The following is a 116,131-nucleotide window of genomic DNA, read 5'->3' as shown; positions in this document are numbered from 1 at the left end:
GAGAAGTCTGAAAAAGAAAGAAAAGGAAGGGAAAAGAAAGAAGGGAAAACAGAGAGAGTCCTCTAAGTCGGTTTATGTTTTCTTCACCAATTTCTTGTGGATTTCTGGAGTAAAACTCAGAGGGAAGTTAGTCCAATTAAGCCACAAGGTTACTGAGCAAAGATTGAGGATTTGGCAAGGGTTAGCAGGATTAGGCCATCACTTGAGGTAAGGTTCTGTAATCTCTTCAGTTGCTGGTTTGGTTTTGTTTCTGGTTTTTTAAGCTATGGTGCTTAAGTTGAATTGGATGGAACTTTAGGAATTCAGGCTTAAGACTGAGGAGAGGCAAGCCAAGAAGGTTTAGAGACAGCTTGTGGTCGAAATTCTATCAAAGGTATAAAGCCTAAACTCTAACTTTGTTGTTCAGCTGGTTTTGATTGAGTTTTGGAGCTTAGGAGTGGCTATGGTGAATTCTGAGTTTGTGGATGCATGTGCTTGAGTTCTAGATGTTTGGGGTGCTTGGGATGAGTGGAATATGGTCATGAGGTTGTTTTTGAGATTGGGAAAGAGTTGGAAGAGTTTTGGTTCGAGTTGGTTCGAGAAAATCGCAGAGGAGGAAAATTGGTGTAAATCTGTCAGTGACTAGCGCTACAGCGCTAGCCTTTGGGCGCTGTAGCGCTAGGCCAAGTTTGCTGAGGGATTTTGGCTTCTGTTTGTAGCGCTGTAGCGCCCTCCCATGAGCGCTGTAGCGCTACCCTACTTCCTGAAGTGGATTTTAGGGTTGTTTGCAAAGGTTTTTGACCTAAGGTTTGGGGTTTGGTTCCACCACCTTGTTTGGTGGAACTAGGACTTCCCGGGGGCTCGGGATTGGCCCCGGGGCTAGGTTTTGAACTTGGGGATTTATAATGACTTTGGCCATGATTGTGATTAGGTAAGCGCTAGGGCTCGAGGGGGATCGTGCTCAAGGAGTCAAGTGATCAAAGCTAGTGAATTGAAAGGTAAGAAAGCTGCACCTGATTATGTGGTTAGGTTGGGACTAAGTGTTCCCTATGTTTGTATGCATTGTTATGTGAATGTGATTAACCATGTGGACACGATGGGACTAAGAGCTCCCTACATTTGTATATCATGTCGTGAGATGGTGTTATTATGCCATGGGACATGCGATTACCGGCCTAAGGGTGTCGGAATCAATATTTGCGCACTGGGGCGCGGCTCGGCCACTGGTAGCTGAGGCAGCTTATTTATCACTGAGCTCGGTTAAGCTGGCCGGAGTCAGTGAGTATTACACTGGGGGCGGCCCTAATGAGCCGAAGACAGTGTGTTAAATAGAGGGTGCGACTAAGGGCGCCAACCCTGAATGTTATTTGATGGTTGTGACAATCTATTGGCTATGAATGTGAATATTGTGTTATGAATATAGTTGGTTGACTGTTTGGATGACAAACTGTTATTACTGATTGGATAAATGTTATGAAATATCGAATTCTTAGTTGAGCATTGTAAAATATTAGATAAGTGTTGCTGATCTTGCTATGTTATTATGCTTTCTTGCTGGGCCTTGGCTCACGGGTGCTATGTGGTGCAGGTTAGGGCAAGGGTAGGCTGAATCAACCATGAGTTGGAGAGCTCTGGGGGCGAGGTGTACATCGTCAGCTGCTCGGCCGCCACGGTCGAGAGATTGTACAGGAACGGAAACCTAAAATGTATATTTTGCCATTAGAGTGGCTTGAACTATTTGTAACTTCTAGAATTTGTTGTATCTAAGACACCTAAACCCTGTTTTGAGTCTCCATGTATTAAACTGTCATTTTTAATGGAAATAGCCTGTTTGTGACCAAAATCTTTTTATTCTTACTCTGATAATGGTATAGAGTTTACACTTTGTCTGAATGACTTGGTTAGCAAGTCTTGCACTATTTTAAACACACAGTGTAACGGTCTTGGTTATCCAGGGCGTTACAAGTAATAACTCTACTCATGCATGCATTTTATGCAGATAAGTGACTACCATGTCATATCAGGGACCGTTGCCCTAAATAAGTTATTAATAAGTCATATCGGGGATCAATGCCCTAGGATATGGGACTAATGAGTCACCCCGAAGCCTTTTTCCCTATCCTTTGTATAACAAGCCTTGGAGCTGGCCTAGCGTACTTGGCGCTTTAATTTTCCACGAACATTGGGTCGGTCAAGCGTATGTCACGGTCCTGATTAGGCCTAACCATTTCGACCAGCACTCAGCGTGCTATTTCCGTCCTTGACTTATGAGTCAATGTTTTTCAATCAGATAATGCAAACAATTATATATCATTTAACAATTATCCAGATACAAAGCATTTAAGCATGCTTAATCAACAATTATAGGCATAATCATAATTATGCTTATTTTATGGGGCCCAAGCCCTATTCATATCCTTGTTTAACAATTGGGCCAAGCCCTAATCACATATATCACATATTGGGTGCAATTTTCTTACCTTTGGTCCAAGTGTAAGATAAATGTGAATGACCCTCGAGCACGATCCCTTCCCGAGCCCTAGCGGTACCCTCAGTGATGAATTTAATCCCCTAGCTACAGATAATCCACCCCTAACCCAAACCTTTAATCTAAGCTTTGATTCCACTAGTTTTTTTCTCAAGATTCACCAAACCATAAAGAGAGAGAGAGAGAGTTAAGTGTTTGTGCATACTATATTTTTTGGGGGTTTCCTTTTGCTGAAGGAAATAGTGACTAAGTCACAAATTTTGGCACAAAATGACCTAAATGCCCCGATGGCCAAATCTCTCTCTCATAGTCCCTCAATGGCAATTCAATCTTTTACCACTTTTCTCGTTAATCATAATTAACGCCTCACAATTCCCGTTATCTCCAATATCCTCATATAATCACTAAATAATTTTCCATTACCCATTCAATCCCAGTAATACACTAAATTACCAAATTACCCCTAGGTTTAACATGAGTCGTGTATTTGACCCCGTTATAACTAAACCACTAACTTGCTCCCTAGGATTGCCTCGTGCCGAATTACCCAAATATATCCACATAATAATGTAGTCTCACACATATATCACATATATGCACTTATATTCCAAATATACCCGTAATGGGCCAGATTACGAAAATTGCCCTTCTAACAAGAAACGGGCTCACATGCATATCTAGTCATATTATAATATAACTCACATCATCATATAATGAAACATACCCATATATCACATAAACACATATTCCATAATTAAATCACATAAATTCAAATAATTTATCATAATTTTCCATCTTGGCCTCCTAATCAAGGTCCTAAGTCTTATTAGGTAATTTGGGACGTTACATTTTCTTTGTATAAAAATTTAAATGTAATAGTTGTTGTAATTTTTCCTTAAATAAATAAAGACATGTTGGCATTAGATAGACTATGAAATTTCCTTGATAGATTTTCTTTCTAATTAACATTAATTTCCTTGATAGGTTTTCAAAAAATTATATAAGTGATTTGTATTTCTGGTTTTGACAATGAGTTGTGAAACCTAGAAATAGATGAAATGCGTGTATTAAATATATATACAATTAGATATATTATTATTATTATTATTATTATTATTATTATTATTATTATTATTATTATTTGGAATTGAAATAGTTTAGGGCATGTTTTGAAAGTCACTATATAATTACTAGGATTGTAGTCACACAACCTAGTAATTACCCTCTATTTCAAAATATAAGGTGTGTTTGGATGTCAAGTGGTAATTACTATTGAGATTGGTTAAATTCATAGTGAAATTGTTTAGGTACGAAGAGGTGCTAAAACAATAACGATTTCACAAAAGTCAACATCTGAAAGTTGACTTTCGGTATATGCATTTATAAATCAACTTCTTGGGTCAAAAATGTTTATTTGGAGTATAAAAGAGTACTTAGAAAGTTTGGGAGCATTTGAAGTTGTTTTGAGACAAGTCTTGGAGTGCCAAAACAGAGGTGTCGGCGATGTGTCGCCAAAAGATTAAAACCCTAGGTTGAGACGGACCAGGCGATGCATCGCCTGGGCTGTTACGGAAAGTCCGTTTAGTTACGTAAAATAGCTCAAAAACTTAAATGTAAATGTTATAATCTCATTGATTGAGTCTAATGAGGGTCATATACTATTTAAGGGGTTCATATACCTCTCTCTCTCTCTCTCTCTCACTCTCTCTCTCTCTCTATATATATATCAAGATTACTAGTTTTCTCCAAGAAACTCATCAAGCATTGCTTGACTTGCATGAATATTAAGGCTTGTTAAATCCCAAATAGCATTCTACTTATAGTTGAAGCTTCAAGCAATAAGGGAAGGCTTGGAATAGAGATTTTGGACAACAATATTCTTATTGTGTATAAGTCTTGAAAGTTCCTCAAGTTTGAATATTCAAGTTGCTCTAAATCAAAAGTTGTATCTATCTAACCCTAACTTTTTTTTGTATTACTCTATTGTGTTTTTATTGTTAGTATTGATGATTAAATATGTGTCTAAGTTCATCTTATCATCATTTAATCATCTAGTTTCTTATATTCAAAATTAACATTCATATCATGAACATGTTTATTTTATAATTAAGAATTGCATTCATACTTTGAATTTGGATCTTGATTAACATTTAGGTTTTGGAGTATTGTATTATTCCTATTATTCATTGTTGATTTGCAAAGAGTAAAGTCATATATTCCCAACAATTACATATGAATTCCTAATGTCATGTTTCACAAGATAGAGTAATTACACGATAAAATATAATATTATGTAATAATTACTATTTAAAAATGATAGTATTTAGTGTATACACAGTATAATTACACTTAATTCTCATGGGGGACCATAAGAATTGGAGAGAATAATTGAAATACTTCAATTACCTCAAATTACATTATTACCGGATAATTACCTAGTTAAACAAACAAACTAAATATAGTAATTCGAGATTCCACTTACATGGTAGTGTTAGGAGAAAGAGGCGCACAAAACACAAGTTAGTAACTGAAGTGTAGTATAGAGTACTAGCTTTTAACTAATGATTCTAGAGACTAGTCAAAAAGGAACAACAATGATAATTAATATTAGTTAGGGCAGTCTTCACTCTTCAGTTATATGTAGCAAAATTGTTATGGATATACACAAGTACGTACATAATAATAATAATAATAATAATAATAATAATAATAATAATAATGAGGGAATTCTCTTATAGGGCTTCACTTTAAGTTCTATTGGTGGGGCTTTCAGTGTTATCAACCCATGAACAGTTTTCGGGGTGATTTTTTTTATGACTATATATTGTAGCTATTTAGGGCATCCTGCAAATTTTCAGAAAATTCCAAATAGTTTACAGTACCGAAAACTATAATAATAATAATAATAATAATAATAATAATAATGAGGGAATTCTCTTATAGGGCTTCACTTTAAGCTCCACTGGTGGGGCTTTCAGTGTTCTCAACCCATGAACAGTTTTCGGGGTGATTTTTTTTATGACTATATATTGTAGCTATTTAGGGTATCCTGCAAATTTTCAGAAAATTCCAAATAGTTTACAGTACCGAAAACTAGGTTCATACATGTTGCACGCGTGACTAATTTTTTTTATGCACGTGGAAAGCAACATGTTTGAACCTAGTTTTCGGTACTGTAAACTATTCGGAATTTTCTGAAAATTTTTACAGGATGCTCTAAATAGCTACAATATACATGGTCATAAAAAAAAGCTGCGCCGAAAACTGTTCAGAGGTCGAGAAACAATGAGAGTCCTACCGGTAGGGCTTAAAGTGAAGCCACTATAGGAGAATTGTCCATATAGTTCACAACTTTTGTTCTTTTGCTCTTTTTGTCTTTTTGTTGGGTATGTTAGGTTGGAAGTAATAGAATAGAATGAAAATGAATTAATTTTTAATTCATTATTTTGTTTAGTTGCATTTAAAAGTATTGGAATGAATTTTCCATTATTTCCCTAAAATAATTATTCCTTCCAAAAATAAAAAGAAATGACATTCCAATACAAAATGAAAAAGAATTTAATAATTTTTTTATATATTTTTTTATTCATTTTAAATTTTATTCTATTTCATTTATAGTCTCATTTTCATTACTATTCTTTTTTTTTTTTTTTCTGTTTTCACTCTCAACCAAATATACTCCGCTCTTTTCTTTATTTTTTGATGATTTAAATAAAATAAAAAATAAAAAGTTTATCAGTCTTTAAAAGTACTTCAATAATATTATTTAATGGAACGAAAACAAATAGTTTCTAAACGAGAGATTGAGCATATGCAAAATAATATAGAAGGCCCCAAAAAGAAAAAGAAAAGAAGAAAGTAAGAAACATGTGATGAATATATCATGCACGATAATGTGAACTATTTTGGCATGTACTGAATACTGTACGTAGGGGAGCCATGCATGTGATTGCTCTTTTTTGAAAAGAAAACAAAATTACGTACTGATGATATAGCACCCGTAGGTGTTAGAAAATAATAGTACAATAAGTAAAACTAAGAGTGACTATGACTTCACATCAGTGAATTAAGACAAAAACAAATTGATGTTGAAACAAATAATATCATTCTTAAAAGATAATTAAAAAAAAATCACAAATATTAGTTTATGATGAGAACTTGCATGTTTAATTTATTTTTTTCATCAAAAATTTTATGTGTGCTTAAAGTGAGTAAGTAATATTTATAAGAAGTCAAATACTATACATATGTAAAAAAATTGTATGAAAATTTAAAATTGAGAAAAATAAGTTATACAAAAGGGGTAACTAATTAAGACAGTGACTGTAGGAACTTATTTACACTGTTTTATTTAAAAAAAAAAAAAAACAAATATAGTTATCTGAGTGAGACTCTGAGATGGAGAATTTGGTTGTATTTAAGTAACCAACTCTATTCCTCAAGAAGATAAAATTAAATAACCAGCTTTTAAAATAAGTCGGTCAATGTCTGATTTCGACCGACTTATATGGTGGTCTAATAATATAATATATCTCCACAGCTTGTTTTAGTGAAAATCTTTTCCACAAAGTGATGACAACATTATTTTACCGATAAATTCTTATAGTTTGACTTTCAAACCCACCAAAAAATTGCTTTTTTTTTTTATATATATTTAACTTTGTATATTTTCTCTCTATATATGCAAGACGTGCTTTGATTTTTTTTTTCTTCAAAATTCATTATATGTTACAATCAATGATGTATATACATTATAATATATAGTGTGTCAATGATTCTTAATTTTATTTACAATTTAAATTTCTAACTTGACATAACGTTACCTACTAGAGAAAGAGAAAATACGGTTACACTTTTTAAGTTCGATCATGATGTTGTCAGTACATCTTGGCTACAACCTTAGTAGAAAAAGTGTCGAATCTCTTCATAATAGGTGGATAAAAACACTGGAGGACTAGCAACATAACCTAACAAATTAGGGGACAACATATATAATACTACATATATACATGTATATATACAACGGTTTAAATAACCTTGGATCTTGGGTTACTAAGCCTAGGTCCCACACTTGTGCAGACAAATGGTGTCGATTCTCTTTGATTTTAACATAGTTGATTATAAAAACAAACTTTCTATCTTTTCATCTTCAACACTTTTTTACAGTCCAAATTCTTTCAATTGCTATAGCTACTACTAAACTAGAGAAAATAAAACGTAATAAGAGAACATCAAAGAAATGAAAGAATTTGATATATATATATATATATATATGAGTATTAATTCATTATATATCAAAGAATTTGAGTACTATAACAGATTATATATATCAAGAGAGTCGTTTCATTTTCTTTCTTTTTACTATTAGAAAAAAGTTTTCTATTTTGGTTTTTTAACCCTTTTTTACTTCGGTTCTTGCATATATTACAACCGTCGTCGCTGTTCTAATTTGATTTATAACCCTATATGGTTGCAATTCTTGTGAAAAACTTTTGGTAAAAAAAAATCAATTATTTTTTTTATTATGTTTTAAAAATATATAAAATTAGGGGAAAAACAACTAAGTTAATATTAATAATTAATTTTATTAAAATTAAAAACAATTAAAATGATATAAGAATGTCTAATTAATAGGTGGAGCAAAGAATTGGATCCATATTTTGGGCAATATATATGTGGTACTTTCATGATAACACACTATTACAAAAAAAAAATTATGCCACGAAAATTGTTGTTTTTGTGTCACGATTACTGTGGAGCAATAAGTCTTCGATTTAAAAAAAAAAAAAGAATTATGTAGAAACCAAAACGTGCGAACAACTAAAAATCAAATAAAAGAAAATCAGATCACATATATATACTCAAATACCAACAACTAAAATAAAAAATCTAAAAGCAACACAGTAGTTCAAACAAATATTTTTATATATATTTACAATAAAAAAAATAACATTTAGCTCATTAAGGGTACCACTTCTGGAGATGAGAGAGAGAAAAAAAAAGTAGCTATAGGAATTTGAGAGAGAAAGAGAATGAGATATATGAGAAGGTTTAAGGTTAGTAAATAATGGGATAGAGTTTATTTTTAATTTTTAGCTTTTTGCTCCACTAATTTCTTGGCACCAAAAATCTTTGTGTCTAAGCCAAACGATTCGTTTCATTAAAGCTCAGTAAACTTTTTTGGGCCAGAGTGATTTCTCTACTAATTTAGTGGTGCAAAAGGTGAGAAAATGAATGGAGTAATAAATCCCTAGTAAAATTTTCACTTTACAACTCAAAAAGGGTGGCATAAAAAGTTGACACATTAGGGTTTTTTTAGTAGTGACATTTCTAATCTCTCAAAACTATTTTTTTATTATTTCTTAAGTCATGACTTCGAAAAATGTATCTATATATAGAAGTGGCAATAATTTGCATTTCGCTCACTAATTACTGTCTTCACTACTAGTTTGGTTCATAAAATACTAATTTAATATATTCCTCAATAATAACAATAACAACAATATCTCTCTGACTCTCTACTCTATTCTTTTCTTATAAAAATCTTCTATTGTTTTCCATGTGTGTCGTTATCTGATTTCTTTGAACTTGAAAAAAAAAAAAAACTGTCATGTGCGTCCTGATGACATCCTATGTATATATATATATATATGTATGTATATATTGTTCTCTTCTACCTACGTAGACCATCCTCACACTAGCTAAACACTATATCACTCTTTCTCTCTTCTATTCTTCTACATTTCTGTCTCATTTATATACATTATCTCTGTTTATATATATATCGTCAACTAAAGGGACTAGATTTGAAAGAAAAAAAAAATGAGTTCATTATCTAGGAAAGCTGCATGCAATGCTCATGGTCAAGATTCTTCCTACTTCTTAGGATGGGAAGAATACGAGAAAAATTCTTATGATAGAATTAGCAACCCGGAGGGAATTATCCAAATGGGTCTTGCAGAAAACCAGGTTATCATATATATAAATACATATATATATATATTCACATATACAAATATAAAATATATATATATGTTAATTATCTCTCTAATATATTTTTCTTTCTTTTGGGGCAGCTTTGTTACCACCTTTTAGAGTCATGGTTAGCTATGAATCCACATGCACTTGGGTTTAAAAGTCATGGTGAATACATTTTTAGAAAACTTGCTCTATTCCAAGATTATCATGGACTCCCCGAATTCAAGAAGGTAATTAAATATATATTATTAGTATCAAAATTATTTTTTCATAAATTTATTTCTTGTGATGATTACAAATTGAATGTTAATTATGTAATAATAATTTTGTTTGCAGGCAATGGCTGAATTCATGTCAGAAATGAGAGGAAACAAAGTAACATTTGACCCGCAACGTCTAGTCCTAATCGCAGGTGCAACCTCAGCCAACGAGGCCCTCATATTCTGTCTCGCTGATCCCAACGAAGCCTTCCTTCTCCCAACTCCATACTACCCTGGGTAAGTAAAGTATAGCATTTATCCCATCTTTTATTATTTACTATTTATTCACTTTATCCTTACTATTTGAACCTTAAAGTCTAACATTGGATTGCACAAATATCTAACATTGTATTGGATTGCACAAATATCAGTACAGCATTAGTAATACCCCTAAGCAATTCTCATAAATTCACACTGTATTGTTTATTAAAATACGTGGTACTCAATATTAAATTGAATCAATAAGAATATGTCATATAAATTGGTGTTGGATACTATTGGTCTCTCTTAACAATATTCTTTTCTTTTCTTTTTTTTTATATTGGGATGGAGAGTAGAATTTGGAACCTCCTCTTTGTACATTTATTTTTATTATTTTAAAATGCATGATAAAGAACTTTTCACTCACTCTTGTTTGTACTTAATTTTTACAGATTTGACAGGGATCTTAAGTGGCGAACTGAAGTTGTTATAGTGCCCATTCAGTGCAAAAGCTTAAATGGCTTCCAAATAACTGAAGAGGCTTTGGAACAAGCCTATCAAGATGCCACAAACCGTAATCTAAGGGTCAAAGGTGTTTTAATCACCAACCCATCTAATCCATGTGGCACCACAATGACAGTCGATGAGTTGATCCTCCTCCTTAACTTCATTGAAGCTAAGAAAATTCATCTCATTAGTGATGAAATCTATTCCGGAACAGTTTTTAACAAACCAGACTTCAAAAGTGTCATAGAAGTTGTCAACCAGAGAGAAAATAATAATCAAATTCAGGAGCAGGTCCATGTCGTTTACAGTCTTTCGAAAGATCTAGGGCTCCCTGGATTTCGTGTTGGAGCAATATACTCAAACGACAAGATGGTTTTGGATGCAGCCACAAAAATGTCGAGTTTCGGTTTGGTCTCTTCTCAAACTCAATTCTTACTCTCGGTTTTGTTATCCGACAAATGTTTTACCCAAGCATACATATCCGAGAACCAAAAGAGACTTAAGAGACGGCATAAAATGCTCGTGGGGGGTCTTAAGAAAGCAGGAATAAGTTGTCTTAAGAGTAATGCTGGATTGTTCTGTTGGGTTGACATGAGACACCTTCTCACTTCAAATACTTTCAGTGCTGAAATGGAGCTCTGGAAAAAGATTATTTACGATGTGAAACTCAATATATCGCCTGGCTCATCATGTCATTGTACCGAACCAGGTTGGTTTCGAGTTTGTTTTGCAAACATGTCCAGGAGAACGTTGAAGGTGGCAGTTAAAAGGTTGAAAGACTTCGTGGCTGATGAGCTTATTAACCACAAGAACTACTCGATAAAAAAATGTCAGCAAAGTAGGTTTTCCAGCTATCATTTGACAGCGACGAATGCTAACAGACCCAAGTACGGTATTCTGCAAATATATATATATATATATATATAAATACACACACATACATCAATAATTGATATCATCCCACCACTTGATGATGATTTATGAGAAAAATGATTAGAAAAAAAAAATCATTGGTTCATGGCATGCATATTAATTTATTAATTTTTCTTATTATTATACTGTAAATTAAGAAAATAATTCTTTTAGTACCCCACTATACCGTGTTGCATTCATATATATATATATATAAAAGTTTCATCATATGAAAGCTTTTCTTTCGTTATGTCCTCGCGCAGGTAGTTCATGACATCCGTAGGAGAAGGCCTGTTTGGTACTTGTGGAACTGAAGGTAGAGATCGATAAGTCGAAGTGTCTGTCTCTGATATTATTTAGGGTTTGTAATAATGTAGTCTAGCTGTCCTTCATGTGTGGATTAACTAGAAGTAGTAGTGTGAAATTAGAATCAATACTCTGTAATATATCCAGGAGTGACTACAATGCATTTTTTTTTTGCAATACTGGTGCATCATTTTTCAATTTCGGCACCTGAATAGTTATAATCTCAATTTTTTTTATATGATAGTGTACATTATAGCTCTCTAGAACATCCTACAAATTTTCAAGAAATTTTGAATAAATTATGGTACCGAAACAAGGTCTAAACTCTCTGTTGCACTCGTGCTTGTTTTTTTGTGTACGCGTGTAAAATTTGACAGTTTGAACTCTGTTTTCGGCTTCATAAACTATTCAGAATTTCTTGAAAATTTGCAGGATATTCTAAATACCTATAATATACACCGTCATATAAAAAAATTGGGATTATATCTATCCAGGTGCCAAAATAAAAAAAAATGCACCGGTGTTGCAAAAAAAAGGATGCGTTGTAGTCATTCCCTATATATATATATATGAGTACTATATTCTCATACTATTTATTAGTAATATATATATATAAAATAAGAATAAATAGCATTTTTCCCCCCGAACTATGACTATTGTATGATTGTGCTCCCCGAATGATTTGTGGTGTTAAAAATTTCCCTCAACTATGCACGTTACTGAAAGATGAGACTTTTGTTAGATTCCGTCCTAGGTGGCTAACAGATTGATGATGTAGCATTTTGTCTCTTGATGTGGCAGTGTCATGTGTAGAATAATTAGAAATTTTGCCCCCCAAACTTTGACTACTACCAAATTGTGCCATTTTTATTAAGACTAATTTAATTTTTTTTAAATGATAATTAAATCTTTAAAAATTAAAAAAAAATTCATTTTAAAAGATTAAGAAAATAATCAATACTAAAAGTTTCAAATTAATTAAATAAAATTCAAATACTCAAAAAATAAAAATATAATTAATAGCAAATAACTTTTTTTTTACTTTTTCTTTTCTTTTACAATATATATAAAATAAATATATTTTAATATAAAAATTAAAAAATAAATCCTAAAACAAAGTTCTTTCCCCTATATCCTCCTCTTAAATTAAAATTTTTATTTATTTATTTAAATATTTCGTCCACATCTTTAATTAAATTTTTTTTCTTTGTTTTAATATTTATTTTAAATGTTCATTCTAAAATAGTTTTAATTAATATTGTAAAAGAAAAAGTAAAAAAGAGTTATTTGTTGATAATTAAATTTTTTTATTTATTAAGGATTTAATTATTATTTTTTTAAAAAAACATATATATTTTTTATAAAAGGGGTATAATTTGGTAGTGGTCAAAGTTCGGAGAGCAAAATTGATAATTATTCTACACATGGCACTGCCACATCAACAGACAATATATTACGTTATCAAGCAGTTAGCCACATATGACGAAATCTAACAGAAGTCTCATATTTTAGTAACATGCATAATTCGGGGGGAATTTTTAATATCGCGAATAATTCAGGAGGCACAATCATACAATAGTCATAGTTCGGGGGGCAATAATGATATTTATTCTAAAAGTAATGTTATGTGTATCCAAATGCATATAAACATTGCACACATTGACATGACAATTTAACGTGTCAATAATATTTATTAAAATAAAGACCGTTTATTGTTTTAAAAAAAAACAATATTATGTCATATAATATTTAAGTGCACGTATCATTACTTATATATATTTATATAATATAGGGAAGAGCTAGGGTGATGAACCGATAACATACTGCATATTCCAGTTTATATACGTAGGTAAGCCATGACTCTAATTTAGAGCAACCCCTTCATACTTTTTTTTAATTTTTTTAAATAATTTAGGGTGCCAAAAATAGATAAAACAGAATATTGTATATGTGGTTGTACTAGAAGTATAGATCCCTATTTTCGACATTCTAAATTACTTAAAATTTTAAAAAATGTACTAAATATCTGCTATAATTATAATAAACACTGTAATAAAAAAAATTAATAGCGTAACATATCAATTTGTGTTAAAATACATAATCTGGTACGCATAAAAAATGTACAGTACCATATACATTCCCTATAATATATATATATATATACTATTCTCGTACTAATTCATTAGTTATTGATATTATACACATACACTATTTCTCGTACAAACTCGTGAATTCTTACATACGATCGTCATCATCTTATATTACTTCCAAAAAAATTGGATGTAATTATTATGATTCATTTGTGTTAAAATACACAATTTGGTAAACAAAAAAAAAGTAGTAAGCAAAAAGTAATGATAAAAAATAAAAAAAGGATGTTGAGCAAAAAGCAGCTATTGATTGGGTGTGACTAACTCACCAACAACGCATTCTGATTTTGGGAAGAGTTTCTTGAAAAAAAGGTTCAAAAAGTAGGGATGTTATATTAAGTTGCCCAATAACATATGATACAAAATACGGTGATTAATAATATTGGATTTTATATTATATTAAATTTTAAAATAAAATATGGAAAATTCAATATTAAATTACACAACTTTTTGTATGACACATGTGGTTTTGGTGTCCATAACAATATTCTAGTCTAGATAGTCCAAAAGAAAATTTTCCAGGTTATTTTTAGTGCATATATAAAAAAAAATGAAAATGTTTATTTTGTACTCCATAGAGATGGTCACGCTCACACGTTTTAATAGCTCGTCCAATAAAAAAAAAGTCCATGAAATATTGTAACTCAACCAAAAGCATGTATTCTAATAGCAAAACACTTAATCCTTTTTAAGATAAGATATGACTCTTTTAAAGTATCTTCGCCACAATTGAAAGGAATTCCTTTTTCCAATATATATATATATATATATATATATATAGATAGATAGATATTATGCATGGATATAGCTATCTATATTTTCATTTCACGTTCACATATAGCTCAATATAAATATATATATATATCGTTCATTGTCATTAGTAACATAAATTTAGGTCAAAATTGTTTATCTGTATTATATTATTGATGATGATTATCATTTTCCGATAAATTAAACCAAAATCATATTGTGTTAATTTTCTAAACCACTCTCATCACTTATTATACAGAATAATTATGATCGCTTATCTATGATTATAATAGATTCCAACTACATCCTATTCTTAATTAAAAATGGTAAGTATATCTTGTATTGTTCGATAATTAAAGTGTGTTTTGATTTTTTTAATACCAAAGAGTCCACATCTCAAAATTTCATCATGGAGAGTTAGAGAATGATACCAGCTTGGTATGTATAAAGATAAAAGTCACACCACATCTCATTAATGTGGGACTAATGTTCAACGCATACACACATTAGCCACAGTATTTTTTGATTGAAAGCAGTAGACTTCCGAATGTTTGTATTTAATTTTTTTTAAAAAAAAAACCATAATTAAATAGAAAAAAATATATCAATTAATTAGAGTTTTGGTTGGATTCGTTTTGTTTTCTTTCTCCTCGTTTAATTTGAAAGGTAGTATATATGGTACGTGACAAATTTTGATTATGTAGGGCTTCAGTTTCACGTGAACAGGAACATATTACGTAGTACACTAAAACTTTAGTACGTAGTCTTAAACATCATAATTTGTTGAAAAGAATAGAGATTTATTATTATTATTATTATTATATATATATATATGGAACCACAACGCATTTCATTTTTTTTAACACCGGTGTATCTTTTTTCTATTTTCGGTATCTGGATATATATAATTTCAATTTTTTTTTATATGAATGTATACATTGTAGGTATTTAGAATATCTTGCAAATTTTTAAGAAATTCTGAATAGTTTACGAAGCTAAAAACATGGTTCAAACTGTCAAATGTTACACACGTACACAAAAAACTAGGCACATGTGCAATAGACAGTTTAAACATTGTTTTCGTTACCATAATTTAATTCGGAATTTCTTGAAAATTTGTAGGATGTTCTAGATAATTATAATGTACACCATCATATAAAAAATTCTGAGATTATATCTATCCAGGTGCCAAAAATTTAAAAAAAAATGCACCAGTATTACAAAAAAAGAATATACATGTTGTAGTTCCCTATATGTACATGTATATATGTATATATGAAACAATAATAATATATAGCTAGGTTCAAGTAAATTTAATTTGATTTAATTTATTATGGCAATGCTGCTAGCTAGCATGGGGACAAATTAAGAAGGGCCACACGAATATGGCTCTGTCCATTCAAAATCCGATTCTATTAATAATAAATAGTGGATACAGATACAGTACATTTTTGTTTTGCTTTCAGAAACTTTTATCATCACGCGGTGCAATATATATATATAAATCTTTCTTTTTTTTGTTTTGTTTTGTTTCAGAAACTTTATCAGACCAGTAAAATACAAGTATATACAACCTTTACTTTAACTTTATTAGCTTGTTGGACTACTAGGGTTTTGTACGTACAAGTAAGTCATGACGAAGCTCATATCATCTTCTTATTACATCTCAGAAGAAAATGAATATATATATGGGAATAAAATTCATTAAAACAAGACTGAGGAAACAACAGCTACGTCTTTTCATCTTTAATAAATTAGTACTGGTTGTGTTGTGTATAGACTACTGTAGTGTAGTTTTGTCCTTTGACATTGTTGAATCATTTTTCTTCTTTCACTTGTAGCTGCCAATAACAAGACATGTTTGTCTTCAAGTCTCTTACTTTTTCAACTTGAACCAATCAAATTTAGACAAACATTATAAGTTTACTATACACTGTACAGACAATAATAAATTAATTTCATGCTATAGCGTTCTTTTCTCTTATTATTAAATACTTTGGAACTTGCAGCTGAAAGAATCTGGAACTCATTGCACTTCTTATCATATTGAGATTGTGTTTGTCGCTGTGTCAAGCGGTGGAGAGTCGGATGACTCGAGAAGGTGTTTATGGGGCAAAATTTGGATTAGACAGGTTGACCGTTCTAGGCGAGAAAGGATTTTGTCTCTAAATGCATCCCATTTACCATCATAACTGTGAGATCAATCATTGGATATTGATTAGAGGATTATTAAGTCTAGGTATATCAAACTAATTTTGGAGTATATTGTATCTTATTCTAAAAGTATTTCTAATTTATTAAAATTAAAGTATTTCTAATAGAGTACTAAATTAGTAATGTAGTACTATATGTATTAATACTTTTTTACAAAAAATATTTATCCAATAGCGTATTAAAACTTATGACTAATTTCACCTATGTTAAAAGTTGAGTCAATTAATTTAGCATAGTAGCATGTGCCAAATTTAGTAGAGTTGTCATTAATTATTATTTTTTATATCTTATTTATTAATTGGTATTAATTAATTAGAGACTTTTTAATTCATTTATTTATTGTGATACTTGTAGCAAAAATACTCAAATTATTACGTTTGTGACACTTAAGTACTCAAGTTATTATTTTGGCGGCGATAATACTTTCGGTCTATGTTTAGGTGCAGTTTGATGTAGCTATTTGTTCCATCGTTAAGTTTGCCTACCTGACATTAAATCTGCTTATAACTTTGGTACTTTCACTGTAAATATACCTTTGATTTGGTACTTTCAATGCAAATATCCCTTAAATTTGGTACTTTATACCTATGTGTTAGAGACGAAGCTTGAGGTTAGTAATAGACCACTCTACCAAATTGCACCAAAATATAAACAAAAATACTTTCGTCGCGAAAAACATAACTTGAATACGTAATCATGAGTACGTGAGTTCTTGTTGTCTTCATTTTCAGCTCATGATTACATATATAAAACAATTAGTCAACTGCCAGTTAAGAGATGTAATTTTAGCTCCAACATCTTATTGTCACATATAGAAAACAAGAAAATAAATTGTTGGGAATCACCGTTGCAATTCAAAATAAATAATCAAAGCTAAATAATTAGAACATAACAACAATATCAAAACAGTCAAAATAATTACATGGCCCAACCGCCGGTGAAAAAATGGGCTGTCGATCCAAAATCTGACGCCATTTTACCGGTGCGTTGACTTTTACCGGTGTGTAAAACTACCGGTATTGTATGTTTTGTCGGCGCAATTAGTACAGCGCCGGCAAAGAGGTATTCACCGACAACTTTTGCCAGCACTAAACTGCGTCGAAAAACTATTTTTAATCTTTGCCAACGCAATATGGGTACTTTTGCCGGCGCAAATTTGCACCGGCAAAAGTTTCCATTTTTGTAATGAAATGACAAAATACAAAAAAGCAACTAAAGTCAAAACAAGACAAAAATTTATAGGAGACTATTGTATAGATATATATATATATAATATAGGGGCATTATATAGAATATATATGTATATTTATTTATATTTTAAAATTTTATATAAATTTTAAAGAGAAAGATAAGAGTTTTGAGGGGCCTTAGCCACCCTCTGTCTCTCTTATTTCTGTTATTGATTAAAATAAATGACAAAACTGTAAATCTTAAAATTAGCAAATTTTATAGAGATATCTTTTTATTTAAAAGATAATTTTAAATTATTTTTTATTATAATTTTTAGAATTAATATATTGGATTAATTGGTAAAGTTTGCAAATAATTCCTTATTTAGTTTGATATTCTCACAATATGTTTATAAAATGAATTTGTATCTTGGTTTTATAAAAAAAATATTCTCTGCTTATTTGAATTCATAAATGGAATATTTTCTATTGATTTTCGTGCTTTCCAAGATAATTAACTGCAGGAAATGCAATATTTGAGAAATTAATTGTTATTTCTATCTTGAGAAATTTGATCTGACGCAGGCACTAGCTATCCCCGCAAAATCTGTGTTTGTCGGATCAGAATCAACTAAATTGACAAATTTTCATTAATCAAGAATATGTTCAAATATTCTTGCTTTTATTGTAGATTCTTTCTCAGCCTTTCTGAGCACGAAATGATCTTTATACATAGGCTTCTATGGCCTTGAGAAAAAGTGAACTCTTTGGTGTATAATTTTGTGAGTGGATTGTAATATTTGTGAGGGTTCATAGTTTGTATTCAAAATTATTGTATTCACGCGTTCATGTAGTAAAATGAGTGTTTAGTTTTGCGGTGAGTCTATACCACATTCATGAGTGAATACAGGTTATAATTTGAACACAATTCTTATAGTCTTCGGGAGAAGATTTTTACAAGTCTTGCGTCGAGAGGATGCAAGCACTCGCTGGCCATTGAAGGGAGTTCAATTGGTTAGGCGTTTCAATCAAAATCAGATTAGTGAAGATAAGTACAACAAAGTTGCGACAAATCTCAAGAGGGAGCCTTATTTTGTTTAAGTCAATATTTTTATACTTGTGATTCTTTATTAATTTGTTTTATTCTCTGGGCGTGGCCTCAAGGAGTAGGTTATCAGAAAGGGTTTCTGAACCTTGTAAAAATTTGTTGTGTTTATTATTGTTTTGCACTGTCTTTTTATTATGTTAAGTTTCTGTCATGACAAGTTCTCATTCTGTCCCGACAGATCTGAAATCTATTTCAACATTTAATTACCATTCCGCACATTAATTAATTCACTTGGTCTAATTAATTTAGTAATTACTAAAAAGGAAATATCAATTGGTATCAGAGTAGGTCACTAAACTCTTAGTGAGATTTTGTGGTTTTTCGTTTGTTTTGTTTCTTGTGAAATGTCTTTCTTTGCAGAAGGTGGATCTATAACTCGCCCTCCATTTTTGAATGATACAAACTATCCATACTGAAAAGTAAGGATAAAAGCTTTTATCAAATCCCTTGATGAAAGGGCTTGGAGATCAATATTGACCGGTTGGACACCACCTGTCGAGACAGATTCGAAATCCGGTAAGACACATGTAAAATCTGAACTTGAATGGTCTAATGAAGAAGATAAATTGTCAATTTATAATAATAAAGCTTTACATGCAATTTTTAATGGTGTTGGTGAGAGTTATATAAAATTGATTTCATCTTGTGAGTCTGCTAAAGATGCTTGGGAAATCCTTCAAACTCAATTTGAAGGAACCGCCGATGTTAAGCGATCTAGGCTTGTAATGTTGACCACAAGATTTGAAAACCTTCGCATGTCTGAAAAAGAAACCCTCACTGAGTTTTATGAAGAATTGTCCGACATTGCTAATGAATATTTTTCTTTAGGAGAAAAGTTGTCTGACTCTATTTTGGTTAGGAAAATTGTTAGGTTTCAATCCAAGATTATAACCATTGAGGAGGTAAAGAACCTTGACATCTTGAAAGTTGAGGAATTGATGGGATTTCTTCGAACTTTTGAACTTAATCAAAAGATTTGCCAAAAAGAGAAACCAATTGTTGTGAAGGAGAAATCGATTGCCTTGAAATCTTCCAAAGAGAAAATGGAAAACTCAGATGATGATGAAATGATCTTGTTATCAAAAAACTTTAAGAAGTTTATGAAAAATATTGGTAACAAGAAAAACATGTCTAAATCCTCCAAAGGTAATAATTTTTCCAAACCTTTTGAATCTACTAATAAAAAAGGTATTCAATGCAGGGAGTGTGAAGGTTTTGGACATATTCAATCCAAATGTGCCAATACCTTAAAGAAAAATAAGAAGGTCATGGCAGCCACTTAGAGTGACCAGGACTCTGAAAGTAGTGATGATGAAGAAAATTATAATCTTGCCTTAACTTCTGTTTTTTCTTGCTTACCTCTTTCTATGCAGGTGAATGAGAACCTTGTTTGTTTAAATAATACTATTTCAACAGATGAAGGTTCCCATGGTGATTCATATGAATCCGATTTGGATAAGGAGTCCTTGAAAGAATCATACAAAAAAATGTATGATCAATGGTTGAAAGTGTGTTCAGATAATTATTTGATGGCAAACAATAACAAAGTTCACAAGAAGAGAAATGAAGAACTTGACTTTCTTGTTAAAAAAATATGAAGTTGATATTGTTGCTAAAGATTCTGAAATCAAACGTTTGTCTAATGAAGTTGGTCAAATTATGAAAGGTGTCAAAATGCTTAATCATAGATCTATGGTTTTGGATGATGTTCTGCTAGCAGATCAAAAAGATTGTGATTTTTCTAGGTTAGGATCAAATGAATCTAAACCTAAAGGAAAAACAATTTTTATTTATGAAAATCTTCCTGTTGTTTCGACGACTGGCCCTTCTATAGGTTCTACTCAGACTCATGTGACCTCATCTTCTCAATCTGTGACAACACATGAGAAATAGACCAGAAATTTCCAGAATAAAAAAACTGGTCATTTTATTCCAATTTTCTATTTCTGTGGAGTAAAAGGTCATATTCGACCTAAATGTTTTACCTTGATGAATTTTCTTCAAAAAAAATTACTTTAATCATCATGATAATTCGAGACAAATGCCCTTGAAGAAAATGACTTCACCTAAGAAAAGTTTGGGTGAAGAAAAATAAATTCAAATGTCTTGCTGCCTTTACTTGTCTTAGAACATGTGCTTCTAACTCTTTGTTTTTTTATAGTGGTTGTATTAGGCATATGATGGGTAACAAAAGCATCTCACTGACTTCAAGACTTTGAAAAATGGGGAAGTCACATTTGGAGATGGTAAGTCTTCAAAGGTACTTGGTAGTGGCACTCTAAATTCTGAAGGACTACCAAATTTGCAAAATGTTTTTTTGGTTGATGGACTGAAAACTAATCCAATTAGTATAAGTCAAATTTGTGACCAAGACCTGTTTGTAAATTTTTCTCATGATAATTGTTTTGTGTTTAACCAAGATGGAAATTATATTTTGAAGGATTATAAATATGTTGATAATTGTTACACATTATCTCAATCACACGGTTGTCACACAAACACAAGGAGTGATACTAATTTGTGTCATGAAAAACATGGTCATGTTGATTTTGAAAATTTGAGAAAAATTGGAAGTGTGAGTGATGTTCATGATTTACCGAATTTAAGTAAATATTCTTTTAGTAAATGTGAACCATGTCGATTGGGAAAACATTTGAAAATTTCCCATAAAAAATATTTTTGTGTTGATGATGTGTCGCGACACACAAAAGAACTTGTTGAAAATAAAACTTTGGTCTTAGAATATGTTGAGATTGCCAAACAAATTGCAAATATTTTCACAAAATCCCTAGATGCGATCAAGTTTGATTCCCTAAAAAATCCTTGGGGTTTGTTCTTATTAATTTTTTTATTATTATTATTATTGTTTTTTTGCCACATCCTTAACATTGTGTTGCTCAAAAGTTGTCTTGTCCTTGTCCAAATTGAGAAAATTGTAAAAATTACTTTTTAACATTATTTTACTACTTGGTTAGTTTTTCTAGTTTATATATTATGCTTAGTGGTCTCGAAAAGTAGATAGGTCTATCCATTTAATATTTTTATGAATCAATATGTGTATGTGGTGTGTGAGTATATAACATTTTTTATCTTGTCTCAGGCTCCATTCCATCTTAAGAATAAAGCTACCTGCATTAGTGTGTGAAAGTCATCCATGAGTAAGTTGGAACTATGTAACTAAAATTATGTAGAAAATATTCTACCATGTGAAAAGGGCTACCATTGGTGTAGTGTGAAAGCGTCTAAGATCGGTACTTCATGCAACTTGCAAAAAAGGCTAAAATTTTCCAACAAAGGGCAATGTCCCATGCTTTCACATGCACACACAAATGCTTGAGATTGATTTTAGTGGTAAAACAAATATATTAAAATCCATATACACCATTTGATTCACTTTAAATAGTTAATGGGATAGAACTAACTATTTTTCTTGAGACAAATAAAAACATGATATGTTAAATAGATTTACTAAACATTATAGTAAAATTTTGTTAAAATGTACTAATGTTGGTTTTTTTTTCTCAATGGACAGGTCATGAAAGATCTTTTTGGCACAAACGGATATTTTGGCAGTTTTATATTTATATATGCCTTTGTGGTATTATAAAAAAAAAAGTTGATCGTTTGTGGGAATAGTGAAAATATTGACAATTTATTTTGTGCATTGAAGATCATATTCTTAGACAATAAAAGGTTTTCATTTTCCCAACTTTTGTGGTGTTTTGGTTGGTACCCATTTTGTTTTCCTTCCACTTCATTTTCTCTTCTTCTTGTGCTTCTTTGTTTCGTTTTTCATCTAACATGTGTGCAGGCAACCATGATGATGAACTGTGTTGGAAGTGTGTTTGGCCCCTGATGGTGTTCCTTTGGCTCTTTTGATAGACAAAAATGGGGAGAAGAATTATTTAGGGAGTATAAAAAGTTCCATGTTCTTGTGTTAATTGATTTTTGCAGATTTTGTGGACTGTTTTGAAAGACCATCAATGCCTCTACCACTCCAGCTCCATGACGACTTCAATTCCTCAAAATCTACTTTTATTTGCTTTCAATAAATGTAAAAGAATACTAAAGGTGTCTTTGTTTTGGTTCTAGTTTTTTTTGTTACTTTGGCATTTTCTTAGACAATGCGAGGGAGAGAGAGTACTCTATTTTTTTCGAAGCTTTGATATTTTTTTTTTACATGCGTTGGTTACTTCTTTAGTTATGTGCTTTGGTTATACTTGACAAGGGGAGTCATTTTGGGACTCTTTTCATTATTTGTGGATTTAAGCACTAACTTGTTTTTTTTTGTTGGGTCTTTTAGAAAAATATATATGTCTTGTCTATAAAATTTCCAAAGGGGGAGATTGTAAATCCTAAAATTGGCAAATTTTATAGAGATTTCTTTTTATTGAAAAGATGATTTTAAATTCCTTTTTATTGTGATTTTCAAAATTAATATCTTGGATTAATTGGTAGGGATTGCAAATAATTCCTTATTTAGTTTGATATTATCACAATATGTTTATAAAAGGAATTTGTATCTTAGTTTTATAAAGAAAATATTTTATGCTTATTCGAATTCATTTCTAGAATATTTTTGTAATGCCTTGGTTAGCCAAGACCGTTACACTGTGTGTTTAAAATAGTGCTTATCTAGTTATGCGAGTCATTTGGACTTAAATGTGTAATTAAAGACTAAGTCAAAATTAGGTATTAAAAAGTTTGGTCAACAAAGTGATTATTTTTCATTAAAAATATCAATTTCATACACAGGATCCCAAAAGTGACAAAACAGGGTTCATAAGAGTAGACTAAGACAAATGGAATATAAATTAGTTGTCATAAGAGACAAAACAGGGTTCAACCCTAATTCCTCCCAGGCTATCCCGACCATGGCAGTCGAGTAGGCTACATGTGTACACACCACCCCTGAAGCTCTCCAACTCATGGCTGGTCCAGCTATCTGTTTCCCTCACATGCACCACATAGCACCCGTGAGCCAAGGCTTAGCAAGAAAACTTAAATCAACAAGTACAAATGAGCAACAATATATAAACGATAAACTTAGATCAATAAATTCAATCAACAACAGGATATAAGCAATAAGCTTAGCAATGATATTCTGCTCAATCAAACACATAATCCAATCTCATCAACCAATACAGTTAGTTAAGTGCAAACAACACTTCTGTTTATTAGTATAATGTTCAGGCTTGGCGCCCTTACGCCGAGTCCTCTGGTCTTATAGCCGACCACGACACGCTTAGATCGGGCTACGTTCTGCACACTTGCTATCGGCCCCCCCGGCGCCCTTAGGTCGACCTTCATAATAGATATAATCACAAATATATTGCACAACACGCAATCAGATGCAGCATATACAAGCATGCACTATCAGATATTCTCAAATAAAGTTATAGCCATAATCTCACATATAGTCATAATCATACTCATATTTATTAACAAGGGTCCGAGCCCCGATCACAACCCGGGTGCAGTTTTCTTACCTCAAGTCCCGAGCAACTAGCGTATGGCAGTCCCGAGCACGATCCTTATCGCTGAACCCTAGTGGTATAACATAGTCACAACATAATAATGAATAACTATCAAAACCTAAATCAATTAGAAGCTTCTGAACAATATACTAGCCTCCAGGACCTCGAATTCCACTAAATCAGGTTGTAGAATCCTTCCTAAGCCTTTAGATTTGAGTTCCCGAGCTTAAAAACTTGTTTTGGCTATTTTCTTTAATTTGAGTCGCGGCCCAGCCCATAGGGCCGCGACGCGCTACAAGTAAGAAAGCCCAAGGCTCTCTCTTGGGGAACACGGGTCGTAGCGCGCCCCAACCTGCATCGCGAAGCTTGTGCGATTTTAGAGAAATGTCAAGCCTTTCCACGCACACGGGCCGCGGCACTTGAAGAACATGGTCGCGGCTCGAGCTCCAAAACCTAGAATTCCCCAGTGTTTTCCATGCATTTTTTCGAGCTAAACCCATCCAAATTCACCCTAAACAATGGCTAAATCTAAAATTGAGCTACGAACCCCAAGCAATACATCCATAATAACAATTTAACACCACAACATATCCAGAAATTCCCACAAAACCGTTAAACCCTACCTTGAGCTTTGAAGCTCAAGAACACCAAAAATGGAATTTAAAACTTAGAATTTACAGCAAAAATGGGGCTACAAACCTTACCTCAACAACAATTCCACCCTAAACTAGCCCTTGATCCCAATCCTAGCTTCAGCTTCTTGGATTCCTGACCAATTCCTGAAGAACTTCACAAATCTCCCAAGCATACCAATAGGGAAGAGAGAGTATCGAACAAGAGAGAGTATCGAACAAGAGAGAGATGGGGAGAGACTGAGTGTTTTCTTCTGATTCCTTCCCAAGGCTTATAGCCTCACTAAGACTCACTAAAGGCTAGCAAAGGACCAAAATGCCCCTCATCCTAAAGTTTCCCTTCAATGCCCTTAAGGGCAAAACAGTCATTAGCCACATTTCCCGCTAATCCTCAAATTGTCTTATAAATTCCCAATCAATCCTGACACCAATTAATCACCAAATAATTACTCGTTACCCGATAGATCCTGAATACACACTATGTTTCCCAAAATAACCCTAGGCTCACCCCGAGCCGGGTATTAACCCCGTTGTGACTCTTCCGCTAATCCGCTCACTAGGATCGCATCGGACCACACATCTCAAATATTTCTCCACAATATTGTGGTCTCACTCATAAATCATATATATTACAAATATACCCTCAACGGTCAAAGATTACGAATATGCCCCAATCTACAAAAATGGACATGCATGCATATTTAATACACATAAACATGCATAAATATTCACATTACCATATTATTGTAACGACCCGGATTTTCAAGACTCGATAATGCGGAAATATAAATGTTTTCATTTAACAAAAAGTCTCAAAAACTCGTATAAAAAAAAAACTTTAACAAAAATTTGTATGGCCATACTTAACATTTAATTACAAACATACTGTATAAAAGAGTAGAGTGAGCCTAGTTTAGGAAAATTACACAACATTTCCAAAAATAAAACGACTTCCCAAAAGGTCGGTCCACATGTACATTTACAAGGTAGACTTCAGCGCTCACTGCTCTGCCTTGCCCTTGTTCTTACCTACAACAGGAAACAACTAGGTAAGCGAAAACGCTTAGTAAGTTCAACCTCAAAACAAAAGCATGCAGAGAATTAGGGTTCCGGATCCATCCGAACCCTACACAATCATTTTAAAGAACGCAAAAGCATCCTGGCCAACTTATGGTCATGCCTGATAACCAATAATAAATTATTTCATATAAACAGATAAATTTCTGCATTCAGAAAATCCCAGATCAAGCAGATATATTATATCACAACTATATCTTATAAACAAATATATATCCCTGCACTCAGAAAATCCCAGAGCAAGCAGATATAATATATCACCATATAATTCGAGACCAACGCTCGACAATTTCCAACAATTCGGGCATAACACGCTCTCCAGCATAAATGCTAATCTGTAAGAGAGAACCGAGTCTCAACACTAAGATCTAGCCAATAAATATCCCCATCAAGGGTAACTATCGTGTTACCTAGGGCATCGCTACTTATCCAAGAGTAAATCCCTCACGAGGGTAACCATCAAGTCACCTAGGTCATCACTACTTATCCAAGAGTGTAATCGAATTTACACGGTTTTACAAAGACTTCTATGTTAATCAGTGGTGCTGGTGAGCAGTTTCCCCTAGGGTGTTCAGCCTCACTCAAACTTGGCACCCCTAGTATCTCTAGGCACTCTCACTGAATGGCCAATATTCACGGCTGTTATCCGGAAATAACTTAATAGAGAACTTTCTCTGGTTCTAACCATTCATTGATTAAGTAAGCATGAGGGCCCCTAGGTCCCATTCATTTTGGCACCCCTAGGTTTAACCAGCAATGTAACGCCCTACTGCCTTAGAGTCGTTACTAAGTGAGTTTTAAACGTGCATTTAACTCACTAATTGATGTTTTAAGACAAAAGAGTAATTAAACCATAATCAGAGCCATAAACTTTGAAAATACCCATTTATTGAAAATTACAAAGCGTTTAACCTTTGGGATCCCAAAAATATTGTTTAGAAATATTTACAACTTAAAAATATAATCAGAGTCGGCTAAACGACAAAATTCAGGTTTGGTACAACCATCTCCCAAAAATACCCCTGGCTGTGGCAGCCAGGCAGGCCAAACATGTACGCGCCGTTTCACGCTCTCCGTACTCATGGTTGGTCGACTTTCCCCTTACCCTTACTTGCACCATAGAGCACCTGTGAGTCGAAGCCCATCAAGAAAACCCTCCAAGCAGATAACATATATATTACTCGCTTAACATATAAACAAGCCACCATCAGGCTAAACACATACGACCAAGCCGTCCCAGGCGCTTACCAGGCCCTGGGTTCACGGTCCACACCGTGAGGATATCCCAGGTATCCTTTAGGGTCTCGCCCTGGCAACTCGTACCCCGCGTGCTAAACGCTGCTCCCGGCCCCTTGCCGTTCTCGGCCTTCGCTATTCCCGGCCCTCGCCGTTCCCGACTCTTGTCATTCATTCATTTATATGTACACATAATATAACTAAATGGATACTTAAACACATATAAATTCAATCAAAGAGCTACGCCCTGCAACACAATCATATAGGGCCGAGCCCTACAACACAATCATATAGGGACGTGCCCTACAACACAAGCTCTATGGGAATAGTAGATTTCTTACCTGTGTCCCGAGATTTCCAAGCACCGATGTCCCGAGCACATTCCCCTGGTCCGAGCCTCACAGAAACCCTAGTCACAACGCACCAACAATATCCATCCATCAAGTTCTAATCCATTGAATAACTTTGGGTCATAATTCTAGTCTCTGGGACATTGAATTCTATCAATCCGGGTGATAAAATCCATCCCGAGCCTAAAACCTCTTTAAAGCCCAAAAATGCACTAAGTGTCACGGCCCTAAGATCCCATGTCACGGCCCCCAGCTCAACCCGAGGCCCTACCTCATTTCAGCCTACATGCACGCGGCCCTTCCTGAAGGGCGCCACGACGCGCCTCCATTTCCAGACGCCCCTATGTTCTAAGGGGTCACGGCTCAGCAAGAACAGCGCTGCGGCTCGACCCCTCAAGCCCAAAAATACTCACCATTTTTACCATGAAAACCAATCCAATTAACCCCAAAATCAACCCAACAACTCAAGCTAATCATCACATAAATTATACTATGGATTCATGAACAAAACCCAACAAGAATTCAAGCTAAAAACCTCATCAAACTCAAAGCCAATTCTTCACTCAACACACATGCAATACTCCATAATTTCAGCTTAAAAACCAGTATAATTCACTAAGATTAAAGCTTACCTTGAGCTGAGTTGAGCCTCTGAATTAGGTCCTTAAGCTTCAAGCCTAGCTCCCAAGATTCCCAGCCCAATTCCTTAGTTTTGATTAGTTTCCACCACAATTTCCCTTACTAAGACTTAGAGAAAATAAAGAGAGAGAAGAGTGTCTTTGGGTCGGTTTCTACAAGTTTTCTGAGTACTCCTTTGGTTTTTGTTTTATTTACTTAGCCTCTAAGGTTACCTCAAGGCTCGTGGTACCAAAAACGTCCCCGAGGGCAAAATGATAAATTTCCCCAATATTCCCTCCTAAACATTCTATCATCAAATATATCACCAAATATTTATTTCCATAACCCGATAACCCCCATAGAACGTCCAATACCCAAAATACCTCTCGACTCGCCCCGAGTTGGATTTTCGATCCCGTTGTGACTTTCTAGTTAATCGCTCCCTAGGACTGTCTCGGATCATGCAACACAGATATATCACAAATATATCACAATTATTCACATTTATCACATTTATGCTCTCCGCGAGCTAAAATTACAATCATGCCCCTAATAACCAGATGGGGCCCACATGCATATTTAATTCACCTAAACATGCATCACTAATCACATATTCACACAAGTTCACATATTATAACAGTAAATCACTTATTGCCCTCCAGACACGCTAATGAAGGCCCTAAGCCTTATTAGCAAATTTGGGTCATTACAAGTAATCCTCACCTCTTGGCCACTCGTTGTGGTAATGAACCAGACATAATAAAATCAAGCAGTGTGACGGGGATCAGTCGTCTAGGATATGACGGTTATCTACCCTTCAAATTTTCTAAATCAACACTTGTACGCCCTGATATTCAGCTCGGGTCTTTTATGCAGCTTGAGTACAGCTGGCTAGCTAAGAACAGTATTAAAGGATCTACAAGTTGATATCTCCTCTGCGAAGGAAGTGCGACTCCCCAGGTAATCACACGAGCTGAGGAATACGAAACATGAAGACACGATCTGGAGACGCATATATAGCATCGCTGTAATGCCCAAATTTCCTAATAAGGTTTAGGACCTTGATTAGGAGGCCAGGAGGGCCATAATTGCTTTATTATGATATTTAATGATAATATGCATGTTTAGGTGTATTAAATATGCATGTGAACTCATTTGTGATTAACGGGGTGATTTTCATATTTTGGTCATTTCGGGCATTTTTGGCATATATGTGAAATGGGCGTGGTGCTTTGTTATTATTTGGTTATGCCAGGGTTACCCAACACAAGACGATCCTAGGAGGTAAGCTAGTGGGAAAGTCACAACGGGATTTAAGCTTGACTTGGAGTAAGTCAAGGGGTATTTAGAGCATTACCGGGTTATTGGGTAATGGGAATTAATATTTGGTGATAAATTGGGAGTTAGTAAGATCAGGAGGAAATTCTGGAAGTTTTGACTATAATACCCCCGGGGGTGTTTTCGGGACCCCGAGCATTAGGTTTTATTGGAAGCTACTTAAGCTTGAAGTAACCTTTTAAGAAATAAAAAGAACGTTCTGTACGTTCTCTCTCCTTAAAAGTTTCCTTTTCGTCTCCCGGTCGCGTTTTCAAAGATAACTTGAGTTCTAGGACTCGGATTCAAGCGAGGATCGAGGCATAGCAATCCTAAGGAAAATTAGAAGCTTATTAGCTGGAGGATTTAGTTGGAAACAACTCAATCAGAGGTAATTCAAGTTTTAAGTTTTTAAGCTTGAATTAGACTTTGTGTTTTGATGAGTTTTTGGATGATTTGAGACTTGGGTTTTGTTGGTTTTGGATGATGGGGATGTTTGGGAACTTTGATTTTTGAGTTTGGAGATGTTTGGATATGCTTTTGGGAGGTTTTAAAAGGTTGAAAACGAGAAAAAATGGCTGGTTCGAGGTAGGGCCGCGGCCCAGGCTTGAAGAAACAGGTGGAGGTTCTGTTTTGCCTAAGGGCCGCGGCGCTTGTTGTCATTTTTGGGCAAATTAATGTTTTGAGCATGGGAACTTAACTCTAAGGGCCTGGGATCGATCCCACTACCTAGTTGAGTGGGATTCGATGTCTCGGAGGCTCGGGTTGGGTTTGGAAGTATTTATTTACTCATTTTGATGAGATTTTATATTATGGTTGTGACTAGGTTATCACTAGAAACTTGGAATCAGGGTCATGCTTGTGGCTCGTTTATTGGTAACCTGTGCTTGGACCAAAGGTAAGAAAACTGCACCCTGTATATATGTGACATGCATGGCTATTCTTTATGCATGTTGGCTGATTATTAAGTATGACATGCATGGCTATTATGGGTGCATGTTGGATTGTTGAAAATAATGCATATGATGCACAAGAAACGTGTGATTAGGACATGCTTTATATACTGAGTATGATATCGTTCAGAGCTTGAGCCTCTGTGTTCGTGCATAGTCCTAATTGTACTAGTACTTGGTAAGTAAGCATGCTGAATACCTTGTTATGGATATTGGATATGTGATACATGTTTGGTGGCATGACTTACTTGTGTGTGGCACTGACTTATTAGTCAGAATCAGCAATGGTGTTAGATCCATCTGTGAGACTGTGATTTATTAGTCAAGTTCACAATGAGTTGAACACTGGTCGTGTTTTACTGACCTAACAGTCAGAAATGGCATAGCGTTGTGAACACCGAGCTAAAAGAAGATTAGATCTAATCGATATCAGCATTGAATGACTCATATGGGGTATTAATGCTGGACCGACTGGAAGGTCAATGAAAATTATAAACGCTTGGCTAGTCTGAGACTAGTTATTCAGAGCCAGGGCATATGGCCCCGGTGACTGTTTGTCACATGGCTAGGGAACGCTGTTTCATAGTTATGACTCTAGAGTTAGGAGGAAGGTTATGTTGGTGACTAATCACCATGCACCTATCCTGCTAAATCTAGTGAGATGCTCACCTATCTGTTAAGCCCTGGTGATCCTATCGTCACATGGCTAAAGGGTGTTGTTCCCATGTTAGTGACTTTTGATATATGTTAAGCCCTGGTGATCCTATTGTCACATGGCTAAAGGGTGTTGTCCCCATATTTGTGACTTTTGTGATAGTCACCTATTTGTTTGGACTGTTGGTCCTGAATAATTAATACAATCACTGTTGATAATATATCATGTTATATTGTGTTTTCTTGCTGGGCTTCGGCTCACAGGTGCTATGTGGTGCAGGTAAAGGCAAAAGAAAGTTTGACCATCCTTGAGTTGGAGAGCTTAGGTGATGACGTGTACATATGCAGGTGCTCGTCCGCCACGGCCGAGGTTTAAAGGGGAACTAGGGTTAAACCCTGTTTTGCCGCATAGAACGGCCTGTTGTAAATATTTTCTTGTAATAGACTCTAAAATTATAATTTTGGGATCCCAACATATATATTAAACGTTCTAATGAAACATTACATCTTAACCAAAATTTTTAATCCCTAAACTGCTAATCATACTTAGTACACGATTTTGGCCAAAAGACTCGATTAGCGAGTTTAACACTGTTTACAAGGCACACCGTAACGGTCCCTGGAGTTTAGGGCGTTACAATCGCGTCCTAGACGCGAGCTGGTGCTATGTCCCGGTCAGGGTACGCTAAAGATCTCCCATGTCCAGGAGCCATTGTAAACCCGGTTACGTTATATATAAACGTGCGTGGTTAGACATTATATGTCCGTTTATCCCTGAATTCTCGGACACGTAACATAAACGTGCATGATCAGACACCACATGTCCGATTATGTCAGACGACCCATGATCAATTTTACCTAATGATTAGACCATACCCTAATATATATTGTAATATTCATCATTTGTGCAAGACAAGTCACATATAGGATGGGTATCCGCGTGATGACCCCTGCACCTATCCTGGGATGGTTCTTCTATAAATACCAAGACCTTGGATAGGAAAGGGGTTGGGTTTTCTCTATGTAATGCAAATACTCTGTCAAAATATAGAGAGATATACAGTAATAATATCGACTCGTGGACTAAGGGGATTTTAGCCTCTGAACCACATAAAAAGGAACGAGTGTTCTTACTATATCATTCTAAGCATCCTTAAGAGTTATTATTCTTATTACGGTTTATCCTTAAGCACTAGTTTATTCTAGCTAATTACGTAATACAATGTTGGCAAAAAACTACGTCGACAATTTTGTGCTTTCATTGAGAGATGCAAATTAGTGCTATCGAAAAAGATTCAGAACAAAGTTCATCATGGTGGTCACTCGTTCAAGGCACGGTAACGAAACGAATCAGCATGGTGGGCAGGAGGCTCACCATATTGCTATTTCCAGCGAACAAAGCCCAGAGATTCAGCAGCGTTAAGGCAAGCAACCGATGGGCCACGACGACACTGGAAGTTCAGCGCCTCTACCGCCGAATCCGAACCCGGATTACTTGACTGTGGTGGAAATGGAGAACATGCAGTTGAGGAGCCATCTAGCCAAAGAAAACAAGAAAATCGAGGAGGTCTTGGCTCGGCTACCCCCTCTTGCAACCGGCGTTAACGTCGAAAAGAGGCAAGGCGGGACTCGTAAGACTCGCCGGGATAGTTGACCCAGGCCAAGTCGATCGGTTAGAACCTCAACCCCGAGTTCTACGACCATGTCACGAGATCACCAGGGAACCCCGTTTGGCAACTTTCCCAGGGATCATCAACGAACCAGCCGATCGGTCAGAACCTCGACTCCGAGTTCAGCACCACCATCAAGTGTGCCCAGGAGAGCCCATGGAAACCCACGTAGAAGTTCAAGGGCAAACTCTGAAAGATGGCATGTCCCAACCGACCTCCTTGCACCGCGATCAGATCGCCAGACACAGGGAATCAGAAATGGTGGAGCAGAGAGACCACGAGCTAATTTGGTCTGACCAGATGGGACGAGGATCGCTTCACTAATTAGACATCCTCCATCGCCGATAAGGCATCCATCTCCACCTCGTTCAGCTCGAAACATTCCTACCTATGGAAACAGCAGGAGGAATCTTCCTCCAGCTGCCCCTACTCATATCCCGCGAGTACGCGGGAATATCCCAGATCCTCATCCTCGACCGCAAGCTCTGAGCTTCTCTAATGGAAGCTATTGGACGAAGGGCCATCAAAGTGATAGGACCAGCGCAGATTTGAGGAACCAGCTGCGTTCAGCTCAGAATCCTCAAGTTGATCCGCAGACCGACTTGCGAGATCGCCTGAATTCATAGAGGAGAAATCCAGTTCACGATGGAGTCAGTGGCACTCACCACGAGGGAAGTCCTTCCGAAGTCCTTGATAATGGGAATGTCCCACCAAACCAGGCTCGAGCTTGGAGGGACAATAACCCGCCGAACGTGTACGGCCAAACGGGAGCTGTTGAATAGCCCCAGGGAGCCAAGGACCAAACCCTCGAGAGATTAGCCCAGATGGAGGAGCTGATGAAAATACTCCTATCAGAGAAGGAAAAAGAGGAGTATGACTCAGGGGACGAGCTTGTAACGACCCAACTATTCTAAGACCTTCAACCATTAGAACTACTAAACATAGCTATTACTTTGAAGAACATATACATAAAAAATAATAATAACTTTATTAAAACTTTAACATAATATTGTGAAAATTACAAAGTAAAAATAGAATTTTGGTATGGGTACCCATTATTTAAAACATAAAACATAATTTTAAACTAAATAAAATTGTTTACAAAACTAAATGCGGAAAATACATAGAAACATAATTTTAAAAAAAAACTAAAAATAACGTCATCCTCGATCGACACGCAATCCACTCAGTCCGTTCATCCTCAACACACATGCCAAGCTTCCAAGAATCCTTCCGCCTCCATATCTAGTTTTCCTGCATCACACTAAAAAAAATAAAGGAATGAGCCTAATGCCCAACAAGGAAAGTCTAACAACAGACAACATAAATCATAAACATGAGGCTATATCATAAACGTATACTATAAAACATATGACTATATAAAAACAACATCTATTACAATGGCCATCATACTTCTTGGAACTTGCTAGCTAGGCAATCATATGCCCATAAATTTACGGGGCTAGTTATCTAAACAAGTCATATAATTTTATGGGGCTCGTTATCTAAATAATCATATGCCCAAGGATTCTACTATTGGGACTTGTTATCTAAACAAGTTCTATATTTGTTATCTAAAAAAATTATGTGATTGTTATCTAAACAATTCATATACTAAAACAACTAAAAACATATCATACGTATAACATAAACATATATCAAAACATAAAAACATACAAAATCTATCCTATTTTCCTTACCAAAACCGAGATATTTGAGAACAAATGCGGGACTTGGAACACTCCTAAAACCAACAATAAGGATGGTGAGTATTTCTAAAAAGTAAAGAATAAATGTGGAAACTAAACCTTCAAGAAGAAACTTACCAAGAAAGTTCTTTAAATTTCAAGAACCTGATCAAAAACCAATATTAAAAGTTAGGATCTGAATAAAAGGAACTAAAGAAAAACTAAAGTAGTTTAAAGAACTGGACTTAAAGAATAGGAATACCTTAGTTGACCTTATGGATTGGTCTAACTTCAATACCGAAATACACTAAACCTCACTTCCCAAGTATTTTATAAAGCTTAAGAATGACAAAGGTTTTTCCCAACCCAAGTGTTTATCACTCTATGGTAGTACTAGCACCTTGGAGTCTCTGATCACAGCTTGAAGAATGAGGGGAAGGGTTGGGTACTAGGTCCTATTTATAGAGGTAGGGAGTGAAACTAACCCCATTTTGATTTGAATAAAAATAATGAATATAATTGAAAATATTTGAATATTCGTCAATCAGAGGCTCAAGACTCGGTCAAAAAAGTTCAGAGGTAGGTCTAAGTAGATAAGCCTTATTTTTAAAATTAAAAACAAAAATTAAACAAACAAAAAAACCCACTAAGGGCGATATATCGCCCCTATATGGCGATATATCGGCTCTGCCCTAGTCTCGAGCCTCGGTTCGTACATTCATGCAACGCCAACGTATTTTATGTATCCTTCGTCAGGCGATATATCGGCTCCTAGCTGCGATATATCGGCATACGTGAATATTTTAAACACGTAATTGCACTTTTTCAACATAATTTGAATGGGATAACTACTTTGACTGAGTCATATTACGACCTTAACAGTTTCTGGTGAATACTAAAGCTTATATTTATTTATTTTATCATCAAAATACTTAATTCCTTAATAATCATGCTTATGACAAGTGTCATATTCTTATTGGCTCTATCTAATCCTTAGGTTATAATAAATAATATATCTAGGACCAGTAATATTAATCAAACCTTATGTTATAATTAATATTCTTAAACTATAGGTTAAACTTATAAAATCCATAATTGTTGCTAGGAGTTTCCAACTAAGTCCCGGTTTGAACCAAAATCCACGAAATCTAATATACTACAACTACTACTAACTATCTAGCTAAGTAAATATTATGGGACTCTACAGAGCTCGAGCTCTTCGCCCCCAACATCGTGGCAACACCATACCCACCAGGTTTCAGGATGCCTCATTTATCAAAATTCGATGGAGATGGGGATCCGTCCGACCACTTGGGAATGTTCAATACTCTGATGATGGCCCATAATATCAGACCTGAGTTGAGGTGCTTGGTATTCCCTTCAACTCTAGTCGGACTGGCCAGGCAATGGTTCAAGCAATAAAAAAGACTTTCTATTTGCTCGTGGAAGAGTTTCTCCGCTGACTTTAAGAGGGTGTTCTGGGCTTCTCAAGCAGCTTGGATCAAGATAGACTCCCTTGCAAATGTAAAGTAGCAGCCCGGAGAGCCTCTAAATGCTTACTTGGGCAGGTTCGCCAACATTGCTGCGCGAGCCAGAGACGCGGATGAAAGTTCTAGGCTTATGGCGATGAGAACAAGAATCCTTGTTGGGGGCAGCCTATGGAAAGAAATTCAAAGAAAGGGCATCAACACCGTGGATGAGTTCCTGAACAGGGCTCAGAGGTGGATCAACTGAAGAGGCTCGAGCTTCGGTCACCGGAACCAGCCAAGTCCCTACCCAGCCCGTTGGAACGGTAACGGACGTTGCAGCTACGACTCAAACAATTACCCAGAATAACCAAAGGGGAGGTAATAAGAGGAAGGGAAGTGGTGAAGGTAGCCATAATGGTTCAAAGAAAAATAATCCCATGGAGAAGTTCAAACCAATCTATGCGACTTACGTCGACCTCACGGATACCAGAGAGCGCATCTTCTTGGCAAATTTTGCTCGTCTTCCGTGGAAGAAGCCAGAGCCTCTAAAAAATCAAAGGGCGAAGAGAGACCCTTCAAAAAAATTTCGATTCCACAATGACATTAATCACAACACCGATGACTGCAGGCACTTGAAGGATGAGATCGAGACTCTCATCAGGGCCGGGCCTCTGGCCCAGTATGCCCGGAGTCGAATCACTCCTAATCAGCTCACTAGACAAAACGTTCAATCAGCTTCAGAAACCACCACAAATCAGACCGGAACTCAAGTGAATCAGGAGACCCCTCCTCCGATAACAGGGGAATGATAACAACCATCTTCGAAGGCCCTCATCTAGTGACAACGAGCAAAAATTCCCATAAGAGGTATGTCAAGGAGCTGAGGTCTCACAATGGAGTTGAGTTCATCCCGGAGCAGCGTTTATCTAAGCAACAACGATTAGAGAAGCAATCAATCAGTTTTACTGAAGAAGATGCCAGTCATGTCCAGTTCCCGCATAACGACCCTCTGGTCATAACCGTCCAGCTTGCCAATTGGAGAGTTAGACAGACACTGGTTGATAACGGGAGTTCTGTGAACCTGCTATTCAGGTCCACACTGGAGAAAATGGGATTGTCTGTGACCGAGCTAAAGGCAATTTCCATGATGCTATATGGATTTTCCGGCGAGGGATCGGCCACTATCGGAACGATCGAGTTAGTGATAACGTTGGGCGAGGGACCACGAACTGTTTCCAAGCTGCTCGAGTTTGTGGTCGTCGATTGTCCAATCGTGTACAATGCAATCTTGGGAAGACCCACGCTGATGGCATTCGAAGCCATAACATATGTCTGCCACCTCGTGATCAAATTCCCCTCCTCTACGAGAATATGTACTGTCCGAGGCGATCAGCTTGCTACCAGGGAATGCTATAGCTTTCCATGAAGGGAAAATCATAACCCAGGCAACAGACGGTGGCCGTGCGGGATGGGGGCGAGGAATACCAGGATGTGAGAATTGATCCTGGGATGGAAGAACCTCAGCAAGTCAGTCGTAGAGGTACCATCCCAAGTGATGATATTGATCCACGAATAGGCGAAGATAGATCCAAGCTCCAGGCTATCGAAGAACTCGAAGAAGTAAACATCGACCCCAAAGATGCTTCGAGGGTGGTTAAGCTCGGGAAAAATCTTGACGCCAAGAGAAAGGCGAAGCTGGTAAAATTTTTACAAGAAAATCTAGATGTATTTGCTTGGTCCCATGAAGAAATGGTAGGGATCAATCCGAGTATCATCATGCATACCCTCAACTTGGACAAAAGCATGCCTGCGAAATCCCAGAAATAGAGGCATCTGGGTACAACCTGAGCTGAGGCCCTGGAAGAAGAAGTAGCTCGGCTTTTAAAATGCGGTTTTATTCGTGAGGCAAAATACCCGATCTGGGTCGCCAATCTTGTCCTGGTCCCAAAGCCAAATGGTAAATGGTGGACTTGCATCGATTTCTCTGATTTGAACAAATCCTGTCCCAAGGATTGTTTCCCCTTGCCGAGGATTGACCAATTGGTGGATGCCACCATGGGGCACGAGCTCATGTCCTTCATGGATGCCTACTCTGGATATAACCAGATTGCTATGAACCCCGCAAACTAGGAGCATACTAGCTTTATGACTCCGACCAATGTTTACTGTTATAAGGTCATGCCCTTCGGGCTGAAGAACGCTAGGGCGACCTACCAGAGATTGGTCAACAGAATGTTCGCTGATCAGATTGAGAAAAACATGGAAGTGTATGTTGATGATATGCTGGTGAAGTCAAAAACTTCCAATAACCATGTCTCTGATCTGAAGGAATGTTTGGGATTCTAAGGAGGTATAGTATGAGGTTGAACCCCCAAAAGTGTACTTTCGGAGTGGCGTCAGGAAAATTTCTAGGATTCATAGTCAACACCAGGGGGATAGAGGCGAACCCCGACAAAATCAGATCGCTGCTAGAAATGCTTTCGCCCAGATCGTACAAAGATGTCCAAAGTCTGACAGGAAGAGTGGCAGCCCTTAATCGGTTTATTTCTAAGTCCATTGAAAAGTGTTTTCCATTCTATAACTTGCTCCAGAGAAACAAAAAGTTTGAATGGACTGATGAGTGCGAGCAGGCTTTCCTCGATCTAAAGACACATTTGGCCGAGCCACCAGTATTGTCTAAACCAATGGCAGGAGAGCCCCTTTTTCTTTAAGTAGCTGTGACGGAAAGTGCGGCCAGCGCCGTGCTAGTCCAGGAAGATGGCTGAGTTCAAAAGCCAGTATATTATATAAGCAAAAGATTTCTCGGAGTAGAATCTCGGTATCCTCTAATGGAAAAGATGGTATCCTGCCTTATTACGGCCTTCAGGAATCTTAGGCCATATTTCCAATCCCATTCAATCCACGTATGACCGATCAGCCTTTAAGGCAGGTGCTGCAGAAACCTGAGGCATTGGGACGTCTGTTGAAATGGGCGGTTGAGCTCAGCCAGTTTGAGATACTGTATGTAACCTAAACTGCGATCAAAAGCCAAGCCCTGGCTGATTTCATGGATGAATGCACTAGATTTCAAGAGGAGCCCTTGAGAGAACCAGTGCAGGAATTATGGAGAATCTTCATGGACGGGTCATCTAACAAGAACGGGTTCGGAGTTGGGATCATCTTAATATCCCCAGAAGGGCATCATTTCCACTTCACGTTGCGGTTCGGGTTCGTGGCATCCAACAACTGAGCCGAGTACGAAGCCTTATTGGCTGGGCTTAGAGTAGCGAATGAGCTAAAGGCCAGGGCCGTCCAATGCTACAGCGATTCCCAGCTCGTGGTAAACCAAGTGTCTGGGGAATATCAAGCGCAGGGGACTAAGATGGATACTTACCTGGCCAAAGTGAAGCAAGAGCTGTCCGAGTTTGAATATGGCCTAGTCGAGCAGATCCCTCGCGAGTAGAACGCCAATGTCGATGCCTTGGCTAGACTCGCTACCTCCAAGGAAGTCGAAACTCTGAGCATTGTACCAGTGGAATTCTTGGAAAATCTGAGCGTGACAGAAAGTGCGATGGAGGTCGAAATGATCAATATTAGGACGACCTGGATGACTTCCATAATAGAGTATCTTACGATAGGGAAATTGCCTGATGAGTGAAAAGACGTGAGGAGAATACTCTATCAAGATCCAAGGTATACAATCATAGACGGGACGCTGTACCGACGTGGCCATTACTTGCCTCTTCTGCGGTGTGTTCTGCCAGAGGAAGCCAAAACTATTCTACAGGAGGTGCATGAAGGCTTCTGTGGGGATCACGCTGGGGGAAAAACCTAGCCTTAAAAATACTAAGGCAAGGGTATTATTGGCCTACTTTATCAAAGGATTCCATCTCCTATGTCCAAAAGTGTGACAAGTGCCAGCGGTTTGCCACGGTCGCCCGAGCTCCACCAGTCGAGCTGAAAATGATATCATCCCCATGGACATTTGTGGTGTGGGGAATCGATTTAATTGAAGCCCTACCCACGGGAAAATGAGGAGTTCGCTATGCAGTAGTGGCCATCGATTATTTCACGAAGTGGGCGGAAGCGGAGCCCCTGGCAACAATTACCTCAAAAAGGGTTCTCGACTTTGTAGTCAAGAGTATTGTTTGCCAATTTGGACTGCCTAGAAAGATTGAATCAGACAATGGAACTCAGTTCGATAGCGATCTCTTCACCGAATTTTGTGAGAAGCATGGCACAATTAAGAGTTTCTCTTCAGTGACCTACCCACAGGCCAACGGTCAGGTCGAGGCCGTGAACAAGACACTCAAAGTGAGCCTTAAGAAAAGGTTGGATGAGGCCAAGGGAGTCTGGCCCAAGCAGCTACCGCAGGTGCTGTGGGCATACCGAACCTCCCACCAAACTTCTACGGGGCACACCCCTTTCTCCTTGACTTTTGGAAGTGAAGTCGTCCTTCCCGTTGAAACAAAAATAACTACGCACAGGCTCCAGACCTTCAGCCAGGAACGAAATGAGGAGTTGCTCAACGCGTCCCTCGACCTAATTGATGAAAAACGAGAAAATTCACAGCTACAGCTCGCGCATTACCATTAAAAAATTTCTCATTATTTTAATTCGAAGGTCAAGAGGCGTATCTTTGGTTTAGGCGACCTAGTGCTCCGAAGGGTCTTTTTGGCAGGCAAGGACCCCAAAGATGGTGCTTTGGGTCCGAGTTGGGAAGGGCCCTATCAAATAGTGGAAGTCATACAGGAGGGAACCTTCAAATTGGCTCGACTTAATGGAGAAACAGTTCCACGGACCTAGAATGCTATGCACTTAAAGAGGTACTATCAATGATCGTACCGCATGTCTATCTAAGGCTTAGTAAATAAAGTCGTTTAATTTAAGAAATGAAATAATCATTGTGTATTTTTTGTGTTTTTATATGGTTTCATCTACGTGTTAGTTCGGGTGATAGCGTTGGTCCAAAGCAATCAGGAAAGTTCACTTTCTGATTGCCTGGGGGGCATATAACCCAAGTACAGGTCCAAAACTTAGAAGTTAGTAAATTGATTAACCAAGTGTTTTTTCTAAAAAACGCGAAGTGTCAATAAAACTAACACGAACTAAGTTTTAATTAAATATCCTGGATACAACCAGGTCCGAAACTTGGAAGTTAGTAAATTGATTAATCAAGTGTTTTTTCTAAAAAACGCAAAGTGTCAATAAAACTAACACGAACTAAGTTTTAATTAAATATCCTGGATACAACCAGGTCCGAAACTTGGAAGTTAGTAAATTGATTAACCAAGTGTTTTTTTCTAAAAAAATGCAAAGTGTCATTAAAACTAACACGAACTAAGTTTTAATTAAATATCTTGGGTACAACCAGGTTCGAAACTTGGAAGTTGGTAAAATTGATTAACCAGTTTTTTCTAAAAAATGCGAGGTGTCAATAAAACTAACACGAACTAAGTTTTAATTAAAAACCTCGGATACAACTGGGTCCAAGGCCTGATATTTAATAGATAGGATATAAATCAACATCAATTTTGGTTACGACCAAAATTAAAGTATCTATCTCGACCTAAGAGTCATTTCCTAAAGATTTTAAATGTACAAGTCATGAGGCATAAGAAAAAAATCAGGAGATGGAAAAATAAATAATAATAATCAAATAAAATAAAATAGATACTGAAATTATAAATAAACTGTCTCGAGGAAAATAACCTCGTACTAAGCCAAAAACGGCAAATGTTTACAAACAAAAGAGGTGTAAAAATTAACCAAAGGAAAAAGAAAATTAAGCCCCTCCAGGGTGCTCTAAGGACGTCACCTCCTTGGTCTCCTGCCCGCCAGTAATGGAGGTTTCCCCAGTCTCGGACTGCTCTTGATGTGCCTGGGCCTTGAACTTCTCAAGATAGAGATCCCACACGTCAGAGGGAAAAAAGGAGAAGTTTCCTTCTTAGTTGTAAGCCTAGCAATGGTAGAGCATGCTCTCCATGGAGGATATTGAGGCCGCCTTCTCCTCCTTAGTAGCAGTCTCTGCCTTCAACTGCTTGGCCTTGACCTCCGTGAGCTCGGCCTGTAGGGCAGCCAGAGAAGCCTTCGCTGCCTGCTCGCCCTCTTGGGCTACTATTAAGGCAGCCTTTGCAGCCTGCTCACCATCTTGGGCCGCCGTCAGGGCGGCTTTGGCGCTTAATTTTCCTTGTTGGACAGCTGCGAGGGCAGCTTGGGTAGCAGACAAGGTGGCCTGAGTGGTCTGGAGCTCGGCCTTGAGCTCGTCATTCCTGGCCCTGGCCCGAGCTATGCTGCGATGTTGAGCCAAAAATGCCTGCAAAAAGTAAGAAAGCAGTCAGGCACATACTAGGATAAAATTAAAAAATATACTAAGTCAAGGAAAGTCTGCTTACTGTGAGATTCATCCCTAGCACGAATTCCATGACATTCTCTGGGCCCCTCTCCTCGATCGCCCTCAGGTCTGTCGGTTTGGCCTTATAGAAGTGATCCACCGTGTGGTTCGCCGTCTCATAGATGGTCCCCCGAAAGGTGTCTGGAATTTGCTCAAGGTCTTGAGCATTGACAGGGATGCGTACGGTGGGGGCAGGGATGATCAGAACTGGGGGATCAACCGATGCTGTCTGGTCCCAGGCAGGACCAGAATGTAGAGTCGAAGAACTTTACTTAGCTAGTTAGATAGTAGTAATAACAGTAATAGCTAGTAGTAGTTATAGTATGTTTATTACTGTGGATTTTGGTTCGAGCCGGGACTTAGTTGGACACTTGTAGCAACACTTGTAGATTTTATAAGTTTAACCTATAGTTTAAGAATATTAATTATAACCTAAGGTTTGATTAATACCACTGATTATGAAGATGATATTTATTATACTCTAAGGTTTAGATAGACCCAATAAGATAATGACATTTGTCATGTGCATGATTAATGAGAAATTAAGTATTTTTGAGGAATAGTTTATTAAGAGTAATATTTAAAAATCCCAGAGTCTGCCAGCAGCTTTGAAATCGTTATTAGACTCAGTCAAAGCTGTTTACTCAATTCAAATTAGGCTAAAAAAGTGTAATTACGTGTATAATATTTCAGTGTATGTCGATATATTGCAGCTCTAGGGGGCGATATATCGCCACACGGGGATACGAAAAACACGTAACTTCGCACGACCACTTCGACGAGCCTCGGGAATATCAGTCCAGGCGATATCTCGCCTAGCATGGGCGATATATCGGCTCTAGGGCATGAATTTTGAATAATTTTGAAACCGAGTTCATTTTAATCATTAGCCTCTTGATAAGTCCAGAATCTTTTTGACCGAGTCTTAAGCCTCTGCTGAACGAATATTCAAATGATTTTCAATTAAAAGTCATTATTTTTATTCAAGCTAAAAGAAGATCTTTTCATTCTTGAACTCTATAAATAGGACCTAGTATCCAGCCATTTCTTCATTCATCAAGTTGAGCTCAAAGTCTTCAAGCTACTAGGTTTACTTTAGAGTGTTAAACACTTGGATTGGGGTTATAAGCTTTATCATTTTAAGCTTATTAAACACTTGGGAAGTAAGGTTCATAGTGTGTATTTTGATTTCGAGGTGTAGTTCGGTCATAGTGCATTCAAGGTATTCCTATTTCTAGTTCCTTTATGTATTGTTTCATTAGTTTTTATAGTTTTTCTCTACTCAATTCCTAACTCACTGTTTTCATTCGTGGTTAGGCATCTAAGTTCTTTGAACTTGAGGTTCTTGTTAGTAAGTACCTTCTCGATGGTTTAGTTCATTCCTTTTCATCTTTTTCTTTTAGAATACTCACCTTTCTATTAAAGGTTTTTAGGGGTGTTCCAAAATCCCGTCCTTGTTCTCGCATCCCGGTATTTGGTAAGGAAAATAGGATAGTTCCTATGTGATATGTGCTATGTGCTATGTTATATAATATGTTATGATTATGCTATAGTATGACTTTATGTGTTATGATATATGTATGTTTTGGGGCTTATAGTTGCTATATAGCAAACCCCAACACTTTTATGTTTTTGGGGCTTATAGTTGCTTAACTAGCAAACCTCATTGTAGTTTGAGGCTTATAGTTGCTTAGTTAGCAAACCCCAATAGTTACCATGTACATGGGTTAGAATTATGATATATGTTTATAGAATATGTTATATGTTTATAGCTTATGTTTATGTATATGAATCATGCTTGTAGTAGATTTTCATTGCTGGGCATTAGGCTCATTCCTTTGTTTTATATGTGCAGGAAAATAGTATGGCGGCGGGAAGATTCTTGGCAGCTTGGGATTGTGTATTGAGGGAGAATGGAATCGGTGGACTGCGTGAACAATTCGAGGATGAAGTTGTTTAAGTCTTTTAAATTATGATTCCTATGTATTTCCGCACTTAATATTGTAACCATTTTATTTAAGATTTAAGTTATGTTATGTTTTATTTTCAAAACAATGGGATCCCATATCCTACTCTGAATTTTATGTATTTTTAGCTTTTGATTTACAGTTTTAATGAAGTTATGATTATTTCATATGTATGTTTTCTTAAAGATTAATGTCTATGTATAGTAGTTATTAATGGTCCAAAGTCTAGAATAAGTTGGGTCATTGCACAAAATGTGTTGTCTGGTCCCGAGCAGGAACGGAAGGAAACCGGGGAGGAGGTGGAGGCAGACCCCTCTTATATTGAGAAGCAGTAGCTGGAGCTGTTGAGCTCTGGTCCTTCCCCTTAGCCGGGGATTTGGAGGTCGTTCCTGCCGCGGGTGGCACCTTCTTGGATGAGAACCGAGGCTTCTTTACAGTCGACCTCGAGCTGGATTTCCCTTCTAGAAACATCGCGCGGATGTCGGGAATCCCTTGTTGAGCCATCTCCTCACCTGAAAAAGAAAGGGAAGTACGTAAGTATGTGTACAAATCCTTCATTCCACAAAGTTTGTATGCATGTGTAGGATATAACAAAAATTCCTACCCTTCGAGCTAGAGGAGGAGTCTACTGCCACGACCTCCGGCCTTGGAATCACTATAGGAGAAGGGGAACCTAAGTCTATAACTTCTTGGATCAGGGGAGGCTCGGACTCAGGTTCTACCTTGGGGCTGGATTCTTCCACATATTGCCTAAGCCCAGGGGCAATGACACATTGGAGAAGGGAAGGCCACAACCTAAGGTTGGTCCCGTACTCTTTGAAAAGGGCCAACCTAAAAGAGAGGGTGTTATCTATGACTATAGTTCCCCTAGGATGGCCCATGTCGTGGCGAACCACTAAGTGATCCACAAACTGGAGTAGGGTTATGTTGCGGTCGGGGTCAAGGGGGTGGCGGTGCACGAGCTGGTTTGGGTTAAACCTAACTAACCTAAGGTCAGCAACAGCCCTATCTAAGTCCCTAAAGGGGTACGGGTTACCTTGGCCGGAGGGGCCGACTACTGCCCCCGACGAAGCTCATTCCACGTCTGGGTCCCGAGCAGCCTCAGAAGCTCGCCTCTTTCGCACGAGCGACACCTCGGCCTCTTCTTGTTCTTCATCGTCATCAGCCTCAACTCTCCCTTCGGGGATGGACGCTAGCTCGCGGACGACCAGGTGGTTAGCCCGAGTCCTCCTCGAGGTCAGAGTCTGGCCTTTGGCAATCAACTTACACACCAACATCGTGTCATCAGACACGAGCTAATGGTAATCCTTCTCTCTGGACGGAAGCCCTGCCAAAGTGTCGTATTGACCACCAAGGGTCACGAATTTGGCCATCCTCGCAAAAATTTCTGCACGAAGATACTCCAGTCAGTATACACACGAGAAGACTAAGTACGAAAAGAATAATTAAGCGAGCTAGGAAAGGAAATAAGACTTACGGGGACGGTTGAAATATCGGTGTTCTCAGTTGCGAAACCCATTCGACATAATGAACTGGTCTTTAAAGTCGTCGGGGTGGCTGGGAAGCTCGATGACTGCGGGTGAGTTCGGGAACCGAGTCAAATAGTAGAACCTTTTGCCTCGTCCCCGTTGATCTGGGCTGGCCTTGAGGCAGAAGAAATAGAGAATGTCCGTAGGGGTGGGGACCTCCCACTCATGCTTCAAGAAAAGGTACTTCAGCCCCGCCAACAGCCGATACGAGTTCGGGGGGAGCTGGAACGGCGCCAACTGCACATAGTTGAGGAAGTCAACGAAATACTGGTCGAGGGGAAGGAAGGCCCCGGCCTTTAGGTGTTCATCACTCCAGGCCGTGAAATCATCCTGGAGTGGTGCGCAGCTCCTCTCCCCTTCGAAGGGAGGTCGGGCGATGAGGACGCCAGTCCCGACTTCGATATTGTGGGACAGCATGATCTTGTTGACCCTTCCTTGGGTCGTGATCTTAGAGGTTATCCTCTCCGCCTCAAATAAGCCATCAGGTCCTACTACGACCTCCTCCTCCACCATGGGGCCGAACTAGGGATGGGGGACTCAGAGGCGACCTCTTTTCCTTTGTTGGCTCGATGAGATGATGAGCCAGTTGCATTCTTCTTGGGCGCGCTTTTCTTGGATTCCATTTGCTCGCCTATCGAACAAGAATGGTGGAACTCTTAGTGGGTGACCTAGGATTGTTATACAGGCAAGAAATAACAAAGAAAGGCTGATGATTCTAACACACGAGCTGATGCAATCTCAGCCCGCGGTGTAGTGCCACGCGCTACCTATGCTACGCGCCTAGGTTTCCCAGCAGACCCCTGATGTTTAGGGATCCGTGTGTCAGAAAATCAGGCCACCACCCTCCTTAGGAAGCGGTTTAGAGCAAAACTGCCCAAGAAGCATAGCCCCTAAGCAACCTAATGTTGAGCCCTAAAAATCTTTCATCTTTTACATGCTGAATGAGTATTTTCTAAAAAAATTCCCAGGAATCACCCAGAGATTTACCCAGATTATGAACATCACAATCCTAAATATATTTTAGAACCTACTCAATAAACCTAAACCGAAACCTATGTACCAAAAATGTTTGGAAACAGCCTAATGCCAATGACGGTGAAATGCAGATTAGCATGGTAAAGAAAGAAGAGAAACACACAAAAACCAGTAAAAGAAAAGTTCCAGTAAAACAGAAAACTTACAGTGTATTCTTCGACGAAAGGAATGAGCAACGCAGAAGGAAAGTTCTTGGAGAAACCCTTGGTGACAGGGTTTCCAAAGGTTTTGGTGGCAGATTTCTAGGATTTTATGAGAAAAGGATGAAGGGTTTTTGAAGTTCAGAAGAGAGAAAATAAGGAAAAGTTTCGAATAAAAGGTGATGAACACCGAAAATTACCAGCCCTATTTATACGTAATCGGCATAAAGAAACATGGACCGTACGATCAAGCTAATGCGAGATACGAGGGTCATGTTTTGAAAGATTAAACGATGGAAAAAAGGTGGCCAGGCCATTTAATACAATCCTCGAAACCCGAACTGACGCCAATCACGGCGTTCCACGTGTCTAGTACTCAAGTAATGAATAAGCATGGATAATCGCAACAGAAGTTTAAAAGTCCCCACCGTGTCAGTCGGAGGATGACATCATAAGACACGGGCAGGAACTTGGGGGGCAAATGTCCGCTCTGATATTCAGCCCGGGTCTTTTATGCAACTCGAGTACAGCTGGCTAGCTAAGAACAGTACTAAAGGATTTACAAGTTGATATCTCCTCTGCGAAGGCAGTGCGACTCCCCAGGTAATCACACGAGCTGAGGAATACGAAACATGAAGACACGATATGGAGACGCATATAAAGCATCGCGTCCTAGACGCGAGCTGGTGCTATGTCCCGGTCAGGGTACACTAAAGATCTGTCATGTCCAGGAGCCTTTGTAAACCCGGATACGTTATATATAAACGTGTGTGAATATCCGTTTATCCCTGAATTCTCGGACACGTAACATAAACGTGCATGACCAGACACCACATGTCTGATTATGTCAGATGAGCCATGATCAATTTTACCTAATGATTAGACCATACCTTAATATATATATATATTGTAATATTCATCATTTGTGCAAGACAGGTCATATATACGATGGGTATCCACGTGATGACCCCTGCACCTATCATGGGATGGTTCTTCTATAAATACCACGACCTTGGATAGGAAAGGGGTTGGGTTTTCTCTATGTAATGCAAATAATCTGTCAAAATATAGAGAGATATACAGTAATAATATCGACTCATGGACTAGGGGATTTTAGCCTCCGAACCATGTAAAAAGGAACGAGTGTTCTTACTATATCATTCTAAGCATCCTTAAGAGTTATTATTCTTATTACGGTTTATCCTTAAGCACTAGTTTATTCCAGCTGATTACGTAATACACTGTTGGCGAAAAACCGTGTCGACAGCACTCATTAGACTAACGTCTCTAAGCAACTTTCTACGACAATGTATATATGTGCATGCGTCCCTATACTAACATACAATACAATAGTCGTTTCATGTTGCAGCCACACAATATAAGTTAACTTACCTGGAGTCCTTAGCACTCAGCAGTATTTCACCCTCCAATGTTCAGTCTAGTTACGCTAGCCAATACTATAGTTATCCATACAGTATACTCGGATTAATTATGGTACTCATAATTCATTATTATTATTTTGGGCAGTTTGGTCATTTTAATACAAAAATCATTTGTAAGGATAAATGATCCTTATTTGGTTTTAAACCCATTAAGGAAATTCATACAAAAATATATGAGACTAAATCCTACGTCTCGGGGAGACCTACCCTATGGTCTCGATACCTAGGCTCGGGTATCACAATAGTATTTTCCCACAATCCGCTAAAAATCTTGTTCTTTAAATGCATCGCTATTAACTCGTACTTTCAACAAGTCGGTTAAATATATGGAAGATTTTAGCCAGTATTATATCCAAAAAATACTAATTAAATTACTTAATTATTTTTAAAGAAAATAAACTCTTAATTTTCCTTTTATTTTTCTTAAGGTTTTAATCTCTAAAAATTGCTTTAAGAAAATTGCCTAATTTGTCTTAATTAGGAAAACCATTAAAAATTTCCATCTTGACTAGTTAATCTTTCTGAAGTCAATTAATCAAGTTTACTTACTAGAAAAATAATTCACTCAATTATTTTCTCAAAATATAGGGTTTTAAACTATTTTTTAATTTATTAACTTATTAATAAATAAATTCTTTTATTTTTAGAAAGAATAAAAATTCTTTAATAAAAACAATTCCCACTAAACTCAAAGTGGTATTTTAGGTCAAAATATGTTTTCAAGACTTGCCAAGTTTTTATCTTGCAAGAAGCAAAATTTTACTTTTTACCTTAAGTTCCAAAATCTCATTTTTACACCAAGTGTGAAAATCTTATTTTTCACATTTTTAACTACATACTTTGTTATGTCATAACTTGAAATTTATTTACCCAATTGTTACCAAAATGTTCCAATTCCATTTTTGGTATGCCATTTAGGTTTTTGTAAAATCTTAGGTCAAAATGAGAATTTTTGATTGGTGAAATTATTTTCCAACAATGAGGTAAAAAATGACCTTATTTTCAAGTCCTTATTTTTTCCAAACTTTGACACTTAATAACTTTCAAACCGTTTAGTATTTTCTTACCAAATTTTACAGTAGAATACTAGGTTATGCCAATAATATGTCTACCAAATTTTAGAAAAAAATGGGTTCATTTTCCATATACAGTGGCTGTCCAAACTTGGTTCCGAAATTAAGAATATAAAAAAACAATTTTTTACCTAAACTTTGAAATAGCATAACTCACTCATTTTTAAACATTTTTTAGTATTTCAAAAGCTCAGTTTTATGTAATCAATCTCAAAAACATCACAGTGCAATTAAATTTTACAAAATCAATATACAGTAGATTCTTGACCCCTTGGAAGTCACAGCTCAAAACATGTATTTTGTTTTAGGGTTTCCTACAAAACCCTTGGGGGTTTTGGTCCCTATTTTCAAAAATCAACACACAAGCATCATAAAAATTATAAAACAACTATCATAACTTTATTACATCACCAATAAGAAACTTTAAGCATTAACTATACAAAATAATGCTTAAAACTAAAAACCATACAATAACAACCATAAAAGTAAACTTTTTACCTCTTGTTGTTCTTGCTTAAGGTTTGGATCTTCCTATTAGCTTTGGCTCCTTCAAAATCCTTTCAAAACCTTAACCAACTCCCCCAACAATATATATAATCAGCTATTGAAAAATCTATGGTTAAAACTTTACAAAAGTCTAGTTTATGGAAACTTTACCTTAGGGAAAACCCTTCCTAGACCAAGGCTTAAATGATTCCAAGCCTCCTTAGTGTTCTTGAGGTTGAAGATGGAGAAAAAACTTGAGAGAGTTTTCAAAAAGATGATAGTGAAAGAGAGAGAGAGTGTGGTGGGTTTTGGGGGTTAGAAGTGTTTGGAGTATGTCCTAAAAGCAGGTAAAAGACATTTTTTATTTCAATGAATAAATAAATACAATGGTCTATTATTGTTATATTTAGATTATTTAAATTATTGTTTGAATAATTTCTTTGTAAATATCAGAAAATTTTCATATTCATTATTGAGAATGTGATCTTGTATTAGTACGAGAAAATTAAGATCACATGAATGAATAAAAATAGTCAACAACGAATTGAAGTTGTGGAATTCTTTAATTAGGGTTGTAAGTACGGTTTACTGAGTATCATGTTGATACAAATAATCTAGATTCAGATTATTGATGTGGTAAGACATCTCGGTAAAGGTGCTTTATATAATATGATTATATATGACAGTGACCGATATGAATAAAAGTCTTTATCCAAAAACCATTTAATAATAAAGATTTGTAATTCATATCATAACTGATGATCATTTATAGATCAACCTAAATCCTGAGTGTTCATGAACTCCTGTTTATGTTTATTAAATCTTTTGATTCATTCGTTAAGGTCTCTTCATAGATTGAGGCTAATGACTTTTGTTTTGGAGATTTAATATCATGGATGGCTGGGAACATGTATCAACAATACGGAATTTAATCTTTCCTAACGGATCGTATATTGGTTCCCTTAAGGGTTAATTCAGGAACTGAATGATTTTGAGCTCAAATCTATAATTAGATTATAGATTAATTATTCACTAGTGAATTAATGGTACTTAAGGAATATGAAGTAAATTAGAAAGGTAAAATGGTGATTCTTCCATTTTAATTTATGAACTAATTAATTAGAGGGTTGAACTATTGTAAGATGGTTATATCAATGGACAACTTAAAATAAGATTTCTGTACAAGTATATCTATAACATAAAGAGTTCAATTCTGAATTTATAGTGGAGAAATATCAGAATTAATAAATTAACTATAATGATTACAGAGTTTAATTATTTAGTTTTAATTTATTGGAGCTTAATGTTATAAGTCCATGGTCCCCAAAATGGCTCAAACAAACACTGACAAAGATAAATATAAATATGGGCAAAATGACTTATTTGATAAGTAAAATATTTTTCTATACACTAAACATAATTATTGTATAATTATGTGTAATTAATTAATTGACAATTAATTAATTTAACAAAAATATAATTAATTTTGAATTAATTTATTTTTGGTATTTAAATAATGATGAAAATTAGAAAAATCACATGCCCTCCGTGGCATAGGTTGGGCGTGTAGCACAGTGCACAGACACTGTGCTACACGCACAAGAAGATTCTAGAAGAATCTTGGTTCAACAATTTCAGTTATTTAAATATTAAATAAATAATGAGATATTTTAATATGATTAAAATATTATTATTTAAACAAATATCTGATAACTGACTAGTTATTTTTAAATTGTTTAAAATAACTAATATTATTTATTTTTAATATATTTGATATATTAAATATAAGAGATCAGTTTTTCTAGAGCGATACTTTTAAGAAATAGAAAATATATCGTGAAATCTCCCTAGAGAAATAGAACAGTGCTACACGCATAAGTCACTGTTCTTCACAAATTTAGGTCCAAACTTTATCAGATCTCATGTGTTGAAAACATCTGATAAATAGATTTTGCCTATTGTTTTGTATAACGAGCCCACACTCATTCTTTGTGTGTTGAGAATATTTTGGATAATCTTGGTATGAGATCTCAAGGATTTTGTCGTACACAAAGATAGCAGCAAGGAAGGACTTGAGGTAATTTTTCTATTCATCTCTTTGATTCAATATATATATATATGTATGTGAAGAAGTAGATCTAGAAATCTTGTGGGGTTAAATTAACAATTTTGATTGTTGTTCCGCTGCGTATAATCTCTTATTTGATCTATAAAAACCAACAAATGGTATCAGAGTCATCTTCACATATATATATTGAATCTATGTGGGTTTAGTTTTATGCATTTATTTATTTATGATTAATGAATGGATGGCTTAATATGATTGAATGCATGGGAATGTTGAATCGTTAATTGTATGGTGTTTTTGGGTTAGGATTTTTTTATGATTAGATCATTGTGTAAGACATTAAAGGGCATAGGATTTATGTAATTTTAAATAATGAGATATTTTTGTTAGAAATTTGATATTTAAATAATGAGATATTTTTGTTATCCTAACAAACTTTTTTTTTAATATCTTATTTAAAAAAAAAAAATTCAAAATAACAGATTTTAATTAAATTTATTTCTGTTTTTTAATTAAAAGTTGTTTTAATTAGAAGGAAAATAAAATAATGATTATTTAAAAGTTTTGTTTTAATTAATCAAGATAATTAGAAAATTATTATTCTGGACCAACGACACATATCCTACCGAAAGTAAAGTGAAGAAGCCCAATGGAGATCTATGCGGTTTTTATTTTATTTTAATTTTATAAAGAGGTTGTAAAATTAGAAATACCCAAAAGCACCCGGTTCAACATTTATTGTTTATTCATTTAAATAATTGTTTCCATGTGATTGATAATATGTTCATGCATTTTGTGCCATACATAAAAACCCACACAATTATTATCATGCATCTCATTGGTAGAAACATGATTATTAGGATTGTCCTATATGTTTATATGATTTGTTTTGCGAAACCCATTGCATATAAATTACTTAGTTTTATTCTTTGAAAACTTGGTAAAATATCACACCGTTTTTTTTTAAGTCTTTATGACTTAATTTCTTTAAACCGACTTTATTTTAAAATTATTTTTTAGTAAAGTTTAGATGAATATAATTGGTAATTTAAAATTGGATATGGACCTAGAAACATGCTTTCTTACCAATTTTAATTATATTCATAAAGTTTAAAGAATCTATAATTAATTTGGAATTAATTAGGTTAAAAACATTTATTTCGAAATAGTGAGTGGGAGAGGGTTGATAACTCAACATAACCCGTGGTCTCCATTATTAATATAACACCGTGAGATATGAATAGCGCCTCACGACGACTTTGTTTCCGTCCCCCTAAGGAAGGTGTTTAGACATGTCAATAGCAAGGTTATATTTCTTACAAAGATAGGAACTAATGATGTATTTTAGGTTTGACCGACCCTAAGGTGGCATGTCCTAAGTTAAGTCATGAACTCCGAAATAATGGGTTACACTCACAAAGTTATGATTAAGCTTTTGCAGTGGATAATCATAACTTGACCAAACTAAGCGGTACTTTAATGTTTAAAAGAGAAAATAATGATTTATTTTAAGTTTTAAACAATAAAGATAAGAATGTCTTATAAATTCTCTAAGATTAATTTGACCGACCCTAAGGCGGCACTTTAATTGTTAGAAAGTTTTATCGTGGAAATTAAACTTTATTTTATGTGTTTTAATTGTGCTCATGCATCACGTTTAATTTCCGAAACTTTGATATTTATTTTTCTAAATATAATAATATTTTTATTTTTTATTCAGAAAATGTCTATTGGTGAATTACACATCGATGCATTTCTCAAATCCTTGGTTTTTGAACCTAAAAATATGCAACACTGGTTTCAAGGCATGTTGACCATTTTTTCTTATAAAAAGATAATGTCAACCGTCTGTAAAAAACCTCCAACAGTACCACCTTTGGCTACTAGCTAAGAAGCAGAAGAAAAATATGCAAATTGGATGAAATCTGATCGGTTGGCACGTTATTGCATCCTTTCAACCATGCCTGACGAAACAAAGGAAAAATATATACACTATGACTCAATACATGAGATGTGGCTAGCAATGACAGAGGAAGTCTTTGCTGAGTGTCATCGTTTATATCAAATGAAAAAGGTAAATAAGATTTACATATATTTTTCAACTTTGAATAATAGATTCAAATACTATGAATATCATATTCAAATTTTTGGATAGTAGATTCAAAAAATATATGCCACTAATCTATTTTTCTTTTGTTTTTCCTTTACAGAATCAGAACCCTGAAAAGGAGGAAGAGACTAATGAGGATTTTAATAGCAAGTAAAGAGATTGAGAAGTTGGAGAGTAGTTTTATTTAGTAATTTTATTGTTAGTTGAACAATTTAAATTTCTTTATTTTGTTTTAGAAATTTTAGATTTCTTTAAACAATGAAAACTATAGTCTAGAAATTTAGTTTATTATTAGTAATTTTGATTATTAATGTTTGAAAACTTATTTCTATTTTTTTGCATAACATTTATTTCTTTTATTAATAAAGTAGTTATTATTTAAAGAAATTATCTATTTACTTGTTATGCAAATGCTTTGGGATAAACAAAATTTACATACTTATAATGAATGACAAATTTTTTTATAATTCTGAATTATTTAAAACAGCTAATCCTAGATCTATTAAACGACAAAAGACTTATTCCAATAGTAAAACATATCTGTGGCACTTAAGATTGGGCCATATTGGTCTAGACAGAATAAATAGGCTTGTAAAGGATGGTCCTTTAAGAGAACTATCTATTGGATCTCTCCCTGTTTGTGGATCCTGTCTAGAAGGCAAAATGACCAAGAGACCTTTCTCTGCTAAAGGTTCAAGAGCCACAGAACCACTTCAGCTAGTATATATGGATGTTTGCGGTCCACTTAATGTACAAGCAAGAGGAGGTTATGAATATTTCGTCACTTTCATTGATGATTATTCAAGATATGGTTATCTATACTTGATGCAAAGAAAATCTAAAACTTTTGGAAAGTTCAAAGAATTTCAAGCAGAGGCTGAAAAGCAATTAGGTAAATCACTAAAAGCACTTCGATTTGATCGAGGAGGAGAGTACTTGGATTTTGAATTCGAGGACCATTTGCGTGAGCATGGCATTCAATCCCAACTCACTGCACCTGGAACGCCACAGCAAAATGGTGTTTCAGAAAGACGGAACATAACGTTATTAGATATGGTTAGATCAATGATGAGTTTCTCATCATTACCATTGTCATTCTGGGGCTATGTGATTCAATGTGCTCTATACATATTGAATGTTGTTCCATCTAAGTCTATCCAAAAGACACCCATAGAATTAGGGAATGGTTGTAAACCTAGTTTACACCATTTTTTAATTTGAGAGTGTCCTGCACACGTGCTTAAAGGAAAGACCGGGAAGTTGGATGCACACTCTGAAGTGTGCATGTTTGTGGGATATTCCAAAGAAACTAGAGGTGGAATTTTCTATAGTCCAAAAGAAAATAAAACATTTGTATCGACAAATGCAACTTTTCTTGAATATGACTATGTTAATAACCGTAAACCTCACAGTAAGGTTGTTTTGGAGGAGATGGTCTCGAATGAAGTTGCAAAGTCACCAGCAAAAACTAATGAGAAAACGGCAAGAGGAAACTGCTAGTTCTAGTTAGAATAGTAGAGAACTCATCATAGTGGGAGGCATAGTAAGAAACCCACACGCTATGAACACGAAGTTCAATTGCTTGTGTCTGACACAAACGAAGACGATCCATTGACATTTAAAGATGCAATGAATGATTTTGACAAGGACAAATGGCAAGACACCATGAACCAAGAAATGGAATCGATGTATTCCAATTCTGTCTGGGTTCTTGAAGTACCATCTAAGAATATCAAACCCATTGGTTGCAAGTGGATATTCAAGAAGAAAAGAGGAGCGGATGGGAAAGTAGAGACTTTTAAAGCAAGGCTTGTAGCCAAAGGTTACACACAGAAAGAGGGGTTGACTATGAAGAAACCTTTTCTCCTGTAGCCATGCTAAAATCCATTCGTATACTCTTATCCATAGCTGCATGCATGGATTATGAGATTTGGCAAATGGATGTCAAAACAGCTTTTCTGAATGGCTACCTTGACGAAACCATTTACATGTCTCAACCAGAAGGGTTCGAATTAAAAGATCAAGAGCAAAAGGTTTGCAAGCTTCTTAGGTCCATTCATGGACTTAAACAAGCTTCTAGATCTTGGATTCTTAGATTTGATGACACAATTAAAATGTTTGTGTAACGCCCAAAACTCCAGGGACCATTACGGTGCGCATTTTAAACAGTGTTAAACTCGCTAATCGAGTCATTTGGCCATAATCGTGTAACTAAGTATGATTAGTGGTTTAGGGATTAAAAATTTCGGTTAAGATATAACATTTCATTAGAACGTCTACTGTATACATTGGGATCCCAAAAATATAATATAAAGGTCTATTACAAGAAAATATTTACAACCAGCCGATCTAAGCGGTAAAACAGGGTTTAACCCTAGTTCCTCTCCTTCAAACCTCGGTCGTGGCGGTCCAGCAGCTACATATGTACACATCGTCACCTAAGCTCTCCAACTCAAGGATGGTCCAGATTTCTTTTGCCTTTACCTGCACCACATAGCACCCGTGAGCCGAAGCCCAGCAAGAAAACTCAATATGCTCATGAGCTATCATATCATAATATCAAATCATATCTGGCATGCCTAGCAAATATAGTTCTATTCAAGCATGCAAATAAACTCAAATAATGCTGGGGAATCTAGGATAAGAAATTCTGCCCTCCTGATTGGATGATTATCAAGTCAATCCTAATAAGATGAGTGATTTAACACTTGAGGTTCTGGTAAACCATACTGAGTGACTGACAAGCAAGTCATCACGAGGCTCAACACCCAAAGCCATGCAAATGATGATCATCATGATCATACAGAGCTTATAGCCCTGAGTAGATGAGTGAATATCACTTTGAGGTTCTGTTAAACCATAATGAGTGACTGACAAGCAAGTCACTATTGGGCTCAGCGCCCATAGCCGTGTGACAGAACCGTCACCTGGGCTTTCCTGCAATGGCTCTAATCAGATGAGTGACTGTTAGGTAAGTCACACGGGGCTCGGCACCCACATCCATGTGACTAAATAGTCATTGTGGCTCTAAGTAACTAGCCTTTGGCTAGACAAGCGCTTATAGTATTCATCGAACTTGAGGTCAGTCCGGCATTAACGCTCTTCTTAGTCATTTAATGCAGATGTCAATTAGATCTAATCTTTGTTGGCTTGCATTGAACACGTTAAGGTCGTTCCTAACTTATGAGTCAGCACTGTGTGACCAGTGCCCAGTACCACTGCCGAACTTGATTAATGAGTCACAGCTTCACAGTTGATACTGACACCTCTGCCAATTCTGACTATTCAGTCAGTGTCGTACACAAGTAAGCAATGCTATCAAACATATATCATATGTCAAATATCCAAATACAGAGCATTCAACACGCTTACTTATCAATTGCTAGCATAATTGGAATCATGCATAAACACAAAGACTCAAGCTCTGAATAGTCTCATATTCAATATTCATGGCATGCCCTAATCACATGTTTCTCGTGCATCACATGCATCACACTTAAACATCCAACATGCCTCAATAAATAACCACATACAAGTGAGCAAGTTTGCTAAGCATTCAATATGCTATCAATGTTCACATTTAAACATCCAACATGCATCAAGAATAACCATGCATGTCACATATGGGGTGCAGTTTTCTTACCTTTGGTCCAAGCACAGGTTACCAATAAATGAGCCACAAGCACGATCCTGATTCCAAGTCCCCTAGTGATAACCTAGTCACAACCATAATATAAAACCTCATCAAAATGAGTAAATAAATACTTCCAAACTCAACCCAAGCCTCCGGGATGTCGAATCCCACTCAACTAGGTAGTAGGATCGATCTCAGGCCCTCAGAGTTAAGTTCCCATCACAAAAACACAATTCTGGGCAACTTTTGCCTTAAGGGTCGCGGCCCAACCTCACACCAGCCTTAAAACCTCGTTTTCTCCTTTCTAAAACCTTCCAAAAACCTATCCAAACATCTCCAAACTCAAAAATCAAAGTTCCCAAATATCCCCATGATCTAAAACCCATAAAACCCAAGCTTCAATTCAACCAAAAACTCATCAAAACACAAAGTCCAATTCAAGCTTAAAAACTTATAACTTAAAACTTGAATTACCTCTGATTGAGTTGTTTCCCAACTAAATCCTCCGACTAATAAGCTTCTAATCTTTCCTAGTATCGCTATGCCTCAATCCTCGCTTGAATCCGAGTCCTAGAACTCAAGTTTCCTTCGAAAATGCGATCGGGAGACGAAAATGGAACTTTGAAGGAGAGAGAATGCTCTGAACGTTCTTTTTATTTCTTAAAAGGTTACTTCAAGCTTAAGTAGCCTCAAACAAATCTTAACGCTCAGGGTCCCGAAAACACCCCCGGGGACAAAATAGTCAAAACCTCCAAATTTCCCCCTAATCTTACTAACTCCCAATTTATCATCAAATTCTTATTCCTATTACCCAATAACCCGATAATACACTAAATACCCCTTGACTCACTCCGAGTCAAGAATAAATTCCGTTGTGACTTTCCCACTAGCTTACCTCCTAGGATCGTCTCGTGCTGAGTAACCCTAGCATAACCAAATAATAATAAAGCACCACACACATATCACATATATGTCAAATATGCCTGAAATGGCCAAATATGAAAATCACCCAATCAATCAGAAATGGGTTCACATGCATATTTAATACTCCTAACACATGCATATAATCATTTAATAACATAATAAATCAATTATGGCCCTCCCGGCCTCCTAATCAAGGTCCTAAACCTTATTAGGAAATTTGGGGCATTATAACTATCCCCTCCTTACAGAAATTTTGTCCTCGAAATTTATCTGAACTGACGGAATATCAATTCCGCACAATTGATCCCAGTTTCCCAGGTCATTCCTTTGACCTCACTGTTTCTGTAACATTACCTTAACTCAAGGTACACTTTGTTCTTTAGAACCTTATTCTTTCTGTTTCATAACTGAACTGGCTATTCTTTACAGGATAACTTAGCCTCAATCTCCAGATTCTCATAACTCAACTCATGAGTTTCTTTTAACCCATGTCCTCAGCATGGAAATACAATTTCACTGTATACAACTGACAGTGCCAAAGGTAAGGTCGATCCAAAGTCAACTTGACCAGTCCTATCCAGGACTCAAACTGTCAAAATAATCTAGGGCTCAACTTGCCCTTATCTCCTCACGCCTTTCCATGGTGATACTTTTAGGAAGATACAATCTTTTACTTGGAACTCCATGTTCCTACTTTTCAATTTAGTAAAACTTTTCCATTTACTCTGAGAAAGTGAGCATCCAAGTTCTAACCTCTAATAATCTCAATGATCCCCTGAACCACCTCAGGATCCAGATATAACATCTTACCCATCTCATTCCAATGAACGGGTGACAAACATTCTCTGTCATATCTCATCTCATAAGGTACCTTTCCAATAACTGGACAACTCTCTCTCTGATTATCATCAGTCTGAGGACAATGAACTGTACTGAATTCCATCTATATACTCATCGCCTTCCTTAACCCTTCCAAGACCTGGAAGTAATAGTAGGGTCTCCATCTGATACAATAGACCTTGAATTCCATGAAGGCACACTATCTCTCTCACAAAGAGATCTGAATATTGATCAGCTGTGTTACTTGACTTTGCTGACAAAAATGAACTCACTTAAAACACTGGTCCACAATGACCCAAACCAATTCACGCTGTCCCACTAACCTGGGCAATCCCACCGCGAAACCCATCGCGATGCTTTCTTGTTTCCATTATAAAATACTCAAAGGTTGCAGTGGCCCCACTGATTTCTGATACCCTGTCTTGACCTGCTAACAGGTTAAGAACTCTACCACATATTCCATTATGTCCCTTTCCATCCCAAGCCATCAATAAAAAGCTTTCAAACTCTAGTACACTGACATGATGCCTGAATGAGGAGAACAAATGAAAAGCATGAGAATCATCCAGAATCTCCCAATTAATCTCAGTGTCCATCAAATTCCAAATCTGATCTCTATACCACGACAAATTCATTCCTGACACTGCAAAACCCTTAACTAATCCAGCTAAGACATTCCACTCAATATTTCCTATCTGCGGTTCACTTAATTGTTTTCCTTTTGATCTTCTCTGAGATAATAATCTCAATCATAAAACTAACCACCTGGCCTACCAGAAACTCTACTCTAGTTCTGGTCAGATCCTTTAACCAACATGTTGCATAAGCAATCCATTTCCCTATCACTGAGGTGTCATAACCACCTACTAACTGATTTTGATCTGCAAGAAGACTCAGAACTCTTCCCAAGGTACATGTAATATTCTGCCCATCCAAGGAAACTCCTGCCTACCAAGGCGTTCCTTGACCTTGGCAAATCTCCGCAGAGAAAACATCACGATACCATAGCCCAAGACGATCACAAATCCCATTCAAATAATCCTTTGGAATGCTTTGTCTATCTGATTCACAAACACTTGGCATTAAACAAATTCTCAAAACCTACTCAGCACTCTCAGTGCTCTTATCTGCTACAAACAATCTTTTGCATATCCTTCTCCCTGATCTCTAACTGGTACTAACCAGATCCAAGATCCACCTTAGAGAATTCCATCTTACTCAATAACTGAATCCCTTGGGTCTTACAAATTTGCTGAACCCTTCAAAACAGTGCCATCAATCTGACTCCATTCCTGGCACTAATCCAATCACCATTCTATCTCTTCACATAAAGGAAACCCTGGAAAATCCACTGGAAGCACCTCAAGAAACTCACAGACTAACCCAGTCTGTCCCGATCCCACTTGCACAATCTAAGTGGTATCCACCACACTAGCTAAGAGTTCTATGCATCCCCCTGCAATAAAACTCTAGCTCTCAATACAAATGTCATCAACATACCAAATCTATGCACAGTGCCAACTGCCACAAGGCTTTCCGCTCTCAAGCCCAAGAGATACTATTCTTTCCTTGCCATTTAAAATTGCCCCACACTTACTTAACCAATCCATATCCCAGATTATACCCAAGCCTGTCATAACCAGCTTTATCATAATCACTGATGAGTCCTTTTTATTATAACCCTACTCATCTCTTAAGTCACCAATACAGTACCACATTCCCATCACAACATAACCATGCCATTTGCATAACATATTTATGCTTCTATATATACAACAATAAAGGAATAGCATGGCACTAAAACCAGTCAGCATAACTCAAAAATCAGAACTAGAAAACTAACCTGCCACCCCTGAGGAACTAGTCTCAGTCTCAGACTATGACTGCCTCAGAATAAACACTCGAGCTGGAGTCGAGTTGTCCATCTCCTTTTGCTCATCCTTCCTTAGCATTGGGCAATCCTTCTTATGATGTCCAATATTTTGCATGAGAAACATACCCTTGCTCAGCATTCTCCCAGATGATGCCTCTTGCACCGAGTGCATACTGGATGAGTCTTCCAACTTTCACTCTTGCTTACTCCAATAAGTGGAGGTACCACTATCCGAGCTCCGTGCTCTCTGGCACTCTTCTTCTCAATCTGATCTCCCACGCTCTCAACAGCAAGAGCCTTCTCTACCACCTGAGCATAGGTAGAGACTTCATGCACTGAGGCAACTCTAATGTCCCAAGCTATTCCAGGATTCAATCCTTGAACAAACTTTTCCTTCTGAGCTACATCTGTGGGTACCACACTACAACAAATTTGACTAAATATTACAGTAGAATATAACACAATTTTAAAAACGTTATTATTGATTAGCCAAAAAAGTAAATAAATTTAATACTGGCGCCAAATTATTTTTTTTTTGTTAAAACATCCTGCTTTAATTTTTCCCCCACTATTAACTCACATTTTCATTCTCTAAAATCATAAAACAAAAGAAATTTCTCTCTCTCTCTCTACCCTAACGCCTCACGCCTCACGCCTCTCCCCTTCACTCGGTCTCTCTCTCTCTCTCTCTCTCTCTCTCTCTCTCTCTCTCTCTCTCTCTCTCTCTCTCTCTCTCTCTCTCTCGCAGGGCCGAAGGATGAATGGAAGGGTACAGGGGCTTCTATGTCTCAGCGATGGGCTTCGGGCAGGGACTGTTTGCCTTCCCTTCGTGTTCTTTCTCAGTCTCAGTGATGGAACGATATCTCACTCTCTCTCTCTACTTGCAATTACAGAGACGATGTGTGGGATTTGAGCACGCGATGGGGCTTAAAAAAAAGTCCACTGCTAAACTTCAGGTTCTCTTTCTCCTTCCAAACTGAGTTTTATTTTGGTATTTTCTCATTTTTTTTATTTGAGTGGAGTGAGATTTTGAACTTGAACTAGGGTTTTATGTTTAGATGTTTGTAAAGTCTGATGAGGCCGAAACGGTTTGCATTTTATGGGGGTTTGGGTTGATCTAGCTTTTGTGAAATTATGATTTTAGGGGTTTTATTTGGAGTAAGAAAGAAAGGAAATGTAGTGTTTTTTTTAAATGTACTTTTGCTGGAAATTGAAATTCATTGGGTTTGATTTGATCTTGGAATTGGCTCTTTGTTGCATAATCTTACTGAACTTTGATACTCAATTAAGCCCAACAGGTGTATGAATGGTGGTGGTGTTAGACTGATTGGGCTTTCAACTTTGATTATTGGCTTTGACCCATACACAGGTGCACCGGCACTATATCAGACAGATCCTTTTGGGACATTTTCAGCCTGGAAAGCAAATGCCACTGGAAGAAACTCTAACTCATTACGTGAGTTTCTTGAAAAAAACTACAAGGAGACAGCTGGGCAAGAAACCGTCAAGCTCGCCATTCGTGCTTTGCTTGTGGTAAGTAATAACAGACGATGCATATTTAATCTAGCTTCTTAAAATAAATGACTCATTAGAAATGATGATTATGTAACTCACCTTTAAGTTTTAAAAATTACAAGAACTTCATCTTAAAACTAAATCCACCTCTAAGTTAAAATATGTTCAAAAATTAGAGTAAGCTAATCTCAACAGTACGGCTGTCTTCACCTTTCTGTGTCCTCACTGTAAGGTTGTCCCAAAGCTTCCCTTATCCATTCTGTGGAAAAAGTACTTTAATTTTCATATATAAGGCAATCTGTTTATGCGAGTATGTGATTTAGTAAAAGCATTGTAGTATCTGCGTTTTTTAATGTGGGTGGGCAAGATATGTTTTTATCAAGGTAAATAATTTATTTTTATCACATGGCATCTAATGTGAACATATTGCTTTCAGGGGAATCAGCAACGAAGAGAAAGTACATCTAAGGCAAAAACTGGTATCCCATTTAAGAGAAGAAAACTATCAGGTGTTTGTTGCCCGTACTTCTTTTTTTTACAAATGGAACATGGTCTCTTTCTCTCTCTCTAAATATATGTATATAAATATAGCTATCTCATCATATATCGTTCAAGATTCATCATCCTAGCCCTAGTCCTAACTCTTCATATGAGATTTTCTTTTATATATTTATTTTAAAGGTGACATTATTTTAGTGAAAGAATCCATTTTTACTATGCTCTTTATATGTCTGATACAGACAACTCTCATGTTGGCTATGCTCATCTCAAAAATTGCTCGAATTGATTATCCAATAGAATGGTGAGTTTTTTTTTCCCTTCTAGGTCCGTTATTGGTTTTCTTCTTGTAACTGTGATGTTTGTTGAAACTATGCTGTTTCAATAAAAATGTCTGCTTTCATAAAGACTAAGATATATAATTTTATGATATGTATTTGTAGTTTTCTCTCCTATTCCCATTTAATAGGGTAGCTGGTTGGGTCACACAATGTCGCGTAGAGTTTGCAGCTTTCTGTATAAGAAAATTTAATTTACTTCTCTGCAATTTTGTTCTGAGTTTGTGATGCCCAAGATTTGTTAGGAGTTTTATGGTTAATTGAATGGACATGATTTGTCTAAGAATTTTGAGCTGGTGAGAAATCACTACAACAATTTTGACTATATGTAACAGTAAAAAAATTACATAAATGAAGAAGAGGTGCTCTCCAAATTTGATGATGGTGATCCACTAATAAATTAGAATTTCACCCTTTATTCAAACGACATCAATCGGATGTTTTTTAGCTTGGCCATATTATTATGATATGCTGAATTCTGTTGTTCCAATATATTTCCATACTAAACAGGCTTCAAGATTTTGGATTGGCTGAAGGCTTTAGGATTTTACTCATCTTCAATTTATTTATGCTATAATTTCTTACTGTATTGTATATGCTCTGTTTTCACTTTACTGTTTTTCCTGATTATATTGTATCATATATACTTGATTGATCTATACTTCTGCTTTTTCATTTTGATGGTTTCTAGAGCTTATTTACTAATAACTCATAGCTTCAATTGTTTCAATTTTGTTTTTCTTTTCTATAATAAATTGTTGCTTAGACTTTGTGAGTCAGTTAGAGAGTGAGATGGCTGATGTGTTGTAAATCATTAAGTACTTTCTGACTATCTTGTTAGTTATGAGAAAGTGAGAGTTAATAATCTTTATTATCATTCGTTGTTGTGTTGTGCCTTATGTTCTTTATTTCCAGGTCATTCTTCTAACGATCGATCTGTTGTACCAAATTAATTATGAAGTTTCTTGATGATCACTGTCTATGTCTATATATATATTGATATTGCATAAATTGTTTTTATAAAAACATAGCTTTTTTATAGTTCTAACTAAGTATTTATATTGTTGATTTCCTCTAAGATTTTGTCTTATTACTTTTATAAGTTTCCATAGTCTTTTTTTGATCAAATGTTTTTACAGATTTGTTACAACACAATGTAGGAATACACTGAAGATGACCAAGAATTTGACATTATGATCCTTGTTTCTTATTACTGTTTACTTAGTGAGAATGTGAGTGTAATTATCATTCTCCTTTCTTTCCTACATAAACCTATCCTCATAAATTTATATTAATGGTATTAGTAAATTAATCTTGATATAGTTGTTGCTCTTGCTTATGGTTGCAAGTGCCATATGTGAGGCCATTCCATATGATGTTGCTGCTATTGAGAAAGTTAATATCCAGATAAGAACTGCTCTTGTTAACAGATGAAAATATTGATTTTTTTCACCAATCTTTTTTGTCTTTTGATTATTGCCTTTGATCTTTGTTTTGGTACCGTTCTTTTAAAACATTTTTCATGTCAATCACCTTATTATATTTAGCAAATGATAAAGTTTGACATTGTTTAGAGAATGAAAAAGAGATATCTGAAATTTTGAGAAGTAATTGTTATATATATACATTCACATTTCTTTTGAGTATCTTGTTGACTTTGTTGTTTACTACATATTTACTATTTTGTTTATCCTCTCCTAACTATTTTTGGGCATCAATTAGTTTCCCTAAATTTTTTTAAACCTTGGAACTTCTATTTAGTTTTTTGTGTTGTGGGATTTGGTTTCTTGTGTTTCATGTGTAAGTGTCAATACATATAAATATATATGTCATGTAGGAGAAGACAGAAAATGAAGTTCATATTATTGTTTGCCTTGTTATAAATTCCTTAATCATGTCTAGATAACTCAACTATGCATCAAAAAGTAACTTTTTTTCTTTGGTTGTCTTTCCAAATATAAAGTCCCATTAGGACATTGCATATTATATAAAGGCACATGCATAGAAATTTTAAAGAGCAGTTACTGTGAACTAAGTGTAGTGAGATTATTATTTGGTTGTCATGCTAGTCACTTGTCCCTCCTTAGTGACTATCATTGGTCTATTTTGCCATTTCTGTCCTGTCTTCTCTGTGGAGCCTATTTTTTCTTAAGTTTTCTTAGTTCTGTTTCTGCTCTGATGTTTTATGGTACTTTTAAGTTCCCCTTTTTCTCTATTTCTCCTTTTCTATTTTTCTACTGAAAGTGATATGTTTGATAACATAAAAAAATCAGATTTCTTCAGGTATTTCTGTGCTGAAACAATCATTTGTTGTTGTTGCTGTAACTCTAGTGAACCATTATACTGTATTTATATATATACACACAATTCATACTTTCATGTATATTAATCTCTCTCGAAATGGTTTGAGTTTGAAATTCAAAGTTGTAGCTATGTGTGTTTTATTATGCATTCAAATTTGAAGCATTTGAGTATGAGCTATCTAATAAAGAGGCATTTAAGTCAAAGTAACATAAATACTATCTATTGGATTCACTAAACTAACATACATTCTATTTCAATTTACAATGCAGCTAGAGAATATTATATTTTGTCATCTCCTTCTTTATAACTGTTATAATATCAGCTAAAGAAAAAAAAAACAATTAAAGACAGAAATTTCTTTGATTCCTCTTAGCTCTCCTTAAATCCCTAAATCCTAATATACCCAAACCAGCTCCCTAAACCACTACCGCCTCTTTGTCTCTCTCTCCTCATACTCATTCTCGAATCTATCGCTCCTTCACTCACTCTCTTTCACACTTAGGCTCCCGACTCTCTCTGCTTAACAGAAGCTGTTGGAGCACACCACACCGGTGGAGCACTCTCTCCATTCCGTTGAGTCGTTGGAGCATGCTGGTACGAGTCACAGCGGTGCAAGTCATGGTGCTCTGTCTTCCTCACACAAGTCACATCAGTATCTCCTCTGCTGGAAGGAAGAACCCAGGCAAGAACATCTCTGTGAGGTATTTTTTATGGAGATTTCAATTTAGTATTGCATAATCAATGTATCATTACTATATCAATATATATATATTTATAAAGTGTTTGCTAGATTTGGCCAAAATCAATGTATTTGATCTAAGTTTCTAATTAAGAATTTGGTATGTTATGTTTAGTTGATGTGATTTAGTTCCTTTGGACTGTGTTGAGTATTTATGAGACAGGGAAGATTACTAATAGCTATTTAAACCTTATGGCAACTATATTATAGGTTGTTTGGGGGAGTGTGAGTTTGTTTGTGTTTCAAGATTGTAAATATCTAGGTAGAGGAGTATTTTTCACATTGTATGGTAGAGGAGTATTAATCATTTAATTTCCTATGTGGTTGAGCAAGCCGATGTCACAATGGAAACAAGAGCATAATGAATCAACTTTTTTTATGTACTCTGTTAGTTTACTATTAACTTTAAGTTGAAGCATTAATTATTTAAATTTTGTTGTAGCTAAGCAAATGGACTCACAACAAAGACAAGTGCACAAAGGATGATGAATTGAAGGATGGAGCAAGTTTCATGCATGATTTACTTTTGTGTATCTTGTAATGTTTCTGTTTTTCATTTTTTGAAGTAAAAAATGTTCAAGATTATAAAATTTTATTATGTTATGCTTTTAAACTTAAAGTTAGAACTAAGATCTCATGAAGTAGACACATTCATGATTTGAATTAGTTATTGTTTAATGTAATACTTATGGTTTATCAATCTATTGAGAATTACATTTTATGATTAATTTTTATTTTTTTATCAAAATACAATAATAAAAATATTTTAATTAAAAAAACAACCTTGTAAGTATACTTATCAAAATAAAATTTAAAATATATTATCCACACTAAAGTAACAAAATTTTATTACTAGACTTTTAATATGTTATGATTTAGAAACATATTATAAGCGTAACAAATCATTATGATTTATATAATATAACAAACTAAAAATGTTATCAAAATAATCAAATGTAACAGTTGAAAAGTGTTATGCAAAAAGTATAAGATTAAACATCAAATTTATAATCAAATACTCTAACTAAATGTTATTATTTGAATATTATAGCAACTAAAAATGTGTTATTGAATAGTTTAAGATAACATCGAACATAACATTCAAATACTGTTATAGAAAAGATAGGACTTTTAATAACAGGGGCTATGTTAGCATTTTCAGAAGCGTTATCAATACTCCCGGTTAGCAGTTTTTAAGTGTTATGAATACTGTTTTTTCTTGTAGTGCCATGTCAAAAGCAAACTTGGCCAACCCATCAAATCTGTTAACATACTCGGTTACTGACGTCTTTCCCTGAACGAGATTCACAAACTCATTCATCTTAGCAGTCTTGGCTATATCACAATATACTTCTCATTGAATAGCTGCCTAAATTCTTTCTAATCCATCATAGCTGTATCTTGTGTCTGTGATACTATTTCCCACCACGTCCGGGCATCATCCCGCAGTACACATGTAGCACAGATCACCCTATCGTGACCCACCAGCCCCATACTGTCAAGAATGGAACTGATCATGCCCATCCATTGCTCAGCTCTGAATGGATCTAGGCCTTCCTCGAAGATTGGAAGGTAATACTCTTGGAATCTTCCACAAAGAAATTCCCACCTACTCTCAACCCTAGGCTGAGCCAAAGTTGGTGCCACTCCTGGCATAATCAAGGAAGAAGTGTTTCCCGACAGGTTCTGTTGTTGTTTCAAACACCTAATCTCTTCCTCATGCCTCTGCAATCTTGATTGCAAATCTGTGAACATCTGCTGAAAATTCATAGGAGCAGGTGAAGATCCAAAACCCTAGCTGTAATTCCCAGCCTCTGTATAACCACCACCAGGCCTCATTATCTGCCTTGGATATAAATCTGCTGATTGAATTTTGCAGTCAATAACTTGACCCATTAATCATGATGAGCATATCAAGAACTTTCCCCACGGGAACAATCTTACCACACCACATTTACAAACCATTGTAGTGCTAAAAACATGCCCATGGCATTCATACTTCAATCATAATCCCTGCTCTTCTAACTTTCACACCATGCCTCCAACTCTAGCATGAAAATATCACAATTATATATGTCTCTCACATTTAATTTAATTAATCACACAATAAAATTTAACCTAAGGTCCATTCATGGAATAAAATTCCCCATTTCAGTAAAATTAAGCATTTAACACAAAATGCCCTAAAATTTCCATTTTCCCTTAGGTTTATTATTTTTGACCAAACTTTAATTTTTATGAATGTATTTATGCCCGAAATATATTTGCCATAGTTTTTCATTTTATTTTCCAAGATTTTTACCCGGTCAGGGTTTTCGTGTCGGTCCAAGACCGAAAGTCTTATCTTAACTTTTAAATCACAAAATTCATATTTTGGCTAGCAATAACTCATGGAATAATTTCCAAACAAATATAATATTATTTAAAATAATATTCTTAACTCGGGGAAAAAAATCCCGACCTAAGTCGTTTAAAGGTACTTGAAAACGCATGACGTTACAATTATAAACCATTTATATCACATAATCATACATATATTTCATTATTCCACATATAAATCCTATTATGCCCTCCATGCACCGTAATCAATGCACTTAGCCTTAATAGCGAATTCGAGACGTTACAACTATCCACTCCTTATTGAAATTTCGTCCTCAAAATTTATTCAAATGTCTCGGGATACTAATCCCACGAATCTGACTATAAGTTCAAAGTCTAGTCCTTTACCTTGCTATTCCTTGTAACACCTTCACTAGAGTGACATTCTTATTCTGTAAAACTTTATCTCTTCTATCCGGGATTTCCACTGACTTTTCCTTACACAGTAAATCCTACTTACATTCCAGGGTTTCTTTACCCAATCATAGGTAATACTCGACGCCTCTTTCCTTAACATTGGCACCAGTAACACCTTATGAGCCTTTACCCATGCTGGGGTAAGGCTAATCTGTAGGCCCACGGCCAAATCCTGGTTAGGATCTCACAAGTCTATCAAATCTAGAGTCAAAACTCCTCTTTCTTTCCCAAACTATCTTATCCTTTTTAGTCCACCATACTCAGAAAAGTACAAAGTCTCCAATCCTGGAATCTCCACATTCCCGTGTTTAAATTTGCGAACTCCTATGTCCTTTCAAATAAGCAGACACTCCTGCCCTAACAATCCTAGACAACTCCATTGGTCCTCCAGACCAATTTTGAATCAAAATACTTCTTGTCCTTCATCTCATTTTCTAGAACGAGTACTTCTCGTTCCCTATCTCACTATATCTTATTCAGAGTCACTTTAGTCGTTGACTAGCATTCATCACCGTGACAATCCAATCAAGGGACTGTACTTACCTCAATGCCTCGAAAACTTACACATTCGAGGTAAAATTCTTAAAGTTTGAGCCGTTCCTTTAGGATGTCAGTCTGTCTGAAGGCAACCAATAATTCTAAATCCTAATCTTATACTCATCACCCTCTACGACCCTTTTCAGAACTTGGGAAATAAAGGGTCTCAATCTGACACTATCGATTCAATCCACAGTTGAGGTAATCATCAATCCCTATTTTGATTCAGTTGTGTTTTGGTTTTGTTTTTCTTGAGCTTGAAAGTTCAAGGTTTTGGATTTGAGTTTTTGGTGGTGTTTTGAGTGTGTTTAAGCTTGGGTTTTGTTGCTGGATTAGTGTTAATGTTTTTATGGGATTGAAGTGTGATTTTGGGATTGTTTGGAAAGGAGTTTGGTGAGTAATTTTGGCTGAGCAAAACGAGGGAATGCTGGGTTCGTAGGGTTGCGACGCGACCTTGTTCTTGAGGCGCTGCGACCCGTGTGAACCCAAGGCCCAGGAGGGGTTTCTGTTTCGAAGGCACACTGCGACTCTCAGGGGCAAGTCGCGGCTCGTGTCTTGATTTCCAGACATGGGGGCTTATTGTTCTGGGAGGCACGTCTGGACCCTTAGGGTCAAGTCTCAGCCCACTTGGGCAACTTTGGCCACCTTAGGTTTATAGTGACGGGAATTCAAACCTAAGGGCTCGGGATCGATCGTATTACCCGGTTTAGTAGAACTCGAGGTCCCAGAGGCTAGGACTCGCTCCGGAAGCCTTTATTTGCTCGTTATTGACGAGATTCTATATTTGTTTATGACTAGGTCACCGCTAGGAGCTCAGAATCAGGATCGTGCTCGAGGGTCTTTCTTATTTTACATTACACTCGGACCTGAGGTATAAAAACTGCACCCAATATATGATGTACATGATTAGGCTTGGCTCGAATGTTGAATATAGTTTTGATTAGGGCTTGGGCCCTTATAAATGTGCATGATTATGATTATGCCTAAGATTATTTAATTAGGCATGTTGAATGCTCTGTATCTGGATATTTGTTATATAATGAATGATTGTTCGCATTATCTAACTGAGGAAGGCTTGACTTATGAGTCAAGGACGGCAATAGTGTCGAGCGCTGGTCGAAAAGCATTGACTTATAAGTCAATGGTGGAAATAGTGCATTGAGTGCTAGTCGATATGGTTAGGCCTAATCAGGAGCGCATCATACACTTGTCCGACCCAATGGTCGTGGAAAATTAAGCGCTAGGTACGCTAGGCCAGCTCCAAGGCTGGTAATATAGAGTATAGGGCAATAGGCCATGGTATGCATGCATGAGTAGGGTTATTACTGCTAGGCATGCTTAATATGGTTTGGTATCGTATTATTAACTGCTTATGAGCAAGTTTAAGTTTTTTTGCTGGGCCTTGGCTCATGGGTGCTATGTGGTGCACGTAAGGGGAAAAGGAAGCTAGACCAGTCATGAGTTAGAGTGCTTCGGTGGAGATGTATACATATGCGGTCGCTTAGCCACCACGGCCAAGGTTTCTCAGAGGAACTAGGGTTAAACCCTATTTATGCCGCTTAGGTTGGCAGGTTGTAACTTTTGAGTTGTAATTACCTTTTTGGAACTGTAAACAACTTTGTAAACATTTATTATAGGATCTCATGTATAACTTAACGTTTTAACGAAATATCTATTCCTTTTGACCAAAAATTTTAACCATTAATCACATTTAGTTACACAGTTTGTCCAAATGACTCATTTAGCGAGTTTAGCACTATTTAAAATACACAGTGTAACGGTCTTGGCTAACCATGGCGTTACAGTTACGGTTTGTCAGAATGATCAGGCGAAGAACTATTGTTTTAGGGACTCAATGATGTAAATGGTTGGGGACATAGCTTAATAGACATGGAATCTATACCTTCTTATAAATTGAATGATGGCTCCCAATTGGGTTGACTTTTGGAACTGAAAATGTTATTGTCAAATTCATAATCAGATTATGAATTAACCTTCACTAGTGAAGTCAATGGTACACTAGGAAACAAGATACAATTAAAAGGGTAAAACGGTAATTTTATTCCCACTTAATTATGAATCATCAATAGAGGATTATTTTGTATGTAATGATTATATCAATGGATACTTTATGGTTATAATAAAGTATTCAGTAAATATGTCTTTAATTCTCAAGAGTTCAGTCTCATATTTATAGTGCAATAATCATGAGATTAATAAATATTGTAACGCCCCAACTCCAAGGACCGCTACAGTGCGCATTGCAAACAGTGCTAAACTCACTAATCGAGTCATTTGGCCATAAACGTGTAACTAAGTATGATTAGCGGTTTAGGGATTGAAAATCTTGGTTAAGATATAACGTTTCATTAGAACGTTTACTATATACATTGGGATCCCAAAAATATAATTTAAAGGTCTATTACAACAAAATATTTACAACCAGCCGATCTAAGCGGCAAAACAGGGTATAGCCCTGGTTCCTTTCCTTCAAACCTCGGCCGTGGCGGTAGAGCAGCTGCATATGTACACGTCGTCATCTAAGCTCTCCAACTCAAGGATGGTCCAACTTTCTTTTGCCTTTACCTGCACCACATAGCACCCGTGAGCCGAAGCCCAGCAAGAAAACTCATATGTTCATGAACAATCATATCATGATATCAAATCATATCTGGCATGCCTAGCAAACACAACTTTATTCAAGCATGCAAATAAGTTTAAACAATGTTGGGGTATCCAGGATAAGAAATCCTGCCCTTTTTGATTGGATGACTATCAAGTCAATCCTAATCAGATGAGTGTTTCAACACTTGAGGTTCTAGAAAACAATACTGAGTGATTGACAAACAAGTCACTAATTTAAATAGAAGAGTGGCTGCTAGTAAGCCACTAGCCTTAAACAGAAGAGTGGCTGCTAGGTAAGTCACTAGCCTTAAACAGAAGAGTGGCTACTAGGTAAGCCACTATCCTTTTAGATGAGTAACTGATAGGTAAGTCACACAAGCGCTTATAATATTCATCGAACTTGAGGTCGGTCCGGCATTAACGCTCTTCTGAGTCATTTAATGCAGATGTCGATTAGATCTAATCTTTGTTGGCTTGTGTGGAACATGCTAAGGCCGTCCTGACTTATGAGTCAGCATTGTGTGACCAGTGCCCAGTACCACTGTCGAACTTGACTAATAAGTCCCAGCTTCACAGTTCATACTGGCACCTTTGCCAAATCTGACTAATTAGTCAGTACCATGCACAAGTAAGCATTGCCACCAAACACATGTCATATGTCGAATATTCAAACGTAGGGCATTCAGCATGCTTACTTAACAGTCGCTAGCATAATTATGATCATGCACAAACACAGAGACTAAAGCTCTGATCAATCTCATAATCATCATTCATGGCATGCCCTAATCACATGTTTCTCGTGCATCACATGCATCACACTTAATTATTCAGCATGCCTCAATAATAACCATATGCAAATGAGCAAGATTTCTAAGCATTCATTATGCTATCAATGTTTACATTTAAACATCCAACATGCATCATAAATAGCCATGCATGTCACACATGGGGTGCAGTTTTCTTACCTTCGGTCCAAGCACAGGTTACCAATAAACGAGCCACAAGCACGACCTTGATTCCAAGTCTCTAGTGATTACCTAGTCACAACCATAATATAAAACCTCATCAAAATGGGTAAATAGATACTTCCAAACCCAACCCAAGCCTCCAGGACATCGCATCCCACTCAACTAGGTAGTAGGATCGATCTCAGGCCCTTAGAACTAAGTTTCCATCACAAAAACACACTTTTGGGCAACTTTTCCCTTAAGGGTCACGGCCCTACAAGGACCATGCTGCGGCCCGCCCCCCTGGCAGAGCCTCCTCCACCTTCTTCAAGCTAGGGCCGCGGCGCCCAAGAACAGGGCCGCGGCCCAACCTCGCACCAGCCACTTTTCCTCGTTTTTCCACTTTTAAAACCTTCCAAAAACCTATCCAAACATCTCCAAATCCCAAAATCAAAGTTCCCCAAACATCCCCATGATCCAAAACCCATAAAACCCAAGTCTCAAACCAATTAAAAACACATCAAAACACAAAGTCCAATTCAAGCTTAAAAACTTAAAACTTGAATTACCTCCAATTGAGTTGCTTCCAACTAAATCCTTCGGCTAATAAGCTTCTAATCTTTCCTAGGATCGATATGCCTCGATCCTCGCTTGAATCCGAGTCCTAGAACTCAAGTTACCTTCGAAAATGCAATCGAGAGATGAAAAGGAAACTTAGAGGGAGAGAGAACGTACAGAACGCCCTTTTTTATTCTTTCAAAAGGTTACTTCAAGCTTAAGTAGCCTCAACCACATCTTAACACTCGGGGTCCCGAAAACACCCCCCAGGGACAAAATAGTCAAAACTTTCAGAATTTCCCCCTGATCTTACTAACTCCCAATTTATCACAAAATATTAATTCCCATTACCCAATAACCCGGTAATGCTCTAAATACCCCTTGACTTACTCCAAGTCAAGTTTAAATCCCGTTGGGACTTTCCCACTAGCTTACCTCCTAGGATCGTCTTGTACTGGGTAACCCTGGCATAACCAAATAATAACAAAGCACCACGCCCATTTCACATATATGCCAAAAATGCTCGAAATGGCCAAAATATGGAAATCACCCAATTAATCACAAATGGGTTCACATGCATATTTAATACACCTAAACATGCATATTATCATTAAATAGCATAATAAATCAATTATGGCCCTCCCGGCCTCCTAATCAAGGTCCTAAACCTTATTAGGAAATTTGGGGCATTACAAATATGATTATTGAATCAAAGAGTTTTGGTTAATAATCTTTTATTTATTGGAGCTTGGAATTATTGGTCCATAGGTCTCGGGGCGGCTCTGTCAACACTAATCAAGGTAAGAGTTGATACAATGGTTAAACTGTGAATGAGTTATTTGAGAGAATATTTATTCTTCGGGATAAATGTGCAATTATGTGATAATTGAGAGAATATTATTTCATTTGTGCAATTTCCGAAATTGTGTAGAAATGTAATAAATTTATTTTAATCAATTATTTTATTTAAGTGAGATAGGATAAATATGGATAGTCAAAATTGGTTTTGATTATTATATTTATTTAATTAATAATAAGATGATAATGAAAATTCAAATTTTGAATTTTGAATTTTGAAATTTAAGTTGTTATTTTTTCCTTAAAAAAATGATACCTTATTTGGATTTCTAATTATTAATTAATTAAAATAAATATGTATGAAAAATCAAATTCTCTTATTTTAGGAAGTGTTACAGCATAGGGTTTCCTAGACTACCCTATGCGTGTACTGATGGTGATCAATTATTGGTTTTTTCTTTTATTTAATTAATTGATAAAACATTTTGAAAAAGTTTTAAAAATGGAATGTAAGGCTTTGTCTTCAATTATCATTTATTTTTATTATTAGTAAAATGATCACTATTATCTTCTTCTTCTTATTATTATTATTATTATTATTATTATTATTATTATTATTATTATTATTATTATATATTCTATATGATAGAAAATAGGAAAATAGTAGTTTTTGAAGTATCAGTAAAAGTGATCACCATTTTTCTCACAAAAGAAAAACTTATATTTCTCTCTAGACAATAATCAAGAGTCTCATGCGTTGAGAATACTTTTGATTAACAAATTTGATTATTGTTCTCTATGTGCTCACCCACATCTTGAGGTGTAGAGAACGTCCTGGAAGATCTTGGTGTGAGTACTCTAGCGAGGATAGGAAGATCGAATTATGTACGAAAAGATTCAAGGACTCTTGATAGGCTACAAGAGGTAAATAATTTCGTATCAATTTTATGTATACATATTTTGTTGATTAACATATTGCATATTAAAGGGTCCTCATATAAAGTTGTTTATATGAAATTTTGTTGTTGTATACAATGCTACCATTACTGGAATTTCCGCTGTGCACTAGGAGCAGTTCCTAACACAACCATGCTGCAGCATTCCAATATCCTGATTCCCCTTCAAGCTTCAAATCCTTCTCAAAATATCCATAGATCTACCAATCATCTGACAAGACAATATTCAACACTTTAAGATATAATTTTTAAGCATTAAACTAATATTTAATATTATCTCATTATAATTAATATTTGACAAAATTAAAATAAAAACACTACAAAACACCCTAAACCACTCTTTTCTTAATAAAAGTATAAGTTTAAAAAGCATAAAAATAACTCTAATTCCTAAAGTTATCATATTTCCTCATGATCATGGTTGTTTGATAGGACTCAAGCTGGTGGATTTGGGGGAATTCTCTCCCTGTTTGTTCGCGTGGAGTTGGTCTTAACTCGGTTAGGGTGAACAAGTTGTTTCTTGGGTGCTTGAGCAGACTGCTCATTCCTGGGAACTTGTCCTGATGGTACGGAATTAGGAGGTAGCAGTTCTAACCAAACGACTGACATTCGCGCAGCTACGTTTGCACGACCTGGTCCCCTGAGACCCGCTAGCTATCCTTTCGATATTTGGATTGATTACAGGAGGTGGTCGGGACATTATTTCATCAATACGCCTATTGGCGTGAGTGAGCTGGATTTTGAGCTCTGCGTTCTCCTGTTCAACCAGTCCTAAAATGTGTTTTAAATGAAAAGTAGTTACAATCAAAGTTACAAAGTAGTAGCCGACCTAGGCGAAAAAATTAGACTTGTAACCTAAGCCCCTCAAATTAACTCGACCGTGGTGGCCGATCTGGCCGAATATGTACGAGTCGTTCCAAAGCTCTCCAACTCATGGCTGATTACCTTTAGCTTGCCCTTACCTGCACCATAGAGCACTCGTGAGCTGAGGCCCAACAAGAAAACTCCCACAAGGCATAATAATAATCCAATTATTCATAAGCAATAAACACACGCTTCACAAATAATAAGTCCATTCATCCTGTTCATATAAATTGTAAACACGTTTCACAGTTTACAAGTATATACATTCCAAACACATGAACCGTTTACACGACCCAGAAAAATAGCCTTGCCGAATGGCCCAACCGAGTGAGGCGCGCATAACGACGCCAAGCTTACAGTCCATGCCGGGCTAGTGGGGACTGCACCCTCAACTGGACTCACTTTCACAACCTGCGTTACACACGCTTGCCGGCCGGCCCCATGTTCAACACGATGGTCGAATATAGATTGTACCAATCATTCACAAATAATTCAATGCTAGTATGCATAGCAATCAATCAACTCTATGTGCATATGCCAATTTTCTAACCTAGGTTCAATGCAACGAATAAGGACGACCTAAAGTGTGATCCTCTCATAAGTCTCTCGAAAACCCTAGTCACAACAACAAAATGTAGGTTTAGTTTACCTCAAACTAACATCCACCACAACTTTTCTATAAACTTACTGGTCCTCAAATACTTCTTAAAACATGCCCCATAATGTACTAGGAACCTTATGATTCAATCCCCTAGGGTTACCCATCGAAAACCCTTAAAAACAACAAAAAAATGTGGCTGTCAGCATAGGCCGGTTGACTGCCTGGCACAGGTCGGTCGACCACCTGGCCAAAATGGCCAGGCTTGCCCTGACTATAAGCCGGTCGACTGGGTGCCCAAGGTTGGTCGACTAGCTCAAGTCAGAGAGCATACCTGCAAAATTGTCAACGATTTTCTCAAACCGAAATCAACCTAAATCTGCAACCAGCCCAAAATTCCCATTCCCAAATAGATATGCCTCATATAACATCAAAACACCACAACCAAGCATCCAATCTCAGTTTCTAAATCAAAATCCAAGTTTTACGTCAATTTCCCAAAATCTAAAATTCAATCCAATACCCTAGTTCTTAAATCGATTTCAAGTGTTAAATTAATCATAATTCATGTTTCTAACATCCCTATAACCACTAGCATAGTCTAGGGTCACGAATTTCAGAAGCAAGACCTTAAATCCCAAGAACCCCATAAAGAACACAAGGAAGAACACTTAGAACAGAAATAAGAAATCCATACCTTAAGAAATTTTGAATTCCTAGCTGGATTACTGGTTTGGCAGATCCTAGACACAACTTGAGAGCTTCAAATCCCTTAACTTTCCTCAAGATTTTGGCCTCCAATTGGTTACTTGAGTATGTGCCTTAGATGAGTTCAAGAAGAAGAAGGAAGTGTTTAGACATTACAAGAGTCGTCAACACTTGGTGTTATCTAATTTCATGGTCAAAACACCACTTATTTCAACATCAATAAATCCCAGAATGTTTAAAATTCCCAAAATACTCCTTGGCTCAACCCGAGCATGACATTTATCCTCGTTGTGACTTTTCCACAAAAATGCTCGAAAGGATCCACTCGTGTCGAATCATCACAAATATATTTACATAACAATGTGGTCACAAGCATATAGCACATAAGATAAAAATATACCCTCAACAGGTCAAAATTACGAAAATGCCAATTTTTTTTTACAAAAGCGGGTCTTTAGACACATTTAATACACATAATCATGCATACTCAATTATATATTAATATAATTCACAAATTTATCTCACGTGCCCTCCCAGCACGCTAATCCAAGCACTTAATCTTATTAGGAGTTTTTTGGACGTTGCAATTAGGATTGCACAAAACCGTAAATAAAGAACACACGATTTTACGTGGTTCAAGGGTTAAATCTACCTAGTCTACGAGTCTATATTATTACTGTAGTTTCCTCTCAAGAGAATTGTTTATGAAAATGTCTCCAAAGTTTCAATATACCATAATTTGAACCATTTTACTGTCCATTCCCCCTCTATTTATAGGGGATTAATGGACAGGTTTGAGTAACTATACAAAATCGGGCAATTTCACATTATTACATTTAATACACTGATTGCCTGATATTATACATTTATCAGACAATATTACAATATTCTAAATACAAATATAAAATCCCGAGTCTTCAGGGATCTGAATTTGTGCCTTCCGTTTGTCGGCCGCAAGCTAAAGACATACAATGTGAGCTAAAGGTTTACAAGACAAGTCAATTTGAATACCAAATTACTCGAGCTATATCTAGGCGACGTAGATATCTAACTAGACAATCTCTTCGATACCTTGTCGACCTATGCTTAACACGAGCTAAGCATCAGGGAACTTGTACCATGACCTTGGAACTAGAGAAAACTTCATTCCAGTTGTACCGCAAACCAGATACATTAGCTCGTGTTTTTTCAGATACAACAGTATCTAAATAAAAATAAATCATAAATCTCTTAAAATACACAAATTGTACCTAAAAAAAATCAATTTTACGATCCAAAATCATAAATCTTACAAACAAAATACAAATCACAATATAATGGTTGATGGAACCCGCATTACCACTTGTATGTAAGAAGAGAAGTTTACATAAATGTCGGAAAAATAAACATAGTTACTATATTTATGGGAAAAAAATTGTAAAAAATATGGTAAGTTTTGAAAAATAAATTTTAAAATATGGTTGTTGACCATGATTTTGGACAACGACGAGTAGACGTCAAAACTACAGTAAACCTTTAAGAGAAAATACGACACTGATAATTTATAGTGATTCAGCCCCAATTTATTGGTAATAGCCTAATCCACTTGGAGTTGTGATATATAGATCTTACACTTAAGATCAGATGAACTTGAGCCAACTGAGTTTCTTAAGTGTAAGTAGAAAAATACAAAGTTTCTCTCTCTAGAGAATACAAGCTTTCTCTCTCTAAGCTCTCTCAGAAAATGCCCCCAGAATCTCCTAAGTAACAGTCCCAAAGTCTAAAAACTAGAGAGTTCTTTCAGTCTCCAAAAAGATCAGATCCGCCAAAATGATGCCATGAGCCATTTATTTATAAGCTCATGGATCGTACATCAGATATCTCCCTTTGACTGGGTCCTTAATTCTTCCAACAGACTTCAATTAATAAAATGTAAATGAATTTAAATTACAACAATATAGCTATTATTCCGGGATATTTGAGAGATTCCCGCGACAGTTGAGAATGATTCGGGTTAAAACTGTTACTAAGGACATAAGCAAGCACTTCTCATCGGCAAAGCACACCTCTAGCACACCTCCAGTCGGTATAGGCAAAGCACTCCTCTAGCACACCTCTGGTCTAGCATGACACATCTCTGGTCTAGCAAAACACTTTACTGGTCGGGCAAAACAAATGACTGGTCGCCCAAAATAAATGACTGGTCGCCCAAAACGACTGACTGGTCGGCCAAAACAGATGATTGGTCGGTCAAAACGACTGACTGGCTGACCAAACTCCTAACTGGTCAGTCAAAAATCTTCACTGGTCGGACATAAATTCTATTAGATCGGTCAGATCACTTTATCACAACTCCGAAGAGCCAACACATTTATTGACTATTAATGTGCCATTTACTGACCATGCATTGCCACTTGTCACTTCTGATTGTCACGTCATCAAACTGAAATTTTGGGGATAACATTTGCCCCCCAAGTTTATTATATGATTTACTCGTATGATAAACTTTTTCTCTAGCAAAATGTTTTTGAGGTCATCCAAAAGCTTCCATCCGGTCAATAACTTTCACTTTTGTAGTAAACCCACGATTGAACTTTTTTTTTTAATTCTTCAAATTCTAGTTTTTGATCTTGTTGCAGTACCCCATGAGTAAGAAAACATGTTTGTGCCCCATTTCCTTGAGACTTATTGTCGCCTTGGATCCTCTAGCCAATCGGTCATTTTCTTGGCCCCTTGAATAAGTGTGTGACTAATAGGATAGGATTAGCTCTTCGGTCCCTTCTAAACTCCTCAGAAACAACTTGGCCGATCGGAACATACACTCATTTCTTCAAACTGCTCGGACACTCATTTCTTCATATTTAATTTTTTTTTCCTTCTAAATGTAACTGTAACCGGTTACAGTCACGATCTGTTCTGATTTCTCGGTTTTTTTTTCTAGATCTGTTTAAGTGACCGGGTACAATGACGCCTGATTCTTATTATTCATAACTGATATTTTTTTAGATCTAGTTGTAACTAGTTACAATAACGATCAATTTAGATATATTTTTGTTTAGATCTAATTTTCTTTCCAGATCTAGATAAGTAACTAGTTACCATCGTAATTGTTTTTTTTTTAGATCTGATTTTTTTTCAAACCTAGCTGTAACCAGTTACGATTATTATCATTTTAGATTTTTTGTTTGGATCCTATTTGTTTTCAAGTTTGGCTAGGCAACCGGTTACCATCGCAACTATTTTTTTTTCATATATATTTTTTCAAACATAATTGTAACTAGTTACCTTCACGATCAATTTAGTTTATTTTTTTCATATAAGTTTTTTTTCTCCAAATCTCACTAAGTAACCAGTTACAATTCAACTGGTATTTTTTTTTTTTTTTAGATCTAATTTTCTTTTCAAGTTTATATAAGTAACTAGTTACCATCGTAATTGTTTTTTTTTTTTTTCAGATCTGATTTTTTTTTTCAAACCTAGCTGTAACCAGTTACGATTATGATCATTTTAGATTTTTTGTTTGGATCCTATTTGTTTTCAGGTTTGGCTAGGTAACCGGTTACCATCGCAACTAGTTTTTTTTTCATATATATTTTTTCAAACCTAATTGTAACCAGTTACCTTCACGATCAATTTAGTTTATTTTTTTCATATAAGTTTTTTTTCTCCAAATCTCACTAAGTAACCAGTTACAATTCAACTGGTATTTTGATAATAGTACATCACTAAAAAATCAAAATTATTTTTATAGTTGTAACCAGTTACTATAACACCACTTAAAAAATAAAACTAATTTTTATAGATATAACCAGTTGCCACACATCACTAAAAAAATTGACAATGGCAAATGATCACTACCACAAAAAAATATCAAAATTGTTCAGATAGTGGTAACCGGTTACAGTTGAAAAAATGTTGATTGAAGAAGATAAAAAAGAAAAGAAAAGAAGAAAACAAAACATTTTTCAATGTCTGAACAAAAAAATTAATTAAAAATAATACCTACAATTACTGAAATACCCTCACAAAAATTCAAAATTAGTCAAAATAATCTTATATAATTAAATATGGGAAAAAATCCCATAAAAAAAATATAAAATACCATATAAAATACACACAAAAAGTACCGTATTTATCAAAGTTTAAAAAATTTCCCATATTTCATGTAATTTCCTCATGTAAGAATGATTAAAGTGTGGGAAGAGTCTACCCGAATTAACGCCCACTAGCTTTAAAATTCGCTCAGTCTACAAAACTCTACTTCTTCATTTGGGCTAAACTTAGAAAGACCCAACCGTGATAAGGCATATTTAAACAATTAATTACCTCCCTAATTAAAATTTAAGAATTCCAACAGTAGTAAGCTTATAAAAAAAATACAAGTTTATCAATTAATTAAACAATAAAGTAAGCACTCCATCTAATAAAAACCAAATTAGTCATAATTTTATCAAAGTTGCTATTAAAAAAAAAGTCGAGTTAAGAGAAAAATACCAAAACATAAATAAGTACTATAAAAATCTCAGAAAAAATTCTCAAATACAATTGTACAAGTCTTGTAATGACAGCATGGAATGGTGATGATTGATAATAAGGGTGTTTATGGATCATTTTCATTTTGTTGGTTATTATTATTATTATTATTATTTAAATGGGCTTATAAAAGGGAGGAAATAAACAAATACAGTCCTCAAACCAACTCAATGTAGTCCATCTCACTAGCATATTTATTCTCCAACTTGTCAACTTTTTAACAATAAATGGAGAACAAAACACCACATTATGAATATAATGAAAGATTCATAATTATTCTATTCACATATATCAAAATGAGTACAGTCTACTCCAGCTATCAATTCCATTATCTACATATTTTACATTAATAAAAAAATAAGATACCATAGATGTTAAACATATTTTCTTATTATTAAATATCAATTGTACTTTATCTTCTTCAATTAGTAATGTAAGGGTGGGAAGGGATCTTGAGGATTTTTGTTTTTCTTTTTAATTTAGAATGAACTCAATCTATGCTCTAAAACTTCTAAAGTTTTTTTGTATTGTTGTCTAAGAATTTTATCTTGTAATGTGATTTTGTAAGGCTATAATAGCTAGAATAGCCTGAATATTTATAATTGTATTCAAGTTAATAAAATTCATTTATATTATTTTGTGTAGCTTCAAGATTCGACAATTATTTTTTAGGTTTTACATTTATTTTAATATTAGTACGAAAAATAAAAAAAGATATATATTAAATAAATAAGAGTTTAAGCTTATTGAAAAATTAAAATAACACACAAGTGTTGTTGTATAATATGTTATAATACTTGTATATAAGTAGAAAAAAAAAAAAGCAAAGTAAAGTAAAGTACATTAAGAAATAATAATAATAATAATAATAGTTCAAGCATATTCAAATAATGGAATTTTTTTTAAAATATGCCATTTATTCCACCACTGTGAAAAATATGAGGATTATACTTTTCCTAAATTGTATGGGAAAATTTATTAAAGAAAAAAATAAAATATGAAAAACACAATTATTAGCTAACTAAATATGAGAGCTAAATTTAAAACCAAAACATATCAGTCAAATATGGGTACTATTGTAAATTAGCATTTCACTCACCTCTCTCTCTCAAACCCACTTTCTCTCTCAAAACCCACGCACAAATCCTCTTCTCTCTCAAAACGCAGCCGACAAATCCCCTCCAGCTCCGGCCAGCGCAAATCTCCTCAACTCCGGCACAAATCCGTTCTAGCTCTGACGCCATCTCAAGATCCGATCAACCACAACTCAGCCGCGACATCCTCTCCGGCAAGAAAATTCGTGATCCTCTCCAGAAATCAAATCAATTCCAGCCATGTTCTGCTACAGTATTTGCCATCTCCGACCAACTATTATGACTCTTCTTTTCAATTTTCAGATTATATATTTTTTTCTAGGTCTAAACTTTTTCTTTTTCTTTTTTAGATCTGTAACTAACTTGGAAGTTTTTTTTAAGTTTAGGTAAACAATTGCTCATATTATTACAAACATGCTTTAGTCTTCTTGAGTTACAGATCAAAACTTGTTTGTTTTCTTTGGATCTGCTTTTTTCTTCTTCTATATTCTGCAATAGGTAACTGGTTACCTTCAAGTTTTTTATATGTGTTTATATTTCTGAGTTATTTATGGTAACCGGTTACCTTCACATTCTGATATGTGTGTATATTTCAGGGGTTTTTTTATCTTCAGACCTGCAATAGGTAACTGGTTACCTTAACATTCTGATATGTGTATATTTCTGGGTTCTTTATGGTAACGGGTTGCCTTCGCGTTATGATATGAGTGTATATTTCTGGATTCTTTATGGTAACCGGCTACCTCCAAGTTTTGATATGTGTGTATATTTTTGGGCTATAAGATCAGATCATGTCTTTTTTTTCCTTCAAATTCAATATTTATTTTCATATTTAATATAAGTAACTTGTCACCCCTCGTATGGTAAAAATGGTTACCCCTCTTATGGCAGAAGGTTACTCCTCTTAGGATAACTGGTTACCCCTCTTGATACATGTTATTTAACCTAACTTTATGATTTTTTTTTATATAACTGTGAAAAATCAATAAAATAACGAGTTACCTTACCCAAGCTTTGAAACAAAAAACATACAATCTAAAAACACAAGAAAAAAATGTTTATAATAAACAACAAAAATGATAAACACAATTCATATTACAAAAAAAAAAATTACAAAACAACAACAAATTTAATATAAAAATAGTTATATAAAATTAATATAAAAAATGAAATAAACTAAAAAAATAATAATCAAATTACAAACATACCCCTTTAAATTAATAAAACTTGATTAAGAATAAAACTATGACATAAACCAACTTTTATAGAAAAATATGGGAAAATAAACCCATAAAAGTGAAAATTCTTAAAAAAGTCACTGATTAACTTTTTTTTTTTTTTTTTAAAAAAACCATATTTTTTCAAACTCTATTAAAAATCTCATATAAAATGTAATTTACTCTTAAAATAATATAGAAAAAGTATTATCTATTTGATAAAAAATTGGATATTTGTTATGATAAACCTATTTTAAATTGAACGTGTTTAAAACATTACAATATCTGTACTAAAACCTAAATAAAAATTATCTTTGTTATGTGAAAAAAAATCTTACTAATCCCTTTTATTATTTTTTTAATATTGAATTTAATAAATATTTCATATAAAAGAAAAAATTATAAATATGTTTAGTATGTGTGAATTTACATTAGCAAATTAAAATAAATATATGTTATTCTATGTCTATTTTGATCATTGCAATCCAATCATATATAATTTATCAAATATTTGATGTTTTAGCTATTTCTTTTTTCCCACAAAAACTCTACCAAACTAGTTTATATATTTTTCTTGTTCATTGGTTACTTTGTTTATATTTTTCCTTTATTAGTTTTGGGCTCATGCCACTTATTGGGGATTTTTGTTTCTTTTTTTTGGGTTCACCGTAATTACATATAATAATTTAATTTATTTAATATGTATTAATTTTTTGATACAAAATAATATTAAAATAAGAATATTGAGAAATTTTGGAAGGCTAATCTTTGAGAAATTTTGTTGACAATCAAATTATTGAGTTCAAATAAATCCTTAATGTTAATTTTTTAACAAAATTATAGTTTTCTTATAGACAAAAATAGTATTTTCATCATATTATATACTTTCAAGAATTTTTAAATATCACAATATATTAAAAAACTTCAAAAAATTAAAATTTTGTAAAAAGACTTATTAATTCTATTTTAATGTATGTACAACTCCATAGTTTTATTGCTAAATAATTATTTTCAAGAGTAATTATTATTTGATACCTTCTGTTTTATCGAAATACAAATTTGATATCTAATGTTTATGATAATTATCAATTGATACCATATGTTTACAAAAACTACATAGTTTGGTATCACCCGTGAGTTTAAATTTTTAATATTCTCATATTACTCCTCATTTTTAGTGATTTATTTGATTTTCAATTGTTTTATTATTTTTAAATGATTTAGATATATTTTCAGAATTCATAAAATAAAATAAATGTTGAATTAAACTTTAAAATAATTTTAATAAACAAAATTATTTTAAAATAAATTTAATTAATTAAAAACAAAAGAAAAATTGGAATTAAAAATTAAAAAACTAATTAAAATCTTATTAATTAACTTTAAATAAACTTAAATTTTAATTTAATTAATAACAAAACTCATATTTCACCCAATCTCACCCTCACCATCTCAATTTCTCACTCGCCCAATCTCACCCTTATTTTAGTGATTTGTTTGATTTTCAATTGCTTTATTATTTTTAAATGATTTAAATATGAGTTTATATCTTTTTGGATCATGTGTTTTTTTTCATTATCTGTTTGGACCCTGTGTTTTGACAAATTACTTTTTGGACCCTATGTTTTGTAAAATAGTTAAAATAGAACCCTAAACTCGATTTTTGTCAATGTTTTCTCAACTAAAATCACAAATAATTGACCAAACTAACAATCCAGAACAAAAATAAAACCATTCTGCTTAAAAACTGTGTTGTTATATTCAATTTTTTCTTCATCAAAATTGAGTTTAGGGTTCTATTTTAACAATTTTACAAAACATAGGGTCCAAAAAGTAATTTGTCAAAACACAGAGTCCAAACGGGTAATAAAAAAAACACAGGGTTCAAAAATGTATAAACCCTTTAAATATATTTTCATAATTCATAAAATAAATATTAATTAAAACTTTAAAATAATTTTAATAAATAATTTAAAAAATATATATTTAATTAATTAAAAACAAAAAAATTGGAATTAAAAAAATTAATTAAAATCTTATTAATTAATTTTAAATAAACTTAAATTTTAATTTAATTAATGAAAAAAACTCATATTTCACTTAATCTCACCCTCACCATCTCAATTCCCCACCCACCCAATCTCACCTAGATTTTTTGTTTGTTTTTTGATTGATTTTTTAATTAAATTAAAATTGAGGTTTATTTAAAGTTAATTAATAAGATTTTAATTAGTTTTTTTTTAATTCTATTTTTTAAATAATTAAATTTATTTTAAAAATAATTTTGTTTATTCAAATTATTTTAAAGTTTTAATTAAATATTTATTTTATTTTATGAATTCTAAAAATATATTTAAATTATTTAAAAATAATAAAACAATTAAAAATTAAATATATCATTAAAATTTGGGTAATATAAGAATATTAAAAATTTTAATGCATGTAGTTTTACAAATAGAAAATATCAATTGATAATTATAAAAACAAAAATGTACCAAATTATAGTTTGATAAAACACGTACCTTAAATAATAATAATAAAAACAAATATTTATGCTTAAAATAAATTAAGTGGGAGCGGTGTGGCACCAGTTGGATGAGTGTACCTTCACCGACACAAAATAATCGATCTGTGTCATATAAAGGCCGTGGTGCGTGTCATGCGTCAAGGTCGTCTCTCGTTTTATTTATTTATTTTTGAGACAGAGAACGACCAAAAAAACAAAGCTTCGATCTTTCGTTCCCGGAAATTTATCGAAGCAGTCACCCAATTCGCGACACCGTCCTTATCGATCTCCTTCTCCCTCTGGCAAATTTCACTCGCCGGCCAATTGTATAGTATCTGGTTCAGACCCTCCTTGATTGGCGATTGCTGTCATCAACGAGTAAGCCCTAAAGACCCTTATGTCATTGATCCTCTGTTCATGGCTTGATCTGCCGCGATATTTTTGTTATTTTTTCAAAAAATAATTTTAGGTTTTGTTTTGCTTAATTGGGATGGTTTCGTTTCGGTAAATGTGATCGTTGTACATAATTTGTTAGCTTAAAGTTTATCAATTTTTGCTGAACAAGCTTGGGTGATGCACTTGCAGCGAATATGGATGATTTTGGTGTATTAACTGAGAGGTTTGGACTGAAGCCGCAAGGGAAATCGGCTCCAATGGCGGCTTCGAAGAGACCTGTCAATACTAATGATGGCCAGAGTTGGAATTTGGGGTTTGATTTGGATGTAAACCCCAACTTATCATCTTTTTCTGACGATCGGAACGGATTTCATCAATCCGGCAAAGATACGAAAACTCAGAACAGCGGACGCTTGAATGATTATGATGATATATTTGGCGGACCCATTAAGCAATCGGCTAGTCATGGCGGTAGTTCATCTTTTGATATCGGTTCATTTTTATCGGGCTCGAATGTGAATTCTTCGTCTTTTCATACCTATGATAATGATGATATTTTTGGTATACCCGGGTTGAATAGCTCCACTTCTGCTAGCAATGCCATGCAGAGCGATGATATTTTTGGGTCTTTTGCTTCGCCTCCGAATCCGAATGCTCCAATTGATGACTTGCTAGCTGATTTTGTTGGAGCAGACTCAAAACCTAAATTCTCCAACAGAAACGCGTCGGGGAATGCAGTGAACCAAGCATCTGGTTTTGATGATTTAATACCTGGTTTTGGTCCAAGCGTTCCTTCTAATAATGGGTATGTAGCATTTGAAATACTGATATTATATCTGGTCATGGAGTACTCTTTTGTTCGTTGAATGACATTGTTCTACTGCTACATTAATCCATTGATCTACATGGAGAACTGAATTTTCTATTTATAGGGTGTTCAAACTCTTTCATTTATTATTAGTAGTTTCAGTTCTCATTTTTTCTTCCATTTGGGAATTAAGTTAAAATGTTTTGTATTTTCACTACAGAGAGTATCACTTGCTAATATATGAATGCTATTTAACCTTGTCTGGGTTTAATTACTAAGAATTACAGATGTTCAAGGTTCAGATTTTGAACGTGAAGCTTTTGAAGAGTCCGGGTTATCTCAAAGACTATAGATGTTCTTCCGGGTTTTTAACTCGAAATTGATGCTTATTTAATCACAAAGAACAATGCCATTGTTACTAATATCTGTACTGGTGATTAATGTTTGTCAATCAATATTGCCGTATGCCTTATTTTCGTTATTGTGTGTTTAGAAGAAATACAAACTCACAGCGCCCACGTCAATCAACTTTCACATCATCAGAAGATCCTTTTGTTGTGCTAGAATCAACTACAAACTCAACTTCAAAAAATGCCTACGCTTCAGCTAATTTGCTGGACCCACTGGAAGGGATCAGTAAGCCCAACAATCCAGGTTTGTTCAATAGCTTATCAAAGATTCAAGAGTAACTCCTTTGTAATCTGTTTCGCACAAGCTGAAAAATGTTATATGAATTCTTTTTCCACTGTTTTTTATTAGCGTCTTAACTGATGCAGTTAAGAGCTCAAGCGTGTCTTCCATAGATGAGCTGGGGGACTTTGCCATGTTCAAGATGCAAAGCAATGTAAATGGACGTCCAATTCCTCATTCTAATGGGGAATGGTTAGGAACCACTGCCAACAGGGCCAGTAGTCATAGTGGAGATGATCTAGAATCCATTTTTGTAAATGGCCATCGGTCAAGCAGTGTACCAAGGTCAAGGACTACTACGTTGGTGAGAAAATAATTGTAGTATATGTAACACTCTTTTTACGCATTATTGGAGTAATATTAATTATTGATTTCCCCGATCGACTTTTAGGATCCTATATTTGATTCTCAAATAAAAAACAGAGGAGTGCCTGAACCTGGAGTGCCTCGAGGAACGACTTCTAGGACCTCATCCTTTATGAAGAAGTCTTCTTCCACAAATGGAATTTTTGACGACCTTTCTTCCATGTTTGGAGGTATATATTGGGCGTGAAGTTTGGATTTTTCATTTGCCGAATCTCAAATGTTCTTTTGGGACATATATTGTATCATATTCTGATTTTATATATTTATTTATTTAAGAGGTCCAAATTTTGGAAGAATTTCAAGAAGTTGATGGGGAAAGTGAAGAAAGAAGAAACGCTAGAATTGAACGGCTTCGAAGAACCCATGACCGTATGGTACGATTTTATTCCTCTAAAAACTTGCCTCGCCTTTTAACATAATCAGAGAGATGTGATGATAGGAGGCCTTGTTTTGTTTCTATGTTTATTTTATTTTGATGAATTCAGTATGGGATTTTTGTTCTATGAAGCGTTTGAGTTACATTGTGTAATAAACTTGTAAATCACAATCAAACTGGTGAAAAATTATTCAGATCATAAATCATGCGATGTAGTATGATCATTTTCTGTAAGATTTTTATACAATATGTAGGACGTCTAGTGAGACTTCTCCTACGTCTTTGTCTAAACCAGTCTAATCCCCCCACACCCCAATTATTCCTTCAAGTTTTAACCTAATTTTGCCTTCTTTGGCTTTAGCCAGCAAGGTGCATGATATTGATGCTCCATATCAAGCATCAATATAATGTGAACTGTCCTCCTGGATTTGATTGTGATACTTTTTATTTCCCCATTAACCGTTGGTGTGCTTTTAATTCATTTTTGCATTGGAACACTGATTTTTCAATTGTTTGTTATGCAGACAAAAGCATTGGCTGATATGAACCAGCGTGACTTCCAATCTCAGCAAGAACAGGAAGAGAGGCGTGTATGTATATGGTTTGTTTCATTTGCAAGTTATTCGTCTTGATGCATATTGAAAACTTTTGTTCTTAATTTGAGCCTGCAGAGAATTGCTGAGACTTTGGATGTTAAAATAAAACGTTGGGCTGCAGGGAAAGAGGGTAACTTGCGTGCATTGCTGTCGTCGTTGCAATATGTATGTTTTGCGACGCACTATGCTGTTGTGTTAGTTTGTACATTTTACTTAACATGCTGATCCAAGCAATAAGTTTGTCAAAACTAATATTGCACTTTCCTCTTGAATGACAAACAGGTACTTTGGCCTGAACGTGGTTGGGAGCCAGTTTCATTAACAGATATAATTACTTCTTCCTCGGTTAGAAAGGTCTATAGGAAAGCCACACTGTATGTCCATCCTGACAAGGTTCAACAAAAAGGAGCCACTCTGGAACAAAAGTACACTGCGGAGAAAATTTTTGATGTCCTCAAGGTAAACCTCTATTCGTATATATATATATATATATATTAAGTAATGAATTCCATTTTAAACCTTAGCTTGCTTGCTACTTATTTGTGTGGACACCCCTTAGCCTTGCTTTTTTCTGTTAGCAAATTGTAAGGTTTTTTTTTGGACTTAGGAGAGTTCTTTAATTCAAAAACTGCTTTTGTCAACTGAGTATGTGTGTTTTTGTTGTTCTCTAAAATATGTGTTTCATACTAAAACAGGAAGCTTGGAACAAATTCAACAAGGAAGAACTTTCAAAACGCTGAAATTACATATGTGTGTTTTTGTCTTGTTTGCTACTTGCTAAAAGGCGTTATTTGATGAAGATTGGGACGTCAACTGCCACTTCAGTAAAATATATATACTTTATATACGATAATAATGTAAATTGAATTCTCATACAACTCATGATCGGCACCTTCCCCATTGATTCTCTTTGATTTTGTTTTCAATTTTCATTTTGGTATACTCTACGAATAAGTTTTACTTTGTGATTTTTGTGTGTGAATCATTTGGAGATATTATCCCTCCAAATTTTAGTTTAATATTTAATTAGGACTGCTGGAGGATAATATATATATATATATACATATATATATTTCATTTTTTTAGACAAAATTGTGTTTAACAACACGTTTGGATTTAAGTATTGTGTGTTCATAATTAAGTAATCATGTTAACTTTGTTATTATAAGTATTTTTTTTATAATACTTATTTTATTGAGGATGGTGATTGAATTATTATGGATAATAATTTATTATTATATTGAAATCTGAAAATTATCAAGGTATATTGATCTCATATACACTACAAGGTTGAGAAAATATTAAGATTCAACTTTATAAAGCATCGTATGGCCGACTATTGATTAAGCATCAAGTTATCTTTGATAAGATGACTTTTAGAACAAGACAATTAAAATATTTACTTTTTAAAATTTCATACAAAAATTTAACTGTTGATTATAAACCAGTGTTAGGGGACAATTTTATAAAAAAAAGTAGAAAAGAAAAGAAAGAAGAATATTAAACTATATCTTTCAAATGTTTAAAAATATTTTGGTCCCATAGTTTTCTGTTTTGTTAAGAATAATAGATGTCATATGATATGACATGTTAGTTTTTGTACTAGTTTTATAGGTCTCCAAGTCCGAGCGATTCTAGTCTTTCTTGGTGTCAAAATGGGAAACTCAATAATGGTAGCTCGTCATCATTTTCCTTGAGCTAATTTATACATAATTTGATTAGTTTCACAAAAACATGTTAACTATTACAAAAATAAAATAAAATGCACACACACATGACTCTTGGACAATAATCACTTGGGAATTACAAAAAGATGAACAATGTTTCATTGCCCTATGTTTTGTTCGTATCAAATTTCTGTGTAAATAAGGAGAGATTATGCTTGTGTAGAGTTTGAGGACCATAAATAATAATAATAATAATAATAATTACTTGAGGAAAATAATATTCCTTCATTTTTCTCTAGTAGTTTGTAATGATAGAGCAACTTTAATGCAAGTGATAAAAAAGTAGGTGTTCTCTATGTGAGGCAAAAAAAATTTAAACAGTCAAATTTTACCATTTTTTATTTTACCGTTGGATTGTTTTTTTTTTTTCAAACAATTTATTTAATTTTTTTTCTTCTATAAATACTTATCAATTTTATTTAATTTTCACACCATTCATACATTCTTCTTCAAAATTGTCAATATTAAAAAATTTCTTCTCTTAGCAATGGATTCCCAAAATTCTCCAAATACCAACTCCCAAAATCCTATTTTTCAATATTCTCAAGTTTTTCAAAATTCATCAAATTCTCCACATACCAACCCCCAAAATCTAAATTTTCAATATTCCCAATTCAATCAAAATTTTCAAAATTCTCCCTCTACTAATCCTCAAAATCCACATTTTTAATATTCTCAATTAAACCAAAAATTTTCAAATTCTCAAAATTATCCCATGTCCTCCTACCTTTTCCAAAATCTTGGCTCTTTTGAGATGCCCCAACATGCTCTATTCTTCATATTAGCAAATTCACTACCATATGTCTTTCATACGCCTTCCCTACACCAACCCAAAATTGTTTCAAGAAATTATAGGCCAAGTATGATAAAAGTCTAGTATTGATTTGAATCGTGAAACGTCATCGACATCTATCTCTGAAACTCAACTTGAACATTGTGTTGAAGGGTCGGAAAATGTAGTTCTACACAATGAAGATGAATCAAGGCATATGCTTCATCTTCCAATGCAGGCATCAATGATGATGAAGTATGTGAAGTACGCCTTACTGGCCAAAAGGCAACAAAGAGAAAAGGGAAGGAAAAAAAAAAGACACACATACTATATTTATAAAGATTAATGAACGACAATCCATCTGCATTGGAGAAATTGGTGGCAATCAGGAAGAAAGAGGCAGAAGATAATGGGATGACAAAATAAATGGATTATCTCGTCATGGACACGTTGCATATGACTCCTGAGAAAAAGAAAGATCATGAAAACTTGTGTAATTATATTAAGACTAATATCTTGAAGTTGTAATTGCTATGTATTTTTATCAATCGCATTATTATGTAATATAGTTTTTTAAATTATCCTTTATTATTTAGTGAGTGATTTACATCTATATTTTAATAACTATCTTTTAAGGGCTATATTTTAACAGCTATATTTAACGACTATATATGTCACTATGTCTATAAATACCAAATCCCAATCTTCCTTTTACTCAACTCTCCATTACATCCTTCATTTTACACTCTCATTCATCTTTCATTCCCAAATCATCTACTCTAAGTTCGACAATGGATTTGCCAAATTCTCTGAATCCGTACGACAATATGAGTCTAGATGATATCATAATAGCAGAGTGTACTGACGAGTATAATGATTAATATTTCAAAGATTTCATGGATGGGGGTTGTAACGCCCTGGATAACCAAGACCGTTACACTGTGTGTTTAAAATAGTGCAAGACTTGCTAATCAAGTCATTTAAACAAAGTGTGAATTCAATGTCATCAACAGATTAGGAATAAAAGATTTTGGTAACAAACAGGCTATTTTCATTAAAATGGTAGTTTACTACATGGAAACTCAAAACAGGGTTCGGATGTCTTAGTTACAACAAATTCCAAGAGTTACAAATAATTCAAGCCACTCTAATGGCAAAATATATATTTTAGGTTTCCGTCCCTGTACAATTCCTCGACCGTGGCGGCCGAGCAGCTGACAATGTACACCTCGCCCCCAGAGCTCTCCAACTCATGGTTGATTCAGCTTACCCTTGCCTTTTCCTGCACCACGTAGCACCCGTGAGCCGAGGCCCAGCAAGAAAGCATGATGACATAGCAAGATCAACATCATTTATCAAATATTTCACAATGCACAACCAGGAATTCAGCAGTTCATAACATTTATCCAGTCAGTGACATCACACAATAGATTAACAATTTGTCATCCAAACAGCCAACAAATCACGTTCATAACACAATATTTACGATCATAATCAACAGTTCATCACATCATCAAATGATATTCAGGGTCAGCGCCCTTAGTCGCACCCTCTATTTAATACACTGTCTTCGGCTCTCTTGGGCCGCCCCCAGTGTAATACTCACTGACTCCGGCCAGCTTAACCGAGCTCAGTGATAGATAAGCTGCCTCAGCTACCAGTGGCCGAGCCGCGCCCTGTGCGCAAATATTGATTCCGACACTCTTAGGTCGGTTATCGCATGTCCCATGGCATAATAATACCATCTCATGACATGATATACAAGTGTAGGGAGCTCTTAGTCCCATCGTGTCCACATGGTTAAATACATTCACATAACAATGCATACAAACATAGGGAACACTTAGTCCCAACCTAGCCACATAATCATGTGCAGCTTTCTTACCTTTGGCTTTCAGACGAGCTAGTTATAAGCGATGTTCCTTGAGCGCGATCCGATCCCCGAGCCCTAGCTTAGCACCTAGTCACAACCAAGATAAAGGCTACCATTAACAATCTTAAATGAGCTTCTAAACCAAGTTCTAGTCCTCGGAACATTGAACTTCACCAAATATGGTAAAAGACTCAACCCCGAGCACCCTAGGTTAGATTCCCAAGCCTAAAATCTCAAAATCCCAAAATCCCTTAAGCGCCGCGGCATGGGCCATCCATGCCGCGGCATGGCCCCTGACAGAACCCTCCATGGGCACAAAAACAGGTAAGGGCCGCGGCATTGCTTGGACCATGCCGCGGCCCGCCCTCCTTCCTCAGCATGCCACAACATCGAAGGGCCGCGGCTCACCAAGAACCATGCCGCGGCCCGACCCTTCGAACCCAGAAAAAACCACCATTTTCAATCTCTAAACCTCACCTAAAGCCATCCTAAAGCCCCCAACTCAAAACCAATTAATAATAACAACATTAGAATGATTTAGACAACACAACCCAACCAAAAATCCAGCCTAAGACTCACCAAAATCCCAATTCCAACTTCTAAAATTTCAAACCCACAAACTCAAAACCAGCCATGAAAACTCTCAAATTCAACCATCAAACTTCAAATTAATCCTTACCTCAGCTGTAGAATCGTTCTATCATCCAACCAGCTTCAAGCCCTTCAACTCCTCAGGTTCATATCCCTTTATTCCATCCAAAACTCAAACTTAAAAACTATCTCATTTAAACCCAGAAATTCACATCAGAAAACCTTAAAACTTACCTCAATTGACTGGCTTAATTCTGCTAGTTCTTCAAGCTTCACCAAAGTCCCTAGCCCTAAGCTCCATCCTGAGCTTGCTCTAGAATTCTAGCTCCAAAACCCACAAGGAATGGTGAAGAGATGACCCAGCCAAATGAGAGAGAGTGAGATAACTCTAAGTGTTCTGTTTTTTCTTTCTTTCCTTCTTCTTTTCTTTTCCTTAAGTTTCTAGGTTTATCTACAACCTCCACTAACATCAAAAAGCAGAATATAGCCTAACCTTAAGTAAGCCAAATGACCACCTTGCCCTCCCAATAATAACTAAACCTTTAAACATTCTAAGGGCATTTTAGTCATTGCTCCCGATTCCCACTAATTCCTCAAGTGTCTTAAATATTTACCACTTAATTCCCGTCATCTAGTTAGTCACCAATTATATTTCTCAATACCAAATCATCTCCAATATATTCTCCAAATTCCCAGATACATCCCCAGGCTCACACCGAGCCGGGTATAAATCCCCGCTGTGACTTTCCCGCTAAACCGCTTGTTAGGATCGCCTCAAGCCACAAGCTGCAGACATACCCACATAATAATGTGGTCTCAACGTTAGCCTACCAGTATACACATAAGTATGCAATTACGCTCTCAGTGAGCCAAATTACCAAAATACCCTCACAACAGAGTATATAACCCCATGCATGCCTTTATCATCATATAATAATATGACCCAAATAATCATGCATATAATCATATAATAGCACAATAAATCAATTATGGCCCTCCCGACCTCCTAATCAAGGTCCTAAACCTTATTAGGGAATTTGGGTCGTTACAGGGGTAGCTCAACAAGGGGAGGAAGAAAAAGAGCCCACATTGATAGGGGTCATGTAGAAGGACACCAACATTTGTTTGATGACTACATTTCTGATGAATCAGTGTATACAGAATATCAATTTCGAAGAAGATTTAGAATGCGTAAACACAAATTCTTATGCATAGTGCAAGCTCTAGAAAATCATTTAGAGTATTTCCATACGAGGTTTGGTGCAGTCCGTAGAAGAAGGCTTTCGCCATTACAGAAGTGCATCGTTGCTATGCGAATGTTGGCATACGGAGCGCCTGCTGATTACGTAAATAAGTATGTTCGAATTGGTGAAACCATCACTATTGAATGCCTAATTAGTTTCGTTCAGGGAGTGAATGAGCTTTTTGGGACCGAATATTTGAGACAGCCCAATGTTGGGGACATTCATCGCTTGCTTAAAATGAGGGAGGTGCGTAGTTTTCCAGGCATGTTGGGAAGCATTGATTGTATGCACTGGGAATGAAAAAGTTGCTCAGTTGCATGGAAAGGCTAATTCACGCGAGGTGATCACGACTGGGCAACAATAATGCTCGAAGTAGTTGCGTCACAAGATCTCTGGATATGTGACAAAATGTGATTTGTCACACCTTGTAACATATTATTGAGAGTTACAAAATTGGACACATGTGCGCACTAAAATGTAACATATTTTGGAGTTACAAAAGCAGTTACAAATTTGTAACTTCCAAATATTACCCAATGTGTAGATTGAGAGTTACACATTTGTTTTTGAATTTCATGGAGCCATTATGTAATATGTATGTTGGAGAAACATATTTTTTTTTTAACTCCCATTAGGTGTATGAAGATTATAAAATCACGTGGGAAAATATTTGGGACATTTTGGAAAAACTAAATTTTTGGAGGCTGAAATTGCCTGTGGCCACAACCACTGATTATCCATGGCCGCGGCCTGGGGGACAGAGGCCAATGACCAGGAACATCTCTGGCCTCTGACAGCCAACTCTAACTTCTTTTTTCCATCTTGGACGGTTCTAACACCTCATGTAACTCCCAAAACTCATTTTTAATTCCATAAACATCCAATTAAACATTGGTAACAACCATGGGGGTTGGTGAAATTTGAAATTCAAAGGGTGTCTCAGAACTCTATAAATAGGAGCCTATTGCTCACTTATAAGACATACCATTTTCTATCCACAAAGCACTTGGCTAGAAAATACACCATAGATGCTTGATAATTCCAGAGAACTTTTTCCTTGTGAGATCCCTTAGTGCTTAGAGAATAGGGGGAAATAAGCTTTTGGACAAAGATTTTGAACCTTATTCAAGTTGGTGATCCCCACTATTCTATACTTTGGTTATATGAGAGTTTGTGTTCTTTCTATTGTTCTCATTTCAATCTTTTGTTCTTCTTGATCTTATCTTATTTGTATTACTACTGTTTTGAGTTTGTGATCTTCCTCTTCTACATCTTTCTATTTATTTGTATTTTGTGCAATTAAGTTATAACATTACTTTTATCAAACACCTTTTTTATTGTATTTTTGTATAGATTTGTATTTGTTTTTTTTTTTTCCATATTTCCATTGAATATAATATATTGTTTAACAATCAAAAGCTTAATTCTTTCCTTTTCAAATGGATAGAGGTCTTGTGAGGATCCAACTTTAAAAGTGGTAAGATAAGGTAACATTTTTCTTAGAAGAGCCAGTAATGAGAATAATAAATTCTTTTACAAATGAGGTTCTTTGTTTTCTAATCTTCTATTTGCTTTTGCAAATATAGTGATTAGATTAGAAGATATTTTAACATCTTGAGTTTTTGTTATATGTGATTAATTAACATATAGTGGATTATTGAGTTATGTGCTGACATGTTATATAGTTTGTCTTATTTTGTGATAATGGGTAACAATTAGAATGACAATACTATGAGCTTTATATGACATGTATAAATATATTGATTTTGTGAATCAATTAAAATGTGAAATCATATGTGTATAATATTTATGAGTTATGTTTACATGTTAATAAATAGTCATCTTAGTATGATATAAGTTATATGTGTTGACAATTATGTGAAATTATATTGAAATATAATCATGCAAATATTTGTGAGATGTTAATAGGTTCTATCCTATATTATTGTTGGTATGTGATTTGTAAATAAAATGAATTATTTAAGAATTTTAATTTGCTCATCTAGGAGACGAGCATATCATTTTATGAGATAAGAAAAGATGAACCTAGGGGGTTACATCTTTTAGTGCTTGTGTCTTGCTATTGCAAGAAAATATTGGATCAAGGTGGATCCAAAATTTTGAGATAACATATTGTCCAATAGACTTGGAGTCTAGAGTGTAGTCAAATGAAATATATTTGAAAATTATTTAGTGACAATAATTCTTAAATATTCAATGTCTCAATAAGGAGACATTACAAAATTGGAGAAGCAATTTTGAATCTTAAAACCAAAAATAGTGAATGAATTGATGATAATTTTGTTCATTTTGGTTAAAGATAATAAAATGGTGTTATGATTAATTTAATCTCAACGAGGGGACATTTTAATTGCAAACCTAATTTTAAAGTATAAGAAATCAAAATATTTAAATAAATCAAAGATGGTTTGTTTTATTTGATTTAAGTATTTTTGACATCTTCAAATTGATCTTAGTGAGAAAAATCTATGGATGTCAAAGTGGTGTTTTCAAAAAAATCTCAAAGAGACTCTTAGAAAATGCACAAAAGTTGTTTAAATAATTTTGAGATTATTTAGACAACTTAAAGTGAAAATTAGTGATTATTTGCTTGAGAAATTTTCACATGATATTTGTTCACATATTTCATTTTGTGAAATATAAAAGAAAGAAAATCAAGTGTAGGTTACTTTCAAATGGGTATATCTTGGTTCTACAAGTAAATAAATCAAAATAAACTAACATTGATGTTTTGTTTATCTTGAGAGTTTATCATGTGGCTTAAGGACTCATGATGAACTTTGAGAATTATAAATCTAGTTTATCTTACTTAATAGAAATAAAGAGATTTCTATTTAAATAATGATTTTTTTCATTCTATGTGCGAAATGTGGAGGTGATGCTCCAATGTTAAATCAATTTATATAATTGATTAATTTGGTCATCCTATCATATAGGTGATTTGGAATTCTACATTCTAAATTACTTTGGCTATATATGTATAAATTGAATATTCTAGACATGCTTGATGTCTAAAGTTCTTGTTTGTGAGATATTTGGTTCAAGAATGAATTAGTTTAAAACATAAGGAGAGTTTTAGAAACAAAGAGGTTTTTAGAATTAATATTCAAGAAAAATGTTTATCTTGGATATTGAAGTATAAAATAGTGTTATATTATTTCATATAATATAATATTAGTTTAAATAATGTGACAAAATGTGATTTGTCACATAAATGTGATTTGTCACACCTTGTAACATATTATTGAGAGTCACAAAATTGGACACATGTGTGTGCCCAAATGTGACATATTTTGGAGTTACAAAATCAGTTACAAATTTGTAACTCCCAAATATTACCCAATAATATGTATATTATATGTTACACATTTGAGATTGGATTTCATAAAGCTATATGAGAAATGGCTGATAGAGATGTGATTTTAACTCACATATTGTATATGGAAGTTACAAAATCAAGTGGGGATAAATTGGAACGTTTTGAAAAAAAAACTAAAAAATTGGTTGTTGAAAATGACCAAGGGTCGTGGCGCTTGAAACAAGCGTCGCGGCCCTAGTGGTTGACAGTTTCATACAAATTCGGTTTTTATCCAATTTTGAACGTTTCCAACAGCCAAATAACTCCCAAATTTCTATTTTAATTCCATAAAACATCCAATTAATCATTGGTAACAACCATGGGGTTGGTGGAATTTGAAATTCAAAGGGTGTCTCAAAACTCTATAAATAGGAGCCTAATGCCCACTTGTAAGACACACCATTTTCCATCCACAAAGCACTTGGCTGGAAAATACACCAAAAGGCTTGATAATTCTAGAGAGCTATTTCCTAGAGAGATCCCTTAGTGCTTAGAGAATAGGAGAAATAAGCTTTTGGACAAAGGTCTTGAACCTTGTTCAAGTTAGTGATCCCCACTACTCTACACTTTGGTTGTGTGAGAGTTTGTTTTATTTTCATTCTTTTGATCTTGTTGTTCTTATTTACTTGTATTATTAATGTTTTGAGTTTGTAATCTTCTTCTTCTACCTTTTTATATTTACTTGTATTTTGAGCAATTGAGTTGTAATATTTATTTAATCAATTATCTTGTCCATTGTATTTTTGCATAGAGTTGTATTTTGGTTTTTCCATATTTCCATTGAGTATAAAATATATCCTCTAACAAATAGTGGGGGTGTTGACTATGAACAAACTCACTATTTTAATAAATGTATAACTATTTTATTCAAACTATATATAGCTAGCAACAATGTTTGAATAAAATAATGAGAGAATGATTAAGTATGCATACATGATAAAAGAAATGACTCAAATGGAATCATTTCTACATCTCAAGGGATGAGACTTAGACTACTTAAAGAAATTTCCGATTGATGGTAATCTATCTTAATACTAGTAACCAAACTACTATTAGGTTCAATAGGTAATCTAAGTCAATCAAGTGAATAGTAGGAGTAGTCAAAATTTTGTCCAATTTAAGATATGAGTACTAGTGTGTTACAAAAAATGAGGGTTAAAACCAAAATGTTTTTTAATAGAACTCAATCTTGAAAATACAAGTATTTTAGGGTAACAAAATACTGTAAGAGTTCTACCTATATAGACCTAGGAGTGGTGTCGCTCCTCATGAGAAATGAGAGTCATTCTCAAGAAAAGTCTATGAATGGAATGTGCACATGACCATTAACGGTACAAAAGCGAGACATTGAAGTCTCAAGTGAACATAGCAAATGTGTGTGTTATCACCGGTTTGTTATCAAGGAATAGTGATTCAATGCTTCGGCAACCAAAATTTCAACAAACTTTGTGATAATTACACTAAGGTAAAATTCAAGTCGAAAGACATTTTATTTTATGCACCAATGCAAATGTTTCTATAGAAAGTGATTATTTAATCAAGTGGGGGAATATTATATTTTAATATAATGTTTGATTGATTAAATAAGTGTTACAAAAAGTGATATTTAATCTAAGTGGGGGAATGTTATATGATTTTAAATAATATAATGTTATATTAAATAATGTGACAAAATGTGATTTGTCACACATTATAACATATTTTGAGAGTTACAAAATTGGACACATGTGTGTACCCAAATGTAACATATTTTGGAGTTACAAAATCAGTTACAAATTTGTAACTCCCAAATATTACCCAATAATGTGTAGATTGAGAGTTACACATTTGTGTTTGAATTTCATGGAACCATTATGTAATATGGCTGTTGGAGACATATTTTTAACTCCCATTAGGTGTATGGAGGTTACAAAATCATGTGAGAAATGATTTGGACGTTTTGGAAAAACTGAATTTTTGGAGGCTGAAATTGTCTATGGCCGCAACCACTGATTATCCCTGGTCGCGGCCTGGGGGACAGAGGCCAACGACCAGGAACATCTCTGGCCGCGGCCAGAGGCGCTGACAGCCAACTCCAACTTATTTTTTCCATCTTGAACGGTTCTAACACCTCATGTAACTCAAAAAACTCATTTTTAATTCCATAAAAATCCAATTAAACATTGGTAACAGTTATGGGAGTTTGTGGAATTTGAAATTCAAAGGGTGTCTCAAAACTCTATAAATAGGAGCCTATTGCTCACTTGTAAGACACACCATTTTCTATCCACAAGTCACTTGGCTAGAAAATACACCATAGAGGCTTGATAATTCATGAGAACTTTTTCTTTGTGAGATCCCGTAGTGCTTAGAAAATAGGAGAAATAAGCTTTTAGACAAAAGTTTTGAACCTTATTCAAGTTGGTGATCCTCACTACTTTACACTTTGTGTGAGAGTTTGTGTTCTTTCTATTGTTCGCATTTCACTATTTTTTTCTTCTTGCTCTTATCTTATTTGTATTACTACTGTATTGAGTTTGTGGTCTTCCCTTTTACATATTTCTATTTATTTGTATTTTGTGCAATTAAATTTTTCTATAATTGTATTTTTGCATAGAGTTGTATTTAGTTTTTTTTTCTTCCATATTTCCAATGAATAAATTCTCTAATAATTAAATTGATAATCATTTTTGTGGACTTGAGTCTTGCCTAAATATACATAAAATTATAAATGTCGTTTATACACTTTGACAGACTAAATAGAGATGAGGATTTGTGGTGTATGCAATTAATATTTTATGAGATTTTCTTTCTTCTAATATTTGTATATTATAAATTGAAATGTTTATACAATGTGGAAAGCTTATATGTTACATATAAGAGCTAGAAATGTTAGTAACCGATGTGATATTATTGTGTCGACCAACATCATTGAGTAAAAACATAGAGATTTTAAGCGTCGTATGTTGATAGACACAAAAATGTACACATCGTGGTGTAATTGTATAAGATTTTTCTTTTCTTCAATTGAAATGTTTATACAATTACAATGTCCAAAACTTATATGGTACATTTAAGAGATAGAATGTTACTAGTCGACTAAGGGATGTGACTACCGCGTATTGAGTAAAAATGCAGAGATTTGAAGGGATGCCTTTTTATTGATGAAATATTTTTTTATACATTTCTACAACATCAAAGATGCAAATAGATGACACGAAAAATGAGGTTTTTGTGATATTGTATTGTTACACATGCTAAAACATTATTTTTTTGTTTTATTAACTATATTTTATTTTTGTGTACTGTGAAATATTTTTTTGTCTGGTATAAATTAGTAAGAGTGATTGGAGATGAAAATACCTAAGTTTTGCTTTATAGCACTTAAACATCAAAAAAAAAAAATTATAGTAAAAATACCTTCCGTCACATTTTTTTTTTTGGCAACAATAGGTATATTACCATTAATTACTAGGTAAGTGCATACATGACAACTTTTGATTGGTCATGTTATTTATTATTTAAAAATTAAATAAAATCATTAAAAATTCAATAAAAGAATTATTAATTTATTTTTAAATAATTAATTTTTATAATGTTCATTTTAATTAATTATAAACCTAAACAAAAACTCTTTTAGAATCTAAAACCATTAAACATAAAAAAAATACTTTATTTAGAAATTAAAATCAAACCCAGCCCTAATCTTCTCTTCTTCTTCCTAATCGTGTCTTCTCCTTGCACCAGAACCCAGCAGAGATCGTTTAGTCCAAGGCCCAGGAGAGGCCGTCATCATCGTCAACAAAGCTCAGCTGAGGCTCGGGATAGATCGTCGGCGGGTCTGAGGTTTGGTAGAACTCGGAAGCTTTCGACGATGAAGAAGGGGGCGACAAATCTACGAAGGGGTTGAAGATGAAGAAGAACAGAGGGCTTTCGATAGGGGTTGCAATTCTACGAAGGGTCCCTCGTCTGAGTTGCGAAGAGCTTCATCTTATTTTTTTCCTTTTTCTTTTTTCTTCTGTTGGGGTCTGCTGCAGTCGAAAGTTTAGGCATGGTCAGAGGTAGAAAATGTGTGTACTGTTGGGGTTTTACAGGGATTCAAACGAAGCCTTAGAGGGACATCGTGGTAACAAAACCCACATCCGCAGACCTCAAGCTTTGATATGGTGGCTAGTTCGAATATGATATTTGAGATTTTTTTGTGAGTTTTGATGGCAATATTCCATTGATGAATGTATTTGGCTATGAATCTTTGAATCTAATGATGTTTTGTATTTGATCATTCTTTGCTAACTACAAAATTTTGAATCTAATGATGTCTGTATTTGGTAATGAATTTTTGAATCCATTTGTGATGAGAAGTAATTTTGTATTTGTGTTTTGGAAGAACAATGAGGAAGAACATTGTTGGCCCAAATTTTGTCAACTACAAAATAAGAAGAAAGCTTGTAGAAAATTATAAAGGAATCAGAAAGGATTTTTATGTGGTTTGGTCGTTAATGAGGCCTAGTCCACGAGTCACTTGTATTGAAGAAGGTTTGCCCGAATCACAAGCCTTTTTAAGGTTTACAACTTGGGCAGAGGATGGTCTTGCTCCAAGGTAAAAAATGAGATTCCAAAACTAGGGTTTCAGATCCCTACAAATGACTCTTCTCTGCCCTATTTATAAGCTACATGGAGGGATTAAGACAGAGGAATTAAATAATTAATGTTAACACTAATTTCCCCATTAGGTGGGGATCACGCATAGGACGTTAACACGTGTCGACGAGATGAGAGGTTGACTGAGTGGCATTGACCTCTCGATCATTCCTTTTTGGGAAAAATGTGTGGTCCCCGTATGCTAACAAAAAGGTGAGGGGGACAACAAGGATGGTGGTACCACCACTCGGATATCGATGTACATGGCAGTGGTGCGCCGAAATGTTAGAGGTAGGTAGGCGCGTGATGCCAACGGGCGTATCTTTTGTGGTCCCTGGTTCTCTAGAAAATCCGCTGACATATCTCCCAAGGAAGTTCTTGTTAGGAACAGTTCCTAGTGCGTAGCAGAAATTGCGATAATGGTACACAACAAATATTTTCATATAAACAACTTTATATGAGGATCCTTTAATATGCAATATGTTAATCAATATATAATATGTATATGAAGAATACTATGAAACAATTTACCTCTTGTAGCCTATCAAGAATCCTTGAATCTTTTCGTATATATTCGATCTTCCTATCCTCGCTAGAGTACTCGCACTTAGATCTTCCAAAACGTTCTCTACACCTCAAGATGTGGGTGGACACATAGAAAACAAGAATCAATTTTGTGAATCAAAAGTATTCTCAACACATGAGACTCTTGATTATAGGCTAGAGAGAAATGGTTTTTGTTTTGTGAAAAAGATGATAGTTTTTCTTTTCTATAAAAACTTGTTAAGACTTGTTGTTTCTATTTTCTATCATATATAATATATAACCATTATTATAATAATAATAGTAAATAAAAGATTATCATCTTTAATAATAATAAAAAATAAAAACAAAACAAAATCTAACATTCCATTTTAAAACCCCTTTTAAAATGTATTATTAATTAATTAAAAATAAAAAATAAAAATTAATATCTGATAACATTAGAAGTGTCATACGCATAGAGTAGTCCAAGCTCTAAGCTGTGGCCTATCCCTGAAAAATAGGATTTGATTTTTCATGTGGTTTTTATTTTAATTAATTAATAATTAAAAATCCAAATAATGTATCATCTTTTTAAGGAATAGATAACAACTTAATTTTCAAAATTCAAAATTTTAATTTCCATTATTATCTTATTATTAATTAAATAAATATAATAATCAAAACCAATTTTGACTATCCATATTTATCTATTCACACTTAAATAAAATAATTGATTAAAATTAATTTATTCTATTTCTGCACAATTTCAGAAATTGCACAAATGCAATAATAAATTGTGCAACTTCAATGATCACATAATTGCACATTTATCCCGAAGAATAAATATTCTCTCAAATAGCCCATTCACAGTTTAACCCTTGTATCAACTCTTACCTTGATTAGTGTTTATAGAGCTGCCTCGGGGACCTATGGACCAATAATTCCAAGCTCCAATAAATAAAAGAATATTAACCAAAACTCTTTGATTCAATAATCATATTTATTAATCTCATGATTATTCCACTATAAATATGAGATTGAACTCTTGAGAATTAAAGACATATATTTACTGAGTACTTTATTATAACTATAAAGTATCCATTGATATAATCATTACATACAAAATAATCCTCTATTGATGATTCATAATTAAGTGAGAATAAAATTACTGTTTTACCCTTTTAATTATATCTTGATCGCTAATGTACCATTGACTTTACTAGTGAAGGTAATTCATAATCTGATAATGAATTTGACGTCAATAACCTTTTCAGTTCCAAAAGCCAACCCAATAGAGAATCATCATTAAATCTATAAGAAGGTATATATTCCATGTATGTTAAGCTATGTCCCCAGCCATATACATCATTGAGTCCCCAAAACAATAGTTCTTAGCCTAATCATTCTGACAAACCGTAATGCATGAATCAAATGATCAAGTGACATATATAGGAGTTCATAGTAAATTCAGGATTAAGATCAGTTTGTATATGATCATCAGTTGATGTGTTTTATAGTACTATGAAATGATATTTAAACAAGTATTATTAAACCACGTCTAGTCCAGTTCTACATACTCTAAGCATGCAAAGTACCTCCACTAAAGTGTCCTACTACACTAGTAATCTGGATCTAGGTCACATGTATTCATAATACTAGTGGACCGTATTAGCAGTAATTAATCTAAAGATTCCATAACTTTATTTTACTGCGAACTATATAAGTTCATTATCTCAATCTCGATCCTCTCATACCAATATGAGATTGAGACCACATAGATGAACTTGGGAGTTTTATGATATATACTTAATATTATTAGCAATAATATAGTATATAAGCTACATATATACAATAATTCAATTCATTTATTTATTTCATTAAAACCATTGTCTACTACAATTGCTTTAAGGGCACAATTCCCAACAATCTCTCACTTGCCCTAAAGAAAATGAGGCATTTCCCTTATCCCCATGCTTCTTACATGACCCTGAAAAGATTTAATAGATAAAGTCTTTGTGAAGGGATCTGCAAGATTATCTTCAGAGGCAATCTTCAAGACAACAACATCTCCTCGGTTGATTATCTCTCAGATCAAGTGATATTTCCTCTCGATGTGCTTTCCCCTCTTGTGGTATTTTTAATAGAAATGTTAAAAAAAAAATGGGTCCATAGGCTAAGGGGGCCCTTGGCGTGGGTCTAGCCCGCCTTAGCTCAGGGTCAGCCTTTCTCACAGGCTTTTGGTTATCCCTCCGATATCCCTTCTCGGGAAGGTAGATACTCGGGCGGTCTCTGACTACACTACAAGAAAAAGACTCTATAGCGACGACATCTATTGCAACGACGAGTCGTCGCTGTATGTAGTTGAAATCCATGAAAAATTCTTTTTTCTTAATTTATTAAAAAAAAAGGGGTCGTCAACAACACACGACCAGGTCCTCCAAATTCCTAATACCCTACAGCGACGACGTCGCTGTAGGGTACCAAGAATTTGGAGGGAGCATGAGGCCAGAAATGACTCTACGATGATGACATGTCATCGTTGTAGGGTCTTCGTCGAAAAAAAGGGCAATATATTTGTCTATAGCGACGACCTGTCGTCACTGTAGGATGGGGAGGGAACTCAACCGCCCAGAGTTGGTTGCCTATTTGCACCATCCTGTAGTCGTCGCTATAGAGTCTAATTTAATCCAATGGTCAATTATTTTGTACTCTATCGCGACGACATGTCATCGTATTAGGGACCAAAAAAATGTGGGAAAGTGAACCGCCAAAAAATTTAAGTTAAATTTCATTACTTATAGCGACGACATGTCGTCGTAGCACATGAGAGGATTCGTGTACTATTCACTATCCTACATCGACGATATGCCATCGCTGTAGGGTCTCACCGTTTGAGTAAAACGATGCGTTTGATATCAGCAACAACTGGTCATTGTCGTCGCTATAGAGTCCATTGTCATTAACCCAACCCGAGCCACTTTCTTTCCCCATTTTTATGAAAAGTTGAAAAACATAGACGATTTTTCACCATCTTCGCCGCCCAGCCCCATTTAGTCGATTTTCAGGCCAGATTTTGGCCCCATTTCTTCAGGTATGTGTATTTATCACTCATTATTTTGTATTTTGTTCATTAAAATGTATTTTTTGTCAATATTTGTTTGACTTTTGTATATGGTAAACATAGTTTGTGATAGTTTTTTTTTTTTTTTTTTTAGTTTTTTAGATTGTGAATGTGGTGCCTCTACGTTGGTTGGAGCATTAATAGAGGTATATATGCATTTTTATTTATCTTTACTTTATTTTTTTGGGTTATATATGTATATGTTTATTTTTTATATATATGTATGTGTATATAAATTAATGTGAATGTGTTTATGTTGATGAATTTTTTTTTCATAGATTAATGTATATGCTAATTTAGTTTAATTTTGATAATAAAAAAGTTAATTTGACATAAAGAAGTTTCATAGTTGTTTAATATTTTATTATAATAAAATTAAATATTAGGTTATAAAAAAAAATTAATTTAGGTGATATTTCATTGTATTGAGTATTCTACGCTATAGGTTAGATAAATCTATATATTATATGTTTATGTTAACCGAGATTTTCGGCAACTATATCAATAAATGGGATTTACTGATAATAATAATGAAAATAGAAGATTGACACAGGGTTTTTACGTGGTTGGGGCGTTAACTAGCCTTAGTCCACGAGTCATTTGTATTAGAGCTTAGAGAGCTTTTGACAATGGAGTTTTCTGCAAATTTGAGCAGAGTAATCGCTTACAAGCCAACCCTTGGGATCCCCCCTACTGTGTACAACTGGCACTATTTATAGGCAGTCTTGTGCAATGGGCATGGGCTGGACTAATCCTGGCCCAATAGAGATGTAATTATAGTTTGCTCACTAATGGAGCCATAATACAAAGGATTTGAAATATATAGCATATATTAACAAAGGCCCATTGGGCCAGCCCAAACATGATCACATTATAAGACTCGTGACAAACAGTTGCTTCAGTCTGGGTGTTACGATCCACGAGGAAGATTCGGGGGACAAGATCTGTCAGTGTAGTGGCAGCACTATTTCCCAGGAACAGTGTACGCTCCATGCGTAACTTCTTGTTCATAGTTGAGGAGACCAACTTCTGTGTTTCTCGAGGACCTGTCAGCTTCAGGGAAGACCAAACTTTTCCTACCCGGACATCTTGTCCGGGTTCATTTACTGATGGCCCGGACCATATGGACGGGGACACCTTGGCCGGGATCATCTTGTCCGGGATCATTACTGATGGCCCGGACCATATGGACGGGGGACACCTTGGCTGGGATCATCTTGTCCGGGATCATTACTGATGGCCCGGACCATATGGACGGGGACACCTTGTCCGGGATCATTCTTTGATGGCCCGGACCATATGGACGGGGACTATCATGACTCTCTTCCCTGTTCATTGGGCTCAGGGTGGGCCTGGATCTCTTTGAGGGAGCCCATGTACCTATCATGTCACGCCACGCGTCCCGGGGGAAAACAGGGATAACAGTTTACATTATGTTTTTTTTTAATTATATATATGTTAGGTTAGATAAATAATATGTTGATTTGGGAATATGTTTATAATATGTTTTTGTTGTTTATTTGTGAATTTAAATGATTGCATTAAAGTTTATGTATGCTATGGGGCTGGTTTATATGTTCTTATGCAAATTTTAAATTTTGGGATAGGCTAGATTAGAGGCGTTATGTTGCTGAAATTTTTGTAGATTTAGAAAAGCTGAATATTACAAAATAGTTTCAAAGTTAGTGTGATTAAATTTTTTAATTAATAAATTTTAAATCAATTAATTAAAAAATTATAAAGTGTAAATTAAAATAATAATGTTACAATTATAAAACATTATCAATATTTTTTTATAAAATAAGTAGAAATTAAAATAATAATCTTTCATGGTAAATTAATAAATTTATAATTAAATATTTGTTTATTTAATTACTTTTATAATATATTCATAAAATTTGATAATATATGTAGATAAAATAGGTAATTAAGTTAACTTTACTCTTAAAATTAAGTTAAGATTAAAATAATAATTTTAAAATAATAAAATTTTATTGTTGTTTTTAAAAAAATTAAGTGAAAATTATATTAAGAATTTGGTAATTATTAAATAACATAATAATAATTATAATTAAATATTTGATTATATAACGAAACTTTATAATACCTTCATAATTAACAATAATATATATTTATAAAATTTGATAATATACATTCATAAAATTTAATAATTTATTCATAAGATTTCACAATTTACTTGAAAAAATTAATGTTTTGGTGATAAAAAAATTATTAGCAAATAAATGTAGTTTTGTATGATTATCACATTGTGATAATTTATTTTTCACTTGAATCAGTTATGACGATTGAGAAGAGTTGGATAACTAATAGACGACGTAACTCTGATGGGTTTTGGAATGGTCTTCAAGCATTTATACAAATGCCCAAGAATTATGTGAATGCTTCGGGAGAAGTCAGATGCCCATGCTTTCAGTGTGTCAATATGCTGAATTAGAAACCGGATGTGGTGGAGGCTCACATACACATATATGGATTTCTGCAATGATACGTGAAGTGGACCTACCACAGTGAAGTTGATATGCCTCCAGTAGTGGACGACGGGGCTCCAGTGGCTGATGAGATGATTGACATCATCAATGATGTTATTGGTGAACAAGACACTAACGAAGAAGGCGTAAATGAAGGAATTTCAGATGAAGGTGACAATAATGCGAAGAATCTATTTGATGACTCGTTTCAAGAGGTCGAAGCTGAGTTATACCCTGGTTGTACTTGGTTGTCTTCCTTGAACTTTTTGGCGAAGATGATGAACATGAAGGTTATGAATAAATGGACAAATATTTCATTTGATGAACTTTTGAAGTTTATGAAATTTGCATTCCCAAAGGAGAATAAGATCCCGACTTCATTCTATAAGTCTAAGAAAAAAATAAGGAAGTTAGGGTTACGTTATCAATCAATTCATGCTTGCAAGTACGACTATTGTTTGTTCTGGAAGGAGAATTACCAAAAACAGAGTTGTCCTGTATGTGGTGAGAGCCAATGGGTTGACAAAGACACAAATGGGAAAAAATTCGCCCACAAAGTGTTGCAGTACTTCCCTTTGACTCTTAGGCTGAATCGTCTTTATGGTTCAAGGCATACATCAAATTATATGACCTGGCATAGTACGGACGGTTGAAAGAAGATGGTTTGATGCACCATCCTGTTGATGGGGGCGCTTGGAAACAATTTGATTCCAGATATCTTGATTTTTCCAAAGAACCCAGAAACATTCAATTGGGTTTAGCTGCTGATGGTTTTAATCCATTTGGTAACATGAGTCTATCTTACAACATGTAGCTGGTAATATTCTGCACTTACAATATGCCTTCTTGGTTGTGCATGAAAGAGTCATCATTCATGTAGATGAATTGAAGGAGTTCAAACCAGAGACACTGCAACGAACAGTGTATTCAGAATGCGTGCAACACTATTATGGACTATCAATGATTTTTCGGCCCGTAGTAGTTTGTCTGGTTGGAGTGACCAATGATATATGGCATGTGTAATGCCCCAAAATCCCAAATGCGGTTTAATGGTTGGATTAGTAGGCCGGGAGGGTCATAATTGATTTAATATGTCATTAAATGATTATGTGCATGTTTATGTGAATTATATTATAATATGATGTTAAATGCATGCATGTGGGTCCACATTTCATCATAGGGGAATTTTGGTAATTTGGCCCATTGAGGGCGTAATTTTATATTTGTGTGCATGTTGAAGAATCATTGTAAATGCCACATTATAATGTGGATTTGTTCGAGCCATTCGGCATGAGACAGTCTTTGAGTGCAAGTTAGCGGTTTGGTCATAACGGGATTAAGTTCGGGGCTCGGGGTGAGTCTCGGGGTAATTTGGTGATTAGAGAGTTGCCAGGAAGTAAAGGGTAACGGGATATGAATTATTGGTATTTAAGAATAACGGGAATTGGAGGGTGTTAATTATGATTAACGAAATAGGCAGGAAAGGACGGTTTTACCCTTGGGAGCCTTTAGAAAACTTTAAATGACCTAGGGGAAATTTAGTCTTTTCACCCCTAGGATATGTTTAAGCCATTGAAGGCTGTGGAACTTAGGCCAAAATAGAGTATCTAAATTTCTCTCTCGTACATCTTTTCTTCTCCTTTTTCCTTTGAATTTTTGAGCTTTTCTTGAGGATTCAAGCTAGGGAAGTGGATCTTGAGGGCTTAGGATTGTGTTCCACCATTGAAGAGGATCCTAAACTGAGCTTGAGGTAAGTTTCTAGCCATTAAAACTCTAGCATTGCTCTATTTTTGGTTTGGTTTTCAGCTTGGTTTTCAAGATTGGTTAATGGGAATTGATGGGAGTTTTTGGCTGGGGTTACTTGGGTTGTGATGCCTAGGACATGTGTAGATGGTTTTTGGGTTCATTTGGGACTTAAAATGAGGTTTGGAAGCTTTTGGTTCAGGCTGGAAATGGTGGAGTCGAAGGGGGAAAGTTTCAGGGAAATTCTGGCTGAGTGTAGCGCTGCAACGCTACTGAGGAGGGTTTCAATCTGTCTTGGGGGCTGGGGCGCTTGGGAGGTAGCGCTACAATGCTACCCTGCTCCTTCAGATTCCTGTTTTGGGTGTTTTTAAGGGTTTTTGGCTCGGGGTTTCAATTCCTAAGGCTTGGGATCGAATCTACTCACCGTTTGGGTACAATTCGGGTTCTCGTGAGTGAGGTCTAGGTCAAGACCCTTTTATTGTTGATTTTCATTAATGGAGATTATAATTGGTTATGACTAGGTAACCGCTAAGGAATCAAAAGTTTGATCGTTCTCAAGGGTCATTCTTTTACTATTTCTCGCTCGAACCAGAGGTAAGAAAACTGCACCTCATATGTGACATGCATGGTTATTATTGAGGCATGTTAAGTGTTTAAATGTGAACATTGATTGCATATCAAATGCTTAGCGAATCTTGCTTACTTGTGAATGACACTGACTTATTAGTTAGAATCGACAATTGTAGCGACCCAAATTTGCTACTAAGGCTTGGGGCCTTGATTAGCGTGCCTGGAGGGCAATAATTTTTATATTGCATTAATATGTGAATTTAATGAATATGTGATTAGAAATGCATGTTTAGGTGAATTAAATATGCATGTGGGCCCCATTTGGTTGTTAGGGGCATATTTGTAATTTTAGCCCGCTGAGGGCATAAATGTAATATTTGTACATGTTGTGATTGATACCACGTGTGGGTGGTGATATAACTGTGATGCACGTTCTGAGACGGTCCTAGGGAGCTGTTTTGCTAAAAGTCACAATGGGGTCAAATAACCCGGCTCGGGAGGAGCTTAGGGGTATTTTGGGAATACTATAACTTGAGTGTGGGAGTATTTAAGGAATGGTTAGTGGCACTGTAATGCCCCAAATTTCCTAATAAGGTTTAGGACCTTGATTAGGAGGCCGGGAGGGCCATAATTAATTTATTATGATATTTAATGATTATATGCATGTTTATGTGAATTATATTATTATATGATGGTGAATGCATGCATATGAGTTCATATTTTAATTACAAGGGCATTTTGGTAATTTGGACGTTGGGGGCGTGATTGTGTATTTTCATGCATATGGGTGAATTATAAATAATACCACATGATATGTGGATTGGCTCGAGCCATTCGACATGAGACGATCATGAAATGCAAGTGTTCGGTCTAGTCATAACGGGTTTAAGTTCGAGGCTCGGGGTGAGTCTCGGGATCATTTTGATGACTAGAACATTACCAGAAATAAAAGGGTAATGGGATATGATTTATTGATATTTGAGAATATTGAGAATAACGGGAATTTGTGGGTGTTAATTATAATTAACGAGATAGGCGGGAAAGGACGGTTTTACCCTTGGGAGACTTTAGAAGCCTTTATTTGACCTAGGGGCAAAATGGTCTTTTCACCCCTAAGATATATATCAGCCTTTGAGTTTAGAAGGCTGTGGAATTGTTAAAAAATAGAGTATCATTATCCTCATCTCTCTCCCTCACCGTGCACCATTTCCCTTCTTTCTTCCTTTGGAATTTTGAAGCCAATTTGAAGGAATAAGCTAGGAAATCAAGGTTTGAGCTTAGGAACTTGATTCAGCCATTGAAGGGGATTGAAAACCAAGCTTGAGGTAAGGAAACTCAGCCATGAAAGTCTTGTTATACTCTGTTTTCTTTTAAGTTTCAGCTTGTGATTTCTTGGTGGTTGGTTGGAATTAGTGGAAGATTTTGAGTAAGATTGATTGGGTTTTGATGAGGGTTTGATATGGATGATGTTTAGGGGTTGGATTGAGTGTTTGGATAAGGTTTGGGACTGGTTTGAAGGATTGGTTTCAAGGAAAAACGCAGGGGAAGCAAGCTGGTGGCTTGCTGGTTTGCGTAAAGGGTCGCGGCCTGCATGTGTTTCTAGGGAGGATTTTGCCCCTGTCTGAAGGTGAGCCGCGACATGGCTGGGGAGGGTCGCGGCCTATAGAGGCAGTTTTGGCCAAAAATGGGTTTTTGACTTGGGGATGCTAGCTTTAGGCCTCGGGGTCGATCCTACTACCCGGTTAAGAGTGGATTGATGTCCCGGAGGCTAGATATTGGTTTGGGAACCTTTGTTTTCATTTTCATTGATGAATCCTATATTTTTGGTTATGACTAGGTGACCGCTAAAGGACTAAAAGTTGGTCGTTCTCAAGGGTCGTTCTTTTACTAATTCTTGCTCGAACCCGAGGTAAGAAAATGCACCCCATATGTGACATGCATGGTTATGTTTGATGCATGTTGGATGTTTAAATGTAAACATTGATAGCATAATGAATGCTTGGCAATTTTGCCCATTTGCATATGATTATTATCGAGGCATGCTGGATGGTTAAATGTGATGCATGTGATGCATGAGAAACATGTTGTTATCCAGATTTCCGGATAGTGTTTAGATTGATGACCTCGGGGAAGCAGAATTATCGATGTCTTTCACGGTAGGTGACCAGAGCTCGCGGATGAACAGAAAGGCTTCGCCTCTCCCGTTTAGTGTCCGGATTACTCTTCCAAGCAAACACAATACGGAAACTCGTCAACTCTCCCGGACTCCCGAAGGGGTATCCTTTGGGGAAGCTCCTTCCAGGAGAAGCTCTTCGAGTGGTCTCCGCGGAAGCAGTTCCATGCCTCGCACGGAACAAAGCCAAACGGTCGAGTCCTGGAGGAGGCATATTTGGAATGATATCCGCCTGACACAGGATCCCGCCTGACACGCCCGTCAGGTCAAAGCCGCACACATCCCAGCACGCCTAAGGGTACCTTTTC

General features: G+C 35.3%; 2 protein-coding genes across 3 annotated transcripts; both read left to right on the top strand.

Moving 5' to 3' along the window:
- Positions 1–9,289: 9,289 nt before the first annotated feature.
- Positions 9,290–63,229, top strand: LOC133806678 (1-aminocyclopropane-1-carboxylate synthase 3-like). Its single transcript, XM_062244773.1, has 5 exons — positions 9,290–9,436; positions 9,544–9,675; positions 9,782–9,942; positions 10,359–11,300; positions 62,953–63,229. The coding sequence occupies exons 1-5, from the start codon at positions 9,290–9,292 to the stop codon at positions 63,227–63,229; spliced, it is 1,659 nt and encodes a 552-aa protein (XP_062100757.1).
- A 24,694-nt stretch (positions 63,230–87,923) lies between these two features.
- LOC133806971 (auxilin-related protein 1) lies at positions 87,924–92,042 on the top strand. 2 transcript variants are annotated; one of them, XM_062245066.1, is made up of 10 exons: positions 87,924–88,142; positions 88,350–88,965; positions 89,465–89,622; positions 89,745–89,962; positions 90,050–90,194; positions 90,301–90,398; positions 90,925–90,990; positions 91,072–91,161; positions 91,279–91,455; positions 91,692–92,042. In XM_062245066.1, the coding sequence occupies exons 2-10, from the start codon at positions 88,355–88,357 to the stop codon at positions 91,734–91,736; spliced, it is 1,608 nt and encodes a 535-aa protein (XP_062101050.1). In that variant the 5' UTR covers positions 87,924–88,142; positions 88,350–88,354; the 3' UTR covers positions 91,737–92,042. The 2 variants fall into 2 exon arrangements, with proteins under 2 accessions (XP_062101050.1, XP_062101049.1); XM_062245065.1 differs by having other exon boundaries at positions 87,925–88,142; positions 89,462–89,622.
- The last annotated feature ends 24,089 nt before the right edge of the window (positions 92,043–116,131 follow it).

Source organism: Humulus lupulus, chromosome X (assembly GCF_963169125.1).
Source record: "Humulus lupulus chromosome X, drHumLupu1.1, whole genome shotgun sequence".
NCBI lineage: Eukaryota > Viridiplantae > Streptophyta > Magnoliopsida > Rosales > Cannabaceae > Humulus > Humulus lupulus.
Note: the sequence above shows the minus strand (reverse complement) of the source record. Positions and strands in the feature narration are given on the sequence as shown.

Coding starts and splice junctions, on each gene's coding strand:
- LOC133806678 (XM_062244773.1), top strand. CDS start 9,290: ATGAGTTCATTATCTAGGAAAGCTGCATGCAATGCTCATGGTCAAGAT. Junction 9,437..9,543: donor TGGGTCTTGCAGAAAACCAG/GTTATCATATAT, acceptor CTTTTGGGGCAG/CTTTGTTACCACCTTTTAGA. Junction 9,676..9,781: donor GACTCCCCGAATTCAAGAAG/GTAATTAAATAT, acceptor TTTTGTTTGCAG/GCAATGGCTGAATTCATGTC.
- LOC133806971 (XM_062245065.1), top strand. CDS start 88,355: ATGGATGATTTTGGTGTATTAACTGAGAGGTTTGGACTGAAGCCGCAA. Junction 90,991..91,071: donor AAGAACAGGAAGAGAGGCGT/GTATGTATATGG, acceptor TTGAGCCTGCAG/AGAATTGCTGAGACTTTGGA. Junction 91,162..91,278: donor TGCTGTCGTCGTTGCAATAT/GTATGTTTTGCG, acceptor AATGACAAACAG/GTACTTTGGCCTGAACGTGG.